The sequence below is a fragment of the Molothrus ater genome, chromosome 1 (assembly GCF_012460135.2).
Source record: "Molothrus ater isolate BHLD 08-10-18 breed brown headed cowbird chromosome 1, BPBGC_Mater_1.1, whole genome shotgun sequence".
Lineage (NCBI taxonomy): Eukaryota > Metazoa > Chordata > Aves > Passeriformes > Icteridae > Molothrus > Molothrus ater.
In genome coordinates, this window is record NC_050478.2 from 29907411 (window position 1) to 30019435 (window position 112025).

Consider the following 112025-nt stretch of genomic DNA (forward strand, 5'->3'; position numbering starts at 1 on the left):
AACATGCCGGGGTGCTCTGGGCACCTAGCAGATGTCAGAGCTGCAAACTGCATTTTCTGTTGGCTACTCAGGGTACAATCTGCACTGCATATTGATTTCAATTAATTCCCTTCTGGACAGCTGATTTTTCCAGCATGGCAAGTTCACTCAAAACTATGAATTTCTGTAAGTGAGATGGTTTTCATGAGTCAGGCACAGCAATACTAAGTTTTATAACTCTTATGTTTCCCTTCCATAAAATTCTTCTGCTTGTGAGTATTGAATAAAGTTATCACACAATTACATTTCATAATGGGATTATTAAGCTAGGGACACTTATTTCTGGTAGGTTTTATCTTATCTTTTATCTCTATTACTTTATTTTTTTTCTTTCTTTTTGTCTACTGTTTCTCCAATATCCTTGAGATACAAAATGACATGGGCTGTACAACTTAAGTGATAATGGATTGCTGATGAGAATGCATTGCTGAAAGTCAGGGTACAATGAGAAGCTGCACAATTAAGAATTTTAAAGCCCCACAGTGAAGTTCTGAAAGCCATCAGAACATTGAAGACAGAGGTGTCACACCATGGTGTTATCAGGAAGGCTGCAAAGGCACTTGTCCATGTTGGCTGTTCTGTGAGGGCCATGAGGTCAGACTGCCTTGATGAGGGGGATGAGGATGCTTTGAGGTTACAGAACACCCATTTATTTCACCATGGGAAGTCTCAGGTTCCAGTTCCATATATTAATTTGAATCACTTTTGAAATTCTGTCAGAATTATGTAGAATTGCTTTCTACCTTTGTTGACACTGTTTCCAAAATATTAACTGGGACTCCTTTGGTTCTTTTAGGCAGTATGGGGAAACATCACACAAAATTGTTCGGGATGTACTGTTTAATTTTAGCATACACATTGTATGCCAGAGTTGTTTATATATGTGGTTAGCATAGCAATAGAGAGGGGGAAAAAAACCAAAAACCCCAACAAAAACCCCAAACCAGAAAGCCAGTTGGAATGAATGGCAGTTCAGCTTGTTCTTATTTGTGGTGAATTTTTTTGTTGGTAATTATTTTGGAAAAAAACTAGCCTTTAACTACAATCCCATCTACTCTGGAGTTAAATATTCAGCACTGCTTACTAGTGACCTAACATTAGCACTAAAAAGTATAAGTATTACTGGCAGTTAACAATGTTCTAATAGTATATGGTTTAGCCTGTTCTGAGAGCTAAGATGATATTGTGTAAAAAGCTGCAGATATATATCCAACTCAAGCAAATTCCCAGCAATGCACTGACAGACACAGGAACTCTTGAAGAAAACTACTGGAGTACAGACTAGGCAGTATTTTATTCCTGCCCTTGTTGAACAAAGTATTTTAAACATGTGAAATGTTTTTTTTTCAAAGGAGTGTTTTTGAAATCTGAAAGTTCTACTGTTACAACTCTCCTTTCCATTCTGAAATTACATGTTTCCTGGGTCTCTAGGACTGTCTAAAAATGTTTCTTTTTCACAAAACAATATATTTGTTTATATTTTTATATATATTTATTTCTTTATATTTCATATATTTTATTGTTTGTATTTTTAGGTAAAAATCATATCACCTTGAATGAGCTTAAATAAAAAAAGCCAGTGCTGTGTGTGTGTATGTGTGGTGTGTGTGAGAGTAGAATTCTTTTTATTGTATGAGACATATACTTTTTAATGGAAAAATATTTCTAATCCTCAATCCACACAAAACAAGGAGCTCCCTTGTATCAATAACCTTTAACTAACAGCAAATCTTCTGTTCCTCAAGGCAAACAATCAGGTAGCCCTGACACCTGCAGCTACTGTAAACATTCACCTAAGAAGGAATCAAACTAGCAGGAGCCTGGGGAAATATAAATACAGTAAATGCGTCAAAAATACTTCAGCTGGTGCTTAGAGATTGTGAAATCATGAAGTACTACTTTTTTTTTCCAACAAAACAAACCCCTATAACCCAGGGGTTTAAAAGTTAGCCTACTGTGGGGTTGGAGCAATTATCAGATACACTGAGGAGAGGAGGTGTAGTATGGATTAAAGCCATGTTCATACACCACACTATTTGAAGGTAGAACAAATGTCTAGGATGACAATTCTTTTTAAGATCTGCTGGCATACTTACAGAACACATCTAGCACATTTTTTTTAAAAAAACAGACTTTTCTGTAGAGGTGGAAATGGGATCTATTGATATGTGATTTTATAGTTTGTGCTGGTCTTTTTAAAAAGAAATCACAAATTCATGCTGACAGACAAAAAGTAAAATTCTCAAAGGTGCCAGTGTACTTAGAATTCCAATTGTCTTAATGTTCTTTATAATTGATGTTTTTTAAGCAATTCCTCTATGTTTTGCAGATTTCTAAAGGGTCCATATAGGATTCAAATTGTGTTTTGCTACACAGACTATTAGTTGCTCAAGTAACAGAATTACTCTCAGTATTTTTCTTCCCAGTGCAGTTTTGTGAACTTGAACATGTATCTTTGTTAGTCATGGGCTTAAATAATGCCAATACATATCAATATACATACCATACCCCTACATATCATTGCACAAAATCACTGTGAAAAATGAGAATATGGGCAAAAGAAAATTTTAATCTGAATTTATTAAACTATTCCTCTGTGACAGGGAAATCATCATGCCTACCACATGTAGAAAAACCTCCTAAATCAGCAACAATTATGTAGTTTGTGAAAAACCTTGAAGTTCATGAAGCTGCTCTTCAAGCATCTCCTCCAGCTTTCCACCATTCAATGTTATCTGCTCCCTTCGTTTCCCACATGAATGTGAGAAAGAAGAAACAAAATCAGAAACATAATTATGGTATTTTCATACTGCTGCTAATTGACAAAAATATGACAAATTTATTAATGTTATTACAAAAACCTAAGAGAAAAACAGTGGACCTGATCCTGAAGATCTGGTCCAAGTCTAGATCCTATTTTCTGTGGAGGACAGTGCTGCAATGGTGGCTTTTTCCATGTACAAAAATTTAAGAGACAACGGTGAATTAATCCATTACTTGCCTTTGATGCACAGCTATGGAGTCCATAAATCACTTGTCCCTAACTCTTTTACTAGGTTTAGCTACTTTTTCAAAGCTTTAGCCTAGGTACAGTACTGAGTATATGGCAAGAATTGTAGAATAAGAACAGTAGTAGTAACATAGTGTGTAAGTAATTCATTCACACAGTTCAGGTCAGTAGAGCTTTGATAGACTAAACAACAGCCACAGGATAACAAAATCTCAAATCAGTGAGACAGACAATTTGGAATTTCTCCCAAGGCAGAACACAGGAAGAACCAATTTCAGTGCCAGGTAGCCAAGAGACACAATGTATCCCATATTTAGACTAGGATGTATGATCAGTATTATATAAAGATTTTTTTATAATTCAGATAATAATTTTAAGAGTCCTGGTACTAAGATTGCACTAATTTTCCCTTGAATGAATGTATATGCAAGTTCTTTCATGTATAAATTCAAACTCTTCTTCAGACTTTAGTTTTATTTCATATTGCATATAATCATTTGTATCTATTTAATATTACAGCATGAATTCAGCACAGGACATGGCATTATCTTCATGGCATTAACTGACCAATTAAGTTATTACACTTGTTATTGGGGATGCTTATGGTCTCTGAGCACTTTCTCTAAACCCACCTGGCTCCACAGAGAGTGTTTACAGGTCAGCAATGGATATGGATCCTCCAACAGCCAAGGAAATTGATTCAGAACTGCTTTTGTGCATCTCTCTGTGTTTCAGTCTTGCACCACATAAGCACAGTCTCATTGTCAGCATATTAAAAAGAGAGAATACTGGAAGTTTACATCTGATAATTACATTGGCAGATATCACAATTAAATATTATTTGAAAATGAAAAGTTAAGGGCTTTTTTCAGTATCTGGAGGTTACAAAACAGCTCACTGACAGAAAATTCTCTGAACTAACAGAGACACCAGATCAGTCATCAGTAAGAACAGTATTGACTTCAACTTGTAGAGAGCTCTGCAGATATTCTTCTAGAAAACAGTTATTACTTAGAGGTTAAGGTAGTCAACTTCGTTAGGAACCCATATTAAAAGTTTTAAACATGCATAAATGTGTTTTATGAAAAATACCATAAATATTAGTATATATATTTATATTTTATATAAATATAAATATATATTTATATAAATATTAAAATTCTTATAAACCATAACCATTGTGGAAGTGCACATACAACATTTTGAAAGATTAGATGCAAATTTCTGAGACTAGAGTACAGGATCATTTGCCATAAGGATGTTGTTTGCAGAATGTTGTTTACATACCCATAAAATAGCTGCAGCAGACAATAATGTCTTTTCTAGCTGTTGATCAGACTTGGAAGCCAAACAGCAGGAACACTCCAGCATGCAGAATGGCCAGGGAACAAAGGCAAGAGTTGGCTATATTGAAATGAAAGGTACGTCCAAATTGTGCTGATAGAACAATAAGACAATATTTATAAAGTTGTTGGACCTCCTCTCCAGAAGGCTTGTCCACATTAGTGGTGGTGGTCTTTATTCTTCAGGGTAGTATTCAGTTGTCAAGTCAGAGTGAAGCTGGATTCAAACAAGGTGGTTCATCCATATGATGCGGTCTACTGAGACAATTTTGTCATAGGTTGTATCTGGACTGTTTTATCTTCTTTCTGTAGCCCCATCATTGTGTATCATATATTAATTTATATCACACAAAATACTAGAAAAATTTAATAATGTTTCCAGGCAGCAGCCTAACGATTGCAGTTAACCATTACCTTCAAACTGAAAACAGTCTGAACTGTTTAGATATTGGATCAACTTGTATTATTTATTGGGGGAAAAAAAAACCACCTCCCAAAATTTTGCTCCTGAACCTGGTAAAGGTTCACTGGGATGCTATCAGTGCCATCAGCAAGATTAATAGCATGAGTGAGAGAAGTGATTCAAATTCCTGAATGCTTTAGGCAGTGCTAAGTATTTAAAACATCTGCACAGGGCTTGCAGCTACTGGACCTACAGGGTTACTGCACTCTTCTGGAGCAATAGCTGGAATGCAGGTGGGATATCCTACTGATCTTTCCTCAGGCTTCTGGCTTTCACCTGATAAAAACTGATAACATATTTCCGGTTACAAGAAGAAAAAAAGGAAAACAGCATTTATCTGCAATATTTTGCATTTCACTTTCCAGGTGAAATGTATTTAATAACCTCAAAACCAAGTTAATTGTACTAATTTCTATGTATCATTAGTATAACATAGGCAATTTTAAATTCATCCCTGATAGTGTTTTTATTCTTTGATGGATGTTCTGTAAGTAGCAGAACTGCACAAACATGTGAGATGGAAAGTAATTCTCTAGTTGAATCTGCTTTCTTTGAGAGGCTGGACTAGATGACCTCCAGAAATCCCTTCCAATGTAAATTAAGTGAGTCTATAACACATAGATGCAGTTTTTAAAAATACCCTTGAGGAAAAGCCACACAGCACAGTACCTTTTCTAATATCATTGGCAAAAAATAACTGAATTCTGAAAATTATAAACTTTGGTGATTAAAAATATCACATATAAGGCATTGGTTTCAGTATATTTCATCTTTCACAGCCATTGAACAACAGGTTAAATTACAAAGAGCTATTGTGCTATTGCTTTTTCAGTAAAGTACTGTCAAAATCATTGAGAAGTAAAGAAATGGCAGAACGATTTAGCACATCAAATCATTATGGTCCAAGTATCAGTTGCTAGACTGTGATAAAATTCTTCCACAGAAGAGTTTACCTCAGAGATGATGAAACATGTGGGCAGAACATGACAGCATCCAACAGAGACACATTACATTTTAAATCAGGTTTAATCTGAATTTTATTGTCCCTAGCAAATCTGTGTTTCTGTAATGTGGTTTTTAAAGCAATACAATGACAATCTCCTATATCTGTGGTATTTAGCCAAAGCATGGACATACCAGGAGGCCTCTGAAGTAGAGAACAAAGGGCGTCATTTCCCAAAGCACCTCTAGCCTGATGATTTACAAAATCAGTAACCTCCTGTTCTGCTCTATCACCTTTGTCAGTAAAAGCAGATCTGTCTGTGCTTTCCCCTATTTCTGTGTTCTGTTACCACATACTATAAAGTCATGCTGTCTTGTTGCAACTGCTTATCCATGCATAAGCACCTAAAATATTTTTACTACATAAATATGAAAAATTATGTATAACAAACCAGCCATTATTCTAAGTAACCCAAAGGAAAAATGATTGTTCACTTATGGACAGCAATTCAATTCAGGAATAGTAATAAATAGGTGATAGGCTACGTATTTTGGGAAAAAAAAACCAAAACGACAAAACAATACCAAGCCACTGTAAAATATGGTCACAGTTCAGTCTGAATAAAAAAATATTCATTTTCTGCCCAAATTCCTTTAAACTCATTGGCAATTTTAAGAGTCGATTTGCAAATGCAGAAAGAAATAGATATTAACTTTACTGAATTTGAGACAGTCTCTATTTAATCATCCAGATTAAGTCTGTAATGTCAGTTGCTAATAGAGACAAGCACCTCAAAACCCCAAAGCATTTAAAAAAAAAAACAAACCCTCACCTCATGTACATCACACCTCTGTGGGGGAATACCACAAAATACCTTCCAGAGGTTCCCTCTCTCTCTCTTTTCCCATATTTAATTACTGAATTTTCTTGTCCTATCATGTTAATTGGACTAATCGATAAGTCACTTTCATTATTAAACGTGACTTTAATAGCTACCTTGCCTTTCACAATTCTAAACTGGTAGCTCTATCTTGTTGATTGAAAACACTGAACTTGAATGTAGAATGAAAAAAATACAGAAGTCTTGTACCAGTTTCTTCTTCTCCATTACAGTCCCTCTCTTCATGATTTTAAATACCCTAGAGATATTTTTAGAAGCTAAAATAAGGATTAAAGCAATTCCTCTTGTCAGTTTTATACCTTTAACATGTCTAGTTTTCTTATTTGAGGTTTCTATTTGTTTAAAGCTACCTAGCTGAAATGGAAGCCACCCACAGAATTTTTTCTATGAAAATTAGATATTTGCAATATAATACTTGTACTGTAGTTCCATTCCTCCATCATACACACTACATCTAGCTTCAGTGGTCTGAACAAGCAGAGGCATGCACATAATTAATTCCATGAGGGACAGCCTATTCATATATTTGCGCACACAACTCTTGTTCTTTGTATATCAGTTACACATAATTTACAAAGACTATTTCTGCTAACTTGAGTACTCGGCGTAAATTAAATTCTAAATAAAGCTCCAAGTTTTCAGACATATTTTTGTTGTAGCTTGATCAAACATTTTCTTTTGTCCTACTTGCACATGAGTGCGTGCACACACACACACTGGAAATGGCTTTTTCTATTCTTCAGCTTGTGCTGTGCAGTAAAATAGTTATAAAAATAGCAACATGGCAACAGTTGCTTGCACATGTGGATGTCATAAACATTTTGTGTTCCTTTACAGCCAAACTCAATCCAAAGCACTGTCACAGCAGTGGGCCCACTCCAGGAGCCGGGACGGAAGAGGGGCGCTCAGGCACCAAGGTGATTTGCAAGTTGCAAGGGAGTAATATATGCGGTGTGAATTAGCTGTAAATTAAATGCACAAGTCTTTTCTTTGTAAGTGACGTGTATTCTGGAGGAATTTCTTCACAGAATGGGTGATTAGACATTGGAATGGTCTGCCCAGGGAGGTGGTGGGTTCTCAGTCCCTGAAGGTTTTCAAGAAAAGACAAGGTGTGGCACTTAGTGCCATGGTCTAGTGGGCATGGTGAGTTTTGGTCATAGGTTGGACTCATGATCTCAGAGATCTCTTCCAACCTAATTAATTCTGTGATTCTGTGTTATACATACATAGACATAGGATCTGTGTTTAAAAGTAAAGAAACCATAGGAATATAGTTTAAAAAAAATAAATAAAAGCAAGCAAATATGAGTTGTGAGCAAATATGATCCACGGGGCAGCCCAGAGGTATCAGAGGTCTCTCCCAGTTTCTCCTACCCACTGCCCACTGGGGTCCCTCACTAGCCCATCCAGGACCCTTCCGCAGGTCCTGGCTCCCGCTGTGGGCACCCCTCACTCACCATCGAGCTCCTTCCCCAGGTCCTGGCTCCCGCTGTGGGCACCCCTCACTCACCATCGAGCTCCTTCCCCAGGTCCTGGCTCCTGCTGTGGGTATCCCTTGCTCGCCATCGAGCTCCTTCAGCAGGTCCTGGCTCCCGCTGTGGGCACCCCTCACTCACCATCGAGCTCCTTCCCCAGGTCCTGGCTCCTGCTGTGGGTATCCCTCACTCACCATCGAGCTCCTTCCCCAGGTTCTGGCTCCTGCTGTGGGTATCCCTTGCTCGCCATCGAGCTCCTTCCCCAGCATAAAGCCCTGTCTTGAGTCACGCTCAGGCTGGGGCTCCCATTTCAGTGTCACACTATTGCTACTGGGTCCAGTTCTGGGACTGTCAGCTCAGGAAGAACATTGAGGTGATGGAGCATGTCCAGAGAAGGGCAAGTGAGATGGGAAGGAGTCTGGAGCATAACTCTTTTGAGAAGTGGCTGAGGGAGCTGGGGTTGTTTAGCCTGGAGGAAAGGAGGCCCCGGGGAGACTTTATTACTCTCTACAATTCCCTAAAAGGAGGCTGTGGCCAGGTGGGGGTCGGTCTCTTCTCCCAAGCAACCAGTGACAGGACCAGAGGACAGTGTCAAGCTGTGATAGAGAAAGAAATAATATCCTCACAAAAAGGGTGATTAGACATTGGAATGAGCTGCCCGGGAAGGTGGTGGAGTCACTGTCCCTGGAGACGTTTAAGGAAAGAGTAGATGTGGCACTCAGTGGCACGATCTAGTTGAGGAGGCGGTGATCAGTCATAGGTTGGACTTGATGATCTCAGAGGTACTTTCTTAAACCGATTCAGTGATTCCAGGTGCGTGCTGGGGGTCCCGGCCCCGAAACCCCACTCCAGCCCGGCCCGGCCGCGTCCGGCCAGCCCGGCCCAGCGCAGCTCTGCCCACGTCTCGCGACCGCGCCTGGCGCCTGCCCACAGCGGGGCTCTAAGATGGCGGCGGTCGACACGGCCGGCGGGCAGGTGAGCGGGCGCGGCCCCTCCTCTCCCCTCGGCCCGCCCTGGCCGCTCCTCTCCCCGCCCGGCCCCGCCCGAACGGAGGCCGGCCCGGCTCGGCCCGGCTCGGCCCGTCGCACCCGCCCGGTCCCAGCGGCCTGGGCCCCGGCCTCTCGCTGTGCTCGGCACCGCCACCGCACCCCGAGGCGAGGCGCGTCCGTCCTCCCACGCGGGGCGGCAGCGAGCGGCTGGGATCCTCCGAGAGAGCCCGGGCAGCCCTCCCTGTCCTTCCCAAGCAGCCAGGGAGCCCGCCTGGGCCCTGCGGGCCCCCCCGCGGCCGCGCGGTGCTGCGGCGCAGAGCCGGGGCTGACAGGGACGGGGCTCCAGGGTGGGGAGAGGATGAGATGTCGCATAACGGAGTGTGCGAAATACCAGTGTTTGAGCACAGCCTTCCTGTGGAACGCTACCCCCGGGTTGGTGCTCTCTGCCGTAGGTGTGCCTTCCCCGTTGTCACGTCGGCCCTTCCCATCGCTGTGTCCCGCAGTGCCGGGGCCCGACATCGGCACACTTGGGGTGTCTCACAGCTGCTTTTCTCCAGAGATCACCTGGTGTTCCATGGGCACATTGTGCACGTGTAGTAACAAAACTATGGCCATTTGTTCAGACCTTTGCCCTTCCCGACATCTGCAGTTGGCAGCTGGCCGTGCCCAGTTCTGGGCAAAAGGCAGGGTCCCACAGGCGCTCTGGGGAACAGGCGGCCTGTGTGTGCCTGGCTGCCTCTGGCCGGAGAGTGCCGCACGTCCCACACATTAGCAAGTTGTTTTGTGTAGGTTTAGCACACCCAGAACACGCTGGAGTGGTTGTGCAGCCAATACAGGCCACTCTCAGCATGCCTGTCAGTGCTTCCAAGCCATTTTGTGCATGTGAAGTTGTATCAGTTTTGTGTTTTAAACAATAGAGGACATAATGATTTTGGGCACAATCGCTCATGTATTAAACCCATTTTTTCTGATATGCATTTTAGTATTTATCAACCACTAGTAAGAGAGATCCATAATTCTTACATTAATGGGTTTTGTTGCTTTTGCAAGTTATGACACCTCAATAATATACTCTGAAAATAAAAATCGTGTCTGCATTTTTCAATGTTAAATGTACAAGCAGAGTTTTCTAGATGCATAGTTTTAAAAGGTCACGTGCATAGTTTTAAAGTAAAGCTGCATAAAATAAAGTTGCAACTATAATGCAAAGTAAGCAGTTTCCTCATTCATCACAAGTACTGGATTAGCTGACCTGAGTGAGAAGCCCATTCTCCAGTAAATATATGTTAATTTCTTGTTCCATGTCTACCATCTATGATTCTCCACAGGAAAAGAAAATTAGTGTAAGTTTAGCCTAATCACCAGAATATTTTTATCAATTTAAAATACAGACTGGAATTTTAATACGTCTCTATCTCTCTTAGATTATGTTACAGTTTTCTGTATTAAGGTGCTGTGATGCATATATTAATTTTGGTTACTTTAAATACTGAGTTCACATATGTTACAATGTATTGACTCCATAGCAATGCAGCATATTATACTGACAAATGTACTGTATACTGTCAGGCAATAGAAAAACAGCTGAAGATTTGTGGCTATAAGAGCAATGTGGATGTCGTGGCATTGTATCTGGCTAGACAGTAAGTAAAATGTTTCTTGCTTTGACTTTTACTAAAAGTAGAGCACGCAGTAAATGGAAATCTCTCACAGTGCTTTCTGTACCAGGAACTCTCTGAACATCATTTATATGTGAAATACCAGTACATCATATTCTTACATAGTCCATACATGTTGTGAATGAAGAAATGGTAAAAGTGCACAGACTCACAGCAGCACCGTGCTCACAGCTAACAGCTTCATCCCTAGATACACAATCTGTCTCCAGCAACCCAGAGTTGCTTGAGGGTCTGTGAATTCACCGAGTTGTACATGAATTTCTGCCATGGGGAGCAGAGGAGTGAGAGCTGATGGGCTGATCTCTGCCTGTTCTAACAGGCACATAAGCTGGGTGGAAGGAGTATCAAGAAGGCAAATGAAAGAACACGGGACCTGCCCAGTCTAGGAACTGCCAAATTTCTGACCTCCCTGAAGAAATGTGTTACTGCAATGGCAAAACTCAGTGGTACCACCCTTGAAATTACCTGCATCTGTACTGCTGAGAACTGAAGGGAGGGCAGGGCAAGATAAAGTGAATACAAGCGCAAGAACACTTCTTTTGGGCAGGCAGTACTGATGAGAGAGCTGATCTCCTCTGAGAGCTTAATGAAGCAGCTTGAGATGTAGGGCAGATGAGGAGAAGATGTACTAAGTGAAGGAAGGCAAACTTTCATGAACCTGTGGGTGATCTAGTTTGATAGAGGTGTGTGCTGTAGTATGAACATGCTGAGAGGCTGCCATAGAGGGATGGATACATGACAGGACATACTTCAAAGTTTTGGGAAAGCGGCTTGGAATTTCTGGCCAGGGCACAATTCCAAGTGTTGCATACCTGTCTGCAGCCTCACAACTGCATCCACTGCTCACATGGTTGATGGCATAAAGAAAAACTAAGATAGTTTAATAATTTAGAGACAAGGTTTTCAAGGTCTCTTGGTCCAATGAGTGAAAAAAAAGTCTTAAGGGATTAAGGGATTTCAGTGTTGTCAAGTCTGTTTTTAGTGGAAATTATATGGTCTTGAAAATCTAAATTTGCTCACTAATATGTTTAAATTCCTTATCATATCTCCTGATTTACATCAAGAAAGTATTTGATGCTTTGTGAGGTAAAACATATAGTTACTGTCAAATTGCTTAAAATGTGCATTTTAGAAAGAAGAAAAAAGATGAAATTTAAGGGAGAAGTTTCAATAATGAGAAAATTACAAGGGGCATATATACATACTTTCTAAACAATACAATTATTATACCACAGATGTTAAGAATTAAGACTGTGTATACAATGTTAATTGGCATATTTTCTGTTTTTAAATGCTTAAATGTGTGCCCTCACTAGCTTTCAAGTATTTTTTTTGGTATAGAATAAAAAGAAATGCTCACATGGCAGATAAATAAGTGATCTGTCTTCCCATTAAACCATTTTGGTAAAGATGATGCAAGATGGATTCTTTTATGATTGGATAGAAATGAACTCCTTTTATTCTATATCAGTTTATATAAACTTGAACCCCAGCCAAGCTCAGTATCAGATCATGCCTCCTTTAGTGTTAGTTTGGCATATTTTTCTGATAGCTGAAATAAGAAAATGGAAAAAAATTAAAGTCAATCAAATAAGAGGGAATGAGTTTTTATTTTTAAACCACTACTATGAAAGGAACATGAAACAATGCATTTTGGACACTGAAAGCTGTCATCCCAGGAAAACTGATTAACTTAGCAGTAGGTAGAAAAAGAGTGCTGCAGGCCAAAAAGGATCAGTTTATAGAAGACATACAAAGTCTGGGAGGCATGTAGAAAAGGACAGGCTCTTTTAAAATGTTTGAGGAATTAAGCTCTACCTGGGGCAAATTAAATGCCTTAATATAAAAAAAAAAAAAAAAAAAAGGAGCAAAGCAGTAAACCAAAACCAAAAAGCCAACAGATTGAGGCTTGGAGATAGTGAAGATGAGGCTGTTACTAGACAGGGAGTAAAGCCAATTAAATGTAAAGCTGTAATCTAGTTATAGAGTGGCAGTGACCAAGAATATAAGAATTTTATATAAGAAATTTTGCCTTTGCTACCTGAAATGTAGTTCAGGGATGCACAGGAGAATTAAATAGGAGCTCTTTAGGAGCTCTGCATGTCCTGTCAACAGCCATCTGCTTGTCCCTGCTACTTGCAATAATGTCTTTTTCTGTTACTTGTGGCAGTAGACTCATTAAGTATGTATTTGCAGAGTTAGTTTCTATGGCTTATCTGAGGAAGCCAAAGAAACAGTTTAAAGTAGCAACATGAGAGGATAATCTGATTTTCAGTAATACAAGGGACTAAAAGTATAGTGCCTCAACTTTGTAGAGTTTGCTCTTGACAGACTTTTCATTTGCAAAAGCAAGATGAGAAAAGGCATCCACCCTCCCTTTGTCTGTACCTGGAGGGTGTGTTGGAAAAAAAACAACCCAACAAGTAAAAAGACAGCACAGAAAGATAGAGACCAGACTTCACAGTTGGAAAACAGACATGCCTTTAGACTGATAATATGAGGTTAATTTTTATCAGTCCTGTTACCTTCTGAAACACTGGCCTTCATCTTGCAACACATTAAAATCCACAAGAAAATTTTTATTATGGCAATTAAAAATTGTCAGGTAAAAGTAATCTATAATTTTTCTAGTGGAAATTAAGAACATTTATTTATAGCAATGAAAATAAAGAAGAGCAGTTAGTTAAAATCACTCGGCAGCTCACTAATATTTTCTGGTCAGTAAGTAATTTTTTATTTATAGTACACTAGCAAGCTCAAAGTGCTAGATACACAATGGAACATAAAACCATACTAGCACATGGGAGATCATTTCAGCCTCAGTGGATGTACTAAGTTTCTATGAGAATAGGACAGGAATGGAAAAAAGGCAAAATTTCACAATATACACTAATATGAAAAATAATAAAAAATGCACATTGATGTGCTTGATGTCTGTCTCCTGTGGCTGGACAATCCCCACTGCACCTTCAAAGCAGCTTTGCTTTTAGCTTCATGTCCCCAGGGTGCCAAACTTCTCCTCCTGTGTTCTGAGCAGGATTTCTACAAAGTGCAAAGTACATGTGACTCAGACTCATAACTCATGCTGTTATGGAAAAGCAATTAATGTATCACTTATTTTGTTCCTGTTTCTTTACTACCTGCTGCCTTGTTATGTTTGCAGGTGTGCAGAGAGCTTACACTGGCTCTGCCACCTTCTCTTTGTGTCTTTCTGTACTACACATTCCAAGGAAGTGTGCCTTTCTGGTTCTTGTCTAATATTATTTATGGAAAATAAAATATTTATCAAATTAGTAAGCACTATTAACATTAAGAAATTTGTTCCTCTTTTTTTTTCTCCCATCAGAGGTCTAAGAAGTATCCCAAGTCTATCACAGTTTCGCAGATTAAGGTATTTGTGGATTAACAACAATAAGGTAATTGGATATTCCTTTAAAGAGCAGAACAATGCATCTATACTCCCTGATTATTATTTTGTGGTCTTTTCTAGCATAAAGTATTATATCTATTGTCAAACAAATAGATTCTTTTCAATTGCCAGGCTAATTTAACTGTCAAATATAACAGATTTGAAGAAAACTCTATTTGACATTACAGAGCTAATATATTTTCCTTTAGATTCACATTAGATTTATAAATTTTATTTAAGGAGCTGAGGTTTTGTGCTAATTCCTGAGCTCCCAGTGTAATTAGAGGGGACAGTTCTTGGAACAGACTGAGGGGTGATGTGGCTGTAGGACAGGAGTGGATTGCAGGAAAGGCATGACTCTTCTTTTATATTCTGGCAGACATGCATAGTTTATTCTAGCAGGCTGGTGGTCAAGGTGAGGCTCCTTTTTGATGTCATGCACATGAGAGTGACATAAAACTTATTTCACTCTCATTTCACATGAGAGTGAAATGAGCTTCTCCCTGTGCACAGGAAGCAGCACTGCAGTTCTAGGGATGACAGGGTATGAATATTTTACTGTACAGTAGTTTACATGACTTCCACAGTGAGCCCAAATTCTTCCATCTCCAGAATTGCTTAGTCAGGTAAATAAGTAGATCTGTGAGCAGCAGAAAAAATAAATTTGCATTCCCTGTCACTTCAGAGCACGTGTATATCTGCTGCCCCAGGCTAGCATCAGTTGTATGGCATCTTATGTCCAATTCATCAAAAGATCTCTAACTATTTTTGAAAAGAGCAAATGCATAGATATATTAAAATGTTTAACTAAAATCACAGGTATAATAGGGCTTTTCCTTGTATAGCGAAAGGACATTAAAGAAGAAGAAGAAATGGCCTGATGACTAAGCTGAACTGATCTTGCTGATCAAAAAAGAGAAATAAATTGGAGTTTTCCACAACTCTCACTTTTCTTACCTAAGCAGTAACAAAGAACATTCTTTTGTTGTTCTATATAACTTATGTGGCGAAGTCACTCAGTGGCTTTTCATAGGAGAAGTCTTACTGAAATGCCTCAATAGGAGCAGCATATTTTTCTGTACTTAATGGTTTTATCAGAAAAAAAGCAAACTTCCAATGATTCTGAAAACAAAACTTGCCAAAGATAGGGAAAACCATTCCATTTCCACAAGGGAGTGGAAAAACTTCTGTCTTGTGCTCTTCCTTCCAGCTTTTAGGTACTGTTAATACACAGAGCAAAACACATTTATTTCAGAGTCAGTGGCAAAATTCAAGGACTGAAATAATACCTTTCCTGACAAACTGCTTTTTGTCACAGAATTCACAGAGTGAGGAATAAAATTCTGTTTGTTGTTCTTGCATTTAAACTGTAAGATAAAAACTTCAGCACCATTAGTATTCCCATTTCTCAGTGATTATAAAGGTCAGCTTGCTGTCCCACTGCAGATACTTTACCTTGCACTGGAGTCAAAAGTGTATTGGAATTGAGCTATTCCAAACAAGGAATATTCCATAGGAACTGAAGATAACTCTTTATTTGGAATACACCCATATTCATACTGATTTTTTATTCTGTAACTCTAATTGATTCTCTAAGTATGATTAGATGACATTTCTGATGAATAAGAACCATTTTGCGCTCTTTGAGCTTGCTGGTGAAAAGCAATTTAAAAACAAGATTATTCAAATGACATATTTCAGGAATATTCTTAAACCAATGTAGAATTATTATGCTCTACAAGGGTCTTTTAACAATAAAAATGATTTCAAATATGAATAGAAGGAGAGAAAATGTGGAGACCAGTCATTTAAAGAAATCTCTTTCCAAATACAGATGTTAAATGTGTAGTTCAAAAAATTAGGTAAGGCTCTACTGCTTATATTTGATTTGTAATTAGTACTTCTAATGAAGGTTCAGTTGTCAAGAGAATCCTTAAACCAAGAGTCTTAAACAGAAATATAAGGAACTACCTGTGGTTAAACAGTTTTCCAGAGGCCATGTTTATAATTCTCCAGCACCACATTCAGAGTGACATATAACAGTTTGCCTAACTCTAATTTCAGATCGAAGATTTAACCTTCTTAATCAAAAACTATTACTTGACTGAGCTCTATCTCAACAATAACAAGCTGACAGATATATCAGGTACCAGTCTTCCATTTTTAAGTTGTTGAGCAGAGGCCTACACTTTCTTTTTTCTGTATTGGCATTCAAATTTATAAAACTGGATTACAGCAAGTAACTTAATGGTTGAAAGATCCTATGTATTAACACATATTAATTATTCGATATTTAATTTTTCCAACATACTTGAGTGACAATAAGGTGATGTATTTATTCTGGTTTAAGGGATGAAATGTCATTCACTTTATGTCAGGCAATTGTGAAATTTTTTTGATCTTACATGATCATATTTAATATTGAGAATTTATAACCTGAAGTATTTTGCAAAGTTACTGCCAACCTTGGTTTATTTTAAAAATGCATCTGTCTTATACTTCTATTTTAGTTTTGCTTGTCCTTGTAGATTAAAATGGCTTTACCAGACTTGTAAATTTGTGAATGAACAGGCCAAAGCATAATACATTTCTAAATATTTTAGACATTTTAAATTTTTTTTTCTGTCCCTGTTAAATGCTGGATGAGAAATGATGTTGATTTGTTTCTGTGAGATTTCAAGCAAACTTTATCTTTGAAAGACATAAACATAGATACAAGAGACAATACAGATGATATCAAAATATGGATAAACAGAAGGGTATCATTAGTAGAGAAAGAAAATACTGTCTATGATTTGGAAAATGAGATATCTAATCTTGATGTGTGAGGATGTGAACACAGTCTGGGTCAAAACAATATTTTGTAATAGTTTTTTAATTCATCAATAATTACTTGAAACAGAATTATTTTCTAAGGAATGCACTATTTACTACTTGTAAGACAAAGGTAGGATTAGGCATATACTGTTCTTTGTCAGGCAAAGGTAATATTAGGTCATGGTAGAAGAAAGTGAGTTAAGCAAAGATTACAGGGATACAGGAGGAATGAAGGGAGGTAGAAGAGAGGTTGCAATTGAGGCTGATTTGTTGATACAAGGGTGATGTGGACAAATGGAAAAAATTGGAATGAAAAAAAGATAGGCATGTGCTTAAAGGATGTGACTAGAAAGGTGAAAAGGATATTGAAATATCTTTAATTTATTGCTTAATTAACATCTCATGCAATGTGTTACTAAAAGACAGGCATACATAAATAACTAATACCAAATTCAGTGTACAGCATAGCAAAATAATGTTCTAATAAAGGCAGCTATGGTGAGAATGATTAATTATTTTTCATTTTATTTCAGGTGCTCTGAAACACCTATGTTCCTTACAGATTCTGTTTCTTCACAACAACGAGTTAAAAAAACTTGGCAAAACAGTGAAGGAATTGAAAGGAATGATAAGCTTGCAGACTCTAAGTAATACCTTATTTTTATTTTGCAGAACAGCAAGTAGTAGCTTTTTAGTTTCTTATCGGGATGTTTCTTGTCTATTTCCACATCATTTGCCAATAGCTTTTGAAGCTAATTAGCAATTTCAGCCAAGTTTGACAGAAGAAAGAGATCTCTAAGACATGAAAATTCCACAAAGAGTACCTCAACTGAGGAACAACTGCTAAGTGAGTTCAGAAGTTAACTTTTTGGCTGCTGGCTGCCAGTAGCTTGGATGATGTCTAAGCAGTTTACAGCTGCCTCTCTGTAATGGAACACAGGAGTAGGGTGAGATTATCATAGAGGAGAAAGGAGTTGAAAAATGGGTGTTAGCTGCTGTTGAGACTGAGTGATAGCTTATAGAGCCCAAATTCCTGCCTCTTTAATTGTCTTGCTTATAGAACTTCCTTTCTGCATCTTTTTGGCAGACTGGATTTCTTGAGTCTAAGAATAAATGTACTTTAGGTATTATTCATAACAATGTCTGTTAAGGAGCATACTTTCTGATACACTGGCTGAAAATGAAAATTGCACCATCTCTGAAATTTCAAATGAAGTTATACAAGACAATGTCGGTGCCACTAAGTTACAATATAAGAAGGTAGGATTATATGCTATTAAGGTGTTGAAAATGAAAATATAAGCAGTGTTTTTCCGTGATTCTTAAAGGAATGTCAACATAGGTCATGCCAAAAGCTCAGTACTTGGAGAAGACAGTAAACAAGTTTTGTGCCTTGGTGACATGGTTAAGGAGGGGAATGTCAGAATGTCACCAGGCCATAACACCTCCTTAAGCATTCAGAAAACTGAATGTGTGATTGTGGGAAAGGAAAATATGAATGAAAAATTAAAGTTTTAATTGAACTTGACCCTGAACTGAAACTAATAAAAACAAATCAAGTGTTTAGGAAGACAACATGCCAGCCAAACTATTGAAATTCTTGTCATTATATACAAGATAGAAAAATGAGTCCATTTAAGGATGCAGTTGTTTGAAGTGATTAGGCAGCGTCTGGAGAGACATCCTATGTATGAATGGTGCAGTCACTTGAATTTAATGTTAGCTCTACAAGTTAATAAGGAGCTTCAACAAACACAGGAAGTTTGTTGTACTTGTTGCAACCATCTGTGGGAAATACAGAGCAGATAGTTAAAGTGCTGCTGAGTTATTATAAATGGCAGTTACAAAGGGACAGTGAAAATTGTATGCAAATTGGACCAGCCACCACCACAGAAAAGGAAGTGTTTGAAAGAACAATCAAACAATATATATAATATACTGATCTACCCTAATTTAAAAAAAAATGTTGTTTAGTTCAAATATTTGTACAAGAATAAACAGTAATCAATGGGAGAAACTTAACAACCTTAATAATCATAACTTTAAAGTCATTCCTTCATGACCTGTGCAGTCATGAAAAAAACTGTCAACACGTTTGCTTCAAGGGGATTTTGTAATAATGAATTCTCAAATTAACAGGTCTCTACTGGGTTAATAAAATGCTCTGTCATATTTGAAGTAAATTAAATCAGTAAATGAACAAAATAAATTCTAAAAGTCATATCCTATATATTGTATTACTATATAATTTATCTGCCTTCTTGCAATATTAATAAATATTGAATGCGTGCAGAATTTGCACTGTGTAGCTTTGCAAAGGGCTGTGCCCATAACTCACTTTTATAAAACAAAACCAGTGAGACTTCTCACTGTTATGAGGTAGATCTTTTTTATTGCTAATCTGATTTAAAGAAAAAAAGTCACTTGCTAACCCTCATTAGAGCTTCTGGATGCTTAACAACATTTTATTATTTGGTAGCTCTTGGGGACAATAGAACTATTAAAACACACTATTATTGTTTGCTTCAGGAGTAGCATCCAGCTGCCAAAATGTTGCATTTCTCTTCCTGAAGGCTCTCTTGTGATTTTAGCCACTGCCCTGCACTGGATATGTAGCATAACAACCATCCTTCATCAGGTGTCTAGGGAAGACACTCAGCTTCAAAAGATTTACTGCACGTGCTGCCTACAACTGCAGCCTTTTGGGAGATTCAGAGTGCTGCTTTATGGGCTCACCCTGTGCTCACATCTCCCTTTTGGAATCCAAGATTTTTGTTACGTACTCTGTAAATTGACTCAACTGATTTATTGTCCACAGCTGATAACATCCTGCTGCTAGACCTCAGAAAACTCTCTTGTTCACTATGTTTCTGCCCCATGTGGCAGAGGCACACTGTTTTCCTACACTCCAAATAGAGAAAACAGACAAAACTGTGGAGGAAGAAGGCATTATCCTAATTTGTACAACTAAAATTGCATGACCTTGACAAGAAAGTAGATAGCTCAGCCAGAAATTGATCCCAGATGTTTTGTAAAACAAAACCATCTTGATCTGTACAAGGGTTGAATTTATTGTAAAAATGAGGAGTAGAAAAGTGCACATTCCCTAAAACAAACCTACAAATCAGTGTTGTTGAGCAGGGACATAATCCAAGCAGCATCCAGATTCACAAGTTTAATATGAGACTGTTTTGTGCCTTGGAAAATATTCTCTTGAATCTTTATTCTATTCCACTACCAAACATACCTGCTTTTAGAGATCTTTCTGAAACATTTTTCTCTTTGGAGTGCTATAGTATATTTTCTCGACTCAAGAATAGATTTATCAGATGCATACATAATATTCTTTCTGATTAACACTTTCTAGGAAAAGAAATTCATTCTGCTAAAATAGAACTTTCTTTTGCTGCCACCTCATGGGTGTTTTACTAACTTTAAGTACAGCATTTTTAAAAATATGTAAAAGAATTAAAATAAAAAGTTCTCCTCTGAATACATGAACAGGTGTTTTCTATGAAGGAGAGGACAAATGCTCATTCCAGCCTTGTTGCATCTTCAAAATATCTGCTAAATCCCATCAAGCACTGAGCCCCCTCAGCAGTCCTGAAGAACATGAAATTACATCTTGTAGATTACAAATCTGAGTGGAATATTTTCTGACTTTTTTCTTCTACTATCTCTTACTACCATCTTCCTCTCCCTAACTGCTAAATGACATATTTTTTTACCCTAGAGCAAGTATTAGCCACAGCCTCTCCTCAGAAAGAGAAAAACAGATGACTGCAGACTGTAGCAGTAGTTGTAAAGATGATTAATTTAAGATTTTTTACCCTGCTCTCATGTCACCGTGACAGCCTACTGATTATTTTTACTGTCTTAGAAGAACAGCATTTGTATAAGGAGATAAAAAGCATTATAATGTTTTTTATTTAGAAAAGAGGTCCCACCCTACAACTGCTTGTTTATTAGCTCATCTGTGAATGAGCAAGTTTCTGTTTTAATCAGCCTGAGATATCACTATCACTAAACAAACTGGCAGTGAGCTAGGCTCATGTTCCACACCTGGCCAAGCAGCAGCACAGGGTTGATACCTGTCTCTGTGTTGCAGAGGTTTGGTTAGAGAGGTAACCTGAACCTGAACATAAACATTTTAGCCAAGTTGCTAATGAGCTTTTGGAGCTTGGTATCTCCAGTGTCGAGGAATGCAACTGGAACCCAGGTTCTTAGGAATTTAGGCCCTCTGAAACATTCTCTTATGTTTCTTGAGTTTTCAAACTCATCATCTGTCAAAATATCAGAAGGCTGTGTATTTGCATTTTATATTGTATCTGTGGGATACAGCCTCTTATCAGCTCTGATAAAGTCTTAGGTGTCCTAAAGCTCATCTGATATTAAAAACTCCATCATCCTACAAATTTTGTGTCTTACATTTAAGCTGTCACACATAAAAGACCCTTGTTATTTAAAATAGGGATTACCTAACACTACATAAGAAAATCAAAGGCAAACACATCAGTGCTTTTTGCTATAAAGGTTTGGAGTACATGATGACACCTTTACTCAGATCTTGCCTGTGGTATTTTGCATACTCTGCAGTAAGTCAGTTCCTGCAGTCCATGTTTAGATGAGTAATTTCACATGTGTAAAGTGTTTATGCAGCCTAAGAACAATTTGAATTTGATATTTTGTACAAAATCTTTGGCTCCTAGTGACCTTTAATTTTCCTGCCTTGCAAAGTTGTTGTTTTGCTGGGTTTGCTTTTTTGTGATATTGGGGCTTTTTTCTGTGTATGTTTTGCAGACCTATTCCATAACCCTCTGGAGTATGATCCAGACTACCGGCTTTATGTGATATACTTCCTTCCTTCAGTTCAGCTCCTTGACAGGAAGTGTAAGGATTGCTTTCCTCTCTCACAAAGCACTGTCAGTGTCTTTTGGTTCTAACCAGTTTGGAAACATAGGTGAAATTATCCTATCTGTTGTTTTACATGCATTTGTTGATAGAGAAAGAGAACTAATGAACCAGATACCTTTTTATTGTTAAGATTTATCAAGAAAAAAGAGTTTGCATGGCATAAACACTGTCAAATATTTTTGATTTCTTTTTATATTATGTTGGTTTTTTCTTGTAGCTTTGTCTATTTGAGTAAAGATAAAAACGTGCTTAGAAATGTGTACCTATCTCTGTGCATTCACTGGTATATTCACATGGGTGAGTGTGCTTGCTTAGGTTTGTACATGTTTCTGTACAATTTAAGTACATATATGCACATTTCTTGATAAGGTAAATGCAGAACAAGCTTTCAAATATAATAAATATCCACAAGTTATCAAGAGATCTTTCACAGCTTGTCTACTGAAAATTCTACAGAAAATAAATTTCTTAAGAATAGCCAGATATCACATCAGTGAATCCATAAACATGCCACAATGTACCCAGAAAATCACCTTTGGTGATTTTTATCTCTGGTATAAGGAGAACTGTGTGACTGACAGGACTGAAAATTACTGGAGAGCACTGAGAAAGTAGCTGATTCCTACCTCAGCTCTGTAAGAAAGTAGTGAGGAAAATCCAGCACCTTGAAAAAGGACTGAGCAAGCAGGTGCAGGACATCTGCAGGTGCTGAGAAGCTGTGCAGCTGTTGTGTAGGAGAGCTGGTGGATGGGCCTCAGCAGGTGCCAGGGGCTGATGAGGAGTTGCTGGATCTGACCAGGTGCCCATTTGCTCACACAGTCATTCTGCACAGGTACCTCCACTCTCCTGAGCACTTGCTCTTGTGTTACACTTGTGCTTAGCACATCTGCCAGGCTGCTACTAAAATATCACTTTTTGACTGGGGAGTGATGACTGAAGCTTAATGTGCTGAAAAATACGTGTTGCATTTACATGTCTAGAAACACTTCCTTAAACTTCCTGGACTTCATCTCCTAACTACAGTTCTACTGTAATCAGTCCTGGATTAAGACTTGAGGCAGTAATTTGTATCAAACTGTATCCTGGACTTTCTATTTAGTGAAATATTTCTCTAAAACATTACAAAGCTTCTTCACCATCTGTAGAACATTACCAGTATAGTCCTGGCTGTCTCCTTCACACAACACATGCGCTCATGTTCCACTACTTTCAGGCATGACTACTGCAGTTCCTTCCTAATTGGTCCCCTAGACACCATGACTCCAAAACTTCCCTGAACTGAAAATGCTTCTGCCAGTTACTTGTTCTAAAAGTTTAGCTGACTTCTGTTCCATAGCTGAAATACTAGATTAGTATAAGGTTCATAAAATTAAGCCACCATCCCCAATTTGATTTAAGAGCCTCAAACCATTTGTTTAAAAATTAAAGTTATTTCTCCTAAAGTGGAAAACAGGAAAAACTTAAACTTTTCTTCTGACTGCACTCCTAGGGTTTTCTCTGTAATTGACCAATGGGAATTGAACTGGTCTTAAACCAAGACTTGTTTTTGCTATTCATAAATACACTTCCAAATCTTTACTTACTTCTGCAGGAGATCTCATTTATGCAGCACAAAAAATCTTGCTTTCTAGCATCTTCATTTAAAATTTCAGATCCTACTGCACTCAGAAGAAAATACTTTACTGTATAGGGCTTCACCCTAAAGCCTTAGAAAGTATCACTCCATGTTCCCATTTTTAATTGCCATGAAATTGTGTAATTAATATTATTATTGTTGTTAAAAAAACTGCACAGAAAATTTATGAATCACCTTTTGTATGCTGCCTTTTCAACTGATAGAAATAAAATTAATTTTTTTATATCCCTTTTAACAGTAGTTACACAAAAAGAAAGGGAGTCAGCACTTAATCTCTATAACCCCAAAAGGGCTTGGGTGATGCAGTCAGTAGCTTTTGGGAAGAGAGCAGACACATCCCTGGGGACTACGGTGGGATCTGGCAGATGCACTCAACCAGCCAGAAGACCAATAATGGCCTCAGGTATTTATAATGCTCGAAGGAAGGCATACATTTTTAGGTCATTTGAATTAGAAATGTTCTTTTTCATTATCTGATAAAACATTATTGCTTTTAGTATATAAATGCATCAAGAACTCAGCTTCATAAAGTAAGTAGTCGTGGCAGCAGCAGGCAACAATGAATCCTTCTACTGAGAGTATTGTGGCAGATAAATTCTAGTCACTACCCTGTAGTTACAGAATTGTCCTTAAAGATAACTGAAAACTTTTTGTCAGTAAGAGTCTTATGTTTAGTTTTACTTCTATTTAAAACATCTCAATCAACTTCTGACTCCCAGTGCTCAGCATCATAGAGTTTTGATGCCCTCTAGTGCTTTTACAAGATAATCTCCTGAAGAAAATATTTTCTTCTAGTGTTCTAAATTTTATGTATCTGGTTTTGTAAGCAGATTCCTCTTTATGCTTTTCAAGCTGGGAATATTTTAATGATGTCTTACAACAGCATATAATTCAATTTATAGAGTTCTTAAACCATTCAGATCTTGAAGGCAGCATGATCCTGGCACAAGAAAGCAGGTGAATACCAGCTGGAACCATGAGACTTGTATCACAATCCAGAACTCCAGAACTAACTTTGAAATCCCACACAACCTTGTCAGCTTTTGATGTTTTAAAGATAAAACCCCACCATTGTGCATAGATAAGTGAAATTGTAGCACTTTAATCGTGCAGATGAAAGTTTAGAAAGTAATCAAATACCTGCAAGTTTTTTTTAATGTATATATCACAATAGTAAAACTGAAAGCAGTGTATTTAACAATGATTTTGAAGAGGTTGGGGAAAAGAGGATAGTTTAAGCATATTTAATAATTTGTTTTGCTGATGATTATCAAAGCAGGCAGACAGCTGTCTTTATCTCTACCCTGCAATCTTACGCATCTACAGCGGCCTCATTTTCTGTGAAAGAAAAAAAAGCCTGGATGTGTATGTCTACAGGAAATAAAATACAAAAAACTTAAAACTACCTACACTTAAAACCCAGCAAATACTTGCTTCCATATTATTTTAATAAAATATTATCTTAAAAATTTCAAATCATGTGCTAGTTTTCAATTAATTTGAACAAGCAATTTAGGATCAGGATAGCAATCAATTCTCAGCTACTCAAATTGCTGTACAGCCATTAACATCATAATTTGAACTTTCTCTTATAGGTCAAGAATTTGGAAATAACACTAATAGGTAAGTAATGTTTCTTCTTCCTTTTGCATCTCTGAAGCATTTAAGTTGCTCTTCCTATGCCTAAAAACACCCTAACTAGAGAAAATGTATAGTAAAAATAAGCATTTGAAACAGTTTCAGGTCTTTGTATTCAATATAGATGCAACTGTACACTAGGTTTGTTGTCTAAAATTTAGTATTGAAAGGTATTCCACATTTGGAAATGGGTACATAAAAATGCCATTTATTTGTAAGATCAAACACTGATCACTAGAAAAAGCATGCTCAAAGTATTAGAGCATCAGAATAGCTGTTCTATATTATGTCTCAGAAAATGTTTTCCTGACTGGCTGTTCAGAAACACACTCTCTGGAAAATATTGTGACTTGTAGAATGAAATTGTTTTATTCTGTATGTGATGTTAATTTTATTCTGTTCAGTTTCAAAATCATAGAAATAAATGTAAAAGTTTTATCTCTGTGTCTGGATTGAGACAGGAGAAAAGTTGCATTTTAACGTGATGACAGTTTAGATGCAAACTTTGTAAGAGCAGATTTAGGTATCAAAGAGCAAACTTTAGGTATCAGGCTTGGCTTTACTTTCTAGCTTTACATATGAGAAGATTTGAAAAAGGCATTGAAGGAAATAACAAGAGCCTACATATAATATCCTTTAACAGTACTCTGAGCACAGCTCTTTAAAAATCAAGTTATTTCTGTTGAACAATTAAGTCTTACCTGCCTTCAGTGCAGTAGGCTGTCCTCATTGCTAGAATGGATGTACAGCTGCCTGGAGTAATTTGTGGAAATGCTGAGGCTTTGCAAGGTGTCTTTTCATGACAAAGTTCATGACACTCAGTGGAGACAGTCCTGTGGCTTCTACGAGGTGTGTTAGTACAGGGACATCTTTAAGAAATAAGTTCTTGTAAGACAAAGTTTTAACATTGTATGTGAGTCGGAAGGTTTTAGTTCCTTGTCAGTGCTGCTCTGATGGTGTGAATCTGCTGCTTTTCTCTCCCAGACAGCAGCTGTGGCAGGATATACGAACACAAGCTCACAGTGATCTGGATTCAGAGCTTGGAGAATGGATATTTGCCTGTGGGCTAGTTAAGAATCCACAGTGAAATAAATGTGCATTTCCAGTAATGGGTACCAAATCACTTCAATCATGTCCATTGAATCAGAGCATTAAAAGTATATAATTACAACTTTTGGGGGGGAAAAATTGAAAACAAAGAAACATTTTTAAGTCTACTATAAATGCTTTTTAAATAATTTATATATGATTTCTTCAAATAGAATCTCATGACTCCAACCTTTTTTCATTTTGTTCTGCTTTCTTAAATTTGGTAGAAGAAAACCTTCTGAAAATTTAAAATTTTTAAATCCTCCCTCTTTAGTATCATCATGACTGCTACTTTCATTTTCCAGAGGGTGTGTCTTGTGAATTAGTTCTGAAGTGGTTTGGAAATGTTCAGGGGATGGACTTTTTCTTTTTGCAGAGTACCATTTGAGGACCCTGAAGATGCAGTTTTAGTGCGGGCAATGACAAGATCTCTAATGGAATTTTCCTCTGTGGACTGGAACAAAGTAGCCACCTGTCAAGAAAGGCGGCTTGAAAACAAAGCAGAAGAGCCCCTTGAGAAGCTGACAGTCCAGTTCAGATGAAAAAAACCCTATTTTTCTCTCTAATGTTAACCCCATAAGTAGGTTAACATAAAGCAAGTACACAACAACACACATCGAATTAAATGAAATTACAGAAAAAAATGATAGTGTAACATTTATCACATGTTGTATAGAGAGTGAAGAAATTAAGAAAACAAATGATAAAAAGTGGCAATGTTATAATAAAAGTTGCTTGAAATGGAATCCTTACCATAATTTTGTTATCCAAAAGTACTAAACTGCACACTTAATTTTTAGGAAACTAAGGATAAATACTTTTATTTCTTATAATACACTTCCTCACATATTTCTCCTTCCATTCTGTCAAGGCTTAAAGTCAATAATGATTTCTAAACATTTCAAAGCCGTTCTTTGAGGCTGTAGCTTGTCTGCTGAGTTCCTTCCTTCTCTCCTAAGTTAGCCCAGAGCCACAGGACAGTCTATGTTGGCAGGGCTCTCTGGAGCTTATCTAGTCCAGCTTTCCTGCTGGAAGCAGGGTGGAGATGAGGTTGTCTGGTGGGGAATCAAAGATTTCCAGTGAGCAAGGCACCACCACTGGGAGAATGAAAGCAGGATTAGTGCTGGGGATTTAGCACACTTCCAAAACCCTGACTCTTTTGCCCTGAAGGGATGGATTTCAGAGAATCCTTGAAGAGCAACACACCCCTGTGAGCCCCAAACGCTGTGAGTGGAACAGGGAGGCAGCAGCACTTTTGCATTCCCAGACCTCAGAGTGGAGGGTGACTACAGCATGACTACAGATCTGAGTTCCAGTCAGGCTTTTCTTGCCTGCCAGTTGTCCAGAAGTTAAATTTGTATACTCAAGCTACAGGAGTCCCCTGCATGTCACATGAGAATGTCACCATGTTACAGACACAGGAAACATAATTGCCACATAGCCCCTTTCTTTTAAAAAAATTCCCTTTATTCATCACAATCTACTAATCCTTGAAATTAAAACACAAGTACATTCCCTGCAAAGGTGGATTTATGTATCCTCACTCTTACAGTTTTGAGAATATTAAACAAAAACTTTAAACATATTAAATAGTAAAAAATTAAGAGTGTTTTCTCTGTTTTGAGGATGGTCCTTACTCCTCTAATTAGAAGAATACTGCTATTTTTAAAACACCACTGATTCAGCTGACAGTAAGACAGTCTCCAATTTTGCCATCCTTATGCAGCAAGTGATATTTTCAGTTGTGGCATTCCCACTGATTTCATGAGACACAGAAGTAAATCTGAGTGAAAAACAAAGTTGAGGGGAGCTATTTTCTAGATCTGGTATTTAGCTGAAAGCCGAAGTGAAATCCCAGTTGTTTCAATGCACGCATGAATTTTCTCATCTAATTCACTGTGACCAGTTCAGCATGAAAAATACTTAGCATTTTTTGTTTATGAAACAATTCACAAGCAACATCCCACTGTGCTCTAAGGCATCTTTACCTGAAAAATTTAGAATGCATTATTCCTGTCAGTCAAAATATTTTGAGTCATTCTGATCTTCCCTTCATTAGACTTTGGAATATTTCTGACCAAACCAATAGTGAAATACACATTCCACCATCAGCTTGAGAGACCTGGAACAGCAGTTTCATTTACTACAATTGCCACAAAATAAACATTATTTTTGTGCTCTCACTAGTCAAAAATATTTACAGTAATGTCATGAAAAACTGAGAATTCAGATGAGTATCTTCAGAAACTTAATTGCTACTGAATTCCTTCAGATAAAGCTTCATAAAGTGCTGGAAAAAAAGCAATTTAATAATTTGCCTTCCAGTGCTTTTAACTACATGTCTATGAACTTGCAGAAAAAAAATTTTGAATTACAATTAAAGTAAGTTTTAAGTTTGGAAAACATGAATAATCCAAATCAAATGCTGCTCATTTTTCACTATGTGGCTCATTAACCACAGAAACTCAAGAGTTTCACTAGGCTTATTGTTGGTATACATACAGATGGATCTATGCCACTAATTTTTAGCAGATAATAAATACCTATCTTGACAATTTGCAACAAAACTTGGAGTATTTATGGACAAAGTAGCTAGTATTCTATCTCTTGATGAACAGAGACATTCTGTCTTTTAAAAGAAGTCTTGCATAAGCCATGCTCCAAGAACTCAGATATGGTCAGCATAAAAAATTCTTTAGTACCCTTGAGAACTCTCAGTCCCTTCCTACCCTCTTCTTACTCCTCAGAATCTTGAATTTTTTGAAGATCAATGTCATCTAAGGCAGTTTCACTCTCCAGTGGACTTTCAGGCTGCAGGGCTAGTGCCTCCATCTCTTTGGTCAATTCAGGTTCTTCTGTTCCATCAGTAGGATGATTTGGATCCACGTTTTTTGTAGGATCTGGACCGGGATCTGACTGTTGTTCACTTGTAGAACTACCCTCTACTAGTTGCATTTCATCTGAACAAAAGAGAAATCACACAATTAATAAACACTGAACTCCTTTAAAAGCAAACATTTTTATTGTTTATTGAAAAACAATAATACTAGGATACTTTGTATCAATTACAGAAGTGATTTAATTAGAAAATCTTCAATGAAAAAACCCAAAGCACTAAAGCTTTGCTTAAGTTGGTAGAAGGTTACTCTGGAACTGGCCCTATACAAAGCTCTCATTAATTTATCTTCCATTTTTGCCAGACTACTTTTTTTTTTTATTATAGAGAGGAGCAAAGTAGGATACTATATTCTTTCAACTTTCAATTCAAACATGCTTTATTGACACTATTCCTATAACCAGCTTTTCAAAGAATGGCTGGAAAGCAGTTAAACATCGAGTACAAGTGGGGTTTGTTTTAAATCAAAAAGACATGGGCATGACTACATAGGAAGCATTTCTGCATAAAACAGACTGAAGAAATTATGTGCTTAAAAACAATGAACTTTGGTTGAAATGAGTCATCCTAAAATTCATAACTTGACTGCGTGGAACAGAATAAGCTATTGCACCTTTACGCTTTAAGCAATGTTTTCTGAGAAAACAAAATAAGTGTTAAATAACTTTTTTCACCTGATTCTACTAAGTAGGGCTTGCATGTTAGGACTTCTGAAAAGAAGGAGAGGAAAGCCTAATTGGGAGAAGTAGTTATATCTTGGTTTATTGTTCTCTGTTGTGATTGATAGCCAGCCAAGAACAGTCACAGTCAGCTGGCCACAGCCCTGCCAAGGTCTTACATGGCAGTGAGCTAAAAGCCTTCAGCACAGGCTGAAATGGGGACTTTCTTGACACTCACCCCTGTACAGCAGAAACACTTAAAGTTGCAGCTGTTGCATTTGTTTTTTTTTTTTTGATTATTACTTTCCTGATGTACAGGATTTGTAGGGGGTATTACTAACTTTCTGAAATAAAACTGCTGTTGATATGAAATGCTCTGATACTATACCATTCATAAGGTGACCTGAAGTTCAGATGACTTCAGTGTCTTACTAACAGTGCATAATTGGATAAGGTCTATAATGTGCTGGCTGTCTACTTGAATCAGTTAATGAAGATTAACATGTAGATAATGGAGGAGAAACATAACAAAAAATGTTAGCTTCCCTTTTTAGGCAGGAAGGGAGAAGAGCCATCCACCGAGATCCTGCCCCTCCCTCTGAAAAGGACAGCCCGTGAGGCATCACTGCTCACAGCCCATTATGTTCTGTTGTACTGGTATGCAATATATCCAGGGATTTCTAATATCCTTGCCTCCAATTTCCACAGTCATCCTGATCTCATGCAACAGCAGCTCTCATAACAGGATCAACAGAGGAAACTGTTGAAAACTTTAATTATTACTGATTTATTACTGATTTATATCCTGCTATTCTGAGTACAGCTGAAGTGAACAACATTACCATTGTAAGGCAACATGATTTGTGCAGTGCACTTCTACAATCCTTAAAACAAAGGAAGGGAAATCCAGTAAGTGGTAAAAGAGAAAAAGTGATTTCATCCCCTACTATCCTATTATTTCACTTGGAGAAACATGGGAAGGGGCAATACAGTGTTTATTAGGTTATTATGTTTTAATTACTTGTTTTTCGAAGGGAGAAAACCACCATGAGCAGTTTAAAGACTAATGCTTGCTTTCCTCACATTCGAAGCACACAACACAATTAACTTGATACTGTGATTATGAAGAGAAGTTTAATGGGAGATTTAACACCTATGTTAACCTTTGCAACTGGAAGGAGCAGGCTGCTTGCTTATTTTCCAACTTGTCTTAACACCTCCAACAAAACATAGAGTAGCATTAAAGTTCTGCACTAGCTTGATTTAAAGATCTGGATTTTGAAACAGTGCAGTGTAAATCAAAAGGCTTCCATTGTAGAAATCTGTGTAACTGCATCATTAAAAGCCACATTTGGAAAGCATACAGCATTTGTAAATTTAAAGGCCAGAATCCCAACAAACTCAGCTTTGCTGTTATGTTTCATCGAAGATTTTTCTCCCAACCTCAGCTGTTACAGTTTTAAGACCTGTTAAATTGCTCTTTGTGATGCAGTTAACATAGCATTAGTTTCAGCAAGGGAACAACAGATCCTAACCTTTCTTTTGCTTCTTTTCTTGTTTCCTTTTCTCTTTGGCAGCCTCTAGTTCTTGTTTCTCATGAATTTCCTTCAAGATCTTGCAGACCTTTTTGTGGGTAAACCAGTGTATTTTCTGGCAGTTCTGGTCACAGTACATCACCTGAAAGTTACCAGAGTTACCAATTAATTTTCATGTATGAAAAGAATTTCTTCGCATTTCTTAGTGCAGCAAGTCTATGTATAGTACTTAATGTTATTTTTAAGCAATTTTTAAGGTTATATGGAGTGGCTCTAACCTATATAAGAATCTATAAAGAGCAGTTTTTTATTAACTCTAAACATAGAGAATTTTTGCTCTTTCTTCATTCTTAAGCATACACGCTTGGAAATCCAAGTACTCCTTTGTAATTGTGAATTTCAGGCATCTTTCCCAGAAGTAGATGGCCTGAATGTCTTCAGTGCAGGCATGCATGTCATTCTTCCTAACTCTACACACACAGTGAATAGAGAAGCATACAAAATCCTCAGCACCTCAGTGCAACTATTTTTTTTTTATTCTTACCATTTTGCATACTGAGCATCTTTTGTCTGCTCCCTTTCCCCCACAGGTTGTACAGAATTCAGCATCCACAAAACCCACTTGGCCAGTAATCGCTTGTGTAAGCACAGAAAAAGCTGTGGGGTCAGAGCCCTGAAAGACAAGAGTGGAAATGAGATTAAAAGCCAGCACTGGTGCAGAGAGAGACGTGCAAGGGAAGACCAGAAATGATGAACACAAGTGTCAGTTTCACTGAAGCTGCTGCAGCAGTTAAAAACATAAAACCAAATCACAGAACTTCAACTAACATGTACAACTTAATATTTGTCTTTAGATAAACTTTTGTACATGAAGTTAAGGTAAGCCATCAGCTTCTGTAGTATTTCTTCTGTAAGTCATTAATAAACTCCACATTCTTTACATCTGTAGATCCTATGCAGCAGATTTTTGCAGCTCAGTCTCTGTGCTGGCACACAAAATAAATGTTTCATTTGTCACTGTTGTGCTCAGTGCACACAGGTGCTACAGACCAAATGGTCAGAACTTGAAATTTTCAATTATTTGCATATTACTATTTAGATGTTATTTGCAGCATCCTTCCCATGCAATGCAAGCAGTAAAGTTTAGGTAACCATACACTAAAACTATTCTTTTGGGCAATGATGTAAATATTTGAATAAAAAGCGCCAAGTTGTTCTGGCTCTAAGTAATTCCTTGAACTGTCAGACTACGATGGAATATGCACAATCATAACTACTATGACAACACTGAGATGCCCAGACTGAATCCAAGTAACTGTGCAATGACAAAGGTCAAAGGCTTCCACATAAATAAAAATTATAGTATGTCCTCCTTTCCAGCTCTGCATAATGGACAGAAATCCAATGGAATAAATCATCATTGCTTTAAAGGTATGGAAGACTGCAGCCTCCCCCAAGAAAAAAGCAACAGGAAAGAAAATGTTTACTCTAAAGCAGGTTGTAATGCATCACAATGGCTTATGTTTTCACACTGTGTTTATCTTCCTGGCTGAGGCAAACAGTAGAGATTGCACTAAGCCTCAGGACATTTTAGCAGACCTGGAGCCACTTAAGATGGAGGCTATTTTTAATTGGCTCTGAATAATCCAAACACGTCACAAGATTGTTCCAATTCCCCAGTGCTTGTGCGAACAACATCTCGCTCTCAGAGACCAGAGGGAACATGCTTAAAAAAGAACAGCCACTCTTGTGTAAAATTTATTATGAAGCAATAAATAGTCCTAAAATGAAGAGTGTGCTAGCAAAGACCTAAGAGGACAACTGAGGTTAGATTTTTAACTTGTAATTTTGATTTCCTAATTTAGATATATATTTTGCTGTACATTGCATCATCTTGGCTCTCCCTCTCTGTGATAAAAGGAACCCCATTGAACGTTTCTCCTTTTTCTACTGTCATATATTACCAACTTCTTGTGTACAACAGAACAAATGAATGCATTAGATCTAGGAAATTATTCAATCTTAAATTGAATTTAGACATTGTGAAAACAGAGTGCAAATTAAGGTTCATTTTCATCTGAATCTACCATTTCAATAAGTAAACTGGCATAGAAAAACTGAACAGACATACCAGAGGAGGAAAAGAAAGCTCAGAGACAAGATAAAATTGCATCAGTTTTCTTTAAAAGCGGAGGTGTTTAAGCATTTGTTATGGGCACATGAAAAGAATACTAGTTGAAGTACTTTAGAGCATATTCCTGCAATATGTAAAATCCAGCTCCAGAGTGTTTAGGACATCAAACCCTTTGCTTAAGCATTGCAGGGTTGTAATATGTTGCAGAAGCTGAGGACAGAAAGATGTCTCAATCTGGATTTACTATGTAAGTTACTGAGAAAGGATTTTCTTGACAGGAAAAACTTACTATTTCAACAGGAGCAATACTTCTCACAAGCTGCTGGAGCAACGTGGCTTCACAGTAAGGAAACTTCCGGATACTTTCTCGAATTAGCTTCTCTTGATACACAGGGAAACCATCTTTCTCTCTCCCTTTCAAGAGACTAAATTTTTTAAAATGCATGTAAAATCAGAAATCACATGGTAAATATTCAAGAACAAACACATATACCATACTATACTCTGTCCCCTTTCAGATTATAGAGAAGAATTCATAATAATTTGGCAACTTCATATGTTAAGTTCATATGCTAAAATGCAAATGGAAGTGTTTTTATTCTAATGCACAATTATTATTAAATACATAATATATAAATGCTCTGAAAGCAGGACTTACCAATTCAGCCACAGAGAAAAATAATAATCTATAAGTATACTATCTACTATCTACATCTGATTAAAATATCAAAATGCTTTGTGCTGTTTAAAAATGATCGTTGTAATAATAAACACTGATAAATGAACAATACCTTAAAACACAAATTCCACTTTATTATAGTAACATGTTATAGTCCTTACACCTCTTTAGCTACTGTTTTTTTATATAGATCACTGATAACTATTCAATCTCAGTATGTGAAAGCTGACTTCATAATTTATTTTCAGTCTCACAGAAGATTTCAGTAAAAATCCACAGTGGTGTATGGGGAATGTAGTCCTTCTAAAATTCAGCTCACTTTGACATGTACGATCAGGCAGCTGGTTTGTAACTCAGTAGATTTTGAAGATCTGTCTAAGTTATTTAAGAGGATAAGTTTCCTCCAGAGTCTGTGGGATTTGCAGTTCTCACTTCTTTAGGTGTTTTTGAAAAAAAAATCTCAACCTGCATGACTGCTGGAGAGCAAAAGGGCACAAGAAATGTTCCCAGATGGACACTGAGAAGTTCTTTTTTTCAAGCCTATCACTCCCCTTTTTTCTATCACACATTGCTGTCTGCTGCATCATGGTGCATATGTAAATGCCAAGTTCTAACCAGTTAAAGCAGAACTGAAATTCCAGGAATGTTTACTTTCTACCCAGGAAAGGACAGTGTCACTTCAGACACAGAAAAAAGGGAGACAGTGCCACCCTGAAGTAAATGCAGCTGGGATCACTTAACAAGTTATTTGCCATAGCCTTTATCCAAAACCATTCCAATCTATTCCTTCAGTTGTCTTTTTCCTAGTATCTGTAACACCAGGGCATACATGTGCTTTGAGACCTCTCTGTAGAAATACTCACCTTTTGATAAACCCATCTAGTTTATCCTCTCTCTCTTTTAAAAATGTGATACATTTCTGGAAGATGCAACTGATATAGTGCATTTTCATAGCAAGAACTTCATTCATGTCTTTCTGCTTCATGCATTTCTCACAAATGAGATCCAGAACCCTGTAACATTTCTGCAGTGCTTCTACTTCGGCCAACAGAGGGTTCTCTTTCACGAGCAACACAATCTAGAGATTGAAGAAAATGTAATCCAGTTAAGACTTGTGCATTGGTATTAAAGCTTATATAGCTCATTGTAGCTAAATTTCAGTGGAGTTTCTAATATTCTTCTACTTCTTTCTTATGCAGTCTTCCCTTTCTTTTCCTAGTCATTATTTACCATTCTTATTCAACATATTGTATTCATGGTTCTCATATAAGAAAACATTTACAACTAAGACTGGTATTAAAAATGTCAAGTTTGTTTTGTTTTGTTTTTTTTGAATAAGAACCTGAAGAATCAAAATTACTTCTAAAGAAAGTTATAGAAACTACACACACTATCCTAAAATCTCCTTCCTTTTGAACACTACAGTCTTGTATGGTTTAAGGACTTGTATGATGTAAGCAGTTTCACAGAACACATCACCTCACATAATTGTGGAGTACTTCCTCTAGCCTAGTAAAGCACTGGATAAAATAGTCTAAGAGGAAACTGTATGCTCTACTCACTCAATTAGCTGCCACTGGTGCACTACTGTCTCTGTGTATTGTAGATACCTGGCTGGAAACTGTTAACAAATGCTGGCCTTTGATTGGCAAGCCCAAGGAATTTGTTTTTGAATTTAGGTGTATTCATTTCTCTGAACTACACTGGAGGAGCAAACCATAAAAGACATTATTGTCAGCAATGTCCTGGGAAGTAAAATAAACATTCTCTTGCACATACTTTCAGAAACAGCAGCAGTGCTAGATGTTACTGTGGCAAACCAGTGATGAAGGTAAGAAGATATGTGCTGAGAAAAGCACTGAGAGAACAATGAGATTTTGTTAAGATAGGAAATTGTTGTATGTTTCCACTTCAAGTGGGGCTGAGTAATAAAGGCAAAAAAGACAGCTATTTATGGTTACTGATATAAGAAGTAAGAATCTCTCCAATCAAAGGTGTTAGTTCAAGATTCTGGTGTATACAAACACTGAAATAATTTTTTAATCACATCTAAACATTGAGCCTGCTTATTCCTCATTTTCAGAAGTAGTTGAATTAGCAGATAATGCTTTTGATCTCAGCTGAACTTGCAGAAGAGCAGAAGGCTTTCTGACGCAAATAAACTGCTCCCACACCAACAAATACATACAATTTACATATTACTCCACCTTAACAGGATGCATGTTGGTAGTAGTAATAATTTTATGCAGAGGCCCAGCTAACTTTACTGGCAGTTTTGGTTCTTTGTCTAAGCCTTGTGGTTTAGTGTAGTAGTCCAGCCTTTCACGTGGAAAGAAGTTGTTGATGACAGTCACACAATCATGTTGACCTAAAGGCACACAAGAAAAAAAATCACCAGTGAAATAATAACAAGGAAAAAAAAAACCAAAAACACCTAAACCCAAATGTAATATAAGCAAAACAAGTGAGAATTACCCACATGCAAAGGAGCTCTGCATGATATATTTTGCACTGCAAAGAGGCAACTCTTGTCATTCTCTTGTGTGTAGCTCTAACCTTCAGTAAGTGTTATTAACTAAGTGACTCCCAGCAGGGAAAGCCCTCATGAAAATTAATTTTGGAGATCCTGTCCACTTCCTGCATTCTCTTTCCCTGGTAAGCCACAACTAGGAGAACAGTAATTTCTCCCCAAATTATACTATACTAGTAGTCTCATATTGGTGCTATAATTTTTCAGGATAAGATTTTTCCACTTTGTACTTTTGAAATTAATGACATTTGCATTGAGATTCATAAGCTTTCAGACCTGCAAGCAGGTATTACTGTATTAACCTAAGGTGGGAGAAGTTATAAGAACAGAAGAGGTTTAAAGTTTACAAAAAATAAAAGGACTGTAATGAAAGTAACAGGATAAGAAAAGTTATACCCTCTTCTTGTTTTCTACATCTGACAATACAATGGATTACTTGACTAAAAGGAAAGTAAAACTTATCTTTTCTAGTTCAGGACCACATTCTTTAAATTGATTGATTTGTCTTGGCACTAATCCTATAATCAGCAGAAGACACAGCCAATCAAATTCCAACATTTAAAATCCTCCACTGTTTTAGAAGAGACAGTTCTGAGCTAATAGAGCACAGTGTAAGACAAATGACAAGGGAAGAAGTATCCTCACTTCCCACACACAGGCAGATGAATTAATGTTGATTGGACAAAGAATAAAAAAGGATCAGGAATAGATTCCAGACTTCTACAGAGCAGTGTATCTCAGTATGCCTGAAAATATTTATGCTACCTTGGTGATGTGATGAGATTTTAACAAGAATTCTCAAAAATTATATTGGAGATAATATTCCCCATTCACTCCATACAGCATCACATGGGAAAGACTCTCCAAGCCCAAAGGATAATTAATAGGAATAGATTTCTCTGATACTTAAATGAATAGTTAAGGTTTGGCTGCTTGAACCTCAAGTGAGCAATGTCAGTCTTTTCTTCTTTAAAACAGCAGAATAAGATAATGGAAACTGAAACAGCACTAAATCACTATTCAAGGAAGTAAATCTAAATGGCAAGGTAGCCTTGAATTCAGAACACCAAAAGGACTTGAAAGGGAATTCTCAGGCATTCAAACACCATGAGAAGGTTGTGTTTGAAAGAAAATACAGGTCCTCACTTTTGGGAAGCAATAGCTGTGCCATTGAAAATAACTCCACTTAACCTCATAATATTTTATCAATTCTCGCTGCTAGAGAAAAGCAGGACATTATGCCAGAAACCTAGTATGGTCAAGGAGGGTAAAAAAATTGAAAAGGGCTTATAAAAACAAACAAAAAAAAGACAAAAAAAAAGAGAAAAAACAACAGCAAAAAAGCCTATTGCATGTTTTGCCAGGGATTATTTCACATGCTGGAATGATAAATCTTTCTCTTATTCCAGTGAAGTCCAGGTCAGTAAGTAGTGACTGCCTCAGAAGAGGTTCCAAGACTTTCTCCCTCTCCCAGAAGCCAGGGAGAAGGGCAGGGGGTGGCATGCTGCCAGCACACAGCTGCAAAGCTCAGCTGAGCTCCTAACTCCTGGCACTACAGTCGTCCTTTCCCACAAGAGAAGCTCCAGTGAGCACTTGGTGCTGCACTTTGGATCCCTCCAGTGCAACCAGCTTCCTCTTACTATTTCCAAAGCAGTGACATTACAAAAACTTACACACTTGTGTAGCACCTGTTCTCACAGGTAAGATCATCTGTGTTTTTAGGAAATCAAACATGGGAATAGGACACAAATTGACTCTTACATGATGAGATGTGGAAAATAAAGCTCAACAACATGTCAGTTCAGAATAAGTCATTAAATAATGTTTCTCCAAGAAGAAGCATCAGACTCTAACACTTCACTTCTTTAGGAGTTTAGAAAATGATAATAATTTTCATCTTACCCACAAAAGCAGCCATCTGAGCAGCTGTCCTTCCCACAGAGTTGACAACATCAGTTTCTGCTCCAGCCTCTAACATCATCCAGGTGATTTCTTTGTTTCCTGAATTTGCAGGAAAAATATGGGGAATGAGCAAGGACAAATCAGAACTTGTAATTCTCTATGCTTCAGAAAAAGATGTACTGAATTTCTTGAAGACCAGGAACAACACTGAGAAAATGAATGCTCTTAATGTCATTATTTTAAGCATGAATTAAGAGAAAGGCATGTGCTTATTTAGAGTTCCAGCAAGTGTAACTCTGCTCTCTGTAATGCACATTCAGCTTCCTGTGGAGCTTATGGGAGTCCTACTCATGTAGCTCCACTAGAGGTTGATCCCTCAGCACAGCAGTATAGAAGGAAATTCTACTAATCTAGTTTAACAGTTCAACTACATTTGCTATTCTAAGAAGAAAAACACATTCAGGACTATGATGTAGCAGGAACACAGTGAACAGAACAGATTGTTCCTTTCTCCACAGTGGGAACTGGGTGTTCAGACTGGGCTAAATACCAAGTAAAATGGAGCTAAAATTTGATGGGAAGATTAGATGACTTAATTGGTGCCCTTCAGAGACTAAAAAAGGACACTTGTCACCACTCCTGCTGGTCCTGCTTTCAAAGGTATTCTTACTTTATCCATTTTTCTGCAGATGCTAAGTACAGAAAAGTGAATACAAAAAGGGCATGGTGGATGAAAATGAATGTTTAAAAACAAAGTCACTGCGTCAGTAGTGCTCATGTACCTTTTGTGCTCACAAATAACAGACTCTAAAGTCAACATTTAGAAGCTTTCACACCCAGGATGACAGGCTAAAAGCTCAGCTGTGAGAAAATGGTAAAAATACAGCATTTTCTATAAAATTGCAGTCATTTAACAGCCTCTTAAAAGTTTGTCCTCATCTATCTGCTGCAGCTGTGATATTGCTCAGTACCACAGAACACAGGAATTTCACAAATCTTTTTACCGAAGTTGTAGCTGAAAAACAATCAGATGATCTAGTTAGTTAAGGTTCATGCACGCACATAAGCCTTTTTTTAATATAAACTCTACCTGCTAAGAACCCTGACTCCCCTAGAATCTCATTTTTGCTAAGATGTAAGTGGCCTAGTAAAGAATATACTTAAAATAACCTAATATTCCCAAATCAAATATTTTCTCCAAAAGGAACAATGTTTTAATGTAGTGTCTTTTTCTCACTCAAGAAAATTACTATACCAGCCATCAGGGGAAAAGAATAGCAAGAGGAAAACTGCAAACCACCACTTGAGACAGGAGAAGATATATACAGCTATAAACATGCCCATGAGAAAAATAATAATGTAAGAGGAGAGTGAAAATTATTTTGGGAAAACATGGTTTTAAAATTTACTAAATACATTTTTAAAAGCCCACACAACAGTTGGAAAAATAACGTAGGAGAAAGACAAAATTTTGAAAATACTGGATTGAGAAGTCTTATATATTACCAAAAGCTACTGGTGCAGCATCATTTTCAGTGTAACACAGTCTAAGTAAACAAAATGTATCCCGCTGCACAAGAAAACTGTCCCAGGAAAGTGAATGCTAAGATCTCATACAAACAGGACAAAGTAGGTACAGGACAAGTAGACTGTATGCCTCAAGATGCTGAACAAAACAAATTTTTATATGAGTCTGAACAGAGGCTCTCCTGTTGCATTGCCCACAGGGTTTTACTGAACATGATGTAGCTGCATGGTTCATATAAATAACAGCAAACCTGAATAATAAAAGCATGTCAACACCTCTAAATTATTAAGTTATGGCAAATTATACCCATTGATGTCATAAAAATCAGTGATCTGAGTCTAGTAAGAAGTCCTGCAAAGTTACCTGAAAGTCCAGCAAACATCAAGGCGGTGTATCCATGCTCATGTTCATTGCAGTTTACATCAGCTCCGTGTCTCAACAGCAACCTGCACATGTCCACCTTCCCTTTGTAGGCTGCATGCATCAGAGGGGTCATGCCATGCTGGTAAAAGGAAGGAGAAGCAAGTAGCACACAAAAAAGAATGTTACATTTCTTGATCTTCATACCACTGATCATTTTTACTTGGCCATACATATTCAATATAACTACCAAAGCCTCACATAGTATTTTATTTACAAAAACCTTCACAAAATCTTCGTGAAAAAATATGGTTACTAACATGCAGTAGATTTCCATGTCAGTTTTCTTATGATGGTGTGCTATAGATTTGAAAACAGAGCATGGTTTAACAAATGAAAACCATTTACAGTCAATTTATCATTGTTCTTTTATGAAAGACATTAGTGTTGAAGACAGCTAATGTTTCTGCTAGTTGGAAAAGCTTGGTTTAGAAAATTTCTTAGATTCCTATGTTACTCTTTTCTCCCCTGCTGTGGCTTATATGATAAGCAGCAAGAAAATTAGAAATAGGCTCTTGTTGTTTTAAACATTACAAAGATTTTCAGTCTCTGAAACCCATCTTGCTCATTTTTAGTCATGATTACTGATAGTTTTGCCATCCACCTCTCTCTCACTTCTCCACCCTTTGGGCACTGTGTCCATGATCAGCCAGAGCTCTGACAGCCCTCATAAGGACACACAGCTCTTGTCAGACTTTGACAAACCTGGCTGGTTTGATCAACTGCCCCAGTACAAAAAGGATTCACTTCAGCATGGGAGGACTGAGGTGGGATTATAAAGGTAAAGCTGGGCAAACCAGAGGAAATTTTCAGAACTAGGGTGAACTGTTAGTGCAGGCTCTCTCTCTTCAAGGGCAGGGAGAAGCATGCTGCTGGTTGATAAAACTGCATTGTTGTACTGCACTAAATAGTTTATTTAGTTGTTGTTTTGCACTGGGTGATTGGAAATTTGTACTGAGTATGTTATGTCACGTTGATTGTTATTTCCCCTCTCTCATCACATGGTCTTTCCCTCATGCACCCCCCTGCTGTACCCCCTGGTGGTCTGGCCCCTGGTTGCCCCTCCCCTTGCCCCTCCTCAATGGTACCCCATTGGCTGCGGTCCTCTTTCCCCACCGCCATCCCCTCAGGTATAAAAGTCCACTGCAGGAATGTCACACCCTCCTTTACACCTGGGTGGGCACCAGAGCCGAAAGTGTCCATTCCCAAGCCAATGAACAGGACACTCGTCCCCACGTGGAGTCCATGTAAGACCATGTGAGCCAGAGTCCGGAGCTAGCCAGACTGGTCTCAAACAACAGCCCGAGATACACGGAATTCTTACACTGCATGATATTCCATTTTCAGAATATTATATGCTTTTTCCAATATGCTGTTTGTTTTCACTTAACATCAGGACAGGATTCATGTTATCAGCCAAGACACTTCAACTGTCCAAGAACACTCTCCAACACTGCATACCAGGGAGAGTGCTTTAGTCTGTCCCTCAAGAAAATCAAAAAGGTATTCTGTTCCTTTATTTGCCAATCAAGGCTGTGGGCTTGAATACATTCATGTACAACATTACTGCAGCTCTGTAAATGCATGGTAATGTGATACTCTGAAACAATGTAATTGTCAGTTTGAGCCTTAATGTATTTCTTGTTTCAATTTATGACTGAGTGAAACCCAAGTAAGTTTAATTTACCAGTATAATTTTCAAAAAAAATCTGAAGGTGAGGGAAATTGGAAAAGTTAAAAGTATAATAATTTTACGGTATTACAGTTTCATTACTCTCCATTCTAACTGAAAATAACAGAAAGTGCTTACTTGATGCATTATATTGTAGTAACCCACAAATTTTTGTAAACTGCAATATAAACTGACATTGAAGATCCAAAATACCTAAAGAGATCCCTTCATGAATATGAAACAGACTGCTTTTGCTAGATTTCATTTGGGGGTGTCTCAAATCTTGAATAAAGACTTTCTGTCCTACTATATAATATATTTTATTATATTACATTTCATAATGTTATATCAAAAGCAACTTTACAGGCCAAACCCAGTCTGAAGTCACAGTGAGGATTTGTCTCCTTTAGCAGCAGAGAAAGGTACTGCAGTAAGAGAATATAAACACAGCACAGTTTTTGATGGGGGAAAGATTTTTAAAAAACAATGACTTTTTAGTTTGGTTATATCTTGAAAGTCAGTTGTTTCAATTGAGATCTGAAGATTATATGACAAAGTAAAGAACTGCGATTGTCTTATCCTCTCCTCTCAGAAAACTGTTTTTTAAAATCCTTTGATTTAATTTTGGAAGTGTCAGGCCGTGGTGCGGATCAAAAAAACATATCAGGCAGAAAATATGTGAATGGTTGCTATAAAATTGGATTTGAAGTCACATTAATATCAGTTTTTCACATTCACAGCAAACAAAAGAGGGTCAGGCAAGACACAAATTTATCTGGAAATGCTGGGTATCCTGTATTATGTCCCTACACTGAAACTGGATTGACTGCAAATACTTTTCTCAGCCTGAATGTCAAAGACAGGTCCAGCAAGTCTGTTTTCTCACAGATGACATTTGGATTGTCAATACAATGTACTTAAAAGACAAAACTTGCAGATGGTTTATTAAGCATACAGATGAGACAAATTTTTTTTCCACTATGAAACATCAGATGAAGGATCCTTTTTCTAGCTGTACCATGCAACATTCTTCTGACCAAAAAAATCAAACTTGCTCCCCAGGACAAAAGTAAATCCTTCCCAGCTTTCTTTTTTTTGTAGGTATGTTACATGGTAACTTCTCTTCTGCAGGGCTGCAAGTATTTCCCGTATGTCTCGTCATTCATGAGGAATAGAGTTTGCTGGAGAGGCATTTTTAGAGGCATTTTTAGTGCCTCTAAAAACTACCTGGCACTTCTCTTGACTGGGTTCTCCAGCTCACCAACAAGGCCTCCCTGGCACAACAGGGCTTAGCCAGCCTGGCCATTACAGACCATCCTTCCCAGTTCCTCATGCTGAAAATAGCCCAAAAGCAGACTGAGGAATGGGATTCCAAGAACTGCTGCCATGGTGGGGAAGTCAATTGACTAAAAAAAACCCAAACAACAAACTATGGGGTCAGTGGAGGGTCAGACAGATGAGTACCAGAACCAGGGAGGGGTTGGAGTCTACCACCAGCACAAAGGAAGAAGAAAGCAGATCAATCTCTCTTCAGCATCCAGCTGAGGTGTGCTTGAACAGGATGAATAAAAACAAATTTATGAAGATAATAAAATGGAAAAGCAACCTTCTGCCTCCTAGGAAGTTTCCAACAAAACTCCTGCTCAACCTTTATCAACCAGAGGAATGGGGAAACACAGGACAGCTAGGGAACAGGAAGTGGGACAAACAAACAAACAATACACAGTATCTCCCACTCCAGTGACATGGCATATTTGGCACAAAACCTCTCAATTTTGTGAACATTTAAACACTCATACTGTGTAAGAACAGACATCATGTATGTATTGCTTTGTGGCTAACACGATGACAATTCCCCACTGAAGTAGCCACATAAACCTGGGTTACTCAAGCAAAAAGTGCAATCCACGCGCTCACAACGTTCCCATGCTCACTTCACCCTTCTTCTCAACCATGGAACCTTGCCAAGATGTGGCATACAGGCTAGATGACACTGGAGCAGTCCCTCAGCAGCTACTGGGGTACACTAAGGCATTGCACATGCAAGTACCAGCTATTTAAATAGAGAGGGAAAAGTAAAAAATAGGAAAGTGAAAGGGCTGTCATAACCCTAGCTGAGAAACTGCTGTAGACACTTGTATGCCAGCAATATTCAAGCATCCATCTCTCCCTTCTCCAGGGAGAACTGGAGAATTGGAATCATTCCTCCAATGAGGAATGTAGCCCCACATTAACACAGAAAGAGTGTCTTATTTTACCCTTCAGGTTCAGGTAACAGAAAATTATAAACAATACACATAACTTTGGGTTTGGCTTTCACTTGAGACAGTATTTGGGACATGGCTAAAAATGATGTAAAAAGAACAGGTGCTACAAGGCAGAAATACTTGTTGATGTATCTCTTCAAAAATCAACTCTCTTGTACTGAATGCTGTTAGTCTAGAAATACAACTTGACTCTTCACTGGATGAAAGCCTCTAGAAATTTCACCCTTCAAGCTTTTGAATAAGATTGCCCTTACACATCTTAAATTTTCTAAAAGCAGCATTTGGAAGGAGGTCAACAGCTACATGCACAAATAATTTTAGCTGTAGCTAAGTATGGACTAATTAGAATATGAAATACTGTTCAGTAAGTGTTGATCGCAGCTATAGTTCTCCTTTACAGTCATCCTGCTCAGCTGTTGGTTTCACATACATATGTAAACACATTAGATTCCTCTGATGATCTTTCAGTTCATCTGTAGTGATGAAAAGTTAAAGCCTACATTAATCAGCAACCTGAACTGAAACCAGATAATTCTTACTGGCAGTGGAATTTTCTTTGGTTTGTGTATTTTGAAGTATTATGTAAAAAACATCAGAAGACAAAACCCTTCCTCCTCAACAAAGGCCAAGGATCTGGCATTTTCTGCTAGCATAGGATTTTGACACTAGAATAGCAAGACAGATTACCTGAGGAACCCTCCATTGAACATCCTCACTATGAGTGAAGCTACTCACATCTCAGCCAGGAATAAGCAGGCTGCTGCTGTAATTCCCAGGAGGTGTTTGGTTCTGTAGCATAGAGAAACGGTCTGTTTCTAAATGATCTATTATCAAACTGAACAGCTGAATTACCAAACTAGAGGAAAAAAGTAATGCTGCTAATGCCAGATGATAGTTCTGTAAGAAGATTATGAACAACCTTACAGTTATTTTAAATAGAGAAAAATGATGTATTTTTCAGGTCAAGTCTGTTGGCTTGATCTGCAGAAAACAGGGGATATAGTAGTCCAATACTCCTTTGCAACCTTCACTACCAACATGACCAGAGGAAACTTCCACAGTTGGAAAACTCATGTGCTTCCTCGAGCCTGCCTTTCTATAACAATCTGAAATATTTTAGCCACATGCTGCAGATGAAGTTCAAGTCAGCTAAGTGCTGACTTGAAAAAGTCACAGTATTTACAACCTCTGTGCTCTCAGGGGAAAGAAAAGTTCTGAACACTTTCTCCAATACTAAGTTTCCAAATTATCAACCACTCCATTAAAAAAGGACTAAGAAGTGTGCATTTAAGTTAAATATATTTGATTTTATTTTACATCCATTTCTACAGCCCATCTATTTGTTCCAATATTTGAGGACACCTGAACTTAAATGTCCCTGAAGTTTTAAAGTTGCCAAACTGTTAAAGACCAGTTTTGCAGAAAAGCCATTGCACTTGTTTTCATAAAGACAGTGATTAAGACACAACAAAACAATTGATTTGGTCAGAAAGGGTGCTGAGAAAAAACAGGACTGTATCTGCTGGATATCTGCAACCTTCTGGAAGATGGACATCTGGGAAACTCATTTGAGTGAAGGGATCTTACTCTGTGCTGACACTCCCAGCAGAGCTTGGCAGACAGCAGGACGTGAAGGGTATGAGGGAGTCTTGGAACAAGGGCAGGAAAAGCAAGCAGACTTAGAAAGTAATTTTTTTTTTTATTTTTAAATACATGTACCAACAGCAGAAGCAATGCTGAAATACTGCATCTAGCTCATATGTACATTTTTAAAGTAAGAAGCCGAAACAACTGGAAAGGATTTGAAAAAGAGCCACTATTATAGCTCACTTGCTGCAGAAACATAACTTTAGGCAAGATACTTAAAAGGTCACTGCATCTGGAAGATGTTAAAATGTGACTTGGTCCTTGTCTAAAGGTACATAGAGAAAAGACAGCTGATTGTTAGTAGTTTTTAATCTATAAGAAAGTGGATCCAAGTAATTAGAATATACAGTCAAACCAAAAATGAAAGGAACAGATTATGTGTGGGTTCTTTTTAAATTAGGAAGTGCACCATATAACAAACTGCTTCTGATGCTGTGAATTCTTCAGCCCAAAATTACTAAATTGTGATTGCATGCTTGCTGTACCACAGCTAGAAGACAGAATTACATTCAACCTGGGCTCATTCTGTGGATTCTCTCATGTAAAAAAAGTCCTCAAGGATGGAAATGAGTTCCTAACTGAATTGAGCTCCCACTTTAATAGCAAAGCATTCCATCTTCAGGGCTTCCTTACTTCTTAACATTAACAAAATAAGTAACAGTAGTAATGTAAATGTGAATTTCAAGATAAGCAACTTAGGCAATAGAGAAAAAAATAAGATCTGATGCACTGAGAGCAGTCTCCAGTTATGGCAACAACAAACAACAGACTAAGCTGATGTTTAACTGGGATTTCACACAATCTTACTTACGTATAGATATTAGAATAACACATTGGAGCAAAAATGGGTTATAAAAGAAAAATTGTAACACTAAAATAGCTGATGGATTTAGGAAACCTGAACCCTCTCTTGTTTAATGTGCATGATTACACACCATTCTTGGGAGTAAACAAAGAGTCTGCAAGAAGCCCATTGCATAAAGTTTTATGGGCCTTATTTGTATTTAGTCAGATAGGAGCCTTAGGTAAATACTGTTAATACTATTTCTTCTACAACAGTATCCTGAGGCATAACTCAGATACGGTTTTTTGAATAAGCCACAATCCTTTTAACACTAATCCTGGATGTTGCACTAATACTGCAGCAATGCTGCCATCATTGAGCACAACCAGCAATTACACTTAAGGAAAACCTTTTGATGTCCATACAATAAAGCACACTTACAACCAGACTTATATTGGGTCTTGGGTTCCTAAAGTTCACTGTAAAGCTTGACTAGTTTTACAGAAACTTGTTGAAAGTCATACAAAAGAAACTCAGGTTTAGTATTTAACTTAAGAACAATCAGAAAATTATCTGTTGGGAGAAAAAAAAGGCTAACAATATCCCATGAAGATACCTAGTAGAAGTGGCAATTTTTCTCCATTCAGCATTTATGAGGCCACATCTACAATATACCCTGTCCATTTTGAGCCTTCCAGTACAATAAAGACATGGATAAACTGCAACAAAATCAATGGAATACCACCACTACACGGTAGGAACCTGAGCACTTGTGCAGTGAGGAGAGGCTGCAGGAGCTGGGCTTGCACAGCCTGGAGAAGAAATGGCTTTTGTGGGACCCAACAGCAGCCTGCCAGAGTTTGTCTTCTCAATGATCTCCCTGCCAGGGAGATCACTGAGAATACAAACTCTTCAGTTATGGTGGTAGGAGGGCAAGAGACACTGAGCCTGAGCTGAGGTTCAGACATAAGTGAAACACTTTTTCATCAAAATCACAGTAAGAGTAGAACAAGTTGTCCAGAAATTTTTTTTACAGTCTCCATCCTTAGGGATTTACAAGGCCAGACATGTCAAAAGTCAAAGCAATCTCATCTGACCCTGGAGCTGAAGCTGCTTTGAGTCAGAGGCTGAACTAGACACATTCCCAGAATTTCTCAGTGATACCTATGAAATTACAAAGCTGTGAAAACAACCACAGATTAACATTTAAATTGATAAATTACACATAGATTTAACATGCATGATGAGGAATTAGTTTTGCTTGCATGTTACATTTCATATTAATGTTGCATGCATTAAAAAAACATTGTAGAAAGAAAAATAAGAGGAAACATGAACATCACATAAGGTTCCTTACTCCACAAACTTACTCCCACCTCCAGGTAGCACTTCAGGATTTAATCTACACGTTTACCACACCCACTTGTATAAAAGGCTGTGCCTCCATTTCTGATCGAGCTACTCACCCTCCAAGTATGCCCACGAGACCCGAGCATGGGATGGGGACTGGACAGGTGCTGTGCCTGCCACAGAGGGACGAAGCAGAGGGACTTCACTGCTTGTGAAGGTGACAAGAAGTCAGGGAGCACCCCCACGTGTTTTGCTGCAGCATTTATCTTACCTTACAGACAAAGCTCTGGCTGGAACTTGAGACAAAATACAGTGTAGTACTTTAAGTAACATTAATCTTTAACCTTTCTTTAAAAAACAGTAAGAACTCTTCAAAGGTTCATTTACTCAGCTGCATGCTGGAAATATCTTGAGAGTAACTCTGATTTTCAGGGCCATAGCAACTGCTGTTAGAAAAATGTTATTTAACAACAGGAAGGCCTTCACACCTAGCACTTTCCTTATTAAACTCAGTATAATGATTGCACAGTTTTGCAGTACCTCATCCAGGCAATTGACACGGACATTCTTGCTCCCCAGCAACCTTCCAGCCTCCTCAGTGTTTCCTTTAAATAAAAAGACACAAAGAGAAAAGGGGGTGAGAAATAGAATAAACTGAGAATCTGGAGGAAAATGCTAATTTCCATTTCTCATTAGAATCAAAATCTTTGTATGGTACCTGCTTAGGATGTAGACTAACCACCAGTAAATTAACTGCACTTAGTGAAGAAGCTTAGGAATGAACATGTTATGTTCTAGAAGCTAAAAGCCAAGAACTCACAACATCAACGAGCAGTTGGAAAGCACGAACTACAAGTAAATATCCATTTTTTGTGAAGTAATTGACCTACGCACACAAAAATTAGACACTCACATAAACAGCACATGAACAGCTCCAAATGAGTATCATGATACTGAGCATTTTAATACATTTTGTGCTTTCATCTCTTCTGAAGCCTCTTTTGTCTAAAAGAGCTGTCTACATTCTCAAAAAAAGAAATTACCTCACTTTAAAGACTTTTTGGTTTGAATGAAACATGCTTCATCATTTACTCACATCATTTTTCCTGTTTCAATTTGAAATTTGCAATGTATCACATTCACAGAAGTGGAATGAATTTGCTTTTGCTATTAGAGAATAGAGATAGAAAGGACAAGGACCCAGCTAGCTTGATCATTGACATTTCTAAAAATTGCCAAACGCATAAGTAGACTGAAGTCTGAAAACAACGCGCCAGGAAAAACAGGCTACGCCTGTTTTTCAACTCTACTGTCCTACTATTTTTTAATTCATTACCAAAATCCTTTTGGCTAAGCCACAGGTCTAAGGACATGATTTAAAGCCAATTGCAGGACTATTCAGATATTGCCAACATAGCTTCTCCAGGCACAAAGAAACAAAAGAACATTCCGTGAGTCTGAGTTTAGAGAATATTATTGCAAATTAACAGAAACTTCTAATTACTGATTCAATCATCAGCAATGCTCTTTCAGCAGTGAGGTGCTTAATAAAAATAAGGACTGCATCACTTATTTTAATTATTTTCATGTTTATCTTCACTCTTTCAGAAGTCATCCAGCAATGTTTCAGCAAAACAGCTCTTGCAACTTCAGTTTTGGCTAAAAATCCCATTGAAATACTAGAAATAATTTATTTGCATAAGGCTTTTTGATGTGGTTTAACTACACTACATGGGCTTTTATCATTTTTCTTTTAATTCATTAATTTCAGGAAAAAAGGACAATCACCTGAGTCATCTCACACACTCTAATAAAGACTCCTGACTGACAGTCATGGAACCATGAACTTACTTCCCCAGACATACCTATATTCTAAACATGTTAGAAGCTTCTTACAAACTGGATCAGTTTTCAGAAGAATATCCCAGCCAAAGAACAAACATCAGTAAGAGAATGTCTTCAAGGGGTGATCTTCAAGTAAATTTTAATACAAGAAAAGCAAAGTTGCATTTACAAACTCAGAGTTCCGTATGACAAAACATTGAAGGATTTTCAAACAAGACACTAGATTGATGGAAGTCAGACTTCTAGAATTGGCCAGAGGTAAAAGTTGGAGCCAGGCTCCTCATAGTGGTGGCATGGTATGAAGCCAAGAGGTAACAGGCAGAAGCTGAAATAAAAGGAAGCTTCAGACTGGAGACAAGGAAAAACACTTTCACTATGAACCCAGTAAGGCAAAGAGATTGCCCAGAGACACTGTGCAGCCTTCTTTCCTGGAAGTTTTCAAGGCCTGATGGGATCACATTTGACCTCACAGCTGATGTGTTTTGAGCAGGAGGTTGGCCTAGAGACCTCCTGAGGCCTCTTCCAACCTGAATTATCCCATCACCCTAATCAGAAGCATCAGGTAAGTTAGACACAGGTTTCTGCAAGACCAAGGTCTGAAACTCTTATTAAAGTGAGTCAATCAAACTGGTTCTGGTCCACAATGAATTCACTGCTGACTGTCCTACACTTGTTGTTGTGAACTTTTTAGTACAACTCAGAGTGAAGCACCAAAACTGCAGTAAAACTTTCTTGGGTTCAAATTGCCTGGAAACTACACATAGAAATGCACAGAACACAAGGTGTTTGTAGTTTGCCTCTAACTAATGAACATTGCTCATGATTTTCAAAATACCAGTTGGAGGGTAACTATTTTGTTGGGGGTTACGAAATTCACATTGCTGGACCAGGAAACCCAAATGACAGAAAGTTCCCTGGCAACGAGCATGTGTGACAGACAGTGCGATGAAACCATGACACTCACATGGAATGCAAAACCACACAACGGTCAGGTTAGAAGGGACCACAGTAGACTGGTATCTGGTCCAACCTCCCTGCTCAGGCAGGCCCAGAGCACATGGCACAGACTTGCATCTGAACAGTTCTTGAGTATCTCCAGTGAGGGAGACTCCACAACTTGCCTGGTTAATCTGTTCCAGTGTGTGGTCAACTACACAGCAAAGAAATCCTTCCTCTTATGCAAGTGGAATTTTCTGTGCATCAGTTTCTGCCCCTTGCCTCATGTCCTGTTGCTTGGCACCACCAAGAAGCACCAGGCTCTATCATCTTGACACCCTTCCTTCAGAGAGACATTGATGCCCTCTCCTCTCCTCTGCTCTCCTCTCTAAGAGGACAATATAAGATACTAAAAGGAATAGTAAAATAGAACATTATAAGGGATAAGAGGTGCACCCCAAACAAGCTCAAGTGCTAGCAATGTGAGAATAACAGGTCTGCAAAGACGCCCTTGTTTGGCAATAGCACATGGGAAAAACCTTACAGCACGCTAGAAGACTGCATTACCCCCAAGAAAACTTTTTTTTTTTTGGCAGTGGACATTAACACCAATAATTAGGCAAATATAAACAGACATTACCGATAAGATACAAGCTTTCCTTGGCAGAGTTAGACCCGCCCAGCGGAGCTTCCCCAGCCCCGCAGCACCGCAGCGCGCCCCCCGCCGCACTGCCCGGGTGTCGCGGGCCTGCCCGAGAGGGGAGCGCCGCTCCGCCCGGGAACAGCCGCTCTCCCTCCCCGCCCGGGAGAAGGGTGACGGCCCGAAGGCGGGGCGGGAAGGCAGCGGCCCTCAGCGCCGTGACCCGAGAAGCGCGGCCGGGGGCGAGGGGAGCCCGCGGCAAGCGGCCGCTAACGGCGCCTCACCCGCCGCCCCCAACGTGCGGGGACACGAACCCCCTCCCGGGGCACGGCCAGCGGGGCCCGTGGGAGCTGCGGCCCGGGGCCGCGAGCGGCGTGGGCCGGGAGGGCTCACCTGTGGCGATCACTGCCAGCAAGTCCTTCTCCTCCGCGCTCAGGTCGCCTTTCCTGGGGGGAGCCATCGCGACCCCCGCGCAGGGTAAGGCGGGATCAGCCCGGGACGGCGCCCGAAGCGCCCCCGCCCGCGGCACCGCCCCCACCCCGCTCCTCACGGGGCCTTCCGCCCGCAGCCCCGCCCTGCCGGGGCCGACTGCGGGGCGAACCATTCCTGCCCAGGGATGGGGGGCACTGCGTGCCAGGCTCTCGTCCTCCGCCAGCTTCCCACGCGGTGCTGCCAGAGAGAAGGAGCCTGTCCGCTTTTACCCCTTGTTTTCAAGTTGAGAAACGTGTTATGCTTTTCTTTTTGGTCCCCTTTTTGGCCTCTCCGCGGCTCCTTTGTTTCTCCTCCCCGGGGAGGTGCCGGCAGTGGTTTGGGCGGGCGGAGGCGCCCGTGTGTCAATGTGTCCGTCCTTCACTCCTCCATTGTCTCCCGCCGTCGCCGCTGCCGTCGCGCTCGCTCGCCCTCCCCGCCCCGGACCGCGCAACCACCGGACAGGTGCGGCCGGGATGGGGAGAGCGCCGGGCGGGAGCCCCGCCATAGCCCCGCCGTAGCCCCGCGGCCGCGCTGCCCAGGCCACGGTGGCTGCTGTGGGGCAGCTCCGGCCGGGCGGGCGGGCGGGCGGGCGCGGCGGCCATGGCGGGGCAGGGCGGGCGGCGGCGGCGGCATAGCCCCGGTGTGGGTGCTGGAGCCTGGCTTCGGAAATGCCGCCGTTCGCGGGTTTGCGGAGCACCGGCGGCACCCGGTCCGCTGCGGGAGGGCGGCTGTGCGGGCTCTTGTGCACGCCGGCCCTTCCTGCCGTGCTCCTGCCTTCCTGCCTTTTTATGGCATCGGTTGGTCGGGTGGTTGGGCTTTTTGTTGTTTCATTTTTTTCCAGGCAGGAAGAGCGTTTTGTTCGGCTAAAGCGGCCGAATGGAGCCGTGGTCGTGCCACGGCATTGTGTCTGCTGGAGGAAGCGGGCGCTGATGGATCGGGAGGGGAAGGAACGCGCTCAGGGTGTTCGGAGCGGTGCCTTTTGTTGGCGCCTTTCTAAAATTAAACTGTTGGTGGAAAAATAATCTTTGTTACAGATCCAACTTTCCACTATTCCAGTGGAAGCTCGGTAGGCACAAGGACCTGTCCCCTCCAAGGGACAGAGACTGAGGTTTAACATCTTTGATTTTTGCCTGTGTTTATACCAGAGAAAAGAGCAGGACCCTGATACTTGATGCTGACTTTTACCCTCTTTTGTTCTACTCTTAAATGTGTATTTTTTGTATCCTTCCTTTTAAGGAACCCTCTTTTCCTGTAACTAATTTTTGAAGGCATGGCTTTATCAGCAAGACGAATTTTTCCGTTCCTTAGTACTTGCAGGTCTCATACTGAAATATTTAAATACGTTTTGGAATTTCTCTTTCTAATACTGATTTTGTTCTCTATTTTGATACCTGTAGATGACTTTTTGACTGATTTTCAGAAATGGTGAAGTCTCTCTCATTAGAAGAGCATACTTTCTGAATATAGTGTATCTTTGTAACTATTTGAGTAAAAAAACCCAAAATGTGATACAATTTTATTTTAACTAAACAGCCAAATTGTGTACGTTGCCATGATTTTAAAAATCATGGAAATACAGGGGTGTACCACCATCTAGTTTTGCTTGCATCAACAAGTGTAAATGAAAGAGATTGGTTTGGACTTCAGATTGCAACAGATTCCCTTGACGTTTTTCGTGGGAAACCAAAAATGTCTTGAAGGAAATGCTGTTAAAGCACAAGTGCTTTTAATATTCTGATCCAGAGCACGATCCCCATGTAGTGCTAACAGAAGTATGTCACTGGCTCAACCATGAAGGCTGAAATTAGGATTTAAGTGGTCTTTTGTTGGTTCACTGCAGGGTGTGAATTTTACCTGCTGTGAACAAATTTTGTGATACTACAGTGCCCCAATAATCTCTGTGGCACTATTAAATAACAGCCTTCAAGCTTCCTTTTGCATTTGAAAAAAACCCCACAAAAACTGTCATGCATTCAGCACAGAAAAGTATGCATATGACATTCCTTTTATTTAATATGAGAATGTCATTATTGCCATCCTGCCCTTGTTCACAGAGTGAACAGACAGTTTTTCCTTGGCAGCCTCACTGGATCTCACTTGGTGACTAAGGCTACAGGAGTGTTCCATCTGCAAGGGTAATAAAATACTTTCAGTGCTAGTTAAAACATGTTTCTCACTCTTACCTGGCTTATGTGTGACCTTCAATCTTGTAATATGCAGATATTTCACAATCTTCAGATTATCCCTGCGAGAGTGTGAGGAAGTGGCATTGCCTCCATTTTATGAACGTAATTTGAGGCATGGAGGCAACAAGTGACTTTTTTTTTAAGGCAATGTAGGGAGTCATTGTCTCAGCAGAGCACTGGAACGTGAAATGTAGGTTCTGTGCCTTTGTGTCTTTCCCTTTAATGCATTTTCTTTTATCTGCTGTATCTGTTTCACATATTTAAGACGTGTGCATTACTGCTTGGTAATTAATAATATATATTTTGGGTATTACAGAGGGAGAAGGAAATGTTAACCTCACTGTGATTCGGAATATTTTCCTGATTTTAAATTATACATTTACATATTAAAAATTCCCTATTTCCTCATCGGGTGATACATCTGGTACTTGTGATTTGTGAAGCAGGAACCAGTGGTGACATTTTTCCCCAGCAGTGGTTTTAGTGCATGGAGGTGTGCTCAGGAGGATTTGTGATAGCTATTGTTACCAGTGTGTAGCTGATCCTCAGTGCCCGTGTGCAATTGTCAGGGGTAAGATTCATGCAAGAAGATAACAAGGATTTCTTTAATAAAGTAACATTCATTTTGGGAGAATGTACAGAGCAATAACCTTTTTCTCAGGACAGTTTGGGGGGAAGAGACTGCCCTATGCACCATGAAACTCTCAGTCTTTGGACAAGGAAGAGAGGGAAAGGAAATGCTGAACTGTTTTCACTGTTTTCTCTCAAATGACCTGCCTTCACTTCTGTCTTGGAGGGGTGCCTGAATTCTGGGTGTGTACTCTGCAGAGGTCAAAGATCCCATAGTCACTTTCAGTGCCTGGGCCTGGCAGGGTCAGAAACCTGTCTGACCCACTCCATTTTGTCTAGGGGAAAATAAAATAATAGGTCAAACAAGTACGCATATTTCTATGACTTATTTCCTAGCTCCCATCTCACTGGTTCAGCTAGGGATTTCCTCAGCAAGAAGTGGTGTCTTTGTGTTTACCTTTATGTTTGACAGCCTAAAGCAGGCTGGTAGGCTTTTTAAATTTAGATAAATTGTGTGTATGCAGCAACCCATGATTATAACTTCCATGACTGCTTGAAAGAGGACTTCTTCTTTCCTGTTTGTGAACCATGCTGCTTCATGGTTTTGTTCAATCCCTAGCCCCCAGTTCCTGTTTTGGAAGCTGATGAGGAATTGGTTCCTGTTCAGCCTTGACGTGCAATCAGGCCTTGACAGACCTGTGGTGTCCCCTGCCATTGTCTTTTTGCTGAGCTGAAGTGTTGGGTGGATGTAAAATCTGTTACATATTGTTGCCAAGTGTATTTTTGTAAACTAGCTCTGTCTTCCTGCATGCCCTGGGCCATTGGAAATGTCCTTCCAGTGCAGTTGAGCCTTGCAGACAGACCCCTGCTGGGTTTTGGTCCTGCTGTCTCCAATCCTTATAATTATATCCTGGCCAAAGTTAAGAGGATCTAATAGGATTATTCATTTAGATCAATTCAAGTTCATGCAAGTTCAAGGGGTTTTTATTGCTAGAAACAACCTCTGTTTTTTCCTCTCAGATCTCACAAATAGTAATCTGTGAATAAGTTACTTCTGTGGCCCCCCCTAGCCCAGTTGATTGGCATTGTATAACTCAGATTTCTTAAAATGCTTTTATTATATTGTAAGGGATGTTTTTCCACTTTCATCTGTTTCTGGATCTCAGGGCAGCCACTCATCTTTGTTATGATCTGCCAACGTTGCTAAGACCTGTTTTATACCAGAGGGTAGATTGTAAAACCACGGAAAAATAACTGAAACTGGTGAGCACTGATACGTGTTTTTGAGCACAACTGGTGTATCCGCAATAGCTATACACAAGGTATTACTGTGGATAAAATGCTAATCTGAGACCTCAATAGAGATCTCCACCTGTTACTGATTCCTTGTGAGACCTTGCACAAAGTTAGGCTTTCTCTACACTTTGAACTTCAGTAGCAAATCTTAGGACTTGACTCTAGCTGTATCCAAAGTCTGGCAAGATGAGGTTTACGCTTCTTTCATCTTCTCTTCAATCGTGACTTGAAGGATTCTTACATATATGGGACAGAAGGACACTAAATTATTTTCCAGAAGATTGTCTGATGCAGGCTATAGGATGAGCATGGTTGAGGTGAGCAGTGTTCTCTGGCAGGAAATACAGGTCAGAGCAGTGTGAAAATACCAGTTTGGGGCTTGAATGTCTCTATAATGGTAATGCACTCCTGTCTGGGCTTAGTAGTCTGATTTAACTTAGGTGTTGGTTTACTCCAAGACTTGACCTGATTGAGCAGAGCCAGCTTTGGTGGTTTTGCACCTAAAATATATTCAGAATAGCAGTCACCTATAGAATTTTCTTCTAAGAAAACTGTTCAACTGTTCATCTGTATATGTTGCAAAGTGCATTTTTAAGCATATGCTTTTATTTTTGCATGTCTTTAACTGCTAATCATGCCAGGGCAACCAGAATCTTCCCACAGGGAGTGAGGATTAACAGAGCAAAGAAGAAATTTCAAGGTGCTCAGGTATTGTGATGATGATCATGGGCAATGTAAGTGCCTTAGATGAATGTGCATTTGTACTACCTGGTTAAAAGCTTCCTTTGAAAAAGTCAGCATTGCTTTCACAACAAAATCAGATATGTGTACCTCTTTCTTCTTTTATATAGCCAGCAGAAGAAAAAAAATAAATTGCTCTTTTGCAGATTGAGTTCACAGGTGGTTCTACTATGAGTGGCTTGCTCAGACAATACGTGCTTTGTCCTTTCCACGTGTAGCTCTAAGTCACTGTGGTTTTATTGAATTAAAAGAAATCTAAGCTTTAAACAAATTGTTTCGTGCCTATGAATTCCACATAGTTAGGTACTTGCATTTTTTGGAACAGATGGCATGCAAGCAGCTTTTTGCTGTTAAAGATGTGTTTAGTGACAGCAGAGCAGTATGTGTCAGAGTATGCCTGAGCACCTTTGCAAGACTAAATTCTTTCCCTCTTTAGCTTTGCAGGTGGTAGCAATAACCCAGTAATTCATTAGCTTCTGTAAGAGCTGGTTTGCAATTGCTTTTCAGATGGCTGTTCCTAAAATAAATTCAAAATTCCAGAAATATAAAGCAAATAAAATTGTATAAAGGTGCAAGGGAAATATATCTATGTATAGGAGGAGATTGAAAAATTACAGCACATACAGAATTTGTACTGGTTTTAGGGATTCATGAGTACAGTACTGGGAAAAACAGCATTAGCAGCATTTAGTCAGTGACAATCAAACCTTTCTTTGGTGAAGAATGGTGGAGGCACTTGAGTTAAACATTTAATTAGATCTAATTAGTGAGTAATTTTTTTAACCTCCAGACAGGATTATTTAAACTGCTTACAGTCATGTGCAGATATATGTACCTCTTTGTAGGCTTAAGGTTATTGTTTAGGACAGAGGAATTAGATCATGCATTGAATGGCTGTGTGCTGTTAAATTCAGATTGCTTTAAGAGGCATCATCTTTTATTCCTCATTTTCTGTCTTCATTCCTCCTGTGCAAATTCAAAAATTCCTACATCTGTGTGACTCATAAGGCAATAGGCTGTCACCCACATCTGTCTCTCTGCTTGAGCTTACAGGTGAAGTAATTCCATTTTTATATTTTATGAGCAATAAATCACCTGTGAATTGCAATGGTTGCCCATTAAATTTTAGATTTGATTTCTGAAATGGTTTACTTTTCCATGTGATTCAGTATTGATTAAAAATTACTCTTCTCCTCAATTGCAACAGTACTTACACATTAAAGTAGTAACTGTCTGTTGAAAGATAAATAAAATACTCAAGGATCACTCAGAGGTAATGCTGGTGTGTGAGAGGAAGATTGACAAATTGAAAAAAATCTATTTTTTCTCCCTAGAGAAAAGTCTGTGGAGTGCAATAATCTTCTACCATGCCTGAAAACCCTTTTGAACTTGCTGTACCATAGTTCTTAAATGTAGCTGTAGATTTTGTGAGAGACTGCAAAAGGCAAAATAAAAAGCCAAGCAGAGTCCAGTACCCACGTGCAGTGGTGTGGTGGCCATTTTACTGCACTGAAGTGCTCTTTACCATTCTTGCATGCTGTACAGCTGAGAGCAGAATGAAACACTTGAGTTTCAGGGTTTAACAGCTTTGGTCTTCTGTAAAGTGTGGTTGTATAGTGCAAGCACAATACAGGGAACTCATATTTTGGTAGCAATTTGCTGGTAGAACTTCCAGCTTGGGTCGCTGTTTGTGATAGGGATGGCTAAGTCCAAGTGTGGCAACTCATGTAGATCAAATTACAGGACTTTTCTCCATCTTTAGATTCATTTTTGTTGGCTAAGCTGGTTTTAATAAAGAAAAGCGTCTTACTCACATGTGCTGTATAAAACAAATAATCACTGTTTTGGTTTTTAAATTACAGCAAGTCAGGAAAATACTTCCAGGAAGTAAATCAGTAGTAATTCCTACATTTTCTGTGAGAGCTTTTAGTTGCTATGTGTCTAAGAGTTTTTGAAATTAGAAATGAGGTTTTTTTTTCTACTACAGAAATTATAGAAAGAATTTTAAAATTCATGAGTCCTTCATACGTATGTACGTTTTGTCATTCTGTGTAAGGATTTGCTCTGCAAAATCTGAGCTATTCTTAGGTTGGATGGAGAAGTTCTGTATAGAGATCACTTACAGTTTTTGCAGGCTCATAGTGGCAGACAAAGATTACTGCTTTTATTCAGCCTGTAAGATGATGGATTACCTCTAGTGAGAATTAGGACTGAGGACAGACAGATCAGGCAAAGGAAATGCTAGACACAGTCTGGGATAGAGGTTGGCCAGGGACATTGGAAGGGAAGCATCTTCTGTGATGTCTTGAATCTCAATGAGTTACACCCTTCTACAGTTCCTTCAGTTACTGTAGGCAGAACAATTGAATATGACTTTGGGGTTGTACTTACTTGTAATAACTACTCTCTCATGTGTTTTCCTTAGATGTGTTTTCATGCAGAAAAGCAGTCTGAGCAGTTCAACAGTTTGTAATTTGCAAGCTAAAGTGATCCTTTCATTTTAGTTTTTGTTTCCATAAATAAAATCCTCTAGTTCTCTAGAAATGTTTTTAAGAGGGAAGATACATTCAGTGCATTCAAGTTAGACATTAATCATTTTCTTCTGATAAGACATGGATGAAGTCTTGGGAAGATATTACTGAGCATTAGATATAGGGCTTGTAATTTATTTTCACTGCCATTTCATGCCTTGAGCAACAGAAAATTAGAAAAACAAAGTATGTTACTTCTTTTAAATGCTTGAGAGAAATCAGCCCTTTAGAAGAGGGGTTGGTGAGTTTCTTTTCAATTTACAACCTTCACTGTATGCACCAATACTAGTGTGAGTTTGGTTTGAGTCTGGTTGCTAGTTTTTTTCTATGTGTCTGCACCTTTCTGAAGCCTGTGTAAAGTCTTTTTTGTCTTAGGTCTGCTTTGGCTATTTTCTTAATGTGTGGTTTCTTGTGACTGTGACCTGAGGATCCCAAAATCATCAGCCAGTGCTATGAAAACCCAATGTTGTGCTGTTGAATACCATATTCTGCCAAGATGTTTGTGGGTTTCTTTCTCCACATTTTGTATGAGAAGAAGCCCCAGTCAGTGTTCTCCCTGGGCCATGTGGATCCTTGGCTCTGCCCTTCAAATTTATCATCCTGCCCATGGGTCTCAGCTGCCTTCCCAGCATGAGGAAACACCTACTTCTGTGCTCAAGCACATGCATGAGGTCGTTTGCCGGGTTTTGACTTTGGCTATCTTGTTTTGTGGGGCCTTGTTAAAAGGCTTCTTGAATTAGAAGAAGGAAAGGATGCACATAATTCTCTAGAAGAGCCAAGGGAAGGGATTTACTTTGTCAGTTTATCCCTGTTAAATTGTTTACTGGTGTATGCTGAAAAGTGCCTTTTTCCCAATGTACTCTGCCATCAGTATGTCAATTTGCATTGCTGTTGTGCCTCTGAGATTCTTCATGATGACACTGGACTGGTTGGCTGGTGATTCACACTGCTAAATTGTCAAGGCATCAAACTCTCAGGTCTCTGCTGTGAGGAAGTTGTGTGATTCTTGAGCTTTTATCTGGGAGCAGTGCTTCCCAGCTCATTGAAGCCAAAGCATTTCATGGGTAGCCTGTTGGATGCTAGGATTAGTTTAGTATCTTAGTGCCCTCCCTAAGCTGTATTTTGTTGAAGTATAGGAAGCCTCATTCTTTCCCCATTTTCCTTTGTCCTGTCAGTTTTAATAATTGTTGACCTTTTTACTAGGTATTGGCACTGCAAAAGCAATGTTATGGTATGAGGAGACAACATAGTCTTTTGAAGCTGAGGGAGAGCAAAGTCTTGGTGATGGGGACAGGCACTGTAGGCCATGTTCCCCATTTATTGTTTTCAACATACCTGTTATATTTTTTTTTGTAATCCCAAGATAAATTACTTATGTTGAAAACTACGCTACTAAATTACTGACTAAAGTACCTTAATACATGTTCCTAACACTTGGTTAGTAAAGATTCATATTGACAGATTTTTATCTGAAATATCAACTTTATTTCTGAAGCATTGTCAAGAATAGCAAAAAAAATACCAGTTATTGCAAAGCCTCCAATTAAAAGTCATGTTGACTATCTGCTCTCTTTTGTTTTAGAATTGAAAAAAAATTAATTTAGGTTGTCACTTCTACCTTTGCATTTTTATCCTCCCTTAGCAAAGAACATATGCTAACTTTACTGGTTATTCAGCTCTACACAGGGTATCAAACTATGCAGAGCAACGTTTGAGGTGGGATACAAATGTGTTGGTTTGCCTGGCCTTCAGCAGTCGGTTCACTGACTTGGGGAGTTTGACTGTATCAGTGACTGAATGGCTCTGCATTCTAGGATTTACCTAGGTTAACTGCCATTCTTTCTGAAGCCTCAGAGGGACCAGCCAAGCCTTTCCTTGTGGTTTCTCAGTCCAGCAAAAAAAAAAAAAAATCCTCTAGCTGTCTCATTAGTAAACCTTTTAAATTATTCATAGTTTGCATCTTCATAGGAAGTGAATTGTAGAAATCTAATGTAGCTTTTACTGGTGGTTTTGCTCTCTTGTACAAATGTGTATGTATGCATGCATACACCTACATTCCATGGAGCCCTTATTAGGTTATCTGCAGAAGTAGGTTGCTGATATTGGTCTTTCCAGTGCATGAACAGTGATGTAAACAAGAAAATAGATTTCCCTATTAATAGTGTCAAATATCATTGTGCCAAGCTGACTTTGACATAGGCCAAACAACCACAAAGTGGATGCATGCTTTCTCTGAAGGAAGCAAGGCTGTCTGGCATAGTGATGCTTTATGGCCTTTAAAAAAGATACTAAACATATTCTGGTTAGAAATCCATAATTCCTGCAGCAATGCTTGGCTTCAGAAACTGGGTTGGGAGTGGGTGGATGGCTGTGGTCTGATACTGAGGCTATGCTCTCAACTTATTTGTGGTGTGCTGCATTTTGAAACTTCTCAGCCAGCAATAAAAGTTCTGTGAATTATTTCAGAAAGATGAACAAGCAGGTCTAATGAATTAACTACAGAACTGAATAGGATACAAATAGTAATTGCCTTATTGTTGATTTTGGGTGGGGAACTAAATTCCTATCTCTGCCTGAGATGTTTGTAGGTATCACTGAGCTATAGACTTTCACACAGATGGCCAATCTGCAGGTGTGATGTTTGATCTGATTCAGATACTTAAAAAGTGACTTAAATCTGAAGCTGTGAAGCTGTTCACCCATCTCACTCTAAGATGGGCAAGCAGAACATTTCAGATAAGCTATTTTCTGGAAGTGTTTGTGTTTTTTCTTATGGTGAAAATATGCAAGAATTGCAGGGTTACACTAGGTGTCATAATTAATTTTTAAAGGCAAGTCAAATGCACCCCATATTTGGGTTCTGACAGTTGGCTGTTCAGTCAAGAAAATTCGATAGGGGTTTTGGTTTATCTGATTGCCTTGTAGAGTGATTGACAGCGAAACAGGGAGTGGTGCTCACCACCAGTAGTTTCAATTAAATTGCTGGGTTTGGCACTGAACTGAGCTGAATGACAGCTCTCTGTGCTTCCATTACCAGTGCGTGGGCACAAAGCACTGCAGTGTATTCAGCACTGCTTGCTGCCTCTGTGGTGGAGTGGGGCAAAATATTCTGTACCTGCTCTGATCTACGTCTGGGTGAAACAGATGTCTCAGTAACTTCTACTAGCTTCTTGTAATGTGATTAAGCTGTTAGGAGATGATGCTAATACTGGAAAACAGATACAAATTACTGACACAACAGGCTAGTTGCTCTATTTTTTTTCTACTTCAGGCGATTTATATTGTTGCTTTATTTGACTTCCTTTTGTGGCAGTGTTTCTTAGTTCTGTGATTTTGGCCACCTGTATATATAAATGTGGTTTTGAGAACTGAATTTTCATCTGATTGCAATTATGATCAAATTTGCATACAATTACCACTTTTTGAGAAGCAAAATTTAAGAAGCATTCATAATAGCCATTGTTTGCAGTGCTGTGTTTATAGATAACTGTGAATTCTTTGGGTTCAGTTTGATGTATTCCAAAGTCTCCTTAATATAGTTTACCATCAAAGACATATTCTTGGTTTTATGCATTTATATTTTCAGATAAGTCTTACCTTTAATGTCATTTATGTTTAAATACAGGATGGAAGAAGCTCAAGAAAAGCAAAGTTAAACTGTCAAAATTGAGAGAAGATGCATCGCTTTGAGAATTTTCAGGCCTGTCTGTGTATGATATTCCAAAATGAGGGAAACTTTGCCATATATGATTGTTTGGTATTTGAGCTTGGGGTTACCAAACCAAAACTGATCTCCCATTTCTGCTATGTGAATAGTGTCAGAGTCCAATACTCTATGATCAGCATCTTTTAGATATTCCACATGTGGAGGGTTTGATGTTTAATATCTAGTTTCCCCACCTGAGGATAGTTGAGATTATGTGGGATTCTGATTTAGCAGAGTAACACAAATTATACTGAGAATGTCATACAAATGTAAATGACACATAACAAAGTAAAGCAGTTGCAATCACACAATTCAATCACAATATCAATGTGATTCACATTACCAGTCTTGACAATATTCTCTCTGGGCATCCCCGTTTTTGGGAAGAAATATGTGGCTTGAATCACAATATATCTCAAAGATTTTTGCTCTCTGAAGAAAACTGGTTTGAAGGTATTCCCTCATCTTACAAAAAGCAACTGAAGTCCTCCTGCAAAATTACTAATACAACAAGCTGACCCAGGATAGTCCTCTTGGGATTTTTGTTTACATCTTCTCCTAACCTGACCTTACTCAGGTGCCACCCAACTCTCAATGCTGTTGTCTTAATACTCCCGGGTGGAATTTGGTGTCATGGGTGAGTAACGTGAGTAATGCCTTATGTGTTTGTGGATCTAAGAGACAGCCTTCTCATACCAAAGCTTGGCTTACTGGGAGAAATTTGCCTTGGGTCTATAGTCTCATCTCTGGAAGTGGCCTGTTGTGTTGGTAGGTGAAAAACAAAGAGAACAAAACAAAAGCAAAAAAAAACCCCAACACACAAAACCAGTATAGATAGAGTGAGTGCTACATTTCTCTTTCATGTCCTGTCAATCTCTTAGCAATTTCTCAGGTTTCCACACAGAGGTGAAGAAATGCTGTTCTGAAGTGAGGCTGAGAGTGCTGGTATCGGAGCTGCCAAGCAGTGGGTATGATAGCAAATGTCTGCTCAGTCTGTAATAGCTGTTTTTCTGACTACCTAGCATAACAGTTGATTGTGTAGGCACCCCAGGGTGGCCTTCATTTCTTTTTTTCCCCCAACACACAACTTGGATGTGAATTGGTGCCTATTGCCATGGGATTATCTTAGCTTGATCTCAGAGGAGTTGTACCCACCATTGCCTAGAAAATAACTGCTTGCAGGGTAAAGAAGTCCAAGCATTGATTGCTTCTATGCCCCACTCCAGGAATTTACTTACCAAAACTAGTGTGTTTTGTCAAAATATTCACCTGCTCTGAGGAGGAAGAAGCAGCCTCAGGGAATATGAGACTGCTTTTGGGATGCAGAGTGATACAAGTCAGTTACAGATTCCTTTTTTTTTGTCCAAGTGAATACTGCTAACAGCATAACCAGTGTTAGCTGGTATTTTTGGAATACTAGATATGGTGAAAAGTGTTATATGTTTTCACTGCTGGCCCTTTGTGCCAGAAAGATCAGAATTCAGATACCTGGCAGCTGATTCATTTTCCCTCAGGTAAAAAAAAACCCCTTGCATTATCTTGGTGAACTCTTTGCACATGCTTTGAAGAAATAATTAGGGAGTTCTGAATTGAAACTTGCTTTATTGCTTAAAGCCGTTGCTCTATTAAAATCAATTGCAGGTGTGTAGGATGTGCTGGCTATTAATACATCCCTCCTCCCATCACTGTATTTAGTTCATGAAATAACGATCTGCTAGCATCTGGGGAGCATTGCTTTCTGGAGAATGCACAGATTGTATTTATTTTTATTTTTAACCTTAGCCCCTTAGTTTATCAGTTTTCAAGTGTTGCAGTGCTGTGTCCTGGAGGCAATAGTGATGTCCAGTGCTTTTGCTGCTTCGCAGAGCTTTGAGCTAGCAAGAAGAATGGAAGAGGCACATCTTCTGATTTTATTGTTGATACTGAAATTGTATGAGTAGGATCAACATTATAAAAACTTGCAGTGGGCTGATACATTAAAAAAACAGAAGCAGGATGGACTTGAACAGAGGAGTGGTACTCTATATGAGAAAGCTGATCTTCCTGCCTTCATTACAGAACTGTTATTGTGTTTTCTTGTGTCTTAACAAGCTTTGTTTCTGGGAATGAAGCCTCTCTGGTACTTTTTTGAACATGTTTTCTTCCAAATACCTGTGTTTATTGGTTTATTAGAGAGCTGGTTCAAGGGAACCCTATAAAGTAACTCCATTAGTGATTTCTTGCAAATGTATTGTGAACAGTACATTTGTAGTTCTCCCCCAAACATTAATGAAGGATTGAACTAAATTGCTGTGGTACCTTTACAGTCATGCTGTTGCAGAATTTCAGCTACACCATTTTCCTGTAACAAAATCATCTCTATGGCAATCGCTAAGACAGTTGAATTTTTCAGGATGATCAGGACATGTAATGTTTCCAAATTTGAGAGCCCTGTTTTAGCATTTACACAATCCATTGAAAGTGGTGTCTTGTGTGAGGAGAAAACTTTGTTAGCTTTGGAAGAGTTCTTTCTTCCATTGTTTTATCAGTTCACCTGACCCTGATCTCTGCCTGATGCTGTTTATCCCCTTCTTTTTCTAAGAGGTTTTCCTATTGGCAAGGTATGCAAGCTTGGAGTTGGTATTTTACCTTCAAATAAATGTTAATTGGATATGAATTGATTTGTAGCAATACACCATCTCCACTATCGCAGCCTATTCCAGTTAAGAGTTTAGCACCTAAGAGAGCTTTCAACAGTGAGAAAAGCTCCTGCTAATACCTTGTTCTTAAAGAATTACATCTAATTCCTCCTCTTTAGTTCCTGGAAGAAATCTTGTTACCGAATGACAACATTTTTTGTGTGTCACCCTGAGTGTGTGATTTAATTTTCTTAACTTGTATTTCTACCTGCCAGTTATTAGGAATATTTTACTCTTTTTGTTTCCTTTTCTTTCACTGACTGTGCCATGACTCATGCACTTTTTATATGATTCCTGATGACACAACAGAGAAGTCCATTGTCTCAGTGCTCAGTTTACAGTTCTCTTGACACCATGAAGTGCATTTGAAGGTGCTTCAGTAGTGTTACTCATCTGAGCCACTTCTGTACAAATTCCTGGTTAGTGACCTAAGAAATACCTGCTGTCCTGAAATAAGTGCAGTGAGGTGGCTCTCTAATGTAGTGTGTGGTTGTACATTTATTGGTGGCTGTGGGAACTGGGTTTTTTTTTACTGTTTTTCAAGAAACATCTTCCTGTGCATACCAGTTTAGCTGTTAGGTGATGTGGTTTATGGTGCAGACTTCAGTGAGTCTGTCTTCTCATTTTTTCTAGGTTTATCATGTTCTTAAGTGCCATCTGCATGTCTACCAAGTCCATCTACATGTGTTTTAAATAGTGACAGTGACTCTATCACTTCCCTGGGCAGCCTATTCCAGTGCTTCACAATGCTTTCAGTGAAGAAAATTTTCCTACCACCCAATTTAAACCTCTCCTGATGTAAGGTGAGGCCATTTCCTCTTGTCTTGCTGCTCCTTACTTGGAAGGGACCAGCTCCATCTGGCTCTGGCCTCCTTTCAGGTGGCTGCAAAGAGCAGTAAGGTCTTCCCCCTCCTTCTCAGGATAACTCTTCACAAGCTGCATGCCCAGTTTATTCCTGGAAAACCTTGCATGAGCACAGGTTTTTATTTATTATTTAACGTGTGGTAAGTTTCATTCTCTTCAGATATCCATTTTGCTGCAGAATTAAATCAATTCCTTCTGTTTCATCTCCTTGTTTTCTCTCTCCCACTAAGCATGCTAATAAGGAACAAATATTTTTATTGAAGTAGATACACTTTTTACTGCGGACCAGTGCTGTTCTGTGATTAAAAAATAAACATTTTTAAAATATTTAAGTGCCTTGAGAGCTTCTGGGAGGCTCTTTAGGGAAAGACAGGGCATGTGGTTCAGCAATATTCGTATTTCATGTAAACATTAAACCCCCATGTGAGTTGTATTTACCCTGCAGATTCTTATGTTACTGTTTTGTCCCTGCATGTTGTTGCTGAAGCTGTAAAACCAGGGAAGGGATTTTAACGTGGCAAGAGCCTGGCTCTGGCTTTATTGTTCCTAATGAACAGCACCTTTGGGTTAAAGGTTTCATAAACATGGCAGCTGTGCTGGTGCCTCTGTGGCAAGTCTGCAAGATAAACCTGGTTGCTGGTGCTGCACTTCTGGTGATTTGTGCCATGGTTGAATTTATGGACCTCCAGCTTATTAATCACTTCTTAAAAAAATCCCAGTGTTTTAGGAACAAAAGGCACAGGTGTCCCAGTGGAAGGCAGGAAGCCTGATGAGGATTTGTTGAGAACCTGTGTCTGGATTGCATCTGCTCTGTTTTCTTGTCCCCTTACATTGCTCTGTTCTCTTTACTGGGTAATGATTTATAAGTTTTCCACCTACAGATTTTGTTAGCTTATGATCTAGCTGTCTGCTGCTTTTCAGAGAGCAGAGACAGCTGCTGGCTGCATGCTGACATGTTTCCTCTCTGGCAAAAGTGCAAGGGCAGCTTTTCCTCTATGCTGCTCAAGTTCAGTAATTTGCATTTAATGTAACTTCTTGGCTTGCTGCTAAAAGGGGTGGAAAACTCTCTTTACCCCAAGCCTGGAACTGTAACTGTGAGACAGTGAAAACACCCAATAACATTGCTGGATAAAAAAGACCCAGTAAAGCTTTTTAATGCCCTGGATATTCTTTGGTGGGAAAGAAAAGATTGCCTTTGATATGTGGGTTGGAATGTTTCCTTCATAGCAACTCTACCCATCTATGCTTCTATTTTATTTGCCTTTGTGATGAGTTCTGCCCATCTTACATGATATCTGAGCAAGGGAAGGAGATGGAAATAACTCCTGCCAAGCATCTGTTGCTGTGCAGGCTGGTGGTGCTGTGTTGGTGGTGTTCTGGCAGCTCTCTCCATCGCCCTGTCAGTCAAACGCCATCAGCGCCAGTCCCCACAGCAGCAGCAGCAGCATCCTGTGGGGCTGTGCTGCTTGCCCCCCTTGCCTCCCCAATCCAGTGGGCTGCCCAGAGGGTCACTGCCTGCCCTTGGGCTGTATTTTGTGCCCTGCACACAAAGAGCCATAAACTCCTGGTCGTTTTTATTAAAATGTTGGTTCTTTTTCTTATGCTGCCTGGCATTGATTCCCTTCTCTCTGTAACTAGGGCAGTGAAGTTTTGCTGCTGTGAAGCAACTGTTCCCAGATTCATCTGAGCATGTTAATGTTTGAAGAATCTCAGATGATTCTGATATTTTGGTCAAAGGAAGTGCAAAATGATGCTTAGAAAAATAGTGTTGCTTTGAATAAAGATTTTCAGTATTTTTTTTTTTCAATTTGAGCAAAATGTTTCCAAGAACAAATGGTAGAAACTTCAGCCTTACCAAGGCTTTAAATAATTCAGGACTTAATCATCATAAGAATTTCCCTGTGGTGTGGATAAAAGACTACATTTTTCTAACTTATTAAGTGAGTTCATACTTGCTGAAGTGGTGAAAAAACTTTTACTTTGTCTGTTGCAGGTTTTAGAAATTAATTTTATTAATTAATGCTGGATTTATTAATGAAAACTGTTACAATTTTTATTAGTTGTGTGAGAAGGATTGCTTGATTAGAGTAACTGCTATATAATATGTGTCTGCATATCTACAGCTGTATATGTCCCTCAGTTTTATTTTAACTGTTTAGAGTCTTTAGCATGAAAATGAGGAGCAACTGTAGAGAAAGTTTAGCTCCTGGATTTCAAGCAGTCTCAGGAGAATGTACCAACTCACAAATTGATGAATTTTTAAAGTATGAATCTGTTTTATACAAGCCTCTTAACAAGAGTGGGAGTGGAATTCGGTAAACTTTAAAGTAATTCTTTTTTTTTTCTTTTGATGAATTTTGTAGCTGCAAGTTAGTATTTAGCAAGCTTAGACATTTTTTTGTTTGTATGGAAAATGAACCCATTGTGGAGTGTAGTGCCAGGTTCTGTACTGCCCTGACATCTGCTTGAGTACTGAGCAGTAAATTGAGAGTAAAGCTTCTATTGCTGAGCCTCTCCCATCTTCTGCTGAAGAGTGGAGTCTGTGAAAGGAGTGAGCTGTCATTTCCATATCTCTTGCTTGCTTTCCTGCTGACAATTTGTGTAAATCCTGGAGGATGTTGGGCTGCAAGATACGAGTTTGGCTGGTGGTTTGGGTTTTCTTTTGGAGGCTATTGCCTTCCTACCCACATCTGTCCTTAAGATCTTTTGCTCCACTGAAACCATTTCTGCTTTATGACTGCTTTAGCTGCCATTTCAAAATTGGCCATTGGCATTGGCTTTGAGCCCAGGTGCTGTACCTTTCAAAATGGAGAATATATGTAATAGTTCAAGGTCTTAAGTGATTTCAAGGTTTTACAGCTATCTGACACCTGGGAGGCAGGCTGCACTCTGATGCAATCAAATGTGCTGTGCAAGTTTATATGCTTCCACCCTGAATTTGCAACCTCAGCCACCACTTTTGTACTGTTGTTGGTTTCTTATTGATTAAAAAAAAAGTTTTTCATTGCATTCACTTTTGTAAATTTTAAGCTATTATCCAGGCATCTGTTGTGGTAGCAGCAGCACTTTAAAATCTTATTTTCAGAAGCTGATGCCATTCTTAATTGTAGTATAGATCACTGGGTTGGTTTTGCTCAAAGATGCTGTTTCTTAATGAAGGATCCTGGGCCATTGCTTGAGGCAGTGCCTTATAAAGCCAGACCCTCACTTGAGCAGATTAAAGCACAGTACATTTAAAGCTAAGTATAGAAGAGGCATATCCTGTGTTCCTAGTAATTAACTATTCAAGTGTCTCTTCTGTTGCACCTTTAGTCATTAAATCTGCCACAAGTTGGGAGTCCTGCTTTAACTGCCTTTTTTTTTTAATCTTTTTTCCAGCTGTCTTAAAGGACATATATTTTCTTCACAGGCAACAGCTAAAATCCATAGTCAAGCTTCAGGTGCATGCAAGTGTTTTTGCAGCTTAAAAATACACTGCATCCAAGGAAAGAAGTCTGGTATTAGAAATTCAGTGTATGCATTTCTGTCTTTCACAGAAACTGTGAAACTGTACCAGTATGCTGGGTTGAAGGCTTTTGTGTGTTGCTTAAGGAAGTGGGCACGGTGACCCCAGCCTGACAGCATGTTTGTGCTCTGGAAGAGCTGTGAAAAGTGGAGTTCTTACCTGCTGTGTGCCTTGCTTGACATTTTCTTTGCAAACCTTTTGGGGTCCTCTTGCTATCTCTTGAAATGAATGTTTTTAGAATAAGGTGTAAGGTGTCCAGGCAAAACATAAAAACAAGTCAAAAATACCTAGGTGAATGTTATAGATCATTCTCTTTACAAATAACTGAAGGACAGAAAGACAAAGCAGATAAGTATGTCAGATCTAGCCAGTCACTGGCTAGAGGCTGGGCTGTTGCTCATCCCTGTAGATTGCTAGATTATCTGCCTAATTAATTTATAAAGCACCTCCTGTTCCTCTAACACTGAGCTGTCTCATCAGGGGAAAGAGCCTTTTGAGCTCTGCTGTGAAGGCACTCCTGGATCCTACAGCACTTTGAAAGATCCCATGATACCGTGGTTGGCCATGTTTAACTCTTTGCAGATGAGCAGAACATTTTTCCAGAGGATGTTAAGTGTTGCAGTTGTTTTGAAATGCTCCTTGGTCTGTTACAACTGCAGCTTTAAATCTCAGTGATGAGTGTGAATCTCAGTTGAACTGCTTGTTGTGTGTTTGTGGTTTTGTGACTTACAGGAAGCAAACCTTGACTCTAAACTGTACTGGCTATTTCCAGTTCGTGTGCCTGCGTGCGGAGTTTTTGACTGTGGATAAGTGGTAAACCTAGACTAGAAGGAAGTGATTTGCCAAGTAAAACATTTGAAATGCTGCAAAAGTGGCCAGCTAGGAATGCTGCCACTACAGGTCTGGTGAATGGGAACACATTGTATAGCTGGAGCATTGTTAAGAGAGTTAAATGAACTTTCAGGGGTAGAGAAAACACTACTTGGATAGTAACGTGTGATTGATGGCTTTCTCAGCCATGGAGCTTGAATTTCTTTTCATTTGTGGTAGAGGAAGCATGTTGGCAAATCTGTGTACTTCTAAAGTAGACCTGCAGAGTCCACAATGAAGAAATACAAATAATACAGATTTCTGTAAAACTTAAGTTATTAGAAGAACATGCTCAAAGTCTTGCATGAGAAGGCTTAATTCTGGACAAGCAACTCATATGTAACAGTGACCTAATGGCCTGCAGAGTGTGAAGTAGGTGGCCTCTAAGTGTCAGGGCTGGCAGGTGCTGTGGGCAGGACACGGTGATGACCTGTGGTGATTCCTAGTTCTGCAAAGCTTCCTTTTAATTGCTGCTGTTTGCATTCAGCTCTTGGTTTAGCTGCTCTTTGCATAAGCTAAGTTTTGTGCGATGAAACTGATTGTATCCAAAGCTTAAAAATAGTTTTGTTTTCTTTAGATAAAATGACATTAATATTTTATCACTTCCCGATTTTTTTGACATTGTGTGTTGAGATTTGTTGTAAAGGTCTGAAGTAATACATTAATATATTATCACTTCCCAATTTTGTTGACATTGTGTGTTAAGATTTGCTGTAAAGGTCTGAAGTCATACAAGCTCAGTATTTTTTACTGTTGTATGATGTGCCATGTAGGTCCTTAACTCTGTATTTATGCTCAAAGTTGACGGGGCGAGGGATTTGTTTATCTTCTATTATTTTTACAACACCCACATGCTTTTAAGAACTGAAAGTTGCTAAGATACAGTGATGCTTGTAAGAAATGTTTGATTAGAATTTGATGGTTAAAGCACTGTCTTTATGGTTAGACCACAAAATCTCGTCTTGAGCTGGACAGTGCATAACCCTGGGCATGCATCTGCCCGGTGACCGTGCCAGAGGGTGAGACCTGTGCCATGCTGAGCCTCACCAGGATGATTCCCAGTCTTCTGCCTTAGTGGCTTCTGTGCCCCAGCATCCCCATGGGCTGCATGGGCAGTGGTTGTGTACCCCTGCCCCAGCAGTAAGGGCAGTGACTCCATCACCTTCCCAGTCAGTTTTGAATCTTCACAGTTTTTTACAGAGATGCCAACAGCCAGGTTTTAAGAAAAACACATCTTAATGAAGTTATCCTTGGATTGTAGTGCTCTTCATCTTAAAGATAATGTGAATTACTCTTGGAAAATGTGTTAAGAATTTTCTTTACCTGTCATATGTTGGGATTTTGCTACACTGAGTCTTTATTTTGCCTTTAGATTAAATTATTGCTGTAAATGATAGAGTATAAATATTTTTCCCTTTCTTTCTTTCTCCAGAAATTTTATGAATAAGAATCAGAAGCCGGTGCTAACAGGCCAGCGGTTCAAAACTAGGAAGAGGGGTAGGTTGCATTACAATTTTTGCTTTATTTTCTTCTTTGTTAAAATGACTAGAAACAGAGCAGTTGGAATGGTCGAAAGTTCAGCTGAAGGCTTTTTCTCCCCTTCTTTTCAGCCATGTTAAAATTGAAGATGTTACTTTTAACTAAGCTCTATGAATTACATTATTTTCACTATCTACCCTAGGACTTGATATAAATTTGAGTTATGAGATATGAAGTCTTGTGGAGGCTTCAGTTAAAGATTAGATGCTAAATGAATTTATAATATATTTGCATATGATAAAGAAAACTTGTTAGATGTTTGGTTTCGGTGTTTCTTAAAATGTCCTTTCAACTAAGAAAGCAAAATATGAGCTTTTATTTAAAGTTGTGTAAAGAAAACTACCTGGGCTTTTTTTGGTTTGATTTTCATTTTTACGTCATTGACTCAGATTAATGCCATGTCTGTAAGTGAACCTTTCTTATCTAAAAAGGAATTTTCTCACCTTCCTTCTCCATGAGATGGTCAGATCATCTCACTGGCCCTGTTTTCAGGTCAGAAGGAGGTCAGGAACTTCCTCTTTCACAAATATTTATTTCTCCTGCGTTAGTGTAGCCTTTTTTGTTTTTTATTGTTTAAATAAAACAATTGTGTGAGTCCCAATTTACTCATTGTGATACTGATTTTCTGTAAACATGACCAACACTTTAAGTACAGCAGAGCAACCATTTTTAAAGAAAGCTGAGTGGTGCTGATTGTACCATCCAGGTATCTGGCACAGCAGATACCATCCTAACATGCTTGCTTATACCATACTCAGAATTCATTTGTTGCAGTTTGGGTGACTGGGATGAATGCCCAACAGTCTGAGGCAGAGTGACAAAATACATGTAATTGTTTATTTTATTCCCTTCCTGCTCTCCCACCAAAAAAAACAAGTGTGGTTTGTGAAAAGAAGGATTAGATTTTTTGGTGGTATAATAGTAGATTATTACAGCAGACAAGTGGGGTTCCTGTCTGTCATGAAACAGACTTTTTCCATCTTGTCTTTCCTGTTTCTGATCAAAAGCTAACATGTCTTAAAAGCTTATCTAAATGTCTTGTGACAGAAAATGTAAATATGAGCATTTCTTAGTGTGGATGAGAGAAACAAAAAGAGTTGGTAAACTTTCTCAGAAAATTTCAAATTCTGTCACAACTCTGTAGAGCTGAATGATGAGTGTCTAGAGATCTAGGATGATCATGAAGCTTAGGTAGGAATTGTAAAATAGTTTGGTTTCAGTCATGTTAAAAAGCAGTGCCAGCTTTCTCTCATCTTTCCTCCCTTGCACCCAGCGCTTCTTCAATTTGTTTCACTAGTACAGTCTCTTAAATGCAAAATGTCTTTCCTATGGTGCATATGCAATGTTTGTAAGGATAACTAATTAAAAAAGAAACCAGTATTGTCTGTAATTAAATATCATGGTGCTCCAGTAATTAGTGGGATTAACTTCCTATCAGTGCGGTCGAGAGCATTATGCAGTGGGAGCTGTGCACTGCAGTAACTCCCAACCATACAGATGTAGCCAGAGGAGGGGAATTAGCAACCCCTAAAGAAATCTGTCTGTCAGATCAGCCAGTAGAAGCACTCAGATATGCACACTGCTGGATTGATCCCATGTATTTTTCAGTCTAGGTCAGTCAGTTGTGGTAAATACGTTATTTGATAAACTTGTCTTAGAAAATATTCTCTCTCTCATAGAGACTTTCACCTTATGTTTTCCACTGAGTTTGGCATCATCTGTCATAGTACAGCTTTGGTCTTTAGCTGCTATTTAATATAAGCAATAATTAGAATAAATAAAGATACTTGATTTGCAATTCTGTGCCTACACCTTGGATTTCTGTTTACAGTGATTAGAAGTAGCCCTAGATAACTCACTGATTACATGGAAGAAAGAAAAGACATGAGGGGAGGTCTGAAAGATTGGTTGGAGTGTTTCTTTTGAGAGAGGTTACTTAAATGGGATTGTGGATATTTAGTGGCTTTAATATAGAAATTTTAACGTGCAAACACTTTCTGTACTCAAAGCATAAAATCTCTTCTTCAAAAGTAGTGTCATCCTGGTTGCCTTAATATTTTAATAGCCTGCTTAGAAATGTATAGATACTTGGTTCTTTCTAGAGGCAGAGTGTTTGAGGAAAAGAAATGGCTTCCAAGTATGTTTATTCCCTTAGATTTTCAAATACTTTTGTATCACAGCAGTGCCACAGGTTGTTAGGTCTTTGGCTTAAGACTAGATTATACTATTGGGTTTTTTTTATGCTGAGTTTCAGTATACCAGAGAGTCCCAAAATGTCACCCAGGCAGGACAGAGTGCAGCAGCTGTGGTTTGACCATGACATTTTGGTTTTTGGAGACTGTACTGTGGCATGTATCAGTAGGGGTCTGAAACATGCACATGCTGGGGACAGTGAGCTGCTTGTTTTTACCCATTTGTGTCCCATGGTACTCCTTTGTGCCTTCTGCAGATCCCTGGAGCACTGTCATCTCAGCAAGGTGTGACACTGCAGTCAGGCATCTAATAAAATTAATGCATATGTGAGCTCTTACCACTGGTCAGCTAGCTGCAACTAATCTCAGGTTGTGAAAAACTTCTGAGCTTTCAGAGAGCAAAAAAGAATAATACAATGTTTTTCAATTTAAAGTTTGAAAGTATGCTTAGTGTGTAAAATATCTTTGAGAGAGAACCATGGAGGAGGTTGTAAATCTCTTTCTAGTTATATTGATTAACCAAATGAAAGAAATCAGCCTTGCATGCAGTATATATAGTGGCAGACATTCAAATCACTTTAAAAAGATTTGAAGGAAGAAAAATTATGCTGTTAAGGGAAGAACCTTCCAAGGGAAGGAGGCATCTCACAGTTCCTATCAATCTAGGCAAATAAAATAGTTTGGTCAGTTCTTGGTATAATCTCTGTACCTGTTGAATATTCCTTTTTCAGTGAGGGTCAGCAGTAGTTGGTGTCTGGCCAGTACTTGTGTTTATGGAGCTATATTTGTGGAGATAAGAAAATTATCTAATAAAAAGTCAATATTAACACCTTTATGTTACCTTGTTTGGCCTCTCTTCTTACTTCATGTTATCTTTTTTCTTCCACAGAATTACAGTTGTGGGCCTTCTGTTGAAGTGATAAAATTAATTAAGGACAGAACTATGAATGTACTTGGTGATTTTCTTAGAAGCAAAAGATAGGAAATAAGGATCTAGGAACATGCTGAAAATGAAAAGCTGTGTATAGCACTGCTGCAGTGGATATTGTGTGCATCACATCTGCAAGCTACACCTGCCTCTGCCAGCCCATGATTGGATCTGTGCTTGTTTAGTAATTGTGCACTTGACAGCTCAACAGACTGTCACCACTTGTTGGTGATGGCTTCTTACTCACCCTCTTGTAATACATCAGCATGTAAATTCCTCTTCAGTACATAAGTTTGGTAGGGAAATGTTTCAATAAAATTATAAATAATTTTTCATGCAATGAATTCACCTCCTGTTCCTGGGTAAATTTTTAGATTGTGATAGACAAGAAAATAATAGGGTAATTATTACTACAGATAAGAGGAAGACTTCTGGGGCAGGGAAAGAATCTCTTTTAAATAGCTAAGAAATATTAATCATGGTATTTGTGTTTGTACTGAGCACTGTGTACCCATGATACCAAGCCTATAATACCTTCTAGTTTAGATGAGAACATCTTAAATTTTTACATAAAATACATTTTAAAAAGTAAAACAGGATTTTTTTTCAGCTCTTAAAACAAAGGTCTCTCTTCTTGCTGGTTGATGTGTCATCAAGCATTTTTAAATTCTTTTTACTCTTCAAATAATACATACTTACTTGGCAATCCCAAAGAGAATAATTGCACTCAGATGCTTGTTTATGGGTGGAACTGTGTTTCTTGTGCACAAGTAAAACTGCCTGAAGTACACATACTGGAGTACTTTCAGTAAAAGACTGGTTTGTTTCTTGCTTGGTTGGCTGCTTTGTTCTTTGGTTTGGGTTGGGTTTTGTACTTCAAGTTGGAGGAGAGCTGCGACTGAGTGTTTGGTAACAGGTCTGGTGACTTGGAAGGGATTCCAGTAGCATGCTTCTCTCTGGGCATTTTTTCCTTGGAGCAAAGGCACATACTTCAATTCTCTTCTCAACCTCCTGGTTTGTCCCTGATGGCTGTGCCCTGCAGATAGGAGAGGTGGTTCCTCAAAACACAGACTCCAGGGTTTCATCACAGCCAAAGTCAAGATAACATGGTTGAGAGCCTGAACATTCCAAGGTCTGGTGTGAAGTAAAAGCCTGGGAAGAAGTCATTTGCAGTCCAGAGAAGGGGCATTATTGAGTAGTGAGTGTATTGGGTGCTGAGAGCAGGGTGGTGGAGAATCTAGGTTGGCCTTGTGTTTGTGTGCATCACTTCAGGGGGAGCCAGAGTTGGGAGCAGATGTTGCTTGAGCATATGTATGGGTGTCCATGGAATTGTCTCAGTTTTGGTCTGAGGTCAGATTTGGGGGATGGAGAAGCAATCCATGTGGAGATGGGTGGTAGACTCAGTCATGAAAAGCTCGGAAAAAAAAGGGGATCCTACAGTCTTGCAGTGCTTAGTGCTTGAGAGACAGCCCTTGAACTGCAGCTGGCTCCTTGAAAGGACAAGTGGACTAATCCACTGAGCTTCCCAGTGGCTGGGACACTGAGTGGAAGGGACTGCTTTATGCCTTCCAGGTACAATTGCTGTGGAAGAAGGGGATGCATTGGAAGTGGAAGAGAATGTGTGAGTGAGGTACTGAAAGTGCTAGAATGAGTGCTCCCCAGGTACATGCAGCAGAGGAGAGAGAACTTTGCTGTATGAGAAATAGAAAAGCTATCTAAAGTAGGAATTGTCTGTGAAACAGTTATTCAATTGCCATGAAAGTACCATGGCAGGAAGGAAGAGATTAGGGAAGAGAGGCTGTTAAAAAGCAAGGTCTCTTGTTTAAGGCCTGGGATGAAAAGCTGCACTATGAGTAGCAGGGAACAGAAGCCTGCAGCCAGAGGATGCATAAAGGCCAGAACCTCTCACAAAAAGTCTACAAGAGTTGCAGCTGGCATATTTCAGACTGCTTTAGCATATGTTTAGACAGAAATTTAACCAATCCTCAATTACCTTAGTAAGTAAAAATCTGTGGATTGATCCTCTGGGTATTTTCTCAAGAACTTGTATCAGTGTTTGTGTCAGCAGGTGATAACAACCCTGGGTATGAGTGCACAGAACAGCTTGCAATTTTGTTTCTGAAGTTCAAGTTATTTTAACAGTAACAGGCATTTAATTTGTGCCCTTTTATAAAGGCAGGGCAGGTTTTCTTAAGAAGCTTCAAGTGGCCACAGTAAGCTGTTAACTGCGTGGGCAAAAAGGCAGTAGGAGGTATGGTTAAATCTACATTAGAGTTATCTGGAGGTTGCAGTTGTTTCTGTTGTGACTAATGACCTTGACACAGGGACTTTGGGGGTCAGGCTGTGCCTTAATTGAATTCAGCAAGGGACAGCTGTGGAAAAAGCAATGTGAGTGCTTTGTTCATAGTGCTGCTTAGGTCTGTGAATATAAAGATAGACAAATTCTTGATTGCATTGTGTTGCCTTAAATGTTTATTCAAAAACTAGTTTATTAATAACTCAGTCTCCTGTTTTTCCTGAAGACTCTTTTTGAAAACATTTTAGTTATGTGACCATAGTTATTAGAAGAAAAATAGCAAGAGATGAAAAGTGAAGTGTTCATACATTGAGATTATGTACTCATACCTTGGCATTCCCATTATTCTGCTTTCAGAACAAGAGAAGAGTGTGAAGTTTGAAAACAATAGTTGCTTTTCCTTTATGTTCCCATATGTTTATGTGTGTTTTGGTGTTGGGAGATGATGAGGAGAGGGGAAGCAAGGGTAAACACTACAGAATTTCTAGAAATTATACAAGCCAAACAAACTTCTGGTGTGTTGACCAGAATGAGAAGAGTATTTTAGGTGCCATGGTCCTTTCAATTGCTGACTGATACAGGATGTTAACAAGTTTTGAAACTGACACTCTCTCTCTCTCTCTCTCCTTCTCCTTCTTTCTCTCTGTTTCAGATGAAAAGGAGAAATTTGAACCCACAGTCTTCAGGGATACAATTGTTCAAGGCCTCAATGAAGCTGGGAATGATCTGGAGGCTATAGCCAAGTTTCTGGATGCAGCAGGCTCCCGACTTGATTATCGCCGCTATGCTGACACACTCTTTGATATTTTGGTAGCTGGCAGCATGTTAGGTAACCTGCAGAATATCTGACAGAGAATGTTGATGATCAGCCTTGCTTGCTTCTTTTGAGATGCTGTCTTCCTCTACAGTGGAAATTATAGCCTGTATTAAATTTCAGTGCTTGCATCTCATATCATAGCGCTGTTTGTTGTTTGTCGTGCAGTAATACCTCGGTATTTTCTGGATACTGCTCTCAGAAGCCTTCTGTCTGAGCTAAACCAGCATATAATTGCAACAGCAAAGAGAATGAGACATGCTAACTAGGGGAAACAGAAGGATTTATTAGCATGAAAAGGTGCACTCCAGGTTAAGAGCTGCTGCAAATCTTGCTTTGTAGATGGTGCAACAAAAGGTAGCACAGAGAAGTGAAGGATAATGAGGTGTGCTTTGTGGATGTTCACGGGACTTTTCTACTTGGTATCAGTGGCAGCTTCTGGCAAAAACATACTTTTCACTTTCCTCTTTATTTTGAGTAAGTTGTCTCCTTTTACTGGTCATATTGCTTTGACTCCTGCTTCCTGCTCTTTGGTATGTAAGAAGAAAATATGCTTTTGTAAGATTTAGGTAGTGCAGGAAACAGCAGCTATATACTTAGGAAATACCTAGGAAAAAACTCTCGACAAAATAGGCCAGTGTTTTGAATGTTTACATGAGCTTGGTAAGCATTAGAGGGACTTAGCAGGATATTCCCAGTACTCAGATTGCTAACACAGTGCTAATACTTCTCTCTTTGGGAAGGATTTACGTTATTGTGGTGTTTAAAGAATTAAAATAATGTGTAAGGGTTATGCTCCAACCCAGAGCTGTTTGATCACTGTGTTCTCAAGACCAGCTGAGATTCCTTAGGGTGAGCTGAATCATTCAGTTCTGTGAGGACTGTGTGTTCTACAGTGCAGCATATCAGCCAGGTGTTCCTTCTGTCAGGTGCCACCACATCTTAGCAAAGTTTGGTCTGTCTCTGTTTCTCCCTCTCCCTGCTAACTGTTAGTGTGGCCTTTTGCCTCTGTGGTATTAACATAAGACTCACTAGACTTATTAAATCTTCGATTCTTTAAAGTAAGAAATGATTCCTTGCCTTTTTTTTTTCTCCTTTCTCACAGCTCCTGGAGGAACACGCATAGACGACAATGACAAGACCAAGATGACCAACCACTGTGTATTTTTTGCAGATGAAGATCATGATGCCATCCGAAATTATGCTCAGGTCAGTAAAGGCAGAGCTGATTACTGTTTTCCATTTATGTGTCAAAAGGGATTAGAGTGGAACATCTGCAGACTGTCTCGGCTGCACTAGGCTAGCTACAGACCAATTGAAAATCCTGTTAATCATTAATCTGCCCTAACACAGACATTTTAGGTAAGAAAATAGGATGTTTGAGATAATCTGATCACAGCTGGCAATGCTTTCTTTACATAAAGCAGTCTTGCTTATCACAGTCTACCATTGGTTGAGTCTATTTCTAGATATCACCCTTACTAATTTTGTTGACCTTTTCTGTGTGCAGACTGAAATATTTATATGACCATATTTAAAGAAACACGTGCACTGTATCATAAATTCAGCTTTTATAAGCAATGGTGTGGCCAGCAGGATCAGGGCAGTGTACATCTCCCTGTACTCAGCACTGGTGAGGCCACACCTCCAATCCTGTGTTCAATTTTGGGGCCCTCACTACAAGAAAGACATTGAGGTGCTGGAGAGTGTCCAGAGAAGGGCAGCAGAGCTGGAGAAGGTCTGGACCACAAGCCCTGTGAAGAGTAGCTGAGGGAGCTGGGGGTGTTTAGCCTGGAGGAAAGGAGGCTCAGTGGAAACCTTATCACTCTCTACAATTCCCTGAAAGGAGGCTGTGACCAGGTGGGGGTCTGTCTCTTCTCTCACGTAACAAGTGACAGGATGAGAGGAAATGGCCTCAAGTTGTGCCAGGTGAGGTTTAGATGAATATTAGGAAAAATTTATTCACTGAAAGAGTTGTCAAACATGGTATTAGACTGCTTAGGGAAATGGTGGAGTCACTAGTCTCAGGGATATTTAAGAGATCTGTAGACATGGTAGCCTAAGGCCATGTTTTAGTGGCACTAGGCACTGCTGGAATAACAGTTGGACTCTGTGGTCTTAAAGGTTTTTTCCAACCTAAACAATTTTATGAAGTGCATGAATGACAAAAAATATAAAGCTCACGCCTCCAACCTTTAGTTGCATAACTTGTTAGGAGTTAGGCATATATTCCAAGAGCTTTCATTTCTCCTGCATGTGTGATGTATCATTTCTTCCTGCAGGAATAAGGCTTGCATAAATAGGCCTGTGTGAAATTAATACAAAAAGCCAGTGAACCCTAAAAGATTCTTGAATAGAAACTAACTTTGGACAACTCCTTAATGGAAGGTAGTAATTATATGAGAAATTACAGTAAGAATTCTATAGAAAGTTCAAAGCCACCATGCAATTCTGGATACCAGTAGGATTGCATAAAAATGCAATACCCTTGCAACTCCCTATGTCAAAACTCTTACTGTTAATTAAGTATGTATTTATCTTTTTAAATCACTGGGTATTATTGGAATGCTGGAGACAGTGACTAAAAGAATAAAAGCTGCTGTCCTTGCTAAGGTGTTTAGGGTGATAAGTTCCTGGAAAAGTGCATAGCTGATTTAAAGAGTCCTGAGGTCAAAATCTGCATTGGTAAAAAATGTTTGCTTAATAGCAGAAAGCTCCTTTAAAAAACATCTAATTAATAATCTAAATCAGTGAAATATACTTATTTTTGGAAAGGGAGTCAACATTTCTTACACTTCAAAGTGTCAGCTTTATCATCTCTTGAAAACAGGGTATTCTGCTTCAGGAAAATCTCTGTTATCAGTAAATGCATTGATTCTGTCTTTTTGAATTTTAATATTTTAACGATCTTTTGAACAAAAATTGGCAGTGCCAGTCCTCCGAGGAGAAATTTAAAGTGAAAGATTGCATATTGAAAAATGGAAAGGAAGGCTTCACCTCAGGATTTGAAGGAGTGGAATTTTCAATGGATTCTCTGCACTTCAAACCAAAAGCCACCAAAATAAATCAACATTTTGTAATTAATGCCTGAAGAGTTGTGTCCTTTTATTGACCTTGCCATTTTTTCGTGCATAATGAAAAATAGAGCTCTTACTGTATTATGAAAATATGGAGTTAGTCTAAAATAGTATTTAGATCTTTTTTTAATCTAGAAGATACCTAGAAGGTAATTTCTTACTCTGTCTCCCAAGTAGCGTGGCTGGTTTTTTATGGATTTAGTTATGGAAATGATTAAAAGTGAAAAGTCTTCAACTCAAAAGACTGAAGTCAGTATTGATACTTTAGCTGATTATTTGCATATAAAGTCATGCTTCTGTCATTTACAGATACTTAAAAAATACGCAGAATTTTGTTTGGAAATACTAACAAGAATCTTCCTTTTTCATCTTATTTTATTACCATTCTGTGTGTCTCTACTTCTCAGCATGGCCACACTTGATTTTCCACTTTTTCTGAGGCAAAATACTACCAGTTAATATGTTTGGATGTATTTTATATTATGAAAACTGAATTGAAGCTTTCTAAACCTAATTTTCCTTCCTCCCCCATCCAGTGTGGCAATAATGTCATTTGTTCCCCACATAAACCTTTTTACCTGTGACAGTGAGTCATATGCTTTGATTCTTCATACAGCAGTGCAAGTGATGATTTGTTTATTTAATTTCTTATCTCTTCCTTCTTCACCTTCAATGAACTCTGCACCTGTGCTGCTTCTGATTTCATAGTCTTTGGTCACATGATGGGAAACAAATGGTCAAAACCGGAGAACAAGTGGTTCCAAAAACATAATTGTTGTAGAAGCTTTGGCAAATGTTCTTCCTTATTCTGTGACGGTAGTGTGTTTTGTTGTAAACATTTATGTTAGTTGATTTTCCAAGGTATTGCATCTTTTGAAGATGCCCAGCACCCTTACTCCATCAGCTGAGAGCTTCCCCAGGGCTGCATTATTGGAGGAAGGGTGCAGTTACCCTCCTCCTCCTCCTTCTCTCCCTTTCCTTTATCTATGGATAGGGTGAAAAGCAGAGAAGGAGAAAAAAATTTGAAAAACATGAAAATATTCAAACTGCAATAAATTCTCCAATTCAAGCATTGCTCTATGAAGCAAGAATCACAAAATTGAGAGAATGATGTTTCATGCTCTCCACGTGGCAGACAACACTAGAGAAATCATTCTGCAAGCTGCTTATTTCCCCTCACTTTTTTTGTAAAGAAAGATGGCTGTAATTGTTACACTTTTTAAATTAATCTGTGTTTATCTCTAGGTCTTCAATAAACTTATCAGGAGATACAAATATCTGGAGAAAGCATTTGAAGATGAAATCAAAAAGGTAATGTTGATGGCAGTCTTTACTGTAATGATAATATTTTTACTATATTTCTAATATAATTGTGTATGTACAAATGTGATGCTGCTAGGTGTTTTATTTAGCTCTACTGGTAAAGAGGATGGAATCTACAGGAGGCAGCTTTACTCTGCAAATTCAGCTCTGTGGGAATACTGCAGGAAGCACTTGATGTAGCATATTTCTGAATTAATGAGTCCTTTGGTTGCTGTGACCAAACTCATTTTCTTATTCCAGACTTTTTTGTGCAAAAGTTTGATACACTTTGGAATATACCTCTTAATGAGAAGTGGTATTACTGTCCGGCAAGCAGAACATCTCTCTGTTTTTTTCCAAAAAACAAATGCCAATCTGCTTTGCAGAATGTCTCTTGGTGTATGAATATTAAACCACTCCTGCACTGTGAAATGAATCCTAACCACAAGTTTTTTGTATTTGAGGCCACAGATATGAGTAAGAGAAAGTCCTCACCAGTGGCAGAGTGCTCAGGATTTGTCTGTTAGACTGTAGTGGCTATTTGTGGATACTGTTTTGTTTTGTGATGCTGAATTCTAAGGAGACAGGAAAAGCCAGGGTAAAAATGTTTGAAAAACAACATACAGATTTATTTTGTCTGAGTTCCTAGTAACAGATGTAAATATCTTTTTCTAGTGGCCTGAATAAGTAATAAACACTGTACTGTTCTGTAACTTAACAGGCATGCTGGTAGTGGCAAAACTTGTCCCATGACTAAAGTGTCATGTTTGTTAAACATAAAAATGTGTTTCCATATTATTTAAACATTAGAAAGGTTGCTGCAAGGGTCAAATGAGGGTACATTTGGAGCTTGGTACCTCACCAGCACTTCTTGTGCCTGAATTAATTTGGCTTTGATTTATACATTCTTGCTCATACAGGAAATTATTTTGACACTTGTGGCCAGCATGCCTATCAACTGATGCTGATTACTCAGTACATCATTCTAAAGACCTAAATTTACCTCTATCCCCACACAAATCTAATGTTCCTGCTGTTAATTACTGTAATCACTGACATGAGAAGCGCTGACTCACAGCATTCAAGTTTCAGAGAGTGCTCAGCATATTAAGTAAATGCCATGTCAATTCAAGCCGCCTCCGCTCGTTTCTGTAACTTGCTTGGCTTTGCATCCTCTTAAGCTTCCAAAAATTCACTTTGCACTCTTAGTGACAAGATGAGACTATGGCACCTCCACTGCCATTGCCTTTAAAACCCTTGAGGACTACTTATAGGTGCCTTTTGCTTACCTTCTCCCTCCCCCTGCTTGTGTGAATCCACAAAGTGGCTGTTTTCTCATTTATGAGGCTGCAGGGTTTTTAACCACTTAATCCTTTAATCCCTGCACGGTGAAATTTGTACAAGACTAGCTGCCCATGGAGGTCCAGAAAATAGATACATTTGCATTTCCAGAAGGTGTTTCTGCTAGACCAAAGATGGCTGCAGTTAGTCAGTGGTTTAATATGTAAGAGTGACTCGTTGACATTTTTTTGTGGGTCATTGTCCCAGCAATGAAAGTGATATTTCTGGCAGACTCATTAGGCAGATAGAGCACTTGGAAAATTAGCTCTTCTCATAGAAAAAGGCATGCCAAGAAAACCAAGGCGATACCAGCAGTTTCATGCTAAAGAAGCAGATGCTGTCAGTGGGACTTTTCTTTCAAGAGAGATTATCTTAGATAGCAGTATTTGCACAAGTATTTGCTTTATGTCTTCTAGATCACAACTTTCTCATTAGGACATTATTTTCTACCATCTTTTCCTTTTTGTCTGCTTCTAGCTTTCAGTTGTTTTATTTCTTAACTGTCTCCCCAAAATTGCCAGTTAATAATTTTTCTAATGGCATCAGCAAACCATATATCTAAAGTTTTACATCTAAATTATTTTGTGCAAGTAATTTCAACAGATGATGTTTAGATGCATTGCTTACTTGCTGTGTTTTGATGTAAGCACCTTAAATTCATATGAGAATGGCCCGATGTACTGGTATAGGTCATGACATTTTGTAATAGTTTCAATAAAATTCTAAGTTCCAAACTTGTGTTCTTCTTTCTCTACATAGGTATTTCCTTGGATGAAGAATCCAGTTATTATCTGTCTATTTAGTATGTTTGCATGTTTAGGCAATTTTCTATATAAACTTTTTAATATCAGAATTGAGATAAAGTACAGATTTTTTTTGTCTTAAGAGTGGTAAATGTTACCGAGTCATAGGAAGATGTCTGAACTGCTGGGAGATGCTGTAGCATCCACTATTTGTGTTCCTAGTTTCCTAATGAAAGAACTGTAAATTAAGCTAGGAATTAGGAAATAAGAGGAGAAGAACATTCTAAGATTGAATAGGGAGTAAGCAGAAGTGCTTTAAGATAGCCAAATAAAAGGCAAGACTCAGTCAGCAGGTATCTGTTGCTATATTAGCTGCCTTCTCCATTGCTGACAATTCAGTGCTGTCTGCAGATGTGACAAACTGTCAGCAGCAGACCAGTTCAGATAATGAAGACATAAAAAAACACCATGCTCCCTGTGTGGTAGAGTTCCTTAATTTTCACCATTTAAGATTTCTGGATCACAAGAAATCTTAAAATCACTAAAGTGATTAAAATCTTAAATCACAAGTGCTTCTGATCAGAAGCACTTGTTTTTCTTGTGTGCTTTTTAATGTTGCATTAATGTGTTTACTTGGGCACATCTTCTATACCCAGAAACTGTGCTTAAAAGACTTTTTCTTTAATGACAAAAACAGCATGGAACATCACATGAGGCCTGGTCTTGTGCTTATTAGACATTCTGAATTTCTGTTTATATCATTGGGAATTCTTATAGATATCACAGAAATACAAAATAATGAGCCAGAGCTGCCCCTTTTATGCCTGGAATGAGTTTGTTTCTAAGGAAAGCAGTAATGTCTGTGCTTAGCTAGCAGCAGGGAAGCATTAGCTTGGAGAATGTTCTGTGGGTGGTTGGGAACTATTCTGAAGTTTCTTGGATGTTTTGTGACTTCCCTACTGAGGTTTGTAATTGTGATGCTAAAAGAAAAGTGCTTAAAATAATCAGCAATGAAAATCTGAAGTAACAGCTTTGAACTGAAATTTAGGTTCTGTTTCATGGTTTTTAAAATGGGTTTATGAAAGATTTGGGTTTTTCTATCACCCAGTCTCCCCCTAAACTGTGTTTCACAACTGCTGGAAAGTATAGAATAGTATCCTTAAGCAGCAGAAAAGGACAAGTCTAGGTTTGAGCAGCTTTTGAAAAATATTAGTAAAACAAAAATTAGGCAAGTAGCACCAACAATACTTTAAGTAGCGAGGGGTGTATAGAAGATAAAAGTTCTGTTTAAAACAGAATTTTACATGAATGGATATAACTGTTCATGATCTACACATTACTGATAAAAGGATGGAGGTTGGAACTCAGAAGTATACCAAACCTGGTCTGTTACATTAAAGGGGTCAGTGTGACCACTTTCTAATCAAAATCCTCATCTATTGGTTATTTAGAAGCAAAAGAAAAAAGATTTAAGTGGGGTACAGAGAAATCTGAAGCTGTTTCCTCTTTATTAACAGTCTCAGTACTTCCAGGAAAGAGGTCTCATTTTGATTTTTTTTTTCTTGTGCAAATCTCATTTTAGTACAGTATTATTGATAAAGCTTTTATAAAGAAAGCTTTAAATCTACAGGCTTCCAGTTTACACTAGGATTATACTGAAATTCTGTAAGAATGTTCTGTTTTCCATTAAATGTGGCCCTGGAGTTCCTTTGCCTACACCATTAGTTAGTTGCTGCATTCGGAAATACAGCACATCATTTGTTTCTCAGGCATATATTTAGAAATAGTAACTCCATTCTTCTGCATCCCAAATTTTCTTGCATTTTGTGGTTGAGCCACAGTTTGCTGAAATAAAATTACACCTTGAGATTTGGTAGTTTCATAATTGTTCTTTTAAGCTAAAAGTGTGTGTTGCAGTCATTTGGCTGAAGCCCACTGAAAAAAAAAATTCCGAGTGATTTGTCTGTGGCTGAGTCATTCAGTCCTGTGTAAGCTGTAATTTAAAGCTGATGTTATTATGTAAGTGCTACTGTATGAATGAGGGTTTTTTTCAGTTCTGTTCACTGATGCAGAGCAGAACTATTCATAAAACACTGCATGAGATTTAATAACTTCGTTAGTTACCTGAATTTTTAAAACATCATTGCATTCAGAAAGTTTTACATTTGTTGATAAACTGCTTGGATATCTCAGAGAAGATCTCTCACTGTCCATGGTAACAAACAAGTTCAGGGACATGTGTCATATTCTGTCCCTTTGTATGGGTAGAATCTGATAATTAAGAAATACCCTAATCTGGAAACCCGGTGAGAATTTTCTATCAAAACAAACTGTTTTGCTTTAATTGCGTTTGTTGCTCATGTAGAAAAGAAAAAAGGGTGTCCTGACAGCAGAAGGTCAGGACATCCTTTTGGAAGGATACCATTTGTTCTTCCTTGTGAAGAAAAAAAAGAGTATTCTTTTTAACTGCAGAAAATTGTATCTGCAGTACTTTTTTTTTTTCCCTTCTTCTGTGGTGATGGTAAACTGTAAGCTAGCATCTGATGGAATCAGCAGCTTTTTGCATTGAATGAAGATGTCCTTTATTGTCTCACCTCTTTTTTCCCATCACCCATATTGTGGTAACTAGCAACACATTAAGAAAACATTATTGTTAACAGTAATGCCATTGACAAAATCTGATTCTGCATGGCTTTTTTTTCTGCTATAAAGGAAAAAGGGCATAATGTACTTCATCAATGTGCTCTCGAGGCAGTAATTTTAACGTATGAAATTAAGATTTTAAAAATAGACTTAGTTGCCAGTTTTAGAATTAAAAGGTGTATATATAGCTCAGATCTTCCAAGATGATGAGATTTGTAATTTTTTCTCAAGCTATTTGTTTTCTCTTGTAATTAGTACTGGGAATGGCAAGGACTTAAATCAGCCTGTGTTCCTGTCTGTCCTTTGTCAGCTTTATCAATAGTGTCTGAACTTGAAATATATTTCTTATTTTAGCCAGTAAAAAAATCTGTTGTAATTGTGCTGTGTTCCCTAAAAGAAAACCAGGAAATTTTCCCATCCTTTTATTGTTTCCATGAGCAATAGTTTTTGAAAGCTAGAAAACAAATTGTAACTCTGTACGGCTTAGCTGGAAGTCTGAAGATGGGAATAGGCAGGCTCCTGTAATTGCTGTGTCTCTCAAGCCTGTGGCAAGTACTTTTGTCTTTACACATGCATACATATATTTGGAGAAGACAGGTGTTTTATACCTAAGGCTGTTTTATACCTATCCTTCACAGAATCATAGAATGGCTTAGGCTGGACCTTAAAGAATCATGGAATGGCTTTGGACCTTAAAGACCATCTAGCTCCAAACTAGATGGGCCAATCTGCTATGGGCAAGGACATGTTTTACTAGACCAGGTTGCTCAGAGCTCTGTCCAACCTGGCCTTGAACACTCCCAGGGATGGAGGAGCATCTACAACTTCTCTGGCAACCTATCCCAAAACCTTGCCACCCTCACAGGAAAGATTTCTTTGTAATATCTAATCTAAGCCAGCTTTCTTTCAGTTTGAAGCCATCCCCCCTTCTCCTGTGAGTACCTGCTCTTGTAAATAGTCTCTCTACATCTTTTTTGTAGGCTTCCTTCAGGTACTGTCTTGTGTTCTTGGAGAAAGTGAAATTACAAGGGATCAGTGAAATGACACTGTCGTGCTTCTGAGTATATTTTGATGTGATTGCTGTGATTTGTATTGAGACTTCTCAAGAAATAAGAAATAAATCTGTTAATTACTGCCTGTTGTCTACCTGTGCCTCAAATATTTTTTTTTCTTGTCTGGCCCACAGCTCCTGTTGTTTCTTAAAGCCTTTACTGAGACGGAGCAGACAAAACTGGCAATGCTTTCTGGCATCCTGTTAGCCAATGGGACTCTTCCTGCTACAATTTTAACAAGCCTCTTCACTGACAATATAGTCAAAGAAGGTAATGTTCCATATCTTTCCTTATCTTAGCTTTTTTATAAGAGATGTATTTTATTGTAACATGTTATATATGTTGCAATAAAATGGAAGTTGGAAACTTGTGAATGTACAACAGAATCAGAATTTTAAAGCAGAAGCATATACAGACAGCAGTGCCCAACATACTTTTTGAAATCTTGTAAGAGGCCAGTCAGACAGAAAAAAAGCCACAAAACAAAAACCCCAGAGGATTTATGGTTTTTTGGAAGTCATACTTGCGTATGCAAAGTTGTAGAATTTATGTGTTATTGTGGTACTATAAAGTTGTGAAGTATAATATCTGTTCCTGAGATAGATCTGGCATTTCTTCAAGTGTTGCTAATATCTTGTGAGTGAGAAGTGAGACAGATCCCATGTAGGCCAATGGGATATTGCAGAAGAAAAATCAATCCCGCATTTTGCCTTCATACTAGTAGTGATCAGTGACTGATGAACTTTCTCATGAATTTGTGTTTATTACATGATGAGTAAGTGAGTTCTCTCAGTCTTAGGGTACAAGGCCTTTTAGAGATTACTTTATTTAAGGATTTTGTTATATATTTATAGGATGTACCTTGGAGACCTGATTTTACAACTGCTTGCTCAACAGTTTCTTTCTCTGACAGTTCTGACTACCTGGCACGATTGCAAATGTACTGGTTGTGTTGAACAGTTTTCATGACCTTTTTTTTTGGTTTTGTTAAAGAGTTATGTATATGCTAGAATGTATTCTAATTTTCATTAAAAAAATCATTCTAACTTCATGTTCTCATTTGCAGCATGCTAACCATTACATTTGTTTTCTAAATGCTGCAGAAAGAAAAGCCACAGCTGCAGCTTTGCTTTGTCATCACTCATGGCTTTTGAAATCAGAATTAAACTAGGGAAAATCTCAAACAAAAGCACTAATCCATGTGTTTAGGATGATTGTCTGCAATGCATTTAAATGAAAGTCTTCCTAGTTATGGGAAGACAAGAGCCATTGGAAAACCCAAATTTTTAAAAATCATGGAAATTTAGCATTTTAAATTTAGCATTTTAAGAATACAGTTCTTATTTGCATTAGGAACTTAAGTTTCTAGGAGCCCTAAACTTTTGTCAGAGCTTACATATACTTTTAGTTCTTCGTTTATATATACAAAAATGCATCCATGACAGCATTTGAGGAAAGATTGTTCAGTCAGTATCCTGGGGTAGATATTTTATGCAAGAATAATTGAAGATGCAAAGTTAGTTTAAAAATGGGGATTAAAGCAAGGCAAAACAAGTAGATCATACATGAATAAAGATTTCTTTGATTTACAAAAAAACAATGCTGCAGGCAGGTGAGGTTAAATACACAAGGCAACAGGTGAGCTGAGGGACTTGTTGATCAGCATGGGACTTGTAACATTGGCTAAGAAATGGCTGAAAGTGAGATAAGGGTAGATTGTGTGGACAGGAGGTCTGTCAAGTTTGAGTGCAAGTAGCTAATTTATTTTTAGATTACCTTATTTCAGTGTTGTCACTACTTTTACTGTTATATATAGATGGAAAACAAAATATACTTTTGTGGATTGCTGACATACTTGTAGTAGTGACAGAGAAGGGTCTAGGTGGTGGTGGAATCTTGCCAAAGTTAAGTGTACCTTTCTTGTCCCCTGTGCTGGCAAAGTAATGCAAATGCAAAGAGCAGCTAATGAGGTTAGTCAATAAAATAAATGACTGAAATTACTTTCTGCAAATAAGGGGGAAAAGAATGAAGCAAACATAAAGAGAAGGGCTATTTAAAGGAAAAGAGTGGCAGCACGTGCACAGAGTATAGGAACAGGCCAGTGATAAATTTGGGCTGTAAATGAGAATTAAGTTTGAAAATATGTGGGTAGTGAAGCCCTGGAACAGCCTCCCCCTGTATTGGTGTAATCCCAGCCAGCAGTCAAGCCCCACACAGCTGCTCGCTCACTCCCACACCACCAGGATCAAGGAGAGAATGGGAGGGGTAAAATCTGGAAACCTCATGGGTTGAGATAAAGTTTAATGGGGAAAGCAAAAGTTGCACACACAGGGAAAGCAAAACAAGGAATTAGTTCACTGTCTCCCATGGACAGGTGTTCAGCCACCTCCAGGAGAGCAGGGTGCCATCACATGTAATGGGTACCTAGGAAGACACTTAAAATGTTCCTCCCTTTTTGCTTCTTTTCCCTACTTCATATGCTGAAGATGATGTCATATGGTCTGGAATATCCCTGTGGTCACTTAGGGTCATCTGTCCCAGCTGTGTCTCCTCCCAGCTTCCTTGCCAGCATGGCAGTTGGAAAAGCAGAAAAGGTCTTGGCTCTTTGTTAGCCCTGCTCAGCAATAACAAAAAGGTATCTGTATTATCAACCCAGTGTTCAGCATAAATCCAAAATAAAGCCCCATACAGCCACTGTGAAAAAATTAACTCTACCTCAGCTGAAAACAGCACACCCTCTAATACTGATGCTGGCATAAAACTTACTTTAAGTTAAAACTAGCAAAAATGTGTAGGATATGTGTATTGGGACAATGCTTGGGGACAGAGACAATTCCATTCAAGTTTGGTATTGAGCACATAAGCTCGTGGATAGGCTGCAGGGTGTTTGCAGTGGAAGTTAGGCCTAGGTCATCTACTGGTTGACCAGGCTTTGTTAGTTGGTTAGTCAGCTTGCAGCACTTAGGATTGCTGCATCGTGTCCAACATGTAAACCAAGCCTAGGAAGTATTTTGAGGCCTCTCTTGGCCTGGCATGGTGCATCCCTGGTTCTGTACAATATTTCTCTAAGGATCATGTCTCACCACTAAGCTCCTGAAATAAGCTTGCCAAAACTGCCATAACAGTCAAGATGTGTTAAGATTGTCAGTGAACTTTACAGTGGTCTGGGAATAGTCTATTCTGTTCTTGTTAGGTGACTCATTTAGTCAAAGTATCCTAGAAATAAAAATAATGAATATCTACCCATAAATTGGCTAAGAGCGATGAAGCTCCTCACCAGTAGGTCCCATGTAGCTCTAAGAGCTTCTGGACTATCTGGAGGTGAGACAGAAAACTACAGTGGCCAGCTGTAGCCTAGGATAGTGCTTTTCCTTATGCATTACCATTACCACTGCCTTCAGTAGCCCTGATGTTGGTATGAGTGTAGGATGGAGAATCATAACTGACCTACAGGCAGCATTCCTCACGGATGAGCTCCATCTCCGAGACCTTTCAGCTTCCTTCAGCTCCCTGCACTTGCAGTGGAGAACCTGGAGCGGTTGTGGTGATGGCGCTGCGCTAGGAAATGGGAGATGTGGGCTTCATGGTTTATTAACTCCCCTGGGAAATCCACAGCTAGTGGAGGTAGAGTTAGTTTGATTTAGTACACAAAATACTAACTTTTGCCTCGAGGAAGGATTTTTTTCACTTAAACTAGTGTTTGTGCCTGGTAAAACTGGCGACTAAATGCCTCCTAGGAGAACATAGTACAATCAGTTACCTTGAAGTTGCGAAGTTATTTAACCCTATTCCAGGATTTGCTAAGAAAACATTTGAATATATGTTTTTTTAGTTCTTGTTCTTGATTATTCTTTATTGCTTTGTGCCTTTGTTTCCTGTCCATTTAATGCATAATTTTTCCTCTTGCATTGTACTTAGTCTGTGAATTGGGAATGTAGGAAAAATAATTGCAAAGTAAATCTTTGAACAACTGAATGGAGATGGGAAATACCAAATGAAAAGATTTTCAATCTAGTATAATTCAGAAAACTAATTTTGCATTAAAGTAGAAAACAGGCATTTCAGCCCTATATGTTTGTTTCTGTTGTCATAAATGTATTTTCATTCCACAGTCTTGTAACTTTTTTGTAAACTTGAACTTCTTATAGTCAACTCTAATTTATGTTGAAAATTGCTGAAACAAGTTTTATGCTTTTCTCTGATAGGGATTGCAGCCTCTTTCGCTGTAAAGCTTTTTAAAGCATGGATGGCAGAGAAAGATGCCAATTCTGTTACCTCTGCTTTAAGAAAAGCCAACCTTGATAAGAGATTGCTAGTAAGTACACTATATTTTCAATAATCTTTATCTCTCCCAGAGAGAAAGAAGGAAATGAAATGCAGATGGTAGTTTGCTGTAAGCATGTTAACTCCCCCTCAGACTCTGCTAGCATTTCTAAAATGTTTTGAAACACAGCAATATTGTTATGGCTGTAGCACTGATACAGGTTCAGGAATATTAAGTATCACATGGTTTTACATTCTGTCTATGTTTTTCCTGTAGTCAGATGTCTTCTTAGAGACTGTATATATGGGGCTTGGGAATTAAATAAATGGTGGTTTTTTTCCCAGCTATTGCTAACAAAATATACCAGCATGTTGGCATGAGAAACTCTATTTCTTTAAATATGTTTTCCTTTTGCAAATGGTATATGAAGTATAAGGAGTTAGATTTGAATGTAGCTTTCTGAAGCAGCAGTGTTTAAATAGTATAGTAAATTAATGGTAAGCTAATTTTCTGCAGCAGTAGCCATCTAGGGAGCATAAATGGTCCTGCAGTGGTGGCAACAGACCTAGTAGGTACAGTGCAGAAGGCTTTCAGCCTTAGGACTCAAAACCTGTGTTCTGGGTTTGTAGCAAGGTATTCAGAGAATAGATGAATATGTAGCAATTTCATGTGCCTTTTTCTCACAGAGTCTTTTGGAGATCATTTGGGGTTTTTTAATCCTTCAGAAAGATTGCTGCTGTGATAATGCAGTCAAATACACATCCTGTGTAGCAGTGCCTGGAGACTCAGCAGTATTTCCTGTTTCTACCTCAGTAATATGTAATTAAGCAAGTATCCTAAGTAAGGAGTCTCCCATGCCCCTCCATCTCTTCAATTTGTACTTGATTTTAAGTGTCCAAGTCTTAAATAATTTGCCATTAACTGAGAAAGGGGCTAATTACACTGTTTCTGTGTGGGGAGGGCAGGGAAGAAACTGCATCTTTCTATTTCAAGCTTGACTTACTTAAACTTTCAACTGTTGGCTCTCATTAATCTGCTCTTTTAAACAACTGGAAAATATCAGATGATGTTGCCTAGCATAGATGCCTTCACGAAAGTTTCTTAATTTCTTTAGTCAGTAAGTAAATAGATGGAAAGTCTTCAACTTCTTTGTTAAAAAAAGTGTTATCCATCCCACAGATCACGGTTAAAACACCAAGAATGGATGGTAAGCAAATGCCATTTAATGCTTTCCAAGATGGGGCATTTGCTATAGTGATTTTTAAGAATAATTTTAACTTTTATAAGTAGCTGGACTTTCATAAATTGCCAGTGCTTTTTAATTAGAAATGCCTACAGGAGTTAATGTTAACAGTACATAGTGGATTTTGTGATTTTTGTTAAATGATGCATTAGTGGTAGGTCAGGGTGCCTGGGCCACTTTGTATTTTTCTTAAGAGATAAATGTGTGGATGCAGTGGGAGAGCATGATAAATGTGCTTTGCCATCTATTCCTTTGTACTTTCCTGATAAGACTCTTGGAATCTGGAAAAAGTATGGTTCCTCTTAGGACTGCTTTGAGCAACACGTTTGGCTCATGGCTATTCATAAGTACATGCACTTCACATGGAGTGGGTGTTAGCTTATTTGTGTAACTGGACATCATTTTTTTCCCTCCACTACAGTGAAACACTGCAATATGAATGAAGTGTTGACTTTTCAAGTATGCATACAAGCAGTGTTTTAAGTGAAGTAACAGGTTATTCCCACTGTTCATTCTTAAAAAATGTTCTTTCCATTCTGTCAAGAGTCATAGATGGTTATTTAACTGAGAGCATTCCTGTCTTTTTAGGAACTATTTCCAGCCAACCGGCAAAATGTGGACCATTTTGCCAAGTATTTTACTGAAGCAGGTCTAAAAGAGCTCTCAGATTTCCTTAGAGTTCAGCAGTCACTGGGGACTCGTAAAGAACTTCAAAAAGAACTGCAAGAACGTCTCTCTCAGGAATGCCCAATTAAGGAGGTAAAAGTGGTTTTTTTACAACTTTCTGTTTTTATATAATAATAATCAAGGACTTAAATCAACATTAGGTAGAGAGGAACAGATTTCCTCTGTTTTTCTTTAAACAATTTTAATTTATTAATCCATTCACTCTGTGCTTAAGACTAAAGCAACCAAATATCCTCTATAGTTCCAAATGTGGTTGTCTGTGGGATGGGGGTGGTTTTCCTTAATTTATCCTTGAGAATGTATTTCCTTTAACTGCATTAACTGTTAGGTTGGAGGGGAGGGTCAAAATCTTGTTCTAATTTTGTTTCTTAATGCTTCTACACCACAATGTTGTAAATGACTACAAGTGTTTGGAAAGTCAGCATCATTTCTGGTTCATTGGAAATGTCCCTTATTTCCTTCTCCAGGTAGTGCTTTATGTAAAAGAGGAAATGAAAAGAAATGAGCTGCCAGAGCCAGCAGTGATTGGTCTCCTTTGGACCTGTGTCATGAATGCTGTGGAATGGAACAAGAAAGAAGAGCTGGTGGCAGAGCAGGCCCTCAAACATCTGAAGGTGTGTGCGTGGGTGAAGAGGGAGAAGAATGCTGTGAATTTACAGAACACATTCTTAGGCTGTCAAAGTTTTTTACCTGTTTAAATCCAGGAGATTTAGATTTTTGAAGGCTGATGCTGAGCATGCCAAGCGTTGTGTATAGTCTGACTTCTCTCAAATGGATACTGAGGGCTGAGGTAGTTCAGATCATTGAGTGCCCTGACTCCCACAGTGCCAGAGCAAGCCAGGGGGGTCACAGCCTGAGCCTCTCTTCCTTGTGCTTTCCCAGGGTGCCAGGGCCCTGAGAAGCTCCTTGCATTGGGACAGGGCTAAGTGACTGCTGGGACTCAGCCTGCTCAAACCTGACTAGTAAGCCTGCAGGAAGTGCCTTTGCAATGTCTTTGCCAGAAGCAAAGACATTTTGGGAGCATGGTGAGGCAGTACCTGTGCTGGCTGTGCAGAGAGCTGGATAGATCCCGGCAGGAATGCCAAGGCCAGAATCTGGGAATTGGTTGTTGCCAATGTTGGCTGTGGTAGCTGGATGCTCAGTGACTTGTCAAGTGAGCTGGCTTGGACTGTGTGTACATACAGTGTGGTTACTCTCTGATCCAGCTACTGTCCTTGAGGATGAGGGAACTGAATATATAGAAAGACAAGCTGCAATATTGCAGTACTACCACTGCATGTTGGTACAAAAACTCTGAAGACTTTGGGATAGAAAAGAAACACCAAACCAATGCAGAAGCATCAATCACTGCCATCACTGGTATTCCTCATCTAAGTCTGAAGTAATTGTGCAGTGCAAGACACTGGATGTGAGAGCAGAAGCTCTTCAGCAGACTTAGTCTTTTAAGCAGGTAATCTATGACCAGGAGTATACTCCCTCATAGCCAGGGCTTCAAAGGTTTGCCTTGGAACAGAAGCAATCTGGGATTTATTCTTTATGGTAAAATAGATCTTTCTTCATATTGGATGTGTCTCCATACTTGGGTGTTCCCATGTTGGTTTAGCTCCTACTGCTGCTGTCCTTTAGTCTGAATTTGGTTTCCCAGTCAGTAATCCTAGAAATGCAGTCTCATGGGATATTGTGTAGTCTTTGATGTCAAGACTGAATGCCTTCAAGTTTTCTCAAGTGGCTCAAATTGCAGGAGAAAGACAAGATAGTTTCCAGAAGGAGGAGAGGCATTGTGTTTCTTGTTCCTTTGATGTAAAATTTGATTATCTCTCTTTGAGTTGTAACAAAGTATCCATTGAGATTTATTGTCTAGTACTGCAGGGCAAATTAACAAACACTTTCTGGAATATTTGAACTCTGGGAAAAGAGAAACATAGCTGGCTTTGTACAAATCCTGTTGACTGGATGTTTAGTCCTATGCATCACCCCAATGAATTAGGTAAGGCATCTTGCCTGTATAAGATAGGCATCTTTCTAGGTACATCCACTTTCTAAAAACAGAGGAAAATTTGTATGAGGTATTTACTATTTGCACTTGGGGTAGGATTTTAATAGAAGCAATAGAAATAGAAATTTAGACTTTGATAGCTGCTTCTTTACAGTTCAGTCTTAAAAAATGAAACAGCATTTTTCACATCCTTCCTCTTAGGATAGGTAGAGACAGATCTTGGATCCTTCTCTTAGGGCTCTCAGCTACCTCAGTGTATGAGCCAACTCCAGAAAGTGGATTAACAGTGTTAGGATGGTACAGAGCTCAGTTCTGTGCCCTGCTGTGTGTCAATGTCCCAGGAAACAGTCAGGGAGTTGCTTTGACCTGGTGCTGTGTTTGGGCTGTGTATGAATACATACTTGATCTGTGACATGTCAGATGGTGGGATTTATTCTTGTGTGGCCCCATTCTTGTATGACAGGTAACTTTCACAAACCACGTTGCCAGAGCTTTCACATCTGTCTCTAACCAGTCTCTAACTTACCAGATTCTTTCAGTAAGTTGTACACAAGGCACCCCTCGTGAAAAGATGAGATGGGTCAGAACACAGAGTATTGACCTAGTTCACAGATCTTAAAAAGCCTTGCTGGATGGGTGGCTACCTAGTAGCAGGGTTGAGATGGGCAGCCATGAGCCAGCATACTTGGGCAGTGCAGTTAAAGTCATGTGTGCCATCCATATGGCAGGACCAGCAGGAGCTGACCTCATGAGGAGACAGGGCAAGCTGTTCAACCCTGGATCTCACAGAATAAGCTCCTCATTGTCCCAGTAACCTCACTGTGACACTGGAGGAGCTTAGTGCCTTGGCCTCCTCCAGTGCAGAGAAGAGATGTTCTCCATGAGTGAGGAGATCTTTCAGACAATTCTCACTGCAGGCTAGGTTCTGGTGAACTTCACATCAGTGTGGGTGCTGACCCCCTGATCCCTAACATGATTCAAATGGAAAATAATGCCACTTGCTCAGCCAGCAATAAGAAGGTTCCTTAGTCATTTAGACATCTGTAAAACTCATAACTGTGAGCCTGTACCAGTTGAGAAGTGAGGGAGGAATGTCAAGGGGATAAAGTCAGATGTGGCAAAATGAAGACAATTTACTTCCAAACTGAAAACCTAGCATTTTTATTAATGTTTATAGACAGCAGCACTTCACAAACATGCGGATGGGGATGAGTTCTGCTGAGGGTATTAAATAAACCATCTGCCTGTATATTGCCCTGCCTTCCTACAGTTTGCCTAAATTGTAGGATTAGCTCAATGCTACAAGGGCTAAAAGGGGAAAAAGAGCTACTCACAGGCTGCACAAGTTTTTCAGTGCTCTAACCAAAGCACTGATGTTGTTTCTAAAGATGTGGCTATACCTGCCAGGAGTGGAAAAACCTGGCCTCTAATGTTAGCTATATCTAGCTGTTTTAAGGGAGTTTCTTCCAAAAGTACTAAATACCGTCAGCCTGCTGAGCTGCTTGTGGCTCTTGTGATTTCATGCTCTTTTAAACAGCTGATAATTATTGAAAAACCCATTTTGGAACAACCTTTCAAATTTCAGTTGATTTTCATGTGTTTCACTAACTATTTCCATGGACCATATTGGTTAAAACCCTCAGGATTAGCCCTTTGTGGAGAGGTGCTGAAGTGTACTTGTAAACATGCCCATCAGTGCTATGGGTGGTTTATCACCTGACTAAGACCAGCAGTAGCCCTGGTCACTCAGACCACAACTCTGTGATCTCAGGCCATTGCAAGTCCAGCTGGAAAATGCCAAACTGGGGGTTACTGAAAACTTGGAAGAAAGGATGATTAGTGCAAGAGCAGATGAAATAGTATTATGCAATGTATATTTGGCTAAGGTCTCTGAAGATCAAAGGTAATTAAACTTCATCTTTGAAAAATGCTCTTAATATTATCTTAATTTTAAGATTGTAGTCTTAGCTGAACTCATCAGAGGCTAAGATGACAGGAAATTGGAGAGATATGGCTATAAACACTAGCTTTTAAGGAAAGATAGGGTCCTTCAGTGTAATTTTTAGTTTTAAGATCTGAAATAAGAGGGAAAATTGCATAACAAGTAAGTTTTTGCTTTATTTTTATGATATTAATAAACACTAAAAAAAGACTATGAAATGTACCACTACTGTCTTGTCAGAGTAACATGAGCAGTTAATACTGTGCTTGGAAAATGTTGCTGTTTACCAAAGGCTGTCATGATATTCCTAATTGTGGTAATGAGAAAAAAAAGGACAGTTGATCACAGTTAACTTGGAATAATTTCCTTTACTTCAGTTTCCTGGGACTTCTAAAACCCCTGTGAAACTAGAGACTTTTTTTCATGTATTTCATCCTGGGTTGTCTTACATTGTGAACATCTGTAAAGCATCACTCCTGAATGAACAGAATGCTGCATTGTGAAATGTATGACAGAAGTAATGCCAGAATGTGGGCTTTATAAATTGATTTTACAGAATTCAGTAACTATGTGGTACTGAATTTTAGCTTTAAGCATGCAGGACATGCTACAGAAAATCATGGATATTTGTGTATATGCATTGTATGTGTTTTAGAAAATGCAGTGTGCAAGTAAATCTAAGGTTTCAGTGAAACACTTTCAGGGATAAAATTTGTGATGTTTATTCTAAAAAAGTTTAAGTATACTGACATGCATTTTATTTTTTACCTTCTCTTCCTTTCAGCAATATGCCCCCCTACTTGCTGTGTTCAGCACTCAAGGCCAGTCAGAGTTGATCCTACTCCAGAAGGTGCAGGAGTACTGTTATGACAACATCCACTTCATGAAAGCCTTTCAGAAGATAGTGGTACTCTTTTATAAAGGTAAAAGTGTAGAATCCACTGTTGTACTCTGTGCTTGGGTTCTCAGTGTCAACCACTCTCTTATGATGTTGAACCAAGCAGTGCATATGAGAAGGCTGTGTTGGTGTTGAACTCTGGAATACTTTTGCTTTGAGTATTCAAAGGAGTGTGTGGCAGCAGGAAAAGCCAAAACAAGCCCTTGTCTCCCTCTGTTGCTTTCATCCCATTCAAGAAGTGTGAGCAGGATCAAGCACTGTCCAGTCATTTCAAATGCAGTTTAGTCCTTGCATACAATCAGTTCTAGGAAGACATTTCTATAAATTTCTGGCAGATTTCAACAGATCAGAGCTTGGTTTTAAGAAACCTTGAGAGTGCAAACCCTCCTAGCAGGAAGATTTTTCAGGGGTTTGGAGTTGGAGGTTTTTTTTACTCACTCCCTACCAGAAGGAGCTTTTCTTCTTCTTTTCCTGCCAATTTTTTGCAGGTGCTATAGTTTTGATGGATTTCATTTTTATTGTGGAATTGACTTCTTCACAAGTTTATTCTGATCAGGTTGTCATAGAGACTAATGGTCTTGCACTGCTTGTGATGGGTGGATGCCAAACAGTTTGTTCTTGCTATAAATAGTTGGAGAAGAAAAATCAGCAGGAGTAGAAACCTAATGTTGATCTTTTTTCACCCTGTTGAGTCCAGGTACATGTTCAAGGCAAATGAGTTCCAACTGTTACAATAATTTCATGGTTTCAGAAGGCAGAAGGAAGTGAGTCATGTGGATTTATTTCTGTCCTTCTTCAATATAGTGTGGCATCCATGATAAATGAAAAAGCAATGCACCTTGTCCTTCTGCCCTCAAATTCTATAGTTTGTAAATACTATTAATAACCATAGAACAACTTGAACCTGCAAGCTGCAGCAGTCATTTGATTCCGTTTTCTTTGGAAAAGAACATTTGCTTCGGACGTGGTGAATGAGAGGCGTAATTGCTGTGCACTCAGAGCGTAACTGATGGTCAAGCCAGAAATAATCTTGTGTAGGATTGCTTTCAGAATTTTTGTCGATTCATTACTGTGTTAGCCTGCAAGAGCAGTCCTGAAATTCCAAAGCATTTTAAAATCAAAAAGAAAATAAATCACTGAATTGAATATTAAACTTAATATGCTTGAAGAGTCTAGTTCCCATCTACTCTGCTCACCCCACGTGCTCTTGTTCTGACTCAGGAGATTACTTGGGCAGATTTGTGTGGAGGGCTGAGAAGACTTCAGCCTCAGCATACAGGTGCCTCAATACTGTTTAGTATTCACATGATGTCTCGAGGAGTGTTTGGAGCTACTGTATGGTCTGTCCAATATGTGCTGTGCCTGTATTCCTGCCTGGAATACCTAGGGCAGGCATGTGGAAGCAGAGCTGCCAGCCCTTTCTGGCCCTGTTTAGGCTGAAGCTGGATCTGCCCCGTTTGACAAACCTGCTGCCTGCTGGCAACTGTTTGCCTGACCCTACAACCACTGCCATAGGGCCCTTCTGGGTGCTGGATGCATCAGTTCTGTCTGGTTTTGGCAGCTTTGGAGTTAACAGTGTCCATTAAGTGAGGACATGCTACTTTGTCAACCAGGGAAGATTCTGGGAGCACTAGGCCTTCAATTCCTGTTTCTTCTACATGACTCTGTTGAGCTTTAGTGGCTCATGGTGTAGTTTGTGCAGTGCTATGCTGTCTGCCTCTTTGTTTCAGTGCTGTTAGATTTCACCCTCTCCTTCTGCCCAGTTTGTATCTATCCACTAAAAACAAGCCATGGAGTCTTTTTGTAGACATGTGCTTTATTTAGACAACTTCCCAGTTACAATGTATCTTCTGTTTCCTAATAGCCGAGTTAAAAAGCCTCTAAAGCTGGTATTGGCTGTGTCAGTGGTGAGGGAGCAGCAGACACCCCTCTTCCCCTTTCTGTTGTTCTTAAGTGTAACATGCACAAGGTCTGGAGAGGTTTCAGGGTCCCTAATGAACTTCATCTAGTGACAAATAAAGGTATCTGAATATCTGAATGGGCAGATAAAAATGCAGCTTTGTACCAGCATGAATCCACATTCACTTTGTTGCTTGTTACTCATTATGAGGTGGGAGTGCTTCCTGGGCATAAAAATAGTCAGCAGTGATGATAGGCACCTAATGCCAGTCACGCTTTGACTAATTTAGTGCCATGACTACTCTCATCAGGATGTCCAACATCTTGCATCTCAATGCTTTCCATATTTCCATCATAAAATAGCCCTTGGATTACTTTCCTGTGAATTACCTGGTAATACCTAAACATGTTGACAGCTGGGGCTCATTAGCACCTAGAAGATCTTGAAAGTCTGTGGTGTTGATTTTTTTAAATTTCCTGTTCTGTCTCTAAACAAGATGGAGCATCCATTTTTTCCCCAGTGTAAACCCAAGCCCTATTTTCCATTAAGTAGCAGCAGCTTCTTACTGGCTTGTAGGTATAATTTGCAAAAACGGTTCTGTAGTTGGTTAAAGCTTGTTAAGATTATTATTATTATTACTCTACCCTTGTGTTCCTGAGACAGTATAGAGAAAAATAACCTGTGCAGTTCTACACTGATCACCAGCTGTGATGTTGCTTCTCTGGTTTTCACTTTAAGCCAGTACAGTTGTTTATCAAACAGCTGCATTTTGACCAAGATCTAAAAGCCAGCTGCAGAATAAGAATTGCTGAAGTTTGAGTGGTATTCAGTAAGTTTGCTGGCTTCCTTGCTTGCATTGTAAGATGTGTGTTGTTTGCTAGTTCCTTCTGTGTCCCTTCACTGTTGGTAAAATAAGCACTGTTGTTATTGGAATACATGCTCTATATCATATTCACCTGTTGATCCCTTTCCTTTAGTTTGTGTATATCCTTGAAATTTCAAATGTGAAATCTTGACACTGTTGAAATTAATGATTGCTCCTTTCATGAAGATCAGAATTTCACCCTTTGAATGGCAAACACAAAGCCTCTTGCACTTTTTCATTTGAATTCAAGACAACACTTACAAAGTACAAGAAATAACTGGTTGGAAGTGCATATGAAGTAGGACTCTGGTTTGAGGCATAATTAGACCTCAGAGATATTCTTTTGCAGTACAGAGATACAGCAACCAAATGATGCAGACTGACAGAGATTCTCAAATTCTGCAGGGAACACTTAGAAGAAAGGAATCTTGAAGTTTCACTTCATACAGGGGTTTTGTTTTTTGATGGATTACAATTATCTTTAAATATCTTAATTATTCAAGTACTTTTTGTGGTACTTGATGCAAAATTTTCCTGGGAAAAACCCAAAACAAACCAGAAGGGCCTTAACTGTACTGTGGGTGACTTTCCTTGCATTGAAAGAAGCCTTGTCTGAAGGATCTGTTCTCCCAGCTGAGTTAGCTGCCATAGAGTTGAATTTTGCAGATTGATTGACTGTGTTGGCAGCTGCCAGGGTGTGCTTTTCCCTTTACTGCCCGTGGGTATGTGGTTTGAGTTAAAAGCAGGAATTCCTTTGAACCGGGTGATTGAGTGCAAAGCTGAGACCTGAACTTCAAGTAACTTTCCAGTTAACCCTGAAGAAAAGAGACTGGGCTGTTCAGTCTCTGTGCTCTGCAGCTTCTCCCTTTCATGAGGGACATCCCTGGAGGCTCTGCTCGTGGGTGGTTTGAATGGCAGTTGGCTGCACCTGCAGGAAAAGCAGCTCTCTGGGGCTGACATCACCTGGGACTGCAGTGAGAATGATGTGCACACGCCCACAAACTGCAGTGCTCAGCTTCAGCCATTAAAATATATCTATAATCAACTTTAATGAGGAATAACTATATATATACAAAATGAGTCATTCCCTTCCTCCTCCTTCCATTTTCCCTTCCTCCTCCTTCCATTTTCCCTTCCCACTGCTTCAAAGCAACTTAGAGGTATGATTAACTATACCCTGCCCTGCATGATTGTTGAATTGAGCATCTCTGTGCAGGTGGGAGAATGCCATCCCTTATGAGCACTGGAGGCATGAATGTATTACACATAACATTTCTGAGAAATTAAAGGAGCATTACAGTTGCCCTTTTTGTAGTTCAGGGCATTTTGTTCTTCTCTGTTAGGGTAGGAGGTTTATTGCCATGGAGTTGAATACAGGCAAATTTTTCCCAAGTCTTCCAGACCTGAGAATGTTTTAATCTTTGAGGCACACAGTGAGAGTGCATGCTGCTTTTATCAGATGGGGGTTTTGGGAAGGGAGGGAGAAATTCCACTCTCCCTTTTGGCCACAAAACCATTGAGCTTACGGGCTTCAAATCAAAATAAAGACAAAAACCAGAGTTGAGTCCTATTACTTTTGAACTGAGCTATATTCCTACCTGAAGGTGCTTCCTTGCACAGTATCAAAATGTCACCTGTCATGAAGCAATGGGCTTCAGCACTTCTATACAACAGCTTCATACTTGTGAATGTCCACACTGCCCCAGAGCTTGAGCTCAGGACAGGGTTGCTCTACTTTAGTTTTTTTGGTTGTTTTTTTTTTTTTTTCTAAAATCTCTCCTGATTTTCTTTGCCTGTCCTATGTGCCATACCCTGAGTAATTTTGCAGATATAGTTGTGTGAACCTCAGGACTCTGAGGTAAAAGTAATCTTTTCACATGCACTTTTACATTAAACTTCAGGTTCGTGAGTCCATGTGAAATATTTTCAGGTTTGCTAAATTAAAATCCAGATTCATGAAATACTGTAATGCCTTTGAGCTGCTATTGAGGACTACCAGCAAGTAGTTAAGGCAACATGTTCAAAACCTCTTTCTTCTCTCCAGCGTTTCTGAAACATTGGAGAAAAAGTTCAATGTGGCAAGTTGTGATTTCAGGAAGATGGTGGAATTCTTTGGTCCCTCTTGTAGGTTCCCCAAGTACAATTTATATATATGGAAAAAAGCCTAGAGCCAGCTCAGTCCCCTTTTCCTGCATTTTCTCAGCATTACTGTCAGCTGCAGTAAACTGCAGAAGAGGTTTTATTTTGGAAGAGTTCCTGAGAGACAAGGTAATTTCCAGTCACACACTCTTACTAAATTCCTAATTTTCAAGGAGATTTCACATTCAGTTACTGTTGAATGTCTTGGAATAGTTTTGATTAAGTTCAAATGTATTCCTGGTTGCTTCCATCTGTGTATTATTCAACAGCATATGTGAAATGTGTCTCCTCTGTCTCATTTGATCAGATGCTTTGGGGTTTTAGTGTCATTTATTTCAGTTTGTCTTCTTCCCTTCCCTGCCACATCTGCTCTAACTTTAGGCTGAAGCAGAAGGTGATGGTCAGGGTTGGTGCCTTGGCAAGCAAATACCCAGTGGGTGGGACAGCACCAAGAAGCTGAGGGAAGCAGTGAAGTACATAAATGTGTTGATTTCGGGCAGGGAGGGTAGTTTGTTCAAAGACAAAAAGAATGGAAATTTTAATGAGGTGTAGAAAGCTGTCTTTAGTCTTTTTATAGAACAAATACAGTTTGATTTTTTTGTTCTTGTTGATGTCGTTGTTTGTTCTTGCCTCTTGTATTACATAACTGCCAAAATGCAATTGTGGATCCCAGATTTTGCCTTTACTGCCATCAATTACTGAGATACTTGGCTTGGCTGGATCACAGGAGCTTTGTCCTGGGGCTAGAGGTCTGTTACTGGACCTAAATTTGCATATGTTGGTAACAATAAGTGTCCTTGCTATTTATTAGTATTTCTTTATTCTGAATTGTACTCAGCCTCACATCTCTTCACTGACAGCTATTTTGTTCCTGATTCTTGACATAAAAATGTCAGCTGTGCTGTCCCTCCAAGCCAGTCCCTTAAAATGGGTGGTCAGAATAGTGACCTTAAAACTTAGTAGCTAAAAACAATGTAAGACCTTTAAGGAAAAATAATTGCAAATCCCTACTGACTGTCTCTTAAATGTTCGGTCAGTAGGTATCTGTCACTTCAGACTTCTAGAGCCATGCACAATTCTGTGATACAACAGCAAGAAAAAGCATGGTAATTCTTATTGTGGTAGCTTCCAAGATGTGCAGGCTGATTATTATATTTCTTTTATCCAGCAATCTTATGTGGTATATTTAAAACAGATGAAGAAAGAACTCTTCTTGACAGAAGCACAATATTTGATACTTTATTTTAAGCCTAATACATTACACGTTTTATTGCATCTGGAACCCATTATATGCATCAAATATTCTGTATTTGAAGCCTAATATAGATCATGCAAAGCTTGTTCCACTGCAATCATATTAGCTGTATGCTGCCTTTAAAAAATCTTTGTCCTCTCATGTTCAAAATCTGCTAATCTCTAAAAAATACTTTTTTTTTTTTACAAACACTGATCTGTATTTCAGCTGATGTTCTGAGTGAAGAAGCTATCCTCAAGTGGTATAAAGAAGCACATGTTGCTAAAGGCAAAAGTGTTTTTCTTGACCAGATGAAGAAATTTGTGGAGTGGCTGCAAAATGCTGAAGAAGGTATGGGTTCATTTGAAGAACTATGGTAGTCTCTTTGCAAAACAAATGATTTTTCTTCACATTCTAGTTGCACCAGGATATGAAGTATTCAGGACTCAAAATACAAAACAGCAGGCATGACCATCTCAATTGTTTCCAGGCATGGCTAAGCCTAGCAACACTTGCTGCTTTTTCAGTGATTATGGTGTCCCTGTGAAGTCCTTTTATTCATTGGGTACCACTTGTCTATAATAAACTCTTTCAGCTTCTGCAGGGAGGAACTCTGCACTGGTGGCAGCATTGAGTACCTTGGTGCTAACACCTGCAGCCAAACAGTTTTCTGTCTCTGTTCAGTGCCTTTTTTGCTGTTGTCATGTTCAATGGCACAGAGCATGAGCTTGCCTGCACCCTGGCTTTTGAAACTGGCTTTAGCTGAATGGTCAGGTTAACATTATGTGGTCTGTATTTGCTGCTTTAAAATGGTTATTTAGAAGGGGGACTAGTTTCTTTAGTCCCTAACTTGGTTTTCCTCATGTTCTTGATAGGAAAATACTTCTACTGAATAAGTTACCTTTTTTTGCATAGAAAAAAAAATCCCCATCAGTTGGAAAGGTACATCCATGTGTAATAGATATGGATAGAATTATTTGGGTCCATTTGCATCCATTTAATGTAATTTATTTTATAAACTCGGAGGAAATATGCACTAGGAACAGATAAAACTTAGCAGCAATTCACATGTTCAGGTGCCAGTATAAAAATGGCAGCTGCTTTCACACTTAGATTTTGGATGGGCAAGCTTGGTCAAATTAAGCTTTTCTAAAAAATTTTCTGCTTGTATGCCTTGGCTGCTCTTTATTTTTATCCTTTCCTGCATGTCCCCTCTGCCAGATGTCCTTAATTACAAAGTCCAGTACAAACGGAGACAAAATGTTTCTGTAAAAACACGCAGCCCATGTTTGCCCTCAGAAATCTGATCTGTGGTGTAATGTTTGTTGGCAGTGAGCCCTTTCCTGTCAGGTGAGCACAGAAATATAATATGATGCAAAGCAGCTTTAGGTTACAAAACAAGCATGTGTATTCCTGCTTCTAGGTTACTTTTACTTCTTCTGCTTCTATTACTAAATGAACTTTATCTTATGCCATAAAAATCATTTAAAAATTGATTTGTACATGTTTCATACATCCTGTAGGGTAGCCTTTCTGGATAAGCTGGATGGTGATGCTGACTGATATTTGCAAAGCAAATAGTTTCAAGGGTGCTTCCTGGATGAGAGTAGTACAGTCTACTCATAGAGATTAGAAGAGTGAGCAAATAATGCTGATCCTTTATTAAACTCAGCTCCAGTACACATTGTGGCTCTGTAGATGAGGACCAGAATCATTCATAGCAACATGGTGAAAATTTTAGTGACAGATCTGTAAATGAAGAGCTCCACCATGGAGGGCAGCAGAGTAAAACTTCATCTCCTGAAGCTGTGTTTCTTTCTTGTTTTCTCTGTTTGATCTACCAGCCTTTTCTAGGAAGTACTAGGTGTGGTGAAAATTTTCATTTTCGTTTTGGAAGGATATCTTGTTATTTTTATATAATTACTCACATCAGTGTCCTTGTGCAGCCTACATGAAGTGTTTCACTCTCTTCTCTTGCAGAGTCGGAGTCTGAAGGGGAGGAGAACTAAGGTGGTTCCACACAGCACAGTCTCAATCTAGGTTAATGCCAAATGCGCTTGGGAATGCCGTACTGTTCAAGCAAAGAGGCTTTACTTCAGTGTCATACAGAAAACTATAGACTAGACTTTCCTTTTGTTTAGAAGAATAAAGGTTTTTAATGGAGCCCTGAGGCATTAGATGCTTTACTTGGGACTCTACCTCTGGCTCAGTGTACACTAACTTAGGCAAAGACATTCAGCAAGGAGCCATATAGAAAAAGTGAAATGAAATACTTATGGACTCCTTTTTATTAACGGTCTTTTTCAGGTACTATGGTATATGAACACTCCAATTTCTGTTTATAGAACTGTTTGGTCTGTGTTTGTAGCTCAATATTGGCTTGTGTATGTGATTTGACACCACCACATTTTTTTGAATAAATGGCTTTTATATCTTAGTTTTGTGGTATCAGTGTGTATGTAAAGTTGTGGCTTGCCAAAGTTTTTAGGATTCTTCAAGTAAAAATTACACAGGAATGCCAACAGACCATTTTCGTACTTCTTCCTCAAAAAATCAGCAGCTGTAGTTAACTGGTGTAGGGATCACTGCCAAATCTTTATTCCCATCCTTACATACAACTTTAGACAGATTACACATATTCCATAGCAAATATTGATTCATTCTGTTCCTTAATTCAAAGAAGATATACAGGAACAAATCTGTGGAATCCCAATTTTGCAGGTACAGTTTATGCAAATGATATATAGACAAATACATTCTGCTCATTGCAAACTACAGTCAATTATTGGTGATTCCTGAATTTAGAGAGAGTAGTTGTCTCATTTTAGAAGAATGAGCTTCAAAACATGCAGGACTAGAAGTCATTATATGTGAAATCTGAAATTTATTTACATCAGGTTTAGAAAAGCCAGGCTTGTATTCTTACAGGGGAAAAGCATGACAGGGCATAATCAGTTAATGAAGTGTTGTATTTTGTCATTAGAAACCAGTAAGCTAGCAGATAGTACAGATTTTTCTGAGGGAAAGTCAACACTTCATATAAACTACAGATGATTCTCAGTATGTATCTAGCTTTACTGTAAACAGCAAGTGGAAATCAAGTGCTGTTGAGTGCCAGCTTTCCATCCAGTAGAGCATTTATTTTCCCAACAGGTATCGATTTTTGGAAGGGGAAATATGTCATGGTGATATTTCCAGTAAGTTTGAGAAGACCGGATCCAGTCACATTAAAAAGCAGAACTGATGCATTAGCTGCATACTTTCGATTTTGGTCCTTGTTATTGCAGAAAATAAATTTGCTGGGCATGAAAACACATGCACAAAACTCTGCAGCTGTGATGTGGTAGTACTGAGTCACTGATAGGCAGCCACTATTGCTAAAAATGTCTTAAATTCAAATTTGCTGTTTCCTGAGGTACTAATGAATATTTAGTTTGGTGTACATAAAACTACTTTTCTGTATAATCTTAAACTTGGGCTGATTTTGAAGGTGCCAGTCTCGAGTAGTGCACAGAGATCACAATCCCATTTCCCTGCTCTGAACCTGCCAGGGAGAGCCAGGCACGGCTGGCTGCAGGCTGGCTGGGCCATCTGCTGGAGACACAAATCATTGGCTGCAAGAGGCACTGTGAGGCCAAGGGCAGCAGATCTGGGGTGCCTGCTGCCCCTGTGCCCCCCAGCACACTGCAGCTGCAAGCAGAGTTGGGTGGGTCCACTGCACTGAAGTTCAGGTGCCTCCAAGCCAGGCACCCGATGATGGTTTCAGGTCCCTGCCAAGTTGAGATACTCTGTGATTGCTGACACAGTTGTCCTAGCTCCATTTATAGACATTGTGTTGGAGAGAAATGGGTGTTTTTAGCACAGGGCTGCTGGCCAAGTTGAGACTTGTGATTTAGAGCATGGTGAGGAGTTGCACTCTTGGCTGACAGGAGTTGCTCACTTTTCAGTCACACTGCCCAAAACCCTGCATCTTCTGTGTTCATATCATGCCTAATGTGTGGTTCCTGGGAGCCCCTCTCAGCTTGCCCTCCTGCAGGAAAATTATTAGGCACTAACAGTTTATCAATCTAGTTTTCAGGACTTTTTCCCACTTAATCTCTGATATCAGATGGGAACTTACATGTCTGTTTTTTCATCCAGCATTTCACATATATGCTGGTAACTGAGCTAGGTAGGGGCACAAGTACAAATAGATCTGGTTTCCATCAGACTGAATATCAGTACAAAAGTGTGTAATGATAAGGTTTTCCAGGAAACCTGTAGATTAGAAGCTGGGCAGAGCTTTTGATGTGACTCCCTTCAGGCAAAGTGCCCATCCCTTGAAGCCTTCAGAAAGTCTACATTTCAGTTAAAAATATTCCCAACCCAAGGCATTTCTTCAACACAGCTCTTGAATTAGTGTTTCTCTGCTAGAGAAATCAAAGCTACAGTCAGCATCAAATACATGTTTTAAATATGGAATCAGTTGTCTTGTAAAATGAAAAAGTTACTTCATAGAAAATGTGCTTCACGTAACATATTGCATTCAATTTTGAAACTGCAATTTTAAGGTCAGAACTATACATCTTTTACTTTACAATAAATTGCAATAGAGTGCACTTTAAAATGGGGATTGCTGAATTTGAAGGCGATTCTTCTATTCTGGCCTCTCCCTGAGGTTTTAACTAAGAAAGCCAATCACATTGCTTTAAAACATTCCTCTGGTGTGCAAATGCTCTCCAGGAGAGAGACCACATCATCCTTGGGATGATGCAACAGTGAGGTTGGTTAAAGTGCTGGTTATGAATCTGACAAAGTTCCTATTTCTTGCTGCTCCAGCTACCTTATTGCATTGCAGTCTTGTCTAACTATGTCAAGCCCTGTGCAAAAGGAGTTTCCAGCCCACTGCAGTCAGTAACCCCACAGATCACAAACCATCATTGAGCTGATGCTCCCTCCATTGTTTTCAATCCTGCTTCACCATTACCATGCTTTGGCTGGTAGAGATTTACCCCCAAGAAAGCAATGACCTGCTGTGCTAGCATCCCCCTTTTCTGCTTGGACAGCACATCCCAAACCCAACAGTCAGACCCATGACAAAAGGAGTGATGGAAAAGTCCCCAGCCTCATCCCTATGGGAGCTGCAGGCTGGCTGAGCATTTAACAGCCAGGGAAACCAGCATCTGCCAGGTGAGAACCTCTCCAGGATCCAGGGTCCACTCCATGACCACACTTGGGAGAGGGAGGGGTGTAGGTGGTCTTGTGTGTGTGCACAGTTTTTTCCACAAAAGTGGCTCTTTGCACAATATGGAGCCATTTTCTCAAGTCTTTAAAAGCCTTCTTCCTCCCCAGTCCATTTAGTGACAAGTTAGCATTAAACAATGCCTCATAAATGGGTATGGGAGTCATGTTTTCCTTCAGTGCTGCCATAATCCCCAGTTTAACAGGCAGAGCTCTGATAAAACAAGCACCCATGTGTTGTCATCTTATTGTGAAAGTTCCATACCTTCTCAGCAATTTCTCATAGGCAGCTCCTCACAGCACTGACTCCTTCTCACAAAGCAACCAACAAACTGCAGCTCTCTCCACAGCACAACCAACAACTCCAGCTCTCTTCACAGCCCAACCAACCAACTGCAGCTCCCTTCTCAACCAGCTAACCCATTCTTTTGTAGCACTATTGTCCTTATTGGACACAGCTGTGGCCTGTTAAGGGCAGGGCTGTTCCTAATCTTTGGTGATTAGTACAGCTGCAACTCCTCAG

The 112025-nt window shown here is 39.0% G+C and overlaps 3 protein-coding genes across 4 annotated transcripts; 2 read left to right on the forward strand and 1 right to left on the reverse strand.

The window, feature by feature from the left end:
- The first annotated feature begins 9070 nt into the window (after positions 1–9070).
- Positions 9071–27091, forward strand: LRRC72 (leucine rich repeat containing 72). Of its 2 annotated transcripts, XM_036406144.2 has the most exons (9): positions 9071–9149; positions 10733–10806; positions 14189–14258; positions 16316–16397; positions 17602–17715; positions 21869–21958; positions 23857–24021; positions 25214–25241; positions 26722–27091. In XM_036406144.2, the coding sequence occupies exons 1-9, from the start codon at positions 9120–9122 to the stop codon at positions 26885–26887; spliced, it is 819 nt and encodes a 272-aa protein (XP_036262037.1). In that variant the 5' UTR covers positions 9071–9119; the 3' UTR covers positions 26888–27091. The 2 variants fall into 2 exon arrangements, with proteins under 2 accessions (XP_036262037.1, XP_054372198.1); XM_054516223.1 differs by lacking the exon at positions 17602–17715 and having other exon boundaries at positions 9073–9149.
- Positions 27092–27790: 699 nt separating this feature from the next.
- Positions 27791–52388, reverse strand: ANKMY2 (ankyrin repeat and MYND domain containing 2). Its single transcript, XM_036406134.2, has 10 exons — positions 52163–52388; positions 48889–48953; positions 40572–40710; positions 38681–38779; positions 36456–36616; positions 35112–35326; positions 33859–33994; positions 31980–32108; positions 31436–31577; positions 27791–29305 (listed from the first exon to the last, which is right to left on the reverse strand). Exons 1-10 carry the CDS (start codon positions 52371–52373, stop codon positions 29082–29084), a joined length of 1521 nt encoding a protein of 506 aa, XP_036262027.1. The 5' UTR covers positions 52374–52388; the 3' UTR covers positions 27791–29081.
- Positions 52389–52575: 187 nt separating this feature from the next.
- Positions 52576–108719, forward strand: BZW2 (basic leucine zipper and W2 domains 2). The gene is made up of 12 exons (XM_036406153.1): positions 52576–52702; positions 72620–72684; positions 78795–78971; positions 80062–80165; positions 83279–83344; positions 89249–89384; positions 93320–93429; positions 95210–95380; positions 95776–95922; positions 100031–100169; positions 106511–106633; positions 108263–108719. Exons 2-12 carry the CDS (start codon positions 72627–72629, stop codon positions 108289–108291), a joined length of 1260 nt encoding a protein of 419 aa, XP_036262046.1. The 5' UTR covers positions 52576–52702; positions 72620–72626; the 3' UTR covers positions 108292–108719.
- The last annotated feature ends 3306 nt before the right edge of the window (positions 108720–112025 follow it).

Excerpts from the sequence above, each read along its gene's own strand:
- BZW2 (XM_036406153.1), top strand. The coding sequence starts at position 72,627 with ATGAATAAGAATCAGAAGCCGGTGCTAACAGGCCAGCGGTTCAAAACT. Across the intron at positions 95,923-100,030 it reads AGGCCCTCAAACATCTGAAG|CAATATGCCCCCCTACTTGC; the intron begins GTGTGTGCGTGG and ends TCTTCCTTTCAG. Across the intron at positions 100,170-106,510 it reads AGTGGTACTCTTTTATAAAG|CTGATGTTCTGAGTGAAGAA; the intron begins GTAAAAGTGTAG and ends TCTGTATTTCAG.
- LRRC72 (XM_036406144.2), top strand. The coding sequence starts at position 9,120 with ATGGCGGCGGTCGACACGGCCGGCGGGCAG. Across the intron at positions 10,807-14,188 it reads GCATTGTATCTGGCTAGACA|AGGTCTAAGAAGTATCCCAA; the intron begins GTAAGTAAAATG and ends TTCTCCCATCAG. Across the intron at positions 14,259-16,315 it reads TGTGGATTAACAACAATAAG|ATCGAAGATTTAACCTTCTT; the intron begins GTAATTGGATAT and ends CTCTAATTTCAG.
- ANKMY2 (XM_036406134.2), bottom strand. The coding sequence starts at position 52,373 with ATGGTTCGCCCCGCAGTCGGCCCCGGCAGGGCGGGGCTGCGGGCGGAA. Across the intron at positions 40,711-48,888 it reads GTGTCAATTGCCTGGATGAG|CATGGCATGACCCCTCTGAT; the intron begins GTACTGCAAAAC and ends TCCTTTTACCAG. Across the intron at positions 32,109-33,858 it reads GTATTGCTCCTGTTGAAATA|GGCTCTGACCCCACAGCTTT; the intron begins GTAAGTTTTTCC and ends CTTGTCTTTCAG.